This window comes from Vigna unguiculata, chromosome 10 (genome assembly GCF_004118075.2).
Source record: "Vigna unguiculata cultivar IT97K-499-35 chromosome 10, ASM411807v1, whole genome shotgun sequence".
Taxonomy (NCBI): Eukaryota; Viridiplantae; Streptophyta; class Magnoliopsida; order Fabales; family Fabaceae; genus Vigna; species Vigna unguiculata.
Genome location: NC_040288.1, coordinates 7,026,151 through 7,170,329, shown reverse-complemented (window position 1 = coordinate 7,170,329; position 144,179 = coordinate 7,026,151). Strand labels below are relative to the sequence as shown.

Here is a 144,179-nt window from a genome sequence, read left to right as displayed (position 1 = left end):
TTTCATCATAGTTCCAAAATAGATAATCCAGTGTACCCAATATATTAGTACAGTCTTACAAAAGGTATGACTATAAAAAATATATCACTTATACACTTAAACTAAACTAATAAACTCTGTACTACTGACCACTGCTAAAGCTCCCACTGGAAACCTCCTCTTCAACACTAACACGATGGCTCTTCATCCTCCAGAAGTGCCTTTGACACTGCAACCACATCTGCTCCCACCGAATAGGTGATCATCGCAAAAGGAAACATACAACACAAGACAGGAACACAAAAAGCAAGGGTAAGCTAATCTGATTAAGGAATCATGCAGTTCAATTATAAACAGAAACCACACAATCTTTTTCATTATCACCAGAATCATATAGACCACCACAACACATTTACATGACTCTAGACTCAATATCCGGATTATGTAAGCGACATCGGATCTCTTGGTGGCTTGCACCTGCGATGGTTCCCAAACTCTGCAGAATTTGGACACAAGGGGTTATCACCCAACTACTCCCAAGGTAAGTCCCATCACCTCTATGGCGGATCGGGTCCATAGACCAGGACCTCCTGCTACTCCCCCCGACGTAATCCATCATACTCTACATGAGTCTTAATGGTTACTAGGAGCGTCAGGATACCAACCAAAACTGAGTCCTTATGTCCTTACATACACTAAAACATTCCTCTTAGAATTTCCCTTGAAATCCTAGTTCAACCACTTCTTCTCATATTCCAACTTCATGCAATATCACCGCACATATTACCAGTCATAACAATTCATGCATATCATAACTAAGTTCATATTTTAACATTCAAACATAGCTTCATCCATTAGAAACAGAAATAACACTCAGTTGCAGAGGTTCTCGCCCAAGCTAGAAGGTCTCGCCCAGGCGAAAAGGGCTCTCTCGCTTAGGCGAGTCATTCTCGCTTAAGCGAGGCTCGAAACAGAGAACAACCCAAACTCTGGGCGAATTCTCGCTCAGGCTAAGTTGTCTCGCTTAGACGAGAGTGACTCTCGCTCAAGCGAGACTGGCTCGCCTAGGCGAGATCTCGCGCAGAAATAGGGGATGAGTTTCTGGTGTTTTCGCTCAGGCGAGAGCTGCTCGCTTAGGCGAAAATACCAGATTCCCAATCTGTTCTCACATGCAACAGTAAAGAAATCTAGCACAATCCAAGCATACACTCAATTACACAGTTCAAGCACTCATACAACAATCAATAATGCAATTCAAAGTCATCAGAATGATTTCTATACGAAATTAAAGTAAAACAGTTAGCTTCCCTTACCTGTTATCCTGTTTAGACAACTTTATAAACGTCAACGCCTTAAAAACGTCAACACCTCTAACTCCACAGGATGCTCTATCTACACATAGAAACATCACAAGAACGATCAGGACATACCGTTATGATCACTGATCAATAGAGACTCATACTGATGATTAAAACGTCGCATGCAAGCGGAAGAGGGCCTGCATGCAACAGAAAACAGAAAAAGACTAAAATAAAGAGCGAAAACTCAACTTATGCGAACGGAGAAACTGATCGGTCCAATTTGAAGAGCTCGCCGAGAGGATCAATCCTACGGTCTCGGTTCTTCAATCAGACGACCAGAGAGACAGAACCTCTAGAGAGAAGTCAGAGAACTCTAAAAAAGTGGTTTCTAGAGAGATGTTGTGTTTTAAAATACTGAAACTCGTTTATAACAATTCTATTTATACTAAAGCCTTTTAATATTAAAATATTTGAGTCTCACTATTTTTAAACCACTATCACTTTTAAAACGCCATTTTCTAGGGTCTTACATTCTCCCCAACAAGAAAAATTTTCGTCCACGAAAATTCACTCGTCAGATAGAAAGAAAACCATGCTCTCCTCATGTTCTCTACAACAACCACCTAGACATGACGGACTTAACGATTACAACACCTGAACGTACTGAAAACTCTACCTCTGTGCTAAGCGATATATGTTTAATAGTGTAGATTGGATTGGTCACTACTCTTAAAGCAACCCTCCACCTTGCACCTTAAAACTTGAATGATCATTTACACCTAACCAACCCACTTATGTCTGATATGCTGACCCACCTTCCATATGTTCTCCATTACTTCTAGTAGGTGTTTACCAAAATTTTAAAGATTTACAACCGATTTCAACCTAAAACGCGATTGTTATCACTTCTCATTATCTAGTTTCTTCCTTGAGGTACTACTAATCTGACTTGGTCACACACAACTTCATAACATTCTTGACCACCCTATCCACCACCATCCTCATGACATCATGCTTCTCATACTGACTTTGACTAGGGCATCAGAGTCCATAATAATGCTATCCCATTTCCAGAGTAGACCCTTCACTTGCGGCAACAACGACCCCAAATTCTGACACTTTCTCATCATTTATTAAACCACTAATCTTCAACCATCTCTCCACCAATTCTTACTCTTCATTGTCGAACCAACCACTGCAATTCTCTTTCTGCTTAAAACACATACTAGCACTTTTCCGCTTCTAAGGTGATAACACAACTCAAAACCATAGCTCGATTTCTCTCTCTCATTTCCTATCCATCTCCCTCTATGCAACTCCATACTTCTAACTGTTGATGATCACTAAACATCTTTAACAAATCTTCATAACACTGACACATGTGTTATTTTAGAGAACTCACTACCACGTTAACCACCAGGTCATGAGTACGATACCTCCTTTTCTCCTGTATTCCCACTATTGATAAGTATATCCCACCATTATTCCGCTGCGTCACTCTGATCAACAACCATTTTTCACCTCTGATGTGTTTAGCCATAAAAGACCGCAAAGAATAATCAATCATTGAAGCGCCGATCATGTTTTTCTTCAACGTCTTGACGACTCTCTTCACACTTGAGAAACTTGTCGCGAAACCTTGATAATAACTTGCTTGTAAAACCTTACTTAAAGTCACTTTTAGAATTTCCTTTCCCTTAACACATTTTCCAATGATCTTAACCACTTACGATCATAGATCTTAACATATAATTACTTCTCTTTCCAAACTTTGTTAGACTAGATTACTAACGATGATACACTGCGATTAAACCATTGCTTTTCTAAGGACTCCTCCACCTGTTGTCTTGACTCCACACTTTTAGCAAAACCATCCAATGAAAGCTATTGATACTGATTACGTTTCAGATATCAGTGCCACAATGAATCCCACCGCTTGTCGATGATTGTTCTAACATATGGTTCATAACATAACTAAAATTGCTTTACCATTGAGATCCCTTACATATGTTCTTCACGCGCCTTTACTAGAAAATACTCATACCGGTAACATTCTGTCTTCACCTTTCAACTTGTTCCATACTTGATGCACAACCATTTACTCTCCTTCTTGAAACAAGGAACATCACTTCCTATGCTACCACATTCCATAAGAATGAGCTTAGAAAACAACCAAGTTACCCTTGAGATTTATGCTCTCGACCAAACCTTGTAAAGGAAGTAATTCAGGTTGACTTTGAATTTGAATTCTTTGATCACCCCGAAACATACCACGCATCCAAGAAATCTTCACTTGTCCGCCATAGAAGAAAAATTACCAGCTCAAACTCCAACTCCTCCTTGCAGTTAACCATGACTCATTTACCATATTGATGACACCAAGGTTTTATGATCACAAACGAAACCAAAACTCATATCCCAAACACCACCTTCTGAATTTGATAATTTGCATTAACAACTCCAACACCAACTACCGTAGACACCATTTTAACTACTTAAGATTTTTCTTCTCTTTTCATTATTTACGGTACTCTGCCTTCTCTAGCTTTTATCGTTCCCACAAGATCAAACTTAACGGTTCACTTCTTCTCCCCACACTTGAATTTCTCTACCTCAACCCCAAAGTCAATGCTTATGCTCATGAATTACTTTTCCTTGAAACATCCTGCTGTCTACTGAAAAGATCCAAGCATCTCCTTCTGATTATTGAACCTAATATGAAACCTTTATGCCACTTCATTCTCATCCACATATTATTTCTCTTTCTACTTAGGAAACATCATCTTACCTAACTGATCCGCAAACTCTGATATGTCTTAACCTCCCACTAGGGATTTGTCGTCTTTTTACACTTCACGATCTTTATCTTTCTTAGCTTGCTCGATGCCAAACAATTTCATTATTTTCTGTAACCTAGGATCTACCAATTGTTTCTCTTCCACCAATCCAATAAAGCACTAGATATGGTCTTACGACTATATCTAATGACATTTCTCCTAACATTGCATGTATCTGAATAACTCTGAACCTCAGAATTGTCGGGATGTAGAACCAAGTTGATTTTTCCCAAACATTGTTGCGCTGGCATACACTGATATCTTCAATATTTCTAACATCCAAACTCAAATCCTTTTGGAAAACTTGTGATATTTGATCTCGTGAGCCTGCCCTTGAAGCTTCCTTAGTCTAAACATTGATGCTAAAATTTAACCTCTTAATCCAGTCTACTAACCCAAAGCTTAACTTTCCTCGCTCATCGATCTACTTCATACAACAAACCTATATCCTTGAGACAAAAAGTTATCTCAAAAGCTATATCCGACCCTCACAAAGGTAAGCAGGTCAAGTTGACGTTGAATCTGCATTCCTCTATCACTATAAACACTAAACGCAAACCACAGAGGTGCAACAAAACAAACACGGACACAGAAAACAAAACTCTAACATCTATTGATAACCAAAACTTTTCTCTATCTCTCTTATTTTCTCAAACCAGTAAAATTAAGAAAGGAAAATAATCTTTGATGTAGTCATGAGTGTGCACCCTCATTACTTTATCAAGACGTTTTCTGTTCTTAATACTTTCGGTTTCAAAGACAAACTCTACTAAACTCGAACTCCAACACAAAAAAGACATGACAAACCCACAACCCTCAGGTCATCCTAAGGATGAACTGCTCTGATACCATAAATGTAACATCCCAATTTCAGCAGCTTAAAACTAATAAAAATAGGGAGTTTCATCATAGTTCCAAAACAGATAATCCAGTGTACCCAATATATTAATACAGTCTTACAAAAGGTATGACTATAAAAAATATATCACTTATACACTTAAACTAAACTAATAAACTCTGTACTACTGACCACTGCTAAAGCTCCCACTGGAAACCTCCTCTTCAACACTAACACGATGGCTCTTCATCCTCCAGAAGTGCCTTTGACACTGCAACCACATCTGCTCCCACCGAATAGGTGATCATCGCAAAAGGAAACATACAACACAAGACAGGAACACAAAAAGCAAGGGTAAGCTAATCTGATTAAGGAATCATGCAGTTTAATTATAAACAGAAACCACACAATCTTTTTCATTATCACCAGAATCATATAGACCACCACAACACATTTACATGACTCTAGACTCAATATTCGGATTATGTAAGCGACATCGGATCTCTTGGTGGCTTGCACCTGCGATGATTCCCAAACTCTGCAGAGTTTGGACACAAGGGGTTATCACCCAACCACTCCCAAGGTAAGTCCCATCACCTCTATGGCGGATCGGGTCCATAGACCAGGACCTCCTGCTACTCCCCCCGACGTAATCCATCATACTCTACATGAGTCTTAATGGTTACTAGGAGCGTCAGGATACCAACCAAAACTGAGTCCTTATGTCCTTACATACACTAAAACATTCCTCTTAGAATTTCCCTTGAAATCCTAGTTCAACCACTTCTTCTCATATTCCAACTTCATGCAATATCACCGCACATATTACCAGTCATAACAATTCATGCATATCATAACTAAGTTCATATTTTAACATTCAAACATAGCTTCATCCATTAGAAACAGAAATAACACTCAGTTGCAGAGGTTCTCGCCCAAGCTAGAAGGTCTCGCCCAGGCGAAAAGGGCTCTCTCGCTTAGGCGAGTCATTCTCGCTTAAGCGAGGCTCGAAACAGAGAACAACCCAAACTCTGGGCGAATTCTCGCTCAGGCTAAGTTGTCTCGCTTAGACGAGAGTGACTCTCGCTCAAGCGAGACTGGCTCGCCTAGGCGAGATCTCGCGCAGAAATAGGGGATGAGTTTCTGGTGTTTTCGCTCAGGCGAGAGCTGCTCGCTTAGGCGAAAATACCAGATTCCCAATCTGTTCTCACATGCAACAGTAAAGAAATCTAGCACAATCCAAGCATACACTCAATTACACAGTTCAAGCACTCATACAACAATCAATAATGCAATTCAAAGTCATCAGAATGATTTCTATACGAAATTAAAGTAAAACAGTTAGCTTCCCTTACTTGTTATCATGTTTAGACAACTTTATAAACGTCAACGCCTTAAAAACGTCAACACCTCTAACTCCACAGGATGCTCTATCTACACATAGAAACATCACAAGAACGATCAGGACATACCGTTATGATCACTGATCAACAGAGACTCATACTGATGATTAAAACGTCGCATGCAAGCGGAAGAGGGCCTGCATGCAACAGAAAACAGAAAAAGACTAAAATAAAGAGCGAAAACTCAACTTACGCGAACGGAGAAACTGATCGGTCCAATTTGAAGAGCTCGCCGAGAGGATCAATCCTACGGTCTCGGTTCTTCAATCAGACGACCAGAGAGACAGAACCTCTAGAGAGAAGTCAAAGAACTCTAGAAAAGTGGTTTCTAGAGAGATTGTGTGTTTTAAAATAATGAAACTCGTTTATAACAATTCTATTTATACTAAAGCCTTTTAATATTAAAATATTTGAGTCTCACTATTTTTAAACCACTATCACTTTTAAAACGCCATTTTCTAGGGTCTTACAATTACAAAAGTATAATGGATAAAACATAATTAAGATTTATGACAAATTTTTTTGTAAAATTTACGACAGTTAAAAAATTGGAGAGAATAACATCTATTACATATTAAGAAAAGAAGATACTACCAAAATTACTACAATACCCATTTTCATTTATTGACACGTGTCATAGAAATTAGTTTTTTTGTCATTTTAAAACTCTGGTACAAAAGGACCTGGATTCAAATCCTACAAAAATCAATTTGTTTTTATTTTTTTTATTTATTTATGATTTCAACTATAATATTAATTATAAATAATATTATATTTGTATTATTTTTATAAGTATTAGTATTTCTAATTATTAATAAAATATTATTATAATATTATTTATAGTGACAATAGTAAAATTATAACAAATATTAGTATTATTATTATATGTTATTATTATATATTATTACTATTAGTATTATTAACATTATTAGTAGTAGAGTTATTATTCTTATTTGTAATATATGATATTATTATTATTATATATTTTTGTTAGTAATTACATCTTAATTTTTATTAGATTATGATAAATTATTTTTTTGTCTTAAACTTAAAAAAAAGGTATATTGATAAATATATGATTAGTTTAAAATTTTACTTCAATATTTCATTGTTGATGTTCATACCCATTCAAATTTGAAGGATTTGTCGACCATTGTTGAATTATGTCAATCTTTGACAAAAACAAACAAATTAAAGATATTTTACTTGATTAATTGTCTGATTTATTTTATTTAACTCTTAATGTTTCATTTTCTACAACGAAGATTATCAAAACAAAAATTGGAATAAGATGAAAGATGAATTTCTTGAATCCAATATGGTTATTTACATTCAAAAAAGAATAACCGGAGATTTTAATTCTGAATAAATTATTGATGAGTTCAAAGTTTTTTACTATATAATTTTAACTATAATATTAATTATAAATATATTATTATTTGTATTATTTTTATAAGTATTAATATTTCTAATTATTAATAATATATTATTATAAATATTATTTATAGTGATAGTAGTAAAATTATAACAAATATTAGTATTATTATAATAATAATAATAATAATAATAATAATAGTTATTATTATTATTATTATTATATGTTACTATTATATATTATTACTATTAGTATTATTAACATTATTAGTAGTAAAGTTATTACTCTTATTTGTAATATGTAATATTATTACTATTATATATTTTTGTTAGTAATTACATCTCAATTTTTATTAGATTATGATAAATTATTTTTTTGTCTTAAACTTAAAAAAAATAGGTATATTGATAAATATATGATTAGTTTAAAATTTCACTTCAATATTTCAATGTTGATATTCATACCCATTCAAATTTGAAGGATTTGTCAATCATTATTGAATTATGTCAATCTTTGACAAAAACAAACAAATTAAAGATATTTTACTTGATTGATTTTCTAATTCATTTTATTTAACTCTCATCAACTATAATTAATAATCATTATTACTATCAACTATAAATATTATTATCATTATTATTAATTATAATTATTTCTATTATTATAGTACTAATATTATTATATTATTATTATTAAGAATTATAATTATTATAATAGTTATTATTATTATTGTTTTTATTATTATTGTTAGATACACATTTTTAGGGATGTCAACAGGGCGGGTAGGGTACGAGTAGTAGTTCCCCCATACCCTATCTGCTGTATAAATATCTGTCCCGTATTCCTACCCATATCCGTCGAGTACCCGCCTATTTTTTCATATCCGCAGGAATCCACGGGTACCCGCGAATATTTACAAAATTATTTAAGAAATAAATATTTAATCATAAATTCAAATAAAATAAAATAAAATATATCACTGTCATAAATTTTAAATAAAGTTCAAATAAACTCAAGTTCATATAAGTCCAAATAATTATAAAAATAAATATAAATGACGTTCAACACAATGAAAATTTGTTAATTAGTGCTTTGATCAATAAACTCACTTTCTCCGATTGATTCCTGAAAAATAAACAAAATAAACAAATAATAAAACTCAACTGCCACGTGTTAAGTATTTTTGTTTTGATTTCATCATTTGACAACAAACATACTATAAATGTCATTGTCTATATAAGGTTTGATGTATATGCCCAATTTCAAAGAAAGAAAAGAGAATAATGTCAAGGGGTGTACCTAAAAGAAGACAATGTACCAATACTTGAAGTTGGAAGAATGAAGATAGAAGAGAAGACAAGATGTGCTGCTTAGAAAAAATTAGGTCAGAATTGTTTTACTAATATATATATATATATATATATATATATATATATATATATATGGGTATTTTTATGAATTAAAGTTTAGCGAGTACGGGTATTCACGGTACGGATACTATGATATCCGTACCCACCCTGTTAACATGCAAGTATAAAAAATATTCGTACCTGTGGATATTCATTTTTAATATTCGTTTCCTACCGTTGCAGATACCTGCGGGTACATATTCGTACCCGTGGATATTCATTTTATCTCTATGTCTTGGTACTTTTTGAATTGAAAAAAAAAAATAGTTACTGAAGTAGAATAATAAAACTGACAAATAATTTTTTATTATGAATAATTATTTAAATGTAATAAATAATAATTAAGAGGATAAAAATGTAAAAACAAAAAAAGGACATAAAAAATGTGTATCTCTTTACATATTTAGTTAGTGTATTATTATTATTATTATTATTATTACTATTATTATTATTATTATCACTATGGGATATTATTATAATGGTATTATTATTATTATTATTATTATTATCACTACAGGATATTATTATTGTAATGATATTATTATCATTATTATTATTATTATTATTATTATTATTATTATTATTATTATTATTATTATTATTATAATAGTTAGACACACATCTTATTTAATTTACTACGAGATCATATCTCAATTAGTTGTCCTTCTTAATTATTTGGTGTTTGTTGTATATATCTTTATATGTAATTATAGATTATTAGTATGTCAACATTAACTTGGTATTTGCATTGCCATTAATATTTATAACATAAACATTATCATTATTATTATCATTTGTTTGTTATTATTAGTATCATTATTATTTTTATTATTAATATTGTTACTATTCATAGTGATGTTATTAGTATAAGTGCTTTTTTTAATTATAAAAAATGTTATTATACTAAATATTTTGCTAAATAGATTTTTAATCTTTTAAAATTTTTATAATTTTATATTTAAATAAATATAATAACAATTATATTATTATTCTAAACATATTTGCAATAAATAAAAAAATGTGCATACACGCACGGGTCATATACTATTATAATTATTTTGTAAAATCAATTAACTACACCATATTGTGATATTAATTTTATTTATTATATTTAAAACTGGATTTACAAATTCATTTCATTGATAATAATATTTAAAAGAATATAACCTAATTTTCATGATATTTATTATTTTATTTTTATATTATTGTTATTATTATCAACTATAACTCTAATTATAGTTATTACTATTATTATTATCAGCTCTAATTATAATAATAATTAATTATTATTATTATTAACTATCATTATTATGATTAATATTACTACCAACTATAATTATTATTATTATTATTATTATTATTATTATTATAACTAGCGTACACATAGGTGCTGTCGCGCCTGTGTGTACGCATTCTTTAAATATACGTGATATTATAGTAAGTGATGATAATATAATGTTATTAAGTTATAATATATAAAATAAAAATTATATTTATTATAAATAAAGTGAAATATATCAGAAAAGATGTGAGAATAACTGTTGGTAAATAGAGAAAAAGGGAAGAGCAGAGATAGACGATTTTATAAAAAAGTTTGTAAAAGTAACGGTCAATTTTCAAAATTTTTATAAATAATTATATTTTAAAGGGTAAAATTGGTATTTAAAATGTGAACACAAAAGAGAAAATCCTCTTTATATATTGTTATAGATTATTATTATTATTACTATTATTATTAATTAGAACTATAATTATTATAATAGTTTTTATTATTATGTTTACATACATATTTTACTTTTACTTACTATCTATGAATCATCTTTTAGTTACTTGACCCTTTTATTTGTTTTGTTGTTTATTTATTTATCTCTTTCTATATATGTAGTTGTATTATTATTTTTTTTATCATTACACAATATTATTTTAGTGTTATTATTATTATCTATTATTATTATTGTTACTATTATTATTATTATTATTATTATTATAGTTAAACACATATTTTACATTTATTTACTACGGGATCATATCTCAATTACTTACACTTTTTATTTGTTTTGTTGTTCATTTTATTTTTATATTTGTGTAATTATTTGAATTATAAAAATAATTACTAAAATTATTAAAATGATAAAATATACAAATAATTTTTTTATGAATAATTATTTTAATTTAACAAATAATAATTAAGAGGATAAAATTATATAAACAAAAGAGGACACAAAAAATGTATATATCTTTATATATGTAGTTATTGTATTATTATTATTTTTATTACTACGAGATATTATTATAATGATATTATTGTTATTATTATTATTATTATTATTATTATTATTATTATTATTATTATTATTATTATTATAGTTAGACACACATCTTAAATTAATTTACTACGGGATCGAATTTCAATTACTTGTCATTTTTATTTGTTTGTTGTTAATGTATATCTTTGTATATAATTATAAATTATTATAGTTGACATTAGCCTTAGTGTTAGCATTAATATTAATATTAATATTTATAGCATAAGTATTATTATTATTATTGGTATCATTATTATTTTTATTATTATTATTATTATTACTATTCATAATGGTGTTATTATTATAAGTGTGCTTTTTCCAATTATAAAAACTGTTATTATACTAAATACTTTTGTTAAATAGAGTTTTAATCTTTTAAATTTTTATAATTTATAATTTATATTAATATTAATATTAATATTAGTATTTTTAATGGTTAAATAAATATAATAGCAATTATATTATTATTCTAAAAAATTTTAAAATAAAAAAAGTAAAAAAAATGTTCGCTCAATTAACTATATTATACTGTGATATCAATTCTATTTATTATATTTAAAACTGAAATTATTATTGTATCACTTAGATTTACTATTTCATTACTTGAATAACAACATTTATAATAATATAACTTAATTTTCATAATATTTCATTACAATACTTTCACTATTTTATTATTTAATATACAAAATAAAACAAATACGTCCCGTGCGTACACACGGGTCAGTATATTAGTTTATGATAAAAGCATAAAGTTGAAAAATTAATAATTAAAATTTATAATATTTCATGCAAAATATACAAAAGAAATTTAAATATCTTCTTGAAAACAATTTCAATTATATTTTCTTTACGCACATGCTGTCATTTACTTTATTTTTAAAAGATAATAGATGAGGAAGAATAAGTATTTATTGTAATTTTAAATTTAATTCGCTGACTCGAAATTAAAATACATTAATTTATTATATCTTTAACTTAATACCATATTATTATGAAAATTCTTTCAATTATTTTCAACTTTACATTCATCTTTTCGGTATATTTTCTCACAATATGATATTAAACATCTATTTCATTCCATGCATTACATGGTTCCCATTTTCTAGCAAAAAGGTAACCTGAAAAAATATGGCCATTATGTTGTTGCACAGTTTATTCTCGATCGAATTTTAAACAGTCAAAATAATGTACGTACAACAATAGTCATTTCTTTATTTTTGAAATAATGAATTATCTGTCAAAATAGTGCAGATCGATGAAATATCAGCTATATTTTTCGCATGAAATTTTTTAAACATAATCTACATCATAAAAATCTACCTTTTGTAACCTAATTGATTCAGTAAGTAAAACTAAATTTCATGCTACAACATGCAGAAGGTAAAGAGCAATAAAAACTCTTGCACTTGCACATCATATAAAGAACAAGGACACCAAACAAAAATAATCTGTATATTCAATTACAAAAGCTAAGGCAAGCTTAGTGAAATTGTCATTACAGACTATGAATGGTGGGGACTAATGATCTAAGATTCTCATCACAGACTTAGCTCAAAACAAAATCAAAAAACCCCCACAAAAAGAACAGCTATAAGATTATATCTAGATTCCACTGAAAAGAAAACACTAAGGTGGTGTAATATATGCATGTCAACAGAAACAAAATAGCTGCAGTATCAACCTCTATATCTGCCAGATATATTACAGAAAATGAAGTCAATCCCATATTAATAATGGGTGAGAAATGTTAGTAGTGAACAACTTATGCCTAACCTTTAGTTCTCATAATGGTGATGCTACCTTTTCCCCCTTCAGTGCGAATTTTTGTTTTACCAACCACAGGCTTCCCTGAGAAGGCTGACTTGGGGTAAGCAGATGGATCATCACCGATTTGCTTCGACTTCGACGGTGCCGGCGTTCGAATGCGCTGGTTTATTTCCTTCAGAGTTACATCTCCATGGGCACCACTTGGTTTAATGAAGGCAAATGGATATGCCACAGAAGAGGCAAGTTTGGTAGGTGTATGTATAAAAGATTTCCTACCTACACATGGAAAACAAATCTGAATTAGTGTTCATGTCTAAGAATGTCTTCAAGGATGTTTGAAGCAGGTACAAGGTAATGTTGCTTCACCATATTCTGGTGCACAACTATCACACATTGGCCTATACATCATACATATAGCATACAAGAGAAACTAAGCAGATACTTGGTACATTTTTTTTTTTATCAGCAAATGTTAGTTGTTAGTAAGAAGAATTGAGCCCACAATCTTTTCAACCCTCTCTTCGAACTTTACTACTAAACCAACTTTATAACACCCAAATACTTGGTACATTTAACCCTGAGGAAAGATTATGCCAAGAAAAATGTCAAACCTTTGATGATAATATTACGGGTGGTTCGAGGAACATGATGCATTTGAACTGCATTTTCTTGACGTGATGGTGTGATGGTGGTACTGAGCTCTGCAGGTGTGAGAAATATTTTGAATACAAACCATAGAGGAAAGAGTAAAAGAATGAAAGAAGAAACAAAATTAGCATACAATGGTGGGTAGAAACAATGTAACCTACCTGCAACATCAATTTGAACATCATCTGCCCCAGAAAAATTCCTGAGTCAAAACATATAATCGTCAGATTATATTTTGCATAGCAAAATATCCAAAATAAATCAATGGTCCAGAGAAGCATACAATTCATCAGGACTGAAATCCATCTCAGCATCATTGAAGTATTCCGCCAGCCACGTTTCGGTCGATTCCAGGTTAACATAGTCAGATGCAGATGCACTTCCTACTGTGTAATCTATAATGATTTGGGGAACATAAGAAATGATATAAAAGTAAATTACAGAGGACATCACCTAGTAAAACATAAAGAAAAATCCTGCGAGAGGAATACCTGAGGTCCCTGACATCCATTGCGACACTTCCGGAAAAATATCCTTAGCTGGGTCTTTCCCCTGCATATGTAATGAAGTAACAAGGATAAATTAAGGAAAAACCACAAGAAAGGAATCAAGAACCAAGATAGAGTCTTCCCAATATTTAGGTACAATTACAAGTAATCACAAAGAGGACCAGAGCAAAATAGAAATCTACCCTAAATAAATTATTACTCGAAATAATATAAAAAGATTCAAGCACACACATCTTTAATAAACTCTGGTATCACATAGGATTAACACTCATCCTGAATGTTTAAGTTTAAAGTATTCTACATCAAGCCATCATGAGATTACAATACATTCAGAGGAAATGCGAATAAGCTCCAACTCACAGCTGAATCAAAGGAAGATGGTAACAAAACAAAATGTTAAGTAATTTTAAAATTTCATCAAGGATGGTTATGAAGTCTAGCATCAGAAAATGTTGATCAAATAGAAAGAACAAGGATAAGTGACTTTAAGTCAAGGCATTGAAGATATTATTTATTCTTTTATCAATCATGAACAAAATGTTAATATCAGCATGTAATTTAGTTGAGGAAAAGTTCAAATATTGGCAAGTTTTTGAACAATAAGAAAAAAATCTGTATTTCACAAGTCCTTTATATAGTGTTAGAACCATTCAACAAACTATGAATGTGAAAAGTTAATCCCAAAAAACTGCCGTGAGCACTGACATTTTGAAGATATGACAGAGACATCTCTTCATTGGATAGTGACTGATCACTATCTTGGCTGTTAAACTGTAGCATCCGGCGCCTCTTGGCTTGAGAATAAGTCTCTCTACATTCCTCTAGTTCCTTTTGCATATTATTTGAATCTAAAAATCAGCCATTGTTTGGATTAGAAATGGAAAAGTAATAACAACAACCATAAAGAAAAGACAATTGATCAAGTTGAATCATGCAATGTCAAGAAATATTGTTAAGACAATGTCAAGACCATGTTCAGGCCAGAGAAACATCTTACCATTGACATTATATGCCAAATCACCACAAGCCTTAACTGGGGTTGTTTCATCATCCAACATGTAGGAATCTTTATTTTGAGGCACATCATTCCACAGATCTTCTGAAATTTCTGCTCAAAACAACACATTTCCCTCATGCATTGACTCAGTAGAAGGTACTAAGTTACAGCAGAACTTACCAAAGTCAGAAGTCTTTTCAAGGCTATAATTCTCCCCTTGCCAATCCCATGGCTCCCTAGCTCCACTAAGGACAAGAGAAGACAAGTGTCATTGTTACTAAGCAACATTGGCAAAGATTAACCAACAAAGGACATAACAAGAGATACAAAACACAAAAGAAACCCCCAATTCAAGAGCCAAAGTAAAAATCCCAATCCACAATTCACCTCAGCCCTCAAACAATGTTTGTACACATCATATTAATATTAATACCATAGACAAAGGGAAGATTGACATCATGAAAAACTGAAGCAATCACCACCAAAAAAAGGTTAAAACAGAACAATCAGATTACATAATAGAAATCATATCCAAGGAATAACAGAAAAAGCAGAAAAGAAAAAGGAGCAAAAATGAAAAGAAAAAAATCAACACGAAAATAGGGTAAAAAAGATGACCCACCAATTTAATCAAACAAGACCACATACCTCATCCTACATTCTTCATCCATATCCCAAAAAATATCAAACAATCTCCGGAGCAAATCAAAACCACACACACCAGAAAACAAAGAAACAGCCCAATCAACTGCCATCATCTTCCATCACTTATTCCAATAATCAAAACCAAAATGTACCTAGCAACAGCAACACAAACAACCCCAGAAGCAACACAACAAGGTTGTCTCCAAAAGCAAATAAATTAAGGTAAAAAAAACACACACCCACCGTCAAAAAACAAATCACTACAACCACAACATAAATTCATAAAGCAAAACACATGAACAACACAGCAAAAAAAAAAAAAAAAAACCCACAACTCCAATCACAAAAATGCACCTCCCAAACCCACCATCCGAACCAATCATAATCAAAATTAATTAAAGAAAGAAAATGAAAACAGATAAACAAGAAACACAAAGAGAGAGATTTACCCGTCATTGTTGTTATAATCCATTTCACCTAAGATGAACCAAACTCCCCAATCACTCACTGATCAGAGAGAGGCAGAGAGTCTCAACTCTTTTTTTTATACTTTTTTTCTCACAACACAAACCACAAAAGTAACCGTTAAAGAGAGATCGGTTGTGGGGTGTGCCTTATAAACTGAAACACAAGTCAGTCCACTCTGCCTCTGCTTGAGATGTGTGCTGTGCAGTGCTCCATATATAAATATAAATATTCGTTTCTTTTTTTTTATCATCATATATATATTTTGACCTTATTTTACCAAGTCTACAATTTTCTTTCTTAATTTTTGTTAACGCAACTTTGATTTTTTTAATGTTTAATTATTTGTAATTTTGTTCAACCGTCATTAATATTTCTTATTTTCTTTAAATGTGATTTAATGAAAATGGAAGAAAAATGTATGATATTTGTTTCTTTTTTTTACAGAAGTTGCTTGTAATAGTAATGAATATTACAACTCAAAAAAAAATTATGATAGATTTTTTACAGAATTGATGAAGTTGCTACCATAGGATTGAAATTATAACTTTTTTTAAAAAATAGTATTATATGATACAGTGAAAATAGAAGAAAAATATATGATATTTGTTGATTTTTTTTTCTCATAATTCATGATAGTTGTCACTATAGCATTGAATATTACAACTTTCAAACATTAATCTTATAGATAATTAAAAATCAAAGAACTAAAATTTTATCAACAAAATTAAGAATTTTTTAAAAAAGTAAAATTACAAAGAGAATTAAAATAGAAATTACAGAATTTATAAATTAAACACATGTTTTGGATAACAAACCAAAGTCCAAAAGCATTGCCGACCCTTTCACCGTTTCCTATATATCCTTGTTAGCTTTTTATAATTTTCCGGTTTTTTGTATTATTTATTTACTTATTCAATGTCCTTTCAGCATTAATTAATTCACTAAAAAGAGGAAAATACAGAAAGTAAAAGGGAAAAGGAGAAAGAAAGAAATAATTAGACGAATATAAATTTGTGCGTGGTGTATTTTGAATCGCTGTAATTGAGTCGTTGTTAACTTGCTCCGAATGGTCATGAAGAACGAGAATATGTTAAGAAAAAAGAAAATATTCATAATTTATAAATTTCTTTATAAATTATAATAACTACTATTGTAGGTTGTAGGCTTTTGATTATCTCCTAGTCAAGTTGGTCAAATTTCAGAAATAAAAATATAAGAAATACCTTAATATTGAGTCAATACTTTTTCTTTATATTAATTAATGTGTATACGTATTTATAAGTTTTTTGTTCTCTGATAATAAACTTAAATAACATAAACTATATTCAATTGGAAGTAATAACTTGAATATTGATCTTAGGTTCTTCATTTAGTATTTGGCCATTTAGATTATGAGAAAGTAATAATTATATTTAGTTATATATATGTTTTTCGGTTTAAAGTTAAATAATTATGTTAAAGAAATAGACGAAAAATTTTTCATTTAAGAGATATACAAGTTTAAATGAGTCAATCTATTACAAAAAAAATTATTAACGACTTATTTTTTACGATTATTTTATTGAAGTCAATCTTTTACGACGTTTTAATATGGTTAATCTTTTACGACCATTTAAATAAGGTTAATCTTTTACGACTATTTTGACGCTTGTCATTAATAATAGTTATTAAGAATAAGGTATCATTAAGAGCATTAATGAGGAGTTTTAAACCATTAAAACGTTTATGTGACATACGCTTAAATGAGTCAATCTATTGAAAAATAATGACATATCATTTCATGTGTACCCTATTGATCTCTCGTGCGTAACGTATTGAACTCTGTGTTATTTAAATACTCATATATCCTTTTATGATTTTACATCTTATTAATTTTAGCATTAAATTATTTGTTTGTTTGTATTCTTTGTCTATCTTGTTTCTCTGGTCACTATATGTACTTTGTCTATATAGGTACACTTTGCTTTTCCATCATGTCTTATACTTTATTTTCATTTTCCAATTCTTCTCGTAAGGGTCTCCCTTATCTAAGGAAAATCCCTAATATTAGTGAACAATCTTTTTCCTAGAGTCATAGTGACTCTTTTTCTACATGATAGTGAAGGGAATATTTCCTCTATCAGTTTGCATTGTTGTAGCCATTATGGCTACTTTAACCTTAGAAACTAATGAGTTGTGATACAGAACTATCTCCTAAACTTTAAGTAGTACCAATTTGAGGACAATTTTTCTTCAAGAAGGAGGGTATGATAGAGGACTATCTCCTAAATATATATAAGAAGAACTTGAGGAACATATATAAGAACTTGAGGAAGAACATTTGCAATTCAAAGGATTTATAACAAGGTCAAAGATTAAAACACGTCTCCTTGAAGCTTATAATGTTTCATGAAGGAGAAAACTTAAAGAACATGAAGATCATGAGCACATTTGAAGATAGTTATTAGAAAAATTAATTTATGTTTCTATATTTTTGGGTTTTGGACTTTCTTCTAGAAATTATTTTATGTTTTATGTCTTTAGGCTTGGTCTTTCTTTTAGAGTTTCTAGGTTTTCTTAAACTTATGTGCCTATAAATAAAGGTACCAAAAAGTAATGTAAACACTTTTGAGTCATATATATGCATTTGCATTTGAGAGAGGATTATCTGGGTTCTTGGATTAGAACTTTGATTCTTATCAAAGATTAACATCTTTGTGGTGAATCTTTACTTGAATTATCAATCTGCTAGATTATGGTGTCCCTCATCTTTGTCTTATTTCGCGTTTTTCTCTTATTTATTTGTGTTGTGCCTTTTGAGGATTTAAATTCAGAAGAGATCGTACTTTTTCATGGATAGGATTGTATCGTCTAGTATATAGAGTAAGGTTCTGGTTTAAATTTCTCCTTCTATCTTATTTTTTTGTCATATGAAATAAAAATAAAATAAAATAAAAAATAAATTAGTGAATGTCTATTTTCTGTGCTTTGTTTTGAAATTCTATTTGTTTCATTATTTTTAGAATTTTGTAAAGAGTAAAACCCCTAAGGTTTAAAACAATTTGGTTGAGTTTTTAATTTGTCGTGTTCTTCCTTTAAATTGTATATTTCTATATTTGATTCATGGAAATTATTTGTTGTTAGGTTTGCAAGTACAATTACATTGATTTACATGAATTTTGGGGTTTGAAGGACAATTTGTTTAGTTTGTTTGTATGTTGAACTACAAAATTGAAAAGAAAAGAAAGAATAATGGATTAAAGTCAAAAGGAAACAAATATATATTGAAAGAAAAGAAAAAAAGAAGAAGTAAGGATCCAAGAAACAAAAAGGAGTTCAACACAATTTTTTGTTGCAATTTTATTTGTGGTTTATTGATATATTTAATTGCAGTTAGCCTTTTTGTTAGAGTCTCCTCATTGACTTCTTTAACTCTCTTTTGGTAGTTCTATTATTTTCTATTTTTATTGTTTTATTCTTTAAAATTCCTTGAAGTTTTGTTTAGAGTTTTATTTTTGTTTTCCCTTTTGAGTCAAGATTTAGATCTTGCAACATTTTTTACATTGTTTGTTCACTTTTTTCTTAAGCTATCGAAGTTCTATGTTAAGCGCTAAAGGGAATTAAGTGGTAAAAGACAAGAGAGTATATTCAAGAAAAAGCCTACATAATGTGAAACACGAGTGAAATTTGTGAGTGAAAGAACTTAGAAGAGTGGAGAGGTTATAAATATATTATTGTTATTTTACTAAGCTTTCTTGGAGAATCTAGCAATAATGAGCAATTTCAGCAAAGACATTCTTCTAGAAGTGGTTTTACATATGAGTTTACCTATCCTACTCCTCGCAAAGATCCATTGGTTAAAGAATGTGAAAGTGCTAGGAGAATGACACGTAGTACTACAATTTTGCAAACTACAAGGGAAAAATGGCAGTTCAGGGAAGTCTCTCCAAAGATAGAAAAACTGGACTGCAAGAGGCACCTCATACGAATTTGGCCTTGAAAGAGGATGTCAATGCCTTGATGTCCATAACTATAAAGTTGAATGGCAAGATTGGTAGTCTTAAAAGAAAGCTCAAACCTAATAGAAAATCATTACCAAGGACAAGTGTGCTAAGATGTTCCAAATGTGAATGCTATGTGCATGAAACTCATCAATGTCCTAATTGGAATGAAAGTTTCCAACTAATGAAGATCTTAAGAGCTAGACCCTATATTTGAAAAGAAAGGAAGAAAGGACGTTGAAAAGATTAAAGAAGCTAAAAGAAGCAAGACAAGAAGAGCAAAAGGAGAAGCAAACACTAATAGAAAAAGAAACTGAGAAAGAGAGGAGAACAAAAAGAGAGAAAATGAAACTCGAGAAAGAGAGGAGAAAGAAAAAAGAGAAAAAGAAGCAGGAGAAAGAGAGGAGAAAGAAAAAAGAGAAAAAGAAGAAGAAAACACTAGAAAAAGAAAAAGAAATAAGAGAGCATTATAAATTGTCATTGAAAACTAGAAAACGAGAGAATGAAGTAAATAGAGACAAAGAGAAAGAAAGAAGAGAATAGAGAAAATAAAGACAAAGAGAAAGAAAGAAGAGAACATTCTGAATTGTCATTGAAAAAATTACTAACTTTCCTTTTATTGTTTTAAGAATTTTTCTTTAAAGAACAATGGCATCAACAATGGGAAGAAGAAAGGATACCATGGGAAGATGTATTCATCAAGCAATAATAGGATCAACAATGGTAAGAAGAAAGGATGATAAAAAGGAGGGCACAAGCTTGGAAATATACGCCCATGAATTAGCTTTTTTACCCATCCCTAAAAAACCTTGGGTTATTAAAGTCATGCCTATAGTTTGGTTGTTTGTTTGCGCAATATTCCTTTGTTTTTCTCTGAGCATTGCATCTTTAATTTAAAATTGTTTGATGATTTGTGCAAATGGGTATTTGACCCGGGAGGCGAACCTTTAAAATCTTTGATAATAAGAGATTGGCCTCTTAAAGGATCCAAATCTCATTTTAGTAGAATTTCTATTTTGTTTATTATTTTATATCTGTGTCTTGGATTTATGTTTGTGTTTATCCGTAGGATCTTCTAGAATTCAAGTTAAATTCTCTCCAAACAAGGGAGAATGATAAGGACTCTTCAAGTGATACGATTTTCAGGAGAAATTCTCTTTAAGAAGGAAGGTATGATAGAGGACTATCTTCTAAACTTCAAGTGGTACGAATTTGAGGATAAATTCTCTTTAAGAAAGAGGGTATTATATATGATTATCTCCTAAACATATATAAGAGAACTTGAGAAACATATATAAGAACTTGAGGAAGAACATTTTCAATTCAAAGGATCTATTACAAGGTCAAAGATTAAAACACGTCTCCTTGAAGCTTATAATATTCCATGAAGGAGGAAACTTAAAGAACATGAATATCATGAGCACATTTGAAGAATAATTATTAGAAAAATTATTTATGTTTCTATGCTTTTGGGTTTTGGGTTGTCTTCAAGAAATTAGTTTATGTTTTTATGCTTTTGGGCTTGGGCTTTCTTTTAGAGTTTCTAGGTTTTCTTAAACTTATGTGCCTATAAATAGAGGTACCAAAAAGTAATGTAAACAAGTTTGAGTCATATTATATGCACTTGCATTTGAGAAAGGATTTTCTTGGTTCTTGAGTTAGAACTCTAATTCTTATAAAAGATTAACATCTTTGTGGCGAATCTTCACTTGACTTATCAATTTGCTAAATTATGACGTCCATATCTTTGTCTTATTTTACATTCTTCTCTGATTTATTTTTGTTGTGCCTCTTGAGGATTCAAATTCAGAAGCGACCACAATCTTCTGGATAGGATCATATCATATTTTTTTTTCTCTAGTATAGGTAGGCGAAAGGACAAAATTCTCCATATACTCAATCTTGAGTTCGCATGGGTACTTGAGGAAGTCAATTTTTATGTGTCATATTTTACCTTAAGAGATTCAACGAAAGAGTTTCTTAGGTATTTTAGCATATGTAACAATGATAACATCAAGCTCATAATATTTAAGCATGTTCCAAGGATGATAGGATGTACAGGAAACCTTATATAGGTGGTGTTGAAAGTTGAATATAAAAAAATGAATGTGGCTTCTAGAGACGTTAGATGAACTTGTTCTCGTGAGTATAGTTTGAATGGTCCCAATTTTAATAGAGAATACCCATATTGACTAGGTATGTATAATATCAAGTTTTTAAAATTGGATGTAGGGACGAGGATATGTGTGTGCATATTTGCTTCGTCCTCATACTCCTCCCTATTTTAAATTACTAATTTAATTTATTAGGTAATCTAACAAACATATATTAACTTTTCTTTGTTTCTTAGTTTCATAGTTTCATAACTTATTTTTACGATACACATTTGATATTTTTGCTCTTTTCTATAATCATTTGAACTTTATCCAATTTATACTATCATAATTTATTTCTTGATATTTGATATTAGAGAAAAGAAAATGTGTATTCTTTTGACATTAAATAATTAATATTATATTTTCTTTGCTATGATTTTTATTTTTTGCAAAAAAATTAATTAATATGTGGAACAGTAAATGAGCGAGTATGGATATACTTGTTTCCCAATGAGAAAGGGGATGTGATGAAAATTCCATACTTGTTAACTATAAGGATAGCCATGAAGATGAATTTTTATTTCAAGGATGGGGATGAAATAGTTAAACTTGCAACTGTACTAGCTTTATTGTCATTCGTAGTAGCTTCTAGTTATCTTCACCAAAATAGTTGGGCTTTTCTGAAAGCTTTTCAAATTTAGTATAGTTTAACTTTTCTTTTATTAAGCCATATCATGATAATCTAAATTGAACGCAATTTTCACAGGTGTAAAAAGTGGCCATATTCTAGTATCAAACGAATCACTATAAAAGGTCTTCTTATGTTATCAATTTAACTTTTTTATTTGAACCCAACCACCTTTGACTAAATTATAAGTATTATTTAGACATAAGAACTTTTAGATAAAGACAAGTACTATTTGAACCTAGTCGCTCCTGGCTAAACATAGACATTGTTTAGAATAAAAACACTTCTAACTAAGATTAAGTACTCGTTAGAATGCAACCACTCCTGGATAGGTATGATTAATATATGGAATGCAATCGTTCCTAGCAAAACACAAGTATTCTTTAAAATGTAATCATTATTAGCTAAGCACGATTATTCTTTAGAATGCATCCATGCACAAGTATTCTTTATAACACAACCACTCTAGACTAATGTACTTTGTTTAGACAAAGGTTAAGTTTTTATCATTAAAAGAAAGTTAACATCATAATACTAATACAAGATTGAGCACATTCTTCTAGATAACTATGCGTACAACATTGTTCTTTCTTACAAACTAAAAGCTTAAAGATTGCTAAAGATAACAAGAGTTTTTTCATAGATATTTTCATTGTTGTCATCATTGTTAACCTTTCTTCTTTCAAAAAAACATTATAGTTCTAAGAAAAAAAGAGTCATTGCAAATTCTTTTGCAATAGTTGTGAGGCTTAAAAGCTTTTCATCTTCTTTGGCTATTGTCTAACCACATTTAAGCACATAGATGCATTAAATGTTGTTGATCAACATTAAATGCATGTGGCCTTTTTATGCAACTTGCTTGATACTCAACATGACTTGTCAAATATACGCACATGAAGCTTATTTTATTTTTAGCAAAATCCATAGGATCTAATATAGTATTTTAACTTCTGAACACTTACATTATGCCTTTACAATAAATTGTTTCCATGGATAATTTAAGCACTTTCTTTGAGTGATTTTGATGAAGACATTTCATTATGAGATCCTTTTGGAGTATCCTAAAAGTGTTGGCCTATATGCTTATTTGTAACAAATTGTGTTGTAATATCCGATGGTTCTTTTGAGCACAATAATATGATTTAGTGCTTACACTCCATGCTAAAATTTATTTGTCTCACAACTTGAACCACTTGTTGTAATTAAGTTTGGATGTATATTGTAATGACAAAAGTATATATCAACTAAATATAATCCAAAGTAGTTATAATTTATATTCGGATTAGACAAGTTTGACATGCCATCGAACTCACATCTTTTATATCTTTTATTTATATTTGAGTTTGTGGATGGAAAATGTTTGCAAATACTTGATATGTTTGAACCACTTTTTGAAAACTTTGTGTCTCTTAACTTTAGCTTTTTAAGAACCATAAAAAAGGGGGGAAGATTATTAGTGAAAATTTCTACATCCTAAGATTTTGATTAAGTGCTGCAAGAAGTTGAGTATAGAAACATATGCTTGGTCTAATGGATGATGGTTTAACGCACAACAAATGATGAAATATGTAAGTGTTGTGACTAATAGATGATACAAAATTACGCAATCTTACTTTACCTTTAACAAAGCTCAAATGCACTCAGATGATAAAGCACACAAAAGTAAGCTAACCTAATACCAACATAAAAATACATAAAAGGTTTTTTCTATGATGTAGGGAATGTGTACCTCTTCTATTTGACAAAAAAAGATTCATTAGAAAAAGAACAAGTTACATCAAAAGGACCTCTTTAACAAAAACTTGAAGCTATTTTTCATCACCAAGTCCCTAAATAAAGTATTGTCAGCTATAAAATAATTGTCTACTTCATACGCCACTACAGTACAAAATTAATCAAGTAAATGCACACTTCCCAAGAAGAAGATAAGCACAACTAGCCAAGGTAGTCAAAATTGACATCTTACAAAGATTAGAGAGGGAAAATACACATAGAAAATTAGAATATTGTAACAAAAATCGTAAGATCCTACAAACTTTATGGAATTTATATTCACATACAAATTCATTATATGTCACTCAAAAATCAGAATTGAATTGCATAATATATAAATAAAATAGTACATCATTAGGTACTAACACCACATAAATCCTAATTATGTAGAAGTAACTTCTTCCTAGTTACAAAATAGTAACAAAATAATAGTGTATCTAAACCAAATAATTCTTGCGTTAGAGAGCGGTGCAATCGTTTTAGTAGGTTTGTGGTTAGGTTCTCTTGCTTTGGGTTTGGTAGCATGGTGCAGGTTTGGTGCTTCCATACAATTGGTTTGTTTGAGGTCTGCAACGTGGTGAGGTATAATTATGTCTCGTTCTTTGGGGTTTCATCCCTTTTGGGTTGCTTACAAGATCAGGATCAAGGAAAGTCATCTTCCCCAAAATCATCTTCAAATATGTAGACAAATGTACATTTGCCTAGGTCTTTAATAATACATGTGATATTCCTTTATCACAATTTCCTTCTCTTTGTATAAAGGGGGATATGGTCTCTATACAAATTTCCGAAAAAGTTTATCTTGCTAGTTTGCAAGAGTGAAAAAATTCATTTGCATGGACGTATTTTGTTAACAAAAGGGGACAAACCGCTTATACATTTGGACCTTTGTAGAAATTTTGACGTGACTTGGAAGCATTTGAGTCAATGGAAGGCAAATCCACTTGGAAAAGATTCTATGATTTTGTTTTTTCTTCTTTGGAAGACAAGCAAAGGGTTTTGCCTATTGGAACTTAGAATTTATCTCCTGGTATTCTTTGTGTTTTTGCTTGGACAAAAAGATTTTGGTCCAGCTTTCATAGAACTCACGAAAACTCAATGTTAGGTTCCTATTAAAGATGTCAAAATGGGTTTCAACCCATAGGCCAACCCGGCTCACCACGGGTTCAAGCCGGGTTGGATTGAGAATTTTTTTTTTCAAAAGTGACTTGAATTGAACTTGGCTCACTTAACCACGGGTTCGAGCCGGGTTGAAGGTGATTTCAAGTCAGGTTAATGGTAGTGATGCTTAACAAAAGCCTATTTAGAGAAATTTATAATCTTCACAGAGACCTTCTATAAACACTCAATTTCGTTTGGGTAAAAAATGTTTTTTTCAAAATTTCAAAAATAGAGAGTAAATAAATGGGGCGAAAAGTGTTCTTTTTATATTTTGGTTGGCCCATATCATTTTAATACCTATACCATCCGTATTTTCCTTTTGCACTTTATTTTTGTTTCTTTTATTGTTAGGTCCATTTTGTTTTTAATGCACACATCTTTCTATTTTGAAGTTCTTTATATACACATTTTCATTTCCTGAGAGCCAACGACCCAAGTCTTTTTCTTACCAACACCACTCAATATTCTATCCGCACCTTGTTTTTATTTAGTTAAGAGTCCAAATAATTTCTACCATTTTTGCAGCATCTTATTTCATTTTCACACGCCTCCTTTCTCAAAGACCAATAGCCCATAATGTTTTTCATTATTACACCCACATTTTCTCTCTTCACACCCCTTTTAAACCCTCTCACTCACGTGTCCTTTTTATCCCATATTAACAAAAAGAAAAAAGTATTTATTCTGCTCATGGTCATACTACAACAGGTTCTATTATGGATCACCACTTCTATTGCACTATCACAACCAGCAAACCCATCCATATGCGGGTTCTGTTTCTTTACTGGAAAAATAGATGTTGTGCGCCTATTGAGTTGTCAAAACGGTTTCGTTTCTCTTAAGTTAATAAATAAAACATATTTTTCAGCTTTAATGATATCTCTTAAATGACAACGTTTTATTATGCAGTCTTTACTGTTATAAAAGTAAAAATTGGAAGAAATATATCTTCCAGGTTCTCTGTAAGTTAACCTCACTCTTGAATGAGCAAGTGAGAAAAGAAAAAGGATGACAAATGAAGAGATTTAGCTAAAATGATTCACTACTGCAAGGATATCTAGACAAGCAAATAAAAAGTACACTACCACAAACAACACCACAAATGGTAATGATTAAGCTTGTGGTGTAAATAAAGTGAAGGAAAAATGTAACAGAGAGAAAAATTTGTTAACTAATCCAACCAATTGATACAGGCAGGAATGTTTACATGGGATAAATTTAATCACATGAGAAAAGAATTATATCCACTTTAGATGGAGAAAGTGAAGTTCATACAGATAAGATACAACATGTGATAGCCAATATGAGTTGGGAAATTGGAATTAGATTATTGAATATTCTACAGTCTGCAAGGTGGAATGTACAAAGCTTCCTATTGAAAGTTTTGTATTTAATAATCTACAATTTAATTGATATAATAAGTTGTTCATGGAATTACTTCTTTTTCATTCTCGTTTATACAATACATGCAACAAAAGTTGATCATACAAACATATCAAGTTTCATAAGTCAAAACACATGAACTTAAACAACTAATCATGAGTTGAACATCCTAAATAACTCAAAATACCACTAGTGCAAATATGATATTTTACCTCGCCTTATAGGCCTCGGTTATGGTGGAACCGAAGCCTATAAGGAGGCGGTGGCAATTTTGCAATTTCAGCAACCTATATTGCTTCGGTTCTACAAACAACCGGTGCCGTAAGCACTTTTAGGCCTCGGTTGAAATAGAACCGAAGCCTATAATCCTGCCCAGAAACCCTAATTTAAAATTTTCATCAGCACCCCCCTTTGGCCTCGGTTGCTTTTCGACCGGCAATATTGGGCAGTTTTAGGCCTCGGGTGGCTGCTGAACCGAGGCCATATGGCAAATTAGGGATTTCAAAAACGCGATTGCACAGCTCTTCCTCTTCTACGTTGAGTGCCGTTGTTCGCGCCTCTCTCTTTTCCTCCATCCACGCTACACCGTCCAACCTGGTTCCACGGTAGAGATCCGTGAGGTGGTCCGTTGAGCGGACTGCAACGTCGACCTCGTCACACACGGATTGCCAGGACTCGGCGCGCTTGCGGCTGAAGAGTTTCATGACGCAGAGCTTGCGCATCTGGCGCCAGAAGGGGTTGTAGTTTGCGAAGGCCATGTCGGCGCGGTCGTAGGTGAGGTAGCTGATGGCGATGGTGGCAGGGCGATTGGAGAAGATGTTGTCATGGACTTGGAGAACCTGACGCGCCGCCTCCAGGTCGGAGATGGAAAACGCCGCCGTATTGCTTGGCGAGGGTGGCGAGACCGCGATGGGTTAACTGGTCCATCATGAACATATTTCCTATGATGGGTAACCCCTTGGGTCCCAGCGGATACGGTGCTCTTCGACGAGTACGATGTAGCAAAACAAAGAGAAGTGTTGTTAGTGGGAGGATGAGTGAGATGGCGATGTTGAATGGAATTAGGTTGGACATGGCTTCCGATGATTTTAGGAACCAATTCATGTGGGTTTTTATGTTTTCAGTGACTGAAATCTAAGTTTTATGTTAGATTTCGCTGTTTATTTAGTATAGGTAACTAACTTGTGTGAATGAATTGTGTTGTTGGTGTTGCAGCGGGGAATTTGAGGATCTGGTAACACAACATTGATTATTATTCAATTGAGAAGCAAAAACAGCCCCCATGGCCTCGGTTGCAGCAAAAACCGAGGCCAAAAGGGTTCTCGAATTTAAAAAAAAAAAGAAAAAAGGCCCATATGGCCTCGGGTGCAGTCAAAACCGAGGCAAAAGGCAGGGTCTATGGCCTCGGGTGCAGTGAAAACCGAGGCAGAAGCTCCCTCTATGGCTTCGGTTCTTAACCGAGGCCAAAAGCTATGACCTTTTGGCCTCGCCCCAATATGCTTCGGTTCCCGAACCGGTGCAGAATATTAAAAACAACCGCTGCCAAAGGCCCTTCCTGCACTGGTGTACGTGCAACTAAACACTGAAATTTTGGAATGATGCAACATCCTGAATAACTAATCAAGTTTCACTTGATGTAATATTCATGCCATTTAAAAAAGAACACCTTGAAACAAAATAATCAAGTTATTTTTACATTCTAAAATAAATATACATACCATTCTTAATTGACGAATTAATTCTATTAGTGACTCATTTGAAATATTATGATGGGCCCAATTGTGATTTAATAAAATCTAAAGACTTATTGGTTATTATTATGGGAAGTGATAATAAAATAAAATAAAGATAAGAGATAAAATAAAAACCAACTTGATGGACGTTGGTTTATAGAAGGGATTGGGGTTCTGTCTTTGGCCATAAGGTTCTTTTCACATTAACCCATCAAGAACGTGTGAGAAGAGAAAGAAAGACAAAGAGATAGATTGGGAAACAGTGATTGAAGAGCACACAAGATTACAAATTTGAAGAACGCATATTCACAAGATCTCCCATGGATCAAGGTTAGTGCTCTATTATGTTTTATCGTGTGAGAATCATAAATCTTAAAGATCGTTAATTAGTTTTACATGTAGTATCAGAGTAAGGTTGTAGGATTTATGATTCTCCTTTTATGATGTTTGTTTCCTTTTTTTATGAACCCTAATTAAAGTTTTAAGGGTTATTATGGGAATGCCATGGTTGAAAATGAGAATTATTTTTTGCTGCTGAAACTCTATCCCGTTGTGCTGCCATTTATAGGAATTGTGAAAGTTTTTTTTTTTTAATATTTTAATTTGGAATGAAGTATATAATATGGCAGTTTGAATGGCATAAAAGTTACTGTAAACGTGTGTAAATTGAAAGTTTTCCAATTTCATAATGTGTGAACATGGTTAATTAAGATTAAAGTTTAATGTTTTTACCAATAAAATTAATATTAATTATTTTATTTATATAAATAATTAATAATTTTATTTTAATTTGTAATAATATTTATGTTTGTTATTGTTAAACTAAAATTAATGAGGATGCTATATAAAGTTTATAGCAATTAAATGTATATTTATTTATTTATTTATTTATTTATTTGAAATCAAGTATGATAAATTTTATTAGTCATTAAAGTGGCCAAAATTTTAAAGTTTTTGTGATTTCAAATTATTAATATTTTTTATTTCAATTACCCTTAGTATGGATGCTAATTTATGAATAATTAAATTTATGAGTTAATTGAAAATCATTAAGTATAAAGCATTTCAGGATCGCCCAAAGATTGATTAATTGTTCTTATAATTAATGAACATGATTGTAGATAATTTTGTATGCGTTACTAATTTTATTTATATACCCAAAGGTAGTAGGTGATTCTAGTTGATGCATATTTTAATTATCAATAATGTTATAATATGACTAGCATCATTATGCTTATGTTTGTGTATTATTGGATCTCCCAAAGGAGAACATTAGCATGCATAGAATGTTTGTTTATATATGAATCTGTTTTTACGTTTAGTTTTATGACTCAAAGCATTGATGTCAGGCATGTGTTAATTGCAGTCTCTGTTCCGATATCTTTACACTCGCATGCTTCGTCTGTTCCAGTCTTTAATGGGTTGAATTTCTCTGACTGGAGTGAGCAAGTCCAATTTCACTTAGGTGTGTTGGATCTTGATCTAGCTTTTCAAGTTGAAAAGACGACTGCTATCACGGATGCCAGTAGTAATGAAGAGAAAACCCATTACAAAGCTTGGGCAAGATCAAACAGACTTAGCTTAATGTTTATGAGAATGAGCATAGCAAGCAATATAAAGTCAGCTCTTCCCAAAATCGATGACACAAAAGAATTTATGAAATTTGTGGAAGAGCGCTCCCAAATTGCTGATAAATCTCTCGCTGGGACACTGATGAGTACGTTGACCGCCATGAAGTTTGACGGTTCACGTACCATGCATGAGCATGTGATCGAGATGACAAATATCGCAGCAAGACTTAAGACTCTAAGAATTGCAGTGGATGAAGGTTTTCTCGTGCAGTTCATTCTGAACTCATTACTGTCTGAGTATGGTCCGTTCCAGATGAACTACAACACCATGAAAGACAAGTGGAATGTGCATGAATTGCACAGTATGATAGTTCAGGAGGAGACCGACTGAAGAACTTGGGAAACCACTCTATTCAATATGTGAAGAATCAAGGAGCTATTGGAAAGAAAGTTGCTAAGAAACATGGAAAGGGTAAAGGACCACTAAAGATTGATGAGTCCTCAACCAAAATCCAGAAGAAAAATGACAAATGTCATTTCTGTGGGAAGACTGGACATTTCCAGAAGGACTGCATAAAACGTAGAGCTTGGTTCGAAAAGAAAGGTGAGCATAATGCTTACGTATGTTTTGAATCAAACTTAACTGAAGTTCCCCATAATACAAGGTGGAGGTGGATTGATTCTGGATGTACGACTCATGTTTCTAATGTGATGCAGGGATTTCTTACAACCCGAACCATAAACCCAAATGAGAAGTTTGTCTTCATTGGCAATAAAGAGAAAGTTCCAGTGGAAGCGGTTAGGACTTATCGTCTAATCCTCGACACTGGATATCACTTAGACCTTATGGATACTTTTTATGTACCTAGTATCACTAGGAATTTAATTTCTTTGTCTAAGCTTGATGTTGCTAGATACTTTTTTAAGTTTGGGAATGGTTGTTTCAGTTTTTTTAAGCGCACTTTTATGATTGGATCTGGTACACTTTATGATGGTTTATATAAATTGAATTTGGATAAACTATCTGCTTACTTGTAGCATAAACGTTTGGGACATATTTCCAAAGAAAGAATGCAAAGATTAGTAAAGAATGAAATCCTTCCGGATTAGATTTTACTGATCTGAATGTGTGTGGATTGTATTAAAGGAAAACAAACTAAACACACAAAGAAAGGAGCCATGAGAAGAACTCAGCTTCTTGAAATCATACACACCGATATATGTGGTCCGTTTGATATAAATTCTTTCAATAAAGAGAAGTACTTCATCACCTTTATTGATAATTTTTCGTGTTATGGACATGTCTATCTACTACATGAGAAATTTCAATCAATGAATGCCTTGGAAGTTTATATAAATGAAGTGGAAAGACAATTAGACAGAAAGGTGAAAATCGTAAGGTCTGATAGAGGTGGTGAGTATTATGGAAGATATGATGAAAGTGGACAAACCCTGGTCCGTTCGCTAAGTTCCTTGAGAAACGTGGTATTTGTGCTCAATACACAATGCCAGGCACACCACAACAAAATGGTGTATCAGAAAGGCGTAATCGAACCTTAATGGATATGATTAGGAGTATGTTAATTCATGTTTACCTATATCATTGTGGATGTATGCTTTAAAGATTGTCATGTATTTGTTGAACAAGGTTCTTAGTAAAGCTGTTCAAAAGACTCCTTTTGAGTTATGGACGAGTAGGAAACTCAGTTTGAGACACCTACATGTTTGGGGTTGTCAAGCAGAAGTAAGAATATACAATCCGCAAGAAAAGAAACTGGATGAAAGAACAATAAGTGGATTTTTCATTGGTTATCCAGAAAAATCAAAAGGGTATATGTTTTACTGTCCTACCCATAGTTCAAGAATCATTGAAACTGGAAAAGCTCGGTTCATTGAGAATGGTGAAACAAGTGGAAGTGAAGCTTTACGAAATGTGGAGATTAAGAAAATTAGAGTACAAGTTTCTATAGCTAGTACTTCTTTATCAAGAGTTGTTGTTCAACATGTTGTAGAAACTCACAACAATCAAGAAGAACAACAAATTAATGATCCCGAGGTTAACAATGAACCAATAGTAGAACAACCACAAGAAATATTATTAAGAAGATCTCACAGAGATAGAAAGTCTGCTATTTCGAATGACTATGTGGTTTATCTACAAGAGTCAGAAAATGACTTAAGTATTGATAATGGTCCAATTTCTTTTTCACAAGTCATTAATGGTGACAATTCTGATAAGTGGTTAGATGCCATGAAAGATAAGCTTAAATCAATGGCACATAATGATGTATGGGATCTTGTGGAATTGCTAGAAAGATGCAAGAGAGTTGGGTGTAAATGGGTCTTTAAGACTAAGCGTGACTCTCAAGGCAATATTGAACATTACAAAGCCCGTCTTGTTACCAAAGGTTTTACTCAGAAAGATGGCATTAACTATAAGAAAAAGTTTTTGCCTGTTTCTAAGAAAGGTTCTTTTAGAATTATCATGGCATTGGTAGCTCATTATGATCTTGAGTTGCATCAAATGGATGTTAAAACTGCTTTTCTGAATGAGGATTTAGAAGAGGATGTCTATATGGACTAACTAGTGGGGTTCGCTGAAGAAGGAAAGGAACACATGGTGTGTAAACTTAAGAGATCAATATATGGACTTAAACAAGCTTCTCGGCAATGGTATCTTAAGTTCAATGATACTATTGTGTCCTTTGGATTTAAGGAAAACACCGTTGATCGGTGTATATATCTGAAGATCAGTAGGAGTAAGTTTATATTTTTGATTCTGTATGTTGATGATATCTTGCTTGCAACTAATGATCTTGGTCTATTAAGTGAGATTAAGAGGTTTCTCTCTAATAACTTTGAAATGAAAGATATGGGTGAGACATACTATGTGATAGGAATAGAAATATTCCGTGACAGATCACAAGGACTGTTAAGTTTGTCTCAGAATGCATATATTAATAAAGTTTTAGAGAGATTCAGAATGGATAAATGTTCAGCATCTCCCATTCTAATACAGAAAGGAGACAAGTATAGTCTCATGCAATGTCCAAAGAATGATTTGGAACGGAAACAGATGGAAAATATCCATTATGCATCTGTTGTTGGGAGTTTGATGTATGCTCAAACATGTACGAGGTCAGATATTAGCTTTGCAGTTGGTATGCTTGGTAGATACCAAAGTAATCCAGGACTGGAGCATTGGAAAGCTGCAAAGAAAGTTTTAGGATACCTACAAGGAACAAAGAATCATATGCTTACTTATAGAAAATTTGATCACCTTAAGGTGATAGATTATACAAATTCAGACTTTGCTGGCTGTGTGGATACAAGAAAGTCTACATTTGGTTATGTGTATCTTTTAGTCGGAGGAGCGATTTCCTGGAAAAGTGCGAAGCAGTCTGTCATTGCTGCATCCAATTCATTCTCCCAATTTTATTAAATCATTCCTTTCAACCTCATTTAGGGACAAAAAACATAAAAATTTCATGCTTCCAATATTTTAACAACACCAAACTTTTACGAATTACCCAAATGAACATTACATTTTATAGATTGAAAAAACATTTACAAGATTATCTTAAAAAAAACTCTTAAACATACGAAATTAAAGTATCCGGTGGTAGAGACACTCCAACCAATAAGCACCAATATGTCATTCCACCATTGTTAGTGGAGGATGGCCAACAACCATAATCAAGTGACTCTACCTTCACCATGTTCACATACAAAGAAAATGCCATGTTTTGTGCCATCTATGAATGCCACCAAATCACATAGTGCAAATCTTCATTTTTTTTTAAAAATAAATATATTTGAAACAACCTTCCAAAACCAATTGTAACGAGATACGACAGAAGACATGACTTAATTACCACTGTCAAGTCCCCAATAAATGACTATTGATGATGTGTCACATATTACTCATGGTTACACCATTGGGAAACATAAAATATGTGAACATATCACCTTCATAATCAACAACAACATGAAATGAATTCAAACCATTATTTCCTCACAAAACGCCATTTTAACTTCCACTTCTTACAAATTCCACAACCTTTGAACATACCAACACCATCTTATACTTGAAATCCACAAGGTACAATAACACTTTACCCTGGCGTGCATTGGGGGGACATAGTGGCACAAGACATATGTCAACAAATGGATATGCACTTTGTTACCTAGACAAGATTTGTCAACTTTATTGGGTAGGTGTGCCACACAAAAGTTAGATTGGATAAAACTTAACCTTGACATGCATTGGGTGTATAGGGTGACTCATGACAAGTGTAAACAATTGGACATGCACTTTGCCTCCTAGACAAGACTTATCAACTTTATTGGATAAGTATGCCACGCAAAGGTCAGATTGGATAAGACTTGACCTTGACATGCATTGGATGGATGGGGTGGCTTAGGACATGCACTATACCATAAAGACAAGAGTTGTCAAATTTATTAGGTAAGCATGTCACACAGATATCACATGTGAAGCTGACAAACACAATAACACTTACCCTTCGGTTGTCAACTTCAAATAACACATTTTTAACCCTATAAATACCATCATACACCACACTTCAACTATAAACTACCATTATACATCTTATAATAAGCCTAAATAATCTTTTTTCTATTTTTAACGTCAAATATTGAAACTCATCATCTTTACACTAAACATTTCACTATCACTAAGACGACAAACTATTCCAATTCCTATCTCGCCGCTTTATTTTCAAATGGTAAAATCAAGCAATGTGAAGACAGTGGGCAGTTTCAATATGATTCTCCAAAACTCTTTTGGATACCATACAACTTCATCTTTACCCTCTTGAAAGACAAAGTATTCATAAGTTTGGAACTTCCAACAATACATCATTCAACAAGTTGTACTTTCAAAAACTAAGATTGACAAATGAAGTTGTGATTACATATGATGATGCTAAAAAATCAACAGAACGTAATGTCCTACAAATGATAAATTGTAGGACATTAAACCCACCTCTTGCAACCTTTTCCACAAAGCCAAACCCCATCCATCTAGACAAGCAATAATGTACTTTGGAGGACCTATCCAAAGGGCCACCACCATCATTGAAAGATCAAGTGTTTGAAAGAAGCTCAACTTCTACGGCCAAATCGTACACATAAGGCACCATTGAACTATTCATCCAAACAATATATTTACGTCCATCAAACTTTGAGGAATAACTTCAAGACTTGGAAGGCTAGACCTATATACCCGATCACAACATTTAAGATCTAAAACAAATTATAAAGTCATTTAATTTCCTCTTGTTAAATCTATTTTCTTTACAATTATTAAAATCAATGTTTAATTTGTCTTTAAATTAATATTCAAACATCTTCAAATTCAAGTTTAGTCCATCATTACGTAATCCTACTTTATTTCTAAAATATTCCATATTCTACTACTTTTATATATATATATATATATATATATATATATATATATATATATATATATATATATATATATATATATATATAAAAGTAGTAGAATATGGAATATTTTAGAAATAAAGTACGGATCTATTTTCTTTACAATTATTAAAATCAATGTTTAATTTGTCTTTAAATTAATATTCAAACATCTTCAAATTCAAGTTTAGTTCATCATTACGTAATCCTACTTTATTTCTAAAATATTCCATATTTTACTACTTTTATATATATATATATATATATATATATATATATATATATATATATATATATATATATATATATATATATATATATATATATATAACACAACTACTAATAAAAATAATTACATAATCAAATACAATAAAAAAGACATCTTCACATTTAAATAATTAAATATAAATACACTAAATCCTAAAAAATATCTTTTTACATTTAAATATTTAAATATAATTAAAATAATCAAATTTATTTAAAGTATATTATTTAAAAAAAATACGACTAATCATAATAGTAAATAATAATATTTTTCGAATAAATCATTGTTTTTTAAATCAATTCTCTCCGATCATCATATTCTTCATTCTTATTTTACTAAGCATCTACTACTAACTTATTTAAAACAAAAAAACAAAAAATAGAACTACATAAAATTATATTTCTAATTTTAACTTTACGTTGAACTGTTTATTCAAATAAAATTATTTTATTTTATTTTTGGAACTTACTACACCAAAATATTTTTATTAAAAAAATTATTTTATCTAAATAAATATATATTTATTAAATTTAGGTTTACAAAAATCAACCATAATTACAATATATTATTATCATAATTTTCTTATTACCATAATTACAATATATTCAAATCATCTTATTTATTTTTATTATTTTTCTAATTATTTACTCCTAACTGATTTTAACACATTAAATTCATTTTTATTTATCAATTTTGAATTTATATTTACTATCAGAAATTTAAATTTTTAATAAATCATTTTCAATAAATAAATAAATTGAAAATTATTCTTCCAAAATAAAAACAAAAAATAATACTCCATTTTCTTAAAGTTAAGAAAAAAATTCTAGGAAGCCGAATTCTAGCAACCAATTAAACTTAATACATAAAAAAGCTATGTTTGATTTCGTTTAACCAAAAGTTGAAAGTATTTTTTTCAACGGTGAAACGATAAAATGTGAAAAATGAATTTGAAAAATGTGCTACACCAGGAAATTCAAGAGAGGAGTGTAAGAAGGATGATATAGTATTAGGTTATGTATACATATTGAACTAAAAATATTTTTGTTACGAAAATAATCTTTGTTATGATAATAATAACATTTGTTTATCAGGAATTGGTTGGTTTATTTTATTATGGATACGAGTAGTTGTTGATGATCCTGACATCCTATGCTGCATGTGAGGGTCTGGTATGAAATTTGATTATATATAGGTGGATCAATAATCTTTATTCTTAATGCGATGAAATTGGACTTCATATGTCTTGTTAATGGTATGGAGGTTGTATACAAGTAACATATGTCGTCATGTATAAATTGTAAAAAGAGCACACGGTTTGAAGAGCTTAAAAATGACCACAATCACACCTCTAGTTATTTAATCTAACCGTGTAAGACATTGGATAGTGGTAATGATAGGGAGAAAGTATCTTTTGAACCTCAAATTCAGAATTTTCTCGATCATATTGTGTACATGACATAAGGCCGCTTGTTGTTGATTTTTTCTACGAAATGCATTTATATCTTCTAGATATTGATGACCAACTTTTAATATTAACTCTACTTTCATACCTCGTTCAACAAACCATGATTTTGTCTTTTCAAAGATTGTCCTAATTAGAGCACAAATGAGTTATGAGTGAGCTCCCTTTAGAACAAAGTTCATACATTGAGTCAAGTTTGTTGTCATATGACCAAACCTACTGCCCATATCATAGGCTTGAGTCAATTTTTCTAATGGTATTTTGTCATAGGTTATTTTGTCTTAAATTACACTTCTTCTTTCCTAATAAATCACACACATCTAAGTTGAATACTTAAATAAACCTCACCACAAAAAACCAAGACAACTAATTTTTCAAAAAAAAAAAGAAAAAACATTAAAAGAGAAGTCATCATTTCTCCTCTCATATTCCAAATTCCAAATTGGAAGAACAAATTGAAAGTCGTCACATGACCTAACAACTTCAGTACACATATATTTACACTAAAGTTGTGCTTTTACCACAAGACTTCACTTTTTCATAATTTTACACAAAAGTCGTGTGGTGTGCATACGATTTTTGTTTAGAAGTTGTATCAACTACACGACTTAGCTTATGACGCATAATTTATTTCAAACTTATCCATTTTCATAATTTGCAGGTAAATTTGCCTCACTTATGTAAAAAAAAAAAATCAAATCATGGTATGTAAAATGCAATTTCTTCGAGAAAATTGGATCACACTTTACTTGATTGTTAACCTCTTTTGGACATTTATGTTGTGTTTAGATAAGGCAATTTAAAAGATTAATTCATATATTTGAAGAATTTGAAATTTTTTAAAGTAAAATGACTCATTTGGATGAGGAGTTTAAAAGAAAATTGAAAGTGTAAAACTTTAAGAAAGTATTTCAAATAACTAAAATAATAGAATTTGAAATTCACTAGAAAAAGAAGAAAATTGAAATTCCACGAGTCGTGAAATTCATCATTAGTCTGGATGAAAAATGTCTATAATTCAAAAAGTTGACTCATATCGACCTTTTTGGGCCAAATCATCTCGACATCAAGCCCAAGCCAACTCAGCTCAACTATGAGTTCGGCCTGACTTAACTCGACTTTCGATCAAAGAAAAAGAACAAATTGACTAGGCCTAGGCCAAGGTCGAGCATAATGACCCGAACCTGAACCAAAGGTCGAGGCGACTTCGATTGAAGTTCGAATTTAATCGGCCTAGACCGAAGGTCTAGTAGAGTCGGCTCAGATTGAGTTTAAGTCGAGCCAGTCCAAGTCGAAGTTCGAGTTGAGCCAACTCAGAATGTATGTAAAGTCGAGTTGTGTTGTGTCAAAAGTCAAGTCGAGTCACCCTAAACCGACGGTCAAGCCAAGCCACCTTGGATAGAAGGTCGAGCTAATTCGGCTTGGATTGAAATCAAGATGAGTCGTCCTAAATTGAAAATCGAGCTAACTAAACTCAAGTTCAAGGGTGAAGTTGAGTTTAGTTTAAAATAGAAATTAAATTGTTTTATCCAAACAAAAAAAATGGAAATATAAGATTTTAAATACTTCATCCAAACAAATTACTTAATAAATGAATAAAATTCAACTGTAAATAATTCTAATACTATGTATTTCAATTTCTTGGAATTGTTAAAATATCTCTCCAAACACAAGGTGAAGGATTGTGAACAAATTGTTCCAATAAAAAATCTAAATCTATGTTATCTGGTCGAAAAAACTGGACCCTCAGTTACATATGCATATTGGTGCCTCTAGTACTACATTAATGGCAAAAGTTTTCTTGATACCTTGTAACATTGTTTTCCAGATGACATGATGACTACACTGGTGAATTGAATATTAGTCTTTGGGATGTGAAATCGGTGGCTTGGTTTTTCCAAGGAACAATGATATATATGCCATGGATAATCATCATGTTCATCAACATGGTATATTTGGACTTGAAGGAGAAGATGATTCACAATGAGATTTTGACAAAATAAAGAAAACATGGCCAATTCATGTGTGTAGGAATTTGTAAATTGAAGGGAACAATTGTTTGTAACCATCATTATTCGATGCCTTTAGACTGCACCCATTGTTACTCCATAAGAACAAGAAACCTCATAGTCGAACTGTTATAGCACAACTACTATTACACTAAGATGGAGCTACGCATAAAGAAAGACAGAAACATAAAACACTTTCTTCACTCATTGCCCTAATATCACTATACATAATGATATAAACATTGGGTAGGATTGCAGTACAATTTGGCTGCAAAGTTGGGCTATAAAAACAAACCAAACATTTTCTAACAATAAAAATCTTTCATCCAGCTTGGTTTCTGGATTTTCCGTTTAGTGGGCTTGTGACCCATAACATTACCATCCGCTGTAAGAGAAACTTTGTCCATAAAGTTGGAGTTGGTTGCAATAAGTGGATAATTGGTCTAGTTTGGCACACGAAGGAGGGAAGGTATAGGCTTGGGCTAGTGGGAGTGGGAAGTGGATGCAGTAGTGGAAGTAATAGGTGCACTTTCCAAGGTGTGGTTAGGTGTGGTCGTTTAAGGATAAGGCATGTGGGTAGGGCGCACAAGTCAAGGGTTGGTGTGAAATCACGTGAGGGGAAATATTAATGGGTGGGTAGAGGCCAGCTGGATTGATTTGATGTTTGGGGCGGTAGGGTGTATTGGAAAGTGAAGAGGCACGTGGTTTAGGAATGGAATAGGTTGTATTTGTGTTAGAGAGTGTATGGGTTAAGTTATTTAGTTCAGTGGGTTCAGTTTCTGGAGAGATAGTGGTCGGAGTCGTATTTTTATTTTCGCCAGTGGGGGTTTTCAAAGGGGTTGGGTTATTGCTAAGGTTGAGTTCTTAGGGAAGGGTGGGTTTTGATAGCGGTTTGAAAGGGGTTATGGGTGGTGTGCCATGAAAGGGACGAAGGAGGGAGACGTGAAATACCGAGTGGATGCGTGCAGACGTGGGAAGATTCAACTCATAAGCCATAATATTGATTCGTCGGAGGATCTGAAAAGGCCCGTAGTAGCAGCGAGCCAGCTTCTGGGAGGGGTGACGAGTCACTGTATTTTGCCGATATGGCTGAAGGTTCAGCCAAACCCAATCGTTTACTTCAAAGGCGCGATCTTGACGATGGTTATTGGCTTGGGAGATCATGCGTTGGCGTGTTCTGCGTAGATTTTATTCTAATTGTAGTAGAACAGAACGATAATCTTGTAGGATGGCATTCAAAGAAGAAGCGGAAAGTTGAGTAACCAAGCTTGGGAGAAAACAACCATAAAGGCCTTGGAACGACGTCATTTGAATAGACGAGTGGAAGAAAGAATTATACCAGTATTCCGACAAATGAAGAAACTTGTACCATGAGCGTGGGTTATCACCACAAAAACAACGAAGGTAGGTTTCTAAACCCCTATTTAGTACTTCGGTTGGTTTGTTCGTCTGTTTCTAAGTGATAAGTTGAACGGTACTTGAGCTTTGTCCCTTGCAGTTTAAAGAATTCTTTCCAAAAGGCACTCAAAAAGATGGGATCCCTATCCAAGATAATGGATTTTAGAGGTCCATGGAGGCAACTGATGTCAACCGTGAATCGTTGTGCTAAGGTTTAAGCGGTGTAATTGGATGGAAGAGCTATAAAATGACCATATTTTGTAAGGCGATCGTAGATAACCCAAATCGTAGTATGTCCGAAGGAAGCGGGGAGGTGTGTGATACAATCCATAATTATATCTTCCCACACTTGTTCCGAGACTGGAAGGGCTTGTAATAAACCTTGTTTCTTTGTTGGCAGATATTTGCTTTGCTGACAGATAGTATAAGATTGCACAAAGAGTTTAGTGTCACGGTACAAGCCTGGCCAAAAAAAGGAAGCCACAAGGCGAGTGACTGTGGGTTTGGTGCTAGAGTGATCGCCAATGGGAGTTGAGTGGAATTCGTCTAACAAGAGGCACCGAAGGTTGACATCAACATGTATGAATAAGCGTCCTTCAAAATATAACACTCCATTAGAGACTTTAAATTTTTCTAGTCTCTTTTGGGTGGTCTTGGAAAGTAATTATTTTCCTTCAATGGTGGTGTAAAATTGGTAGAGAGTGTGGAACAACTGTGGGATTAGTGAAGAGATGGAAGCAAAAATGGAGTCTTGGGACTTGCGGGAAAGGGCATCCGTAATAACGTTGGTTCGTCTAAGTCGATAGAAATTCTCAAACTAAAATCCTTGGAGTTTGGTTGTCTATTTTTGTTGTTCTGGTGACTGAATAGTTTGGTTGAGGAGAGATTTCAGACTCTGTTGATCTGTATAGATATGAAAAAGGTGGCCTAATAGATATTGGCTCCATTTTTTTACAGACTCAGTGATAGCATACATTTCTTGAACATAAACTGAGGATTTTTGGAGGCGGGGACACATCTTCTTACTGAACAATGTGAGTGGAATTCCCTCCTGGCTCAAAACAGTGCCAATTGCAATACCAGAAGTCTCCAAGACAAATGGTTTGTCGAAATTAGGCATAACTGGAGTAGGAAGATGAGCCATGTGCCTTTGCAATGTTGTAAACGTTGTAGTGACCTTTATTGGCCAAGAAAATTGATTGGAACGAAAGAGATCAATGAGAGGAGCAACGAGTGTGGCATAATTCTGCACAAATCATATATAAAACCCGGTAAGGCCAAGAAAATCTCGGAGAGTCGTGAGAGTACGTGGCTCCGGCCATTGGAGAATAGTTGTGATTTTATCATTGTTAGGGACAATTCCTGCTGTTGAGATAATATGGCCCAGACAGTTAACTGTAGCTACCCCAAAATGACACTTTGAGAATTTGGCATAAAAATGGTTAGAAGACAATAGGTTTAAAATCAAATCCAAGTGAATCATATGAGAATCAAAATTAGGACTATAAATCAATATGTCATAAAAAAAACTAAAATGAATTTGCGTAAATAAGGTCAGAGGAGATCATTCATCGCAGATTGGAATGTAGAGGGGGCATTAGTGAGCCCAAAAGGCATGACGAGAAATTCATAGTGGCCATCGGGAGTTCAGAAAGTTGTTTTATGTCTATCTTCAGGAACCACCCGAATTTGGTGGTATCTAGAGCGTAGATCCAACTTAGAGAAAATAGTTGTTGTGTCCAACTCATTGAGTAGCTCATCAATGGTGGGAATGGGAAATCGGTCTTTAATCGTGACAGCATTGAGAGATCTATAATCCACACAAAAACACCATGTGCCATCTTTTTTCTTCACGAGGAGGACTGGGGAGGAAAAAGGGCTAGTGCTAGAGGTGATAATTTCGTCTTGGAGCATGTCGTGTATAATGGAAGTTATTGCATCCTTCTGAAAGTGGGGATAGCGGTAGGGACGAAGATTGATGGGTTGTGTTGGGTAACAGGTTAATATGATGATCATGCGGTCTAGAAGGGGGAAGGTCCCTGGGTGTGGCAAAAACATGCTCATGGGATGCTAAAAGAGATTGTATGAGGGTTGGAAGGGCAAGGAAAGTGGGGTTTTGGGTGAGGGAAAAGGTTGTGTCGTGTGTGGGTTGAGGGCTTAATACAGTTGAGCTAAAAGATAGAAGATGGAGGGAAGCAATAGCATCAGTATGGATTAAGTGGCGTAATTGATGAAAAATGGTGGGTTGGGTTAGGGGAAGAGGAGTGCCTTGTAAGGTGATGGTATTGTTGGCATAAGTGAAGGAGATGCTGGGAATTGCAAAATTTGCAATAATGGAGCCCAACGTTTGAAGTCATTCAATGTCTAATACCACATCGGCGCCTTCAATTGGGAAAAGGAAAAAGGGAATTTGAAAACAAGTGGATTGAAGTTGAATGTCAACCTGGGGACATAAGCCTTCGCAAGGGATGCGCTCGCCATTTCCTACCATGACAGAGAAGGGGGAGATTGGGGTGATGGGCAAGGCGAGGTTGCAAAATGTTGTGGGAGCTACCTATATCAATTAAGACCTTCACAAGAAGGTTGTGAAGGGTACCTCGAAAACGAAGGGTTTTAGGAGAGTGTTGGTCGGTGAGGGCTTGAGGTGATAATTAGAAGTGGAGAGGGGGGTTAGAGGAATTAGGTGGGTCAGGGTCAGGGTCAGGTGAAGGTGTTTGGGACAGTTCAACTGGGTACTTTTCATCTGTCATTAAAAGGAGAAATGTGAAGGAGAACACTTATGGTCGGGAATAAAGATTTCATCACAATTGTAACAGAGGCCCTAGGCGCGACGCTCTTGGAGTTGAGAGGTTGTTAAACGTTTAATAGGCAAGGTGGGGAGGGATTTGGTAGGGGTTGAGGAATGGAAGTCGGAGGAGGGGAGTGTGATATGTGCGTAGGGTAGGTATGGGGCTTAAAAATGTGGTGTTTAGAATCCTCGATCTTAGCTTCAATGAGTTTGGCTAAGCCAATAGCTTGGGATATTTATGTAGGGTTTTAGATGGCTAACTTGTGGCGAATTTCAAGAATTAAACCAAAGAGAAAACAATTGAGAATCACATCTGGTGGTAACCCTAAAATACGATTACATTTTTTTCAAAGTGGGCTTGATAGTCGGAAACAATACTATATTGACGAAGTTTGAATAGTGCTTGGTGATTTTCATAGAAGATGACCCAAAGCGTGTTTCCAAAGCTACAATAAAGGACTCCTAGGTGGAAAATTGGGAGTTGTGGTACATCCATTTATACCAACTCAAGGCATCACCTTTCTTGTAGAATGAACACATGTAAATACGATGTTCAGGAGGAACTTGGTATAATGAAAAATACTGCTAAGCCTGAAAGAGCCAATCTAAAGGTTCAGAGTCGTAAAATAGGTTCAGTTGTAATTTGAGAGGTCGTAGAGGGAAGGTTGGTGTGGGAGGCAAGGTATTATGGTGGAGGTGGGTGAAGGGTATAGTATTATGGTGGTTTAATGGTGTTTGGAACGGGATATGAGATGGGTATGGGCGAGGGGAAGAAAAAAAAGAATAGGTGTTTGGTGGGGGTGGAAGGGTGACAAAAGCACTATTGTGTGTGGGAGGAAGAAGGTTTGTGACGGTGAGAGAATAGGGCATACCATAAAGAGGGTTGGGAGGAATGGGAAAGGGTAAAGTGACAAGTGGGAAACTAGTGGATGGTGGAGAACTAGAAGGGGCAAGTTGGACTATAGAGGGAGAGGAGGGGTTGGTAGTGGTTGGAAGGGATAAGGCAGAAACCTGAGTTTGCAATGAGTCCATGGTTGCCTGGAAGGTGTCGTAACGAGATTCTATTGTTTGTTGGAGGAGATGGTGGCGTGTTTCTTGAGCTTCCATGTGGTCCTACATGACAATGAGGATGTCATGGATGGCTTTGAGTGACTCAACGGAATCGTTGGAATCGTTGGTAGAGGGTTTGGGAGGCATGGAGGTGGGTCAATGAAAGCACCAATTTGTTAGAGCACAACTACTATCACACTAAGATAGAATACATATAACGAAAGACAGAAATATAAAACACTTTCTTCATTCATTGCCCTAATATCACTATACACAATGATATAAATACTGAAGATTACAATACAATTAGGCCCCAAAATTGGGCTATAAAAACAATCCAAACATTTTCTAACAATAAAAATCTTTCATCCAACTTGATTAATGGATTTTTCTTTAGTGGGCTTGTGACCCATAACACAGACATTCAAAATGACTTCCCTTAAGTTAAAAGAATGTGCTTATTGTTAGTGCAAATAACACAAGACATTCAGAATGACTTCCCTTAAGTTAAAAGAATGTGCTTATTGTTAGTGCAAAGAACTGCATTGAATTTCCCCAAAAAAAATGTTCACCAATGAAATCTTCCAACAGAATCAATTTTCCAATACAAAAACAAACAGAAACAAAAATTAGTTATTTCTCATTCAACATGAATTTTTTAACTTTTAATTGATTTTAGAAACCACGTATTGATTCCACGTTAAGAAATCAATTCTATTCTACATCACTTAAACGCATAACCAAACACCAAACACGCACTAATATTGTGTTGATACTTTAATTAAGTACATAATCTTTGAATATTTAAGTTCACATCTTTAGTTCGACAGCTGTGTAAGAGAAATGTAGTAATACTAGCCAAAGTGACAAATTATCTAAGAATTACTGAATTTCATGTAGCATATCCTCCACATAAATTATAATTACAAGATAGCATAAAGGAACAAATCTTAGAAACAAAACTTAGAAAGTTGGCTACTCCTACTTCAACAGAGTACAGGATAAATACAAAAAATGATGGTACATGACCAGTACGTATGTTAACTATGCTCTCTATGAATTACTTCAATAACCTTTTTCCTCTGAATGAACTTCCTCGTACTATTGGATTCCTATCACAGAGACTCTGGACTAGTGGAAGGCCTAATTCTTGCTGGCATTCGCAAATGTTTCAAAGAATTTTTAGGCGTGATAGACATTTTGTTCAAGTCCGGGTTAAAATCAAGATCTTCAACTGTCACCATCATATCATCATCAATCATATCTTTTGTATTAGTGTCAACAAAATCATCATCTGTCAATTCACTGCCACTCTCACTGACTTCGGAAACGTTATCATCATCGTCATCGTATGTAGTTCTGACTTTTGACCACCGAACAAAATGTGGTCTTATGTAGCTGGTGATGGATTAATAATCGGAGTGGAGAGCAAAATCAGCATGAGCATAAAACTTAACCAGGTAACATGTTAAGGTCAAATGAGATAAATTCAGATAAATAAAACTAACCTTTCACTTTTCTTCAATAGACATGGATCAAACGGAAAGAACATGTCAAGTCTATCCATCCCACCAAAAGCCTTGGAAAGATCAGACTCGAGCATGTCATTGAAAACGAATGATTCTGATGCCATGAAAAGTTTAGCAGCCTTTGCCTGTCTAAGAAATTCCACTACTACAGTAGGCAAACACACCTGGTAGATAAATTTATGTTAAACTTAAAAGTTTTGTTCAAAGTGTTCTGACAAATTGCAAAACTTCACCCCTTCAAATGTCACGAGGAAAGGAATATGAAGTCAATCTGGATAATTTTTTCCATAAATACTTACAAAAAGAAAATAAAAAACTGAAATAAAGTTTCTATATGATAAAATTAGTTAATTTGTAAGCTAAAAACAAACTATTTGGAAAGATTAATCCAACAAAACCTCATTAAATTAACTGTATAAGCTAATATTAGTTTGATGATTTAACTTTTTCTTATTTTCTTCACCTATGCGTGCGCTTATAAAAAAATTTCCTTATCATTAAAAACCATCATTGTGACAACTAAAAAGTGTCTTACCTTCAACGGACACAATTTATGTTTCCAGATTGCCTCCATAGGCATATTAAGTAGTTGCAATCTAAGCCTAGGAACGTCCATGAGAGATCTCATGCGAAAACACATAATGTACATGATTGCCTGCTCACACACACAAAAAACGAAAAAAAAAAAACATAATGAACAGTGAAGAATACTGAAAAGGACATCACCATTACGGCAGTCCCCAACTAAAAAGGTCAAATGTGATAATAAGACTCACCTGACACCCAGAATAAAAAACTTGATGTGCTCGTGGGTTCATATCAGAATCACGTAACTTACAATAAGCATAACACTGATCAACCAAGCTGAAATCCCGAAAAAAGACCATAAAATCAATTAATAACAATTTGCCTCTTCTACTACAAGATAAAGATAACTTATTTGGTCATAAATGAACAGTTGACATTCAAAATGTTTTCAAACCTTTGTATGATGGTAGTGACCAATGCAGCCGAAAGGAACTTTGCACGAGAGAGATAACTAGCAAGATAAGCAACGGCACTCATCCTACAATGAACGAAGGCAATTACCAATGTCATGTTCTCTAAATATTGATTATAAAAAATATTTACATTTGAATATACATTATTTTAGGCACACGACAATTTCAATGTCAGTCCAGTTTTTTAATCATAAAAAAGCATCTCATGATTAGGAGTAGTAGAGCTCACTTCTACAACAAAAGTAAGTTGCAGCAACAAGGGCCACCATTTTTATACAGTAATCAACACATATAACAAAGTTATTAAGGGGTTATCATTCCAGTTGCAGCAATGTTGTAACTTGACCAGTATGTACAAAGTTACACATGTGGTAAAATGAAGGACCACATTAAGGACCAGTATGTACAAAGTTACACAAGACCACATTATACAGTCAAATGAATTTTAACTTTTTTACCACAACAAAAAATACCTTGTTATAGGTGGATTAACATCAGAACCAAACATATCTGCCAGAACCATGGCAAATTTCACCCCACATCCTTCAGGGTCCAGTGCACACGCATAGAACATCACAAACTGGAACAAAATAGAGCACTAATGAGAACACAAATCTCAGAAATAGTACCAGTAAGACAAGTTGTAACAACAGTACCTGGGTAAATTTTGACTTGTACGCATTAAGTACTGTTTTCTGGAATGAATGAAGTAGAATATCGAATACCTAACAGAAGATAACAAGAGTATTAAGATGAAGCCATGTTGATGCACAGTTTAAATGTGTTTTGTGCCCTAATGTTGAAACTATGCATAATTTTATAGATGGGATACCTCAGCCAAACGGCCACTGCTTTGACAGGATTCAAGGTGCAATAAAGCTAGCACAACCAGATTATCTAATTTTTCAACAACCTTATTGCCTTGCAAATTTTTCCTATTTAACAATTCTGACTGAGGCTGTAAAATGAAGACAAGAAATCCATGAGATAACACATAAGAAGTAAGAGATTAAACAACTACAATACAGACATAAAAATGCACTAATAAACATAAACCAGGCAGAAAATACAGAACCAAAGATAGGAATAAGAGATTTCTCTCCTTCGAGAAAATAAATTAAATTGACTTTATATCTTTTGAGCAACCAAATAAACTCGGCTCAGTCATTTTAATTGTCAAAGACCTCATCATTAAATCACAGCAAGAACTTCAAATAAATTAATAAGAAGCATACCATACTATGAGTGTTCTCATCCTCGTCTGCAAATTTAATAATATCTTCTAACTCCATATCAAATATGCCTCTGGTATCTTCTTGCAAGATTCCATCCCATCCAATTTCCACCTACAGCCATTTTAATAAAAGTATATGAATGGTCAAAATGATCCAGCATTTCTTTGACAAAAAAGTTCAAGGGAGAATTAACAACTTACATCCAACTCTAGCAACCTATCCACAAGAGCAAGCAGCACTGTAGAACCGACAGTTTCTCCAATTGCACCACTCTCCAACTTTAACATATTTTCAACATATATGACAATCTCCTACAAGCAACAAAAAAGTGAACCCTGATGAAAAAAATATATTAAAATATTTTTGATAAATAAGTTGCCCAATCTCTCCATAGTCTATATCAATAAATAATGTATTTGACCATACTGTTTTGAAATAAAAATGCAGACTAAGTGTAAAAATAAAATAAATAACCACTATAATTTCTGATACAAAATAATTCAAAGATGAGGAAACGGTATCTTGTCATATAAAAGTGAACAATTCAGATACTGGTCACCTAATGTAAAATTGACAAGATAAAAAAGTATAATGGCTAATTGACATCCAGCTAATTGATACAACGTTACATAATAGTGATACACAACAAATTCACTTAGTTGCCTCTAGAGAAAATCATATGAACTCACCCGTTCATTACTGAAGACACTGGGCATGGTCTGGATAACTATTGGACATAATCTTAAGGGTGCAAGAGGCACCAAATCAGCTATCTCTTTCAAAGCCGCATGCACGCGAGACAGAACTTTATTTTTCTTGTTAATCCCATTCTCGGTTTGCAGAGAATCAAAGATGTAAAAAGGGGGCACAAAATGTTTCACAAGCATCTCCAAACACCAATCAATGTATTTCCCATTAGAAACAGCCTGCAGACAAATATACAAGCACCAAACTTAACAAAATTTAACACGTGGCTCTATGATTACAAATATCCAGTGGTGACACACAAAAAAAACATGTACCAAAGATGTAATGAGTTCCAGCAGTGCATCCATAACCTCAGTTCCATAATTCCAGAGACTCATCCTTGAAACCTGAGAAAAAATTCCACCAAAATCAATCATCATTTAAGGAGGATGAATTTGAAGTCCCAAACACGTCAGAGAAAATAAAATCTTACAGCATAGAGAAGAGATGCGTGATGATCAGAATCTATATAGGACACTGCTCCAGAAAGTGCCTTCAAAGTTGTCTACAACAGTGGGATATAACATTACAAGACGATATTATCACACAGACTTGGATTTAAACCGACAAAAAAAAAAAAAAGACTATGCAACAACATCTAACGTAGTTATGATCACCAAACCAACAACCTACCACAAGAATCGCAACCTCATCAGGACTAAGATTCCTCTTCAGGTGCAAATAACTAACGAGCTCATCGTAATTCCCTCTATCACCCTGAGCCACAATAACCCAGCTTTTATTCCCTTAGGCAATAGAAAGAGAACATTTGAATTGACAAAACCCATAACACTTTCCGAAATCTACAACAGCTTACCGTTGTGACTGCATCAAGTACGCTTCTGAAGTGACGAACTAACTGCGAATCACTGTAACCACCGTTATCCATTACGGGACTCTCTTCCTTGTTACTTACTTGAACCTTCACCATGCTCTCCTAAACCCCAGACACAAACCCTAACACACCTACAACAAAAGCAAAACACAAAAAAGGAACTATAATAAATTAATAACCATAAAACGCAATAAGCACATAACGCAAACCTAAATCAAACGGAGAACGCTTACAGAAGCGCGTTGGAGACGATGAGAATAAGAAAAATCGTAGATTTGTTGAAGGGTATAGGTGTGGCAGCAAAAACGACGACGTTGCGAAAACGAAGGAAGTGTGGATCGCTGTTACCTCTTCTTTGGTGAAGAAAGAGGAATTGCGGCTACGAAGAGGGAACAGCAACCACGAAGTTGTGCACACATAAACACTACTTATAGAGAATATGTATGTAACTAATTATTAAATTGTTAAATTAATATTTTATTTTCAAAAAACAAATTGGATTAAAATCTAAAAGAATATATTGAGATAAAAAATAAGACATATATTATAGCATCTTATACGATTTTTTAAAAAATATTTTTTGGATTTAACTGTTTATGTAGTCAGAATTGAAGATGTTTGGAAAGATTTTATTAGTTTATTTATATAAGAGATAAGAGATGAAATAATTTTAGAATTTATTAGAAAAATACTCAAAGTTATAGTGGATAATAAAACCATATCATAATTTTGTAATGCATTATTGTATTTTGAATTAATGATAGATAATTTATAGTGTGATATATTTTTAATCTTCATTTAAAAAAAATAAATTTGTCGTAGAGATGAAGATGTTAAATATTATATATCGAGACAGATATTATATTTTCAAGAATTATTTTAATTTTTTAATATTTATATTTAATATTTATATATTACGTATTTTATTATTTTTACAATAGTTGTATTATATTTGAAATATGTATCATATATTCGTATATCATAAAAGAATATAAAAGGAAAATCATTTTATATATATATATATATATATATATATATATAATAAATTTGATAAAATTTTCACAAATAAAATTAAAATAGATTAATTTTTTTATTTTTTAAGCAAAATAAAATAATAAAATAGTATATTTCTTACCTAAATAGATATTTGGTCAAAGATTGTAAAAAAAAATGTAACTATCATTTTCCAATATAAAATTACAAAAATTGTTGGAAGAAGGATAATTCTTTTATTAAAAAGTAAATTTAATATATTCTTTTCATCTTTTAATCGACAATTAGTTTTAAATTTATGCGTTTCAGTCTTGGGTATCTTTTCATATTTACTTCTAGTTTAAACCATGAATTCAAAATTATAATATCTTTTCATTGATAATATTGAAGATAAAGATTAAATAATTACAAGTCATTTAAAAATGTATCAAAAACAATAATCAAATATTATACATAAATATTTCTAAAAAATTATCAAAACTACCGTATTTGGAATTACCATCAATAAAAAGGCTCTCTTCTCATCGAACATACATTCATGGAATAAATTTAATCTTTCTTCTTGTTTTATATTTCACCCTTTGCTTTTTAAGTGAAAATAAAAACAAGAGATTAAAAACAAAATAAAATATCCACATCGAACATCTCCATATTTGTTGGGGATTGCTGTGTTTTAATTAGTTTACTGATTTTACTGTTTCACTGAACTAAACTCGTTGTATAGGTTGGTCCATTGTATATACATACTTCTATTACCAGTTCTGTGCGATTTATTTCAAATTTTTTGTTGTTGTTTTTGTAATCTTTGAACCTAACAATTTCAAAGCTGGTTAAAAATCACCATGCAACTCAAGTATTAAATTTTAATATAAGTTACGTATACTTGACAAATTTATATATTATTGTAATATAATATTGCATGATCTTACTTATTATCGTTTCGTGTAATCTAATATATATCTAAATAAAAATTAAATATATTTATTATAACAAACAAAAAAAATCATTGAGAGATAAAGGTGTCAATTTGACTCCTAATCCATGGGTCAGTCCTGACTCACTCTTCATTAAGTCCCCTTTTAGAGCTCCCAAATGAGGGGGCCAAACAAAGGCCTCAACCCCCAAAGCTCCATCTCTATTGGGGTCAGAGCTAAGGTGGGTTAGGCCCTTTAAAACTACTACATTAAGTCAGAGTTAAAGATCAAGTTGAGCGATCCCAATGGGTCTGAAGACACAAACAAGTCTAATCATCCAGACAGGCCTGAGGACGTAGACAGGATAGACGAGCCGAACAAGCCCGACGACCCCAACGGACCTAAAGACCCAAACAGACCCGATAACCAAGATGAGCCCAACGACCAAGACATGCCCGAAGATCTGGACGGGCCCAACGACCGGGACTGACCAGACTACTAGGACGATTTAGACGAGTCCAACGACTCGAACGGGCCTAACGACTCAGATGTGCCAGACCATCCAGATGGGTCCCATGACCTGGACGGGCACGTTGACCTGAATGGCACGACGATTTGAACAGCCCAACGACCTTGATAGGACCGAAGAACTGAATGGACCTGAAGACCCAAACGGTCCCGACGACCAAGACGAGCCTAAAGACCCAAACAGACCAAACAACCAAGACAAACTAGACGACCTAGATGTGCTTGACAACTCCAACAGGCCTGACGACTCAGACGGGCCTAACGACATGGACGAGCGGGACGACCCGAATGGTCTCAACGAACCAAACGTGCTCGATGTTCCAAATGGACCCAACACCTGGCCAGTCCCAACAATCCGAACGGACCAAACAACCTGAATTGTCCTGACAATCCGAATAAGCCTAATGACCCGAATAGGACCGACGACTGAGACGGGCTCAACGACATGAATGGACCTGACAACACGAACAAGCACGTCGACAAGAATGATGCCAAAGATCAGAAAGGCCTGGGGACCTAGACGGGCCAATTTCGATCATCGGGCCCATTCGGATCGTCAGAACCGTTTGGGTCATCGGGCATGTCTGAATCTTCAGGCCCATCGTGGTCGTCTAACTCGTCCGTGTCATCGGTCTCGTCCTAGTCGTTAATCTCGTTCAGATCGTCGATTATGTTTGAATCGTTGGGCTCATCCGAGTCGTCAAACCCATCTGGATTAGCGAGACTGTTCGGGTTGTTGTACCCGTCTTGGTCGTTGGGTCCGTCTGAATCGGCAGGCCTATCGAGGTCGACGGACCCATCCAGGTCATTAGGCTCATCTAAGTCGTCGCAGTCATTCTGGTTGTCAAGGCTCGTCCTAGTCGTCGAGTCAGTCTAGGTTGTTGCACTTGTCTCGGTCGTCAAGCATGTTCGGGTCTTTGAGCCCGTCCAGATCGCCGGGCCCGTCCAAATCATCGGGTCCATTTGGATTGTAGAGACCATTTGAGTTGTTGGGCCCGTCTGGGTCGACAAGCCCATTTGGGTCGTTCGGGTTGTGCAGTCCGTCCAGATCATCGGGTCCGTTTGAATTGTCGATTCTGTTTGGATTGTCGGGTCTGTTTGAATTGTCGATTCTATTTGGTTTATCGGGCCCGTCTGGGTCGTCAGGTCCGTCCTAGGCGTTAGGCCCGTCCTGGTCCTCGGGTCAGTCTGGATCATCAGGCTTGTCTCGATCATCGGGCTTGTTTGGGTCGTCGAGCTTGTCTAGATCATCGGGACAACCCGACCACGTATGAATCAGAATCCTAAGAGGTACAACAAAAGTAAATAAGAGAATAATGCATAATAAGACATAAATGGAGGACGCTACAATCTAGCATATCGATAAATCAATGGAAGATTCGCCACAAAGATGTGAATCTTTGATAAGAATTAGAGTTCTAATCCAATAACCATTAGAATTCTCTCTCAAATAATACAAATGCATATAATATGACTCAAAAGTGTCTACATCAATTTTTAGTACCCTTTATATACAGGCACATAAGTTTAAAAAAATTTGAAAACCTTATAAAAGGTCCGAGCCTAAAAACAAACTAGTTTATAAAAGAAAGCCCACAAACATAGAAACATAACTAATTTCTGAAGGAAAACTTAAAGTTCTAAAACATAAACTAATTTTCCTAAAAATTATCTTTCAAATGTGCTTCATGTCATTATCTTTATATCCTTTAAATTTGCAGTTGCTTGTAGCATCAAAAGTCATAAATAAATTTGATATTCCAATCTCTTGTTCCTTATCATTGTCATAATATCTTTTGAATTGTATAGAATATAGGAATAGCCCTCTATCAATTTTAAATATTTTTCTTTAAATAAGAAAAGTAGATATATTAAAAAATTAAATTATGTATTTTAATTGCAATTAAATATAATAAATTATTTAATATTAAATAATTGTTAATAATTTAAAAATATTAATATTGATACTTTTTGTCTATATTAATTAATGTAATTTTCCAATAAAAATTTATTAAGAATTATTTTAATGCTGAATAAAAAAAATTCATCAACTTTTAAATGAGTTGGCATTTAGAAAAAATAATAATTTTAAACATTGGCCAAAACTTTCCTTAGCATTCGAACAAAAAACCTAATAAGTTGTTCACAAAAACATAACATTATAAAAAAAAATTACATAGAATAAATAAAGAAATAATCACGAGACGTCAATTTGAAAATATAATTCACAGCCATAAAAAATAGTCTTCCTATTCAAAAATTCTAACTAATGTATCAGTGGTTCATCACAATAAAAGTAATCATAAGAATTTAAATAAAAAATATTATTAAAATTAATAAAATGAACTTAGTTTACACCAAACAACCAAATAGCACTTAAATTAATCAAGTCAACGAACACCAAATCAAAATTGAAATGAAAAACAAATACCAAAAAAATATCTAAATCTAAAATTATAAAAATTTCAATTATCCATTTTCTCAAGTAAAAATTAAAAAAAATATATTTTTAAATAATCTAATTACTATTATACAATTTAAAATTTTCAATTTATTTTAAAATTTACTATCCAATTTAACATATTATATCATAAAATACTTCATATCCTCACTAAAATATATACCCTAATAAAAATTTACAACTTAAAATATTGTAATACTTGTACATCACTTGATAAGTACATTATTTGTACATCATTATAGAATGTCATGAACTTAATATTCATAAAAAATTCTATACCTGTATAAGATTTAATGCTGACAAACTTTTTACAGATGCGAAAAATCCTAATTAAATAAAAACATATTTCGTTGCCCATATTTCGTTGCCCTCCCTAAAAAATCATAAATATTCTAATTGATTAACCAAGTTTTTTTTTTCCAATTATTTAAAAGTTTTGACTGAATAGGATGATAACTCTTAGCATAAATAAAATCTTTTAAACTGCTTTAATGTCACGTTTTATCTTTTTACAAGGATTTAAATACTGCTTCTAGCATAGTCCCCTTCGCAATGATTCCATGTTTAATCTGATTTCTGCTCATTATTGAAGATGAAAATAATTATCTACCAGTTGCCGTTCTAGTGAAGAGATAAGAAAGATGTATGTTATAAAACTGACATCAAGAAAACCTTTGACACTGGTTCAGCGGTTTGGTTTTCATCAAAATTTCAACCCATGGATTATACAGATTCATCAGTCTGCTCTTCTTTCAATTAGGATTAATCATAATCTTGTTGGTCACTTTTCTTGCAGTAGTGGGGTTTGTCAGGGGACCCTCTCTCCCTTATGTTTTGTATTGCTGAAGAAGTTTTGAGTAGAGGGATTTCTCAACTTATCAGTTCTCAGAACATGCGCCCTATGGTTGGTCCTAAAATAATTTCTTTTCCTTCTCATGTTCTTTATGCTGATGACATCTTTGTTTTCTGCAGAGCTAATAAGAGTACCCTGACTAACCTCATGAAACTACTCTCAGCCTCAGGCCAATGATGAATTTCACTAAGAGTCTTTACATTCTTGCTGATGATTCTTCTGCCTTTAATAGGAGTTAAGTGTATTCTTGGCTGCAATAGAGGTTTTATACCATTTAACTATGGAAAATGATATTTTAACCCACTTTTTTTGACCCATTTTTAACCCACTACTCTCATCACCCTTAGATCATCTATTTTAAGTTTTTGGAGTGATGTGATATGATGATCTAAGGGTGATAAGAAGTGGTAGGTTAAAAATGGGTCAAAAAATGTAGGTTAAAGTATCATTATCCTTTAACTATTTATGGGTGCCTACTTTTGTGGGGGCTCCTAAATCTCACTTCCTTCAACCTCTTGCTAATTAAGTTAGGCTCAAGCTTACCTCTTGAAAAGGGAAAACTTTGAGTATGATGGACAGAATTCAGCTGGTAAACTCTGTCATTACTGGCTTTCTTTCCTATAGTTTTCAAGTTTATAAATGACCAGCTAACTTGCTAAAAGAGGTGGATAAATGGTTAAAATTTTATATGGACTGCTGATGTTAGTAAGCATGGTCTTGTCATTGTTAATTGGAATCAGCTCTCTTGCCAGCATATATGAAGGGGGGCAGCAATTGTGGAGAATAAAGGTTATCTTCTACAGTTGGCTTGTATTTTGCTTATATCTCTATGCCTTGGATTTTTCTAATGAGATCAAGGTTCTTAAAGTCCAAATACCCAAAAATTGCTTTATATAAATCCTCTTCGATTTGACCTGGTATTAATAATTGGTATCACACTGTTCTGGAAAACACTTATTGGACTGTAGGTGAAGGTAATCAGATAAATATTTGCAATGACCAATGGTATTCCAGGAGGTGTTTTCTTTGCTTTCTGGTGTTTCCTATGAAGAGAGACTTCAACTCTGTGCTAAGGTTTCTCAAGTTTGGAGTGGCTCTTGTTGGTCTTTTCTCCTTTATGCAGTATTCCTGGTTTGGAGGCTTTGCAGAAAATTGTTGCCACAGATGCTCTTAATATTCCTAATTGGATTTTGGATGATTCCGGTATGCTCAGTCAGAAGGTGGCTAGGAGTTTCTTTTCCACTTCTCATGGTTCTTGTGATTGGGGGAATTTGATATGGTCTGATACCATCCCTCCGGCTAAATCTTACGTCCTTTGGAAGCTGCTTCATCTTAGGTTACCACCTGAAAACGATGTCCAGCTTAGGGGACTGTATTTGTGTTCTGTGTGTTTCTTGTGTAGACAGCAAGAGGAAATCATTTCTCGCTTATTTTTTGAATGTACTATTGCTGTATACATTTAGTATTGGCTGCAGGAAATTTTCTGGTATAGCTGCTGCTACTTATTCCTTGTGGATGATTTGGAAGGTGAGAAACTACGCTAGATTTCAACAATGTATAAGTTTAGACACTGTCATTCACACTATCAAAGGCAACATCAGACTGTCACGTACTGCTTATAAGAATTACATGAATAATGATATGACTCACTTTTCTATTTTGAAGGTTGCCAAGGGTATGCGGCTTATGGTGGTATCTTTAGGGGTAGCTGTGGTGAGTATAATGGGAGCTACACTTCTTTTTGGGTGTTCACAATTCCTTATATGCTGAAATCACGGAAGTCATTCTAGCCATTGAGCTTTCTTGGGGTGTTGGGTATAGGCGTGTCTGGCTAAAATGTGATTCTTCTTTGTTGTGTCAAGCTTTTACTTCTCCTATGATTGTTCCTTGCTCTGTCAGAGATAGATGGAGAAAATGAAGGGAATCAGTGTGTTAATAAACTAGCTAATGTTTACATTGATAGGAGGCTTGAGTTTAAGTGGTTTACTTACCTCCCTGATTTTATCAGTTTAGATTCTTTTTCATTATAGGTATCAACTCCCTATGTTTCCTTTTGTGTAATTTTTTATAGGAAGTTTTCTTTGTATTTCTTTTAAATGATGAGTTTGGTTTGGTCCTCCCATGATATTGTATTTTTTTCCTTTCAATATTTTTCATGAGATGGTAGATGATAAATGAACTCTGGAATGTCTATCTAGCTAAGATGTCATATGTCATAGTTCATAAATGATACCTAATATGAGCTTTATAAAAACATTACTTTAAATCCCTAATTAAATACCCAGTCATAAGTCTTAAACTAATTGTGAAATATTTAATGCAAGTCATTAATTATGGATCCCAAAAATAGATGTATAAATTGCATTTCATCCTCCAGCATTGTAGGAATTCAGGACGCTGAAATCAAAGACAAACAATGATTCTATTGAACTAAATTAAACAATGTACAAAGCAAAGAAATTAAACAAGACCTAATCTTCAGGGGCATAAGCAAACTACTTCTATCAGACCAAACCAACTTCTAAACCTAATCTTATAGGCTGAAGAAAAGACTTAGGATTAACATCTTCACTCAGACCAAAATTTCACCACCTTTTGAACTCACCTTCACTCATCATCAACCTCAATCTCTTCTGCACACCACCAAGAAACAGGACCCAGACCATCATGATCCAACGATCCCTACAAAATAAAAATCATGATAGGTCACTATACCATTAATGTGTAATACTAGTCAGGCATGACTATTTGTTTTAATACTGCTTATTAAATAGGGTTTCAGCCAATCTCTTCCCATAACAATTTGTATATGCCCAACCTTTGTCGTGTATATCTGTGAATGCTTAAAACTAGAAAGGTAGTACAGTTCGACTATACATCACATCGATCTTATGTGGTTTTAAGTATTCATGAACCAAGGTAATGAATAAAGTATAGGCAAAGAATGGTTTGATGATCAATAAAATACTTACAGTAACCAACATAGGTGCAAATGGTTTTGATTCTTTTGGTTGCTCAACCGGAATTTGTGGATAACTCACATTTTGAACTCGGAATTTGATCTGCCATATCGGTAACAAATTTTTAGCTTATTTGTTTTCCAGTCAGACCTGTCTTAAAATTTGTGGACCTCTATACTAATCATGAAAATTCAGCCCCTCTTCCCCCTAATATTTGAAAGTAAAGACACAATTTTAATAAAAGGCTGGTACAAATTTGTGGACTTTTAAAATCTGGAAACCTCATTTATTGGAGGCTTTATGCAGACGATATACTTGTACCGGTTATTTTGCGGGCCTGTTTCCAATCATATAGTTTAACAAAAGAGGCAAAGAATGCTAACCACGTCAGTTTCTTGAATAGGATATTCTTGTTCGTTAAAATCCCAAAACCATACTCCTTTCCTGATGTAATTTCAGTAAGAACAGATAAGCATAATGTTGATCATACATAATGAGGTATGCATTACATAAAAATAATAAAAGGATGAAAAGAATACTACTGATGATGGAAGATGTTGGCCCTAAAATTAATGTCAGTACCTCACAGAATTAGTTGTTGACTCTTCGCTAGAAAATACCCTATATTCAACCAATAATAATAATAATAATAATTATAACAACAACAACAATAATAAAAGATTGCTTGTATTCAGTTCAAATATAATCCAAAAAGTCAAACTAGAGAGTGGAAACATCACCTTTTCCCTTGTTCATCCTCAACAAAGTGGTTTGGGTAGGGCATATGATGTGCAGGGACATAAATGTCATCAAAGAATCCAAGACTTACTGCCAGCCACAGATTCAGAATTATTAAGCAGGACTATCTTGAATAAATCAATATTTGACAATCAGTTAATATTTCAGATAATGCAAACAGTGGATGGTTTTGTTTCATGAAGCAAAAAAAAGGTTGTTTTCAGTGTCACACTACAGATACAGAAATACAAAAACTAGCTTTGGTAACAACTACATAGAAAAGTCACATTATTCTTTTAGAACACACTTTTAGCTTCAATTGAATTCATAGTTATCGTTCCTAGATAGGAGCAGGGAGCAGCTGAGCCAAAATTAATGAATAGAATAGCATGATGACTGACATTCTGAAATTATTTTATTATTAATATTAATTAATTTATTGTATTATTTGTTATTATTTATTTAATCTTTTGTCTAATTATTATTATTATTATTTAGTTTATATATTATATGTTACACTTTAAATAGTTTATTATATTTGTTTTTTTATTAATATTATTATATTAATATCATGATTTAAATTAAAAGAGAAAGAGAAACTAAGATGAAAGCCCAACGCAACAAACCAAAACATAAAAGGAAGAAAATACAAAAATTTTCAGGCAATATTGACTAAACAATTCCCTTTTCTAATCGGTATCTAAAAGTATTGTGCTGTGAGTAAAATGTAACAAATATATGAAACAGAAGTATGACATAAAAGCGATTCCTCCCAGCAATATGCATCATAGAACAGCGAACTATTGAGGAACTAAATCATGCATTTCAACAGAAAAAAATAAAATCAAGTAGCTAAAACAGAGACATACATTGTAAGCCATTAGAATCAGATGAAATAAGCTTTGCAGTGATAATCTCCCCCACAAATGGACGAAACATAATTAAATTGAATACAACCTGCCAGAAATATTGGAATTTAGTTATTTCATAGACACAATTAAATATATAATCATTTCTGCCATAGGTTGCTAAGTTAGGCACTGTTTGGATAAACTTTTCAATAGGAGAAAAAACTAAAAAGTATGATGAATCAAACTTCTTCCACAATTCAAAATCAATTTATGCACATTAATTTTGGACAATTAGATGAGAACTTATTTATAAGTCAAAGTGCATAAGTTGACTTTAACTTACTGGAGTTAAACTCATTTTACCACATATTTTTTGTTATAAATACTTACAGAAAATTCTATCTAAATATGACCTTAAAATACACCATAAATAGTAAATAAGGGGTGCTAAGAAAGTACAATCGTTTTGCAGGTTCCAATACAACCCAATAGCATATCAACAATTTTGTGGCCATTAATCAAAATTTAAGGATTAAACTTTAAGAGAAGCAAAGATGACTTTGTAAACATAAAAGTTTGCGTTCAAACTTTGAACTCTCATCAAATGCAGGACAACAAGTTCAAAACAAATCCATGAATTCATACCGTATAGGTTGGAGCCCCATCACCTGGGAAGATAAACCCACCGTCAATTGATCTGATATCATAGACAGAGATGCAAAGGCCCAAGTTTGCTATAACCTGGCATGATTATAGGAAACAAAAATGATGCCAAGCAAATTAAGTCAATTACACAATAATGGTTCAAAATGGAAACTGAAAACAGTAGCAACAAAAAAACCTTATCTAAGAAAAGTTTTTCAAGCTCCATGTGAATGGCTTCTCGAATGGGAAGAACAAGACGAGGAGGAGGCAGGGGCAATTTGTGTTCAATTTGACTGAGATAGAACATTGAGCCTGAACCAAATTACAGAATATTAAGGTCCAGAGTAAATACAACCAAAAAAGAATGAAAGTGTACATTGTGATTTGATTTACATATATTTTTCTTATTTGCAATTTCTGTCCACTGCAGTGTAAGGAGTACAAAGCAAAAAAAGCTAGAAATAAACAGCTACTGTAGTTGAAAAAATATACCTTCTCCCTTTCTCTCTCCAATCTTTTCTCTTCCTGCTCTTTCCTCTTACGTTCTTGTTCCCTGCAACAGCGAAATATTAGTAAGGAAAAGAAGCAGACAGAAGAAACAGAAAAATATTTGCTGGAAGGTTCAAATTAAAGCATCATATGAAATAATTATTATCTTTAGTTTCACCATTTGTAAGACAATTTCAATATGTCACAAAAAGCAACTGCTCCCATAATACAAAGAACAAAATCTAACGACTTCTATGAAAATAGTGAGCAAGGTTATAAACCTTAAACTCTGTGCTTTGATTCTGATTTCTTCTGAGATGGGGAAGGACTCGGTTGACTCTACCTCAATGTCTAAATCTACCTGTGGAAATGTAAACAACTGAATAAGTTAAACCATGCTTTTAAATTGCAACTCCAAACACAATTATGATTGTCATGAATATCTCTCAAAGCAATATAAAGCAACACAGTCACAATATTGTGGTGACAACACATTTTTCAATACCATTCACAGAATTGGGCGTGCATTGGGAGGGAAGGTGGGCCGGTCTCCGAAGGGTTGGGAAATTGGTGTTAAATCTATAAACATCTCATCATCTCTGCCATTCTCTTTCTCTTCTCTCAACCACCCATCACACCTTTCCATACACAAATGCCACAGGGACGAGGTCAGTGTCTCTGTAACTTTTTCTTTTTCTTCTTCTTCTTCTTCGAATTATGGTATATATATATTATGTTGAACTGCAGATTCTAGAGCTCCCTCCTAAAGCACACCTCATTGCTTCCTCAGAAATGACTGCAATTGAGATGTTCAGCTATGGAGATCACATCTTTTGCATCCAAGGCCACCCAGAATTCACCTACGACATCCTCTTCCACTTTATAGACCGTATTATTACCCGAAATTTGGTCCAGGTATTTCATGTTTTTTTTTTGTCTTGTCGTGCACTGTTTCTTCTGATCTGTCTATGTGGTTGAGTTTTATGGTGTTTTGTTTGGAATATTTTAGTAAGCTTTTGCTTTGGATGCAAAGGATAAGGCGGCATTACTAAAACCAGACAAGGACATTTTGAAAACATTATGCGTCAATTTTCTAAAGGGTCGATTGTGACTCTCATCACTTGCTACTATTCAATAAGATCAACACTGTAAAATAGTACCAGCGTGGTAATATTTGAAATGTTATTATAAGTGTGTAAGAGTTAATGTAGTCTGATTAATATTTGTCATGCTAATGCTATGTTGGCATCCATTATATAGAATGAGTGTAATGTACCAGAATTCCACAATAATCATCTTAGGTAAATCCGAATTTTTATTCTTAATACTTCAAATTTATTAGTATTTTACGTTATCAACAAATGATGCCAAGTCCACCCACGCTGATTAAGCCCTTCTTTTTTGGTGGAATCCATAGCATCCTATTCTCTTTTAGTTGAGAATAAACACTCCTTTGACACGTGAGGATTAAATTTAACATGAGAATCCAGATCTTTTCAATAAAATTTTATAAGAATCTCCTGCGAAATAAAAGGCGCAGAACTAAATTAATATTCCTACGAAATTGAAATTGGGGGACAATTTAAGGATGAACAGCGATTAACGGATGAACGGGATGAACAGCGCAATTGGGGGAAAATTCACAGAATGGGTCGTGGTGGTCGGAAATCAGAAAATCAGAAAGTTAGGGTTACGTCGAAAATCAGAAGTTTAGGTTACAAATCGAGAAGAAGGGAACCAGAACGCAAATTACGAACAAACCTGTCTTCGCGGTGGTCGTGGCGGTCGGAATCGTCCGCGAATCGCAGTCCGATGGTGGCTCTGCGTTCTCCGTGCACTGCGCTGCGTTTTCTCGCTGCTGCCAGCGACGTCGTGAATGTCACGGTGGAGGAGAAACGAGACGCCGTGAGTGGGCTGCTGCACTCTGCCTTCGTGTTTCGTGGTGGCCAGCGGCGACGTGGGTGGAGGAGAAACGCGGGTATGGCGCAGAGAAGAGAGTCGAGAAGAGTCGCAGAGTTTGTGAGGAATGTGTCTGGCGCAGTGTCTGAGGTAGGGATGTCAAAACGGGCCAGCCCGGCCCGTTTTGACCCGGCCCGATTTTGGCCCGATTTATACGGGCCGGGCCGGGCTGGCCCGCAAGGGTGAAACGGGTTACACTTTTGAACCCGGCCCGCAAGCTGGCGGGCTAGCGGGCTGGCCCGCGGGCTTTTTTCCATATGTTACATTTTCAGTCCAAAATCATATTTCAACAAAATTATTGCAACAAAAACAACCCTGCAGTATATAATATAACTGATCACAAAACAAACAACCCTACAATATATATAAATGACATTTTGCTCTCTGCAAGTCATCAAGACACTGTTGCAACATCAATAACAAGTCTGAATTAGAGTACTTTAGGCATGGAGCATTACCAAAGTGCAAACAGTTACATAAAAAAAAAAATAGAAGCATTAATTATGGATGAGAGGTTGTATAATTTGTTTGGCAACATGTGCTGCAGAAGCATCTAAACCCTCCAAATCAATAGGAGCATCTTCTGAAATCTCCCCATCATCAAACCCCGGTAGAGATGCCTCAAACAAATTAGAGTTCAGAACAGTTAAAAAGGAGGTGGCATTATAGTTCTACATCAAATATACTGCAGTGTATAAGCAAATTTCAGTTTAAGTTAAGGCCAAACAACTCAATCCCAGCTTTGCAAACACGGCACATACAACTTTGCAACTTGGTACTTTCTATCATATAATTCAATCATTAATGAAGAACATATTTTTGTCTCAAGGATGATAGAACAATATGAAACAGTGGCAGTATTTATTTGATCACAGTGCAACGATGAAATACATGTTCTCCACATATCTCCAACATGATTACAGATAAACAGACAAACAAAGAAAACAACCACAACTATCAGCCTATCACACAGTCAGATAAAAAATAGTAACACTAGAAAAACAAGAAAAAAAGAAATGAACATCACCACCACACCAAAACGGCAGCAACTACGAAATTGAAATTGGGGGAAAATTTAACCAACAACAGCACAACAATTATGATTCACAGAATGGGTCCAATCCAAACAAGGACAAATCGCAGCAACAACAACCACACATACACCATAACTTCCAATTACAGGAAACCAATTTTAGGGTTACGAAAATCATAAATTTAGGTTACAAATTGAAAGAAAAGGGAACCAGAACGCAAATTACAAACAAACCTGTGTTCGTGGTGGTCGTGGCGGTCGGAATCGTCCGCCAATCACAGTCCGACGGTGGCTCCGCTGTTTTCGCGGTGGTCGTGGACGCTGTTTTCTCGAAATAGCCAACGCGTGGTGGATGTGAAGGTGGAGGAGAAGAGAAGCGGGTATGGTTAGCGACGACGACGTGGTGGCCTGTGTGTTTCGCGGTGGCCAGCGGCGACGTCAGTGGAAGAGAAGCGAGCCCTGAGAATGGAAATCGCAAACAGAGAGAGTGCGCGGAGGGAGAGATTGGGTGGGTGGGTGGGGAGCGCAGACAGAGTGTGTGAGTGTGAGGGATGCTGAAATATGCACGTGCCATTTTTTTAATTAATTGGTACGGGCCGCGGACTGGCCCGTTTTGGCCCACGGGTTGGTCCGACGGGCCAGCGGGCTTGACGGGTCGGGCTGTATTGGGTTGGCAGGTTAAATTTCTTGACTCGATCCGTGTTTTTTTTGTCGGGCTAACGGGCCGGCCCATTGGGCCCGGCCCATTTTACCATCTCTAGTCTGAGGAAGGGATGTGAAAAAATTTTGCACCTGTTCTGTGTTTCAGTAAGTCACTAGTATGAGACCCGTGCCCGGGTCATATTTTTTGTTTTGATTTTTTTATTCAGATAAAAAATTTAACATCATAATTATTATATTTGAATCAATTATTTATTTATGTAATTATATTCTACTATTATATAATTAATATAATTATTGTTATATTAAAAATAATAAAATTAAAAAATAATAATTAAATATGATTTTATTTATTTTAAATCATAAAATTGACACTAATTAATTAGTAATTCGTTACATGATTAAAATTAAAATTATATATTATATTAAAATAAAATATGTATGCAATGGCGTTGGCGTTATTAAAATAAAATGTAAGGCGACTATTAGTTGATTAAATCCTCTACCAGGATCCCGTAAACAACTATCAATGTTTAGTACAGTAGATCATACTAATAATCATAAAGGCAAAAATAAAATCTAAAATAATAATAATAATAATAATAATAATAAAATCACATGTTTCCGGAGAATTGAAGATGCACCAGGCTTTTTTTGGCACCATTTTTCATGCGTTTGTGCACTAAAGTAATATTTGAGCCAATGGGAAATCTGTTTTCTTGGTCTTGAACTTTCATTACATGTTTTTTATAAAATTTGATACAATACGAAACCATGGGTAGAGTAGAGAGATAGCTTACAAAATCATTGGCCAACTGAACGGTATAATTAGAAGCAAAGCATGTTGCACACATGCCGGAACTCATATGAAAATGGAATGAGCAAATGATTCAATGACAGGTCATACCATGTAACCACTGTATTCCAAACAATCAACAACAACAATGATAATAATCACAGCCATGATTATCAATCAAACTCAGTTGATACCCAAGCAGACTCGTTTTTGGAGCAAGACTTAGTTGGCGAGTCTATAGGGGTTTTCTATTTTAACGCAAAACGACGCAATTGATCGTTGTTGCTTAATAAAAAAAAAAACTCACTGTAGTTAGGTTCCTTCTTCTCCTCCACCTGGCAGATTAGGGTTAGTCTCTACTCGCCGCGCCGTGTTGTTCTCTTCTAGTGGGGTTTCGATCCTCTACTTGGAATTGAAGGAGGGTGCTTCGCCGGCGTTGGAAGCTGTGAATCGAGCCTCTTGAAGATGGATTGGAGAGAGGAAGAAATTATGTGAGGTGGCGTGATGGGGACGGAGAATAAAGGAGAAGAAGTTGGTTGGAGGTGGCGGTTGATTCAGTGAAACCTAAGCTAGGCGGTAGTGCGTAAGAATGATTCAGTGAGTCATGGGATCAAAATGTCAGTCCCACGTTTTTACCGGTGACCAACTTAAAAAACTAAGAAAATAAAATATTGAAAACCACCAAAAACAAAGTTAAACTTTATTTACTATTGAGAAAAAAAACAATCATCTATAATTATATATATAAAGATAATTTCATTTTTTTATCTATATTTTATAATTCCAATTTTATTTTTTACAATATAATTATTTGTTAAATTTTTAAAAGTTAACAATTTTTTTTAAATTTTTTATAAAATTATTTACTTATCTTGATATTTTTTAATATTTTTATATTTTTTATTTTAATTTTAATAAATATAATATAATTTTATTTATTAATTTAATAACATTACAATATCATTTATTACTAATATAATATCATACATATAAAAAAATCATACACATATTACGCTAGTATATTTTAAAAATAATTAATTATTTAAAAGTTTTAAACAGGAAACTATAACATGTGTATATTTACATTCACATTAGGTTATATATAAATTATATTTTAATAATATATATATATATATATATATATATAAACGTTTATAATTTGTTTATTAATTATTAATATTTTATTAATATATGTTTTATATTACAATAAAATAAAAAATAAAATAAAATAACTCAAACTTGATATTTTGTGAAAATAGTTTAATTTAGGGTTAAATATATTTTTGATCCCTCAAGTTTCATTGAATTTTAGAATTAATTCTTCTTTGAAACTTTATACCAATTTAATCATTCATCTTTAGAAATGCGCGGATTTAGTCATTCTTACCCAATTTTGTTAAGTTTATTTGACATTTTAAACTCATTTTATGTTAATATTTGAGTTAACATTGAAACGTAAATGTGTCAAATGGTGTAAACAATTCAAATATTATCATGAAATGCATTTGAAACGTCAAATAACTTCACAAAATTTAGTTAAAAATACTAAATTCACGCATTGTCAAAGGTGAATGACTAAATTGGTCAAAATTTTTGAAGAGAGATTAATTACAAATTTCACTCAAACTTGAGGGACCAAAAACATATTTAACCCTTTAATTTATGATTTTAAATCTATAACAATATATATGTCCACTTTCCAAAGTACCAATTTTACCCTTTAAAATCTAATTATTTATTAAATTTTTGAAAATTGACCGTTACTTTTACATGTTATTTATAAAAACGACTATCTATCTCTACTTTTTCTCTTTTTTCTTTATTTATCAAATATTATTATCTCATCTTTTATAATATATTTCACTTTATTTTTAATAAATATAATTTTATTTTATATATTAACTTAATAACATTACAATATCATCATCTACTAATATAATATTATACATATTTAAAAAATACGTACACACATATGTTATCGCGCCTAGATTTATGTTAATATAAGATAATAATTTTTCTTAATTTAAAATTTATTTTCATTCTTATTTATATATCTAAAAGTTATTTATTTATACTAAATTATTTTAAAAAATATATATTTTATGACATCAAACAAATCATTTCAAAAATTTCCACTCATTTGACAACACTTTCTCTTAGTCTAATCTTACTTTCTATTTTGTTTGTCTGCCACTGTTTTATTGATTAGGCCTCACTTTATCAATGCAACACTTACAAAATTATTGGTTTAACTAAACGACATTTATTAAAATGGTCGTTTTGTCTATGTTTACGCAATCTTTATTAAAACTGTTGCTTTATGCATATTGATTAACAACATTTATTATACATGTTGATTTGTTAGTGTGAAATTTATTTATATTTTTTGCATATTTTCTCTTTTGTTCATTCCATCTCAAGTATTTTTCACTAGTCTTGTAGAGATATATCTAGGGCTAATGGTGTGAGCTTACAATGACTCAACTTGTTACATGCTCAATAACTCACCCTCTTAAAAACGAATTGTTGAAATACATTTTAATGATAACAAAATGTATTAAAAAGCTTACAAAATGGATATACAAGAAGAAACAAAGGCAAGAAACTCAACGATCAATAGATTAAGAAGACAAACCATACATTCAATTCGAGACAAATGATTAGGCTCCTCCTGTTATGTTATATAGTTCTAACCAATGTCTATGTGACACATGTTTAAGTTTCTTTTTTATTTAGGATAAAATAATTTATGAATATTCATGTGTCATAAAGTTTGATGGGGACCAAGAATAAGTGGAAATCCACCATCACCTAATAATATTTTTGTTTAATTCAAGACATACAACAATGAACGAAATACTAGATATGTTTTTTATTGAGATATTGGTGATGTTAAATCTATAAAATAGGTTGTATTAGTTTCCATGCTTAAACATTCAACACTGTACATAAATGTTTTTGGCTTTTTCAAACTAATTGTAGACTATGGTCACTCAAACTTAATTGTGAGTAGTACTTAAAACTCCAAAGAAAGGGTTTGTCACTGCAGAATTCAAGACAAAACCAGCTGAATTCAGCAGTGCCATGTCAACCTTTTCTTGAGGAAGATGCAAGAAGTCACCAGTTCTCTCAAAACCACATAGCTCAAGAAACTCTACACCTCCATTTAAACTTCCAACTCTATCCTGTTAAGAAGACATGTATGAAAGAATATACTAGATGAAAATGAGTTTAATTTCTATACACTATTGTCAACCAATAAAAAATAACTTGCATTTCTCTAAAGATCATAGTGATTATTAAAATAAGAAAATAAAATTTCCAATGAGTCCAATGCAGGAGAATGAATCCTACAAAGTTCATCATCACTGAGTGAAGGACTTGGCTGTGTGTCAGAGATGTTCTTAATGAATCTTGTATCTAGTATACCCTGAATCTTTAACTTTTCTAGCTAAAATTGTTTGATGAAACACGATGAACCTAACACTCCCAAAAAAAAAACATGTTTTTGTTTAGAAAAACCATGTTTTGATAATTACCAGGAATAATGGGTTATTCAGTCGTATTTTCCTGTACTTTTCCTCCTTGGGATTCTTGGCAACATTTCCAACATAGATTAGTAGTGTTTGAAAGGCTCTTCTGACTCTTGCATCCTCACCCTAAACAAAATTTTAGAATTGGTAAAATAAAGAAAGAAAAAGTAAAAGCTATTGATGGCAAGTATCATCTCTATCAAAAAATTAAGGTGGTCATTCTCATCTATATCAGAAAATTAAGGTGGTCATTCTCATCTATATGTATATCAGAAAATTAAGGTAATAATTCTAAAGAAAATACAGTACTTCCTGTCATTATTTTGAGTGATGTTTTGGTATGTCATGATAAAATGCACAGACATTTTAAAACTTGCTCAAAGAGCAGGCATAATCAAGACAAGATTATAGAATGAGCCTGTAATTACAATTTCAGATCAAAGATTAGTAAATGTTTCATGGGAAAGAAAATATGAGTGTGTCACCTGATGATTACGCTTCAGATTCCTCAGAGATTCTCTTAACTGCTCAGCTTTTGTAGTTGTATAAACAGGATTTAACTTCTGCAATTTGAATTAAAGTCACAATTATTGATAACTTGCTCCACAACAACAAGGTGAAAAGAGTTTCTTAAAAACAAGGAACTAGGCAATCATTGTATAATAAAATAGAACTTAACCATACCTTTTCCTGTTGTAGTTTAGTAGCAGATGATCTGATGGATGCTTGGCCTTCTGAAGGCAATCCTTGTTTATATTTTCTATTTAACTGTAAAGTTATACGAATATAGAGCCATTTTAGCATTCACAAAAGCCAAGATGTATTTAGAAGAAAATTTGACTGCAACACTTTTCTACTGAGCATGGTACTTTCTACTTGAGAATGAAAAACCCCTTATTTTGAAGTTCCTTTATGACAAAATGTTAAACAATGGAAGTTTATCATATTATGTTGTGTATCATGTAAAATGTGTTGGAAACACTACATCTTCACATGTTTGATTAATACAAGTAATTAAGAAAAACATCAAGCAAATTGAAAGAAGTTCTATCCAACATGCTTACATCTATGAGTGAAAAATGTGATCAAATCCACTAAAAACTACATTAAAATACTACTTCTGAGTGTACTGAGTTGCATACACAACAACTGCAACCCTTGAACTGAAAAGCTGCACATTTTCTTCCTTGAATAATTTTGAACAGGTCAAGTTTTTTGCATCATTACTGACATTTTCTTCACCCTTGTTTCTCATAATCATAACACAAACTATTCCTTGATTGTGTATTTATATATTACTGGAACTTGGAAAATTTATTATATGAAACTAACTAATTGCCAAAATAGAAATTTGGACAAAGTCAACCAATTTCTTTGCAGAAAGATAGTCTTCAAAAGTTGTTCGATAAAACAACAATAAAAGTCTTATCCCATTAGCTGATGTTCAGTAAAACCCTAAACATAAAAATAAACTGTTGAGTTTGAGCTACATATCTTCCTGTTATATTTATTATAAACCACTAAACTGCTATGTTCCTGCCATTAAAGAAAATCTATTTCTGAAAACTGGTTGTCAGTTCCTCAAAAGCGTTATAAACCATTTTCTTAAAATGGATGACACTTTGTTCCTGTTTCTCTTCTTTGGTTGTACTTGTAGTTAAAACAACAAAATATAATTTTACAAAAGGACATCATATTTCAACTGAATGTATTGTTAGAAAATGACAGCAACAGAGACAAAAAGATTCACTTATTTGTCCATCTGTGTTATTGATTGTGTAGTTTATAGGAATTTATATAATACAATCTCCCTAAAATCAATGCAAATATAAGGTACTACGGTTCAGCTTGTGTCTGTTAACTGATATTCTGCATCAATATCTAATACTAAGTTACTAACACAATAGAAACATATTTTAGCCTCCACATATTGATATAGTAACTTTCTGGGACTGCAGTAGAGACTATATAGATCATTGTGAAAATGAAATTTTCAACCCCAACATAGTTTATCAAAATTGATCACCCATGGAGATATTATTAGAAAATTAACTTTATACCTTATCCTGCTCTAGTTTCTGTAGAACTCTCTCTCTAGCTCTTTTCTCTTCTTCTTTTTCCGCTTTTCTCAGGGATAAATTCCTGATTATAGGATAGGACAACGTAAGTTGGAACAAATAATCTCCTTGTGGAAAATGAAATGAATCAACTAGTGAACACTAATATACCGTTGTCTTTCATTTTCTTCTGCAATTCGCTTTGCTTCAAGGAGTCTCTTACCTGCTTGAATCCTCTCCTGCATTTAAAGCTATAAAAAGGTTATAAAAATCTATGCTGATTGGTTGGATGTCTAACTTGCAGAGATAAACCAATAAAATCACAACTACCTTTATGATTAGGGAAACCAACTTGTTCAGTGGATAGAAATTCTTTTAGATACAATTTGCTCACACAAATAAAAAAGATGCAGGAATTAATTATTACTTTTGGGCCAAATAGAAATACTTAGTTTAATCTACATTACAACTTGAATTCTATTGGCATAATATACAAAAGTGTGAGGATTGATTGACTTATTATCGGTGGAATTCATCCTCATCAATATTTTAGTAGGACAGTTTTGTCACATGAATTGTCAAATTGTTATTGAATGTTTATTGACTATGCTAAAACTAGTGAACAGAAAGATGTTTCTACTTTTAAGTCAAATAAATGATTTTAACAATATGATTTCGGAATCATCAAATGAGATGGCATTGTCTGAACTGATTGAAAAACCTCCCGAGTCTTGGAAAGACTATAATAGTTTTATGAATCACCAAAACAATCAGATGTTGCCACAAGAATATATAGTCCATTATGATTGAAGAGAAAGTGATATGGTAGAACAATGAAATACAAGCGAAAGAGCTAGTCCCTAAAGCAAATCTTATGGATATATTTGGACTTAAAAGTTTAATATGCAGTCATACAATTAGAACTTCCAAAATGGTCCAAGGCATAAGCATCAGTGCAAAGCACTACATACTTAGATACCAGCAAACGGAAAAATAGCTACCAGCACACCCTGTTGCTCATTACAGGACAACCAACTAGTTGCAGCCAAAGTCAGCCTAGTCAAGACAAACGATGTAACTGTGGCAAGCATTTCCTAGACCAATCTTGTGGAGTAGAAATCGCATGTTGCACTATAGGACTATGAATCTATCAACTCAACTCAAATGCTTCATCATTTTCCATGAATTAAACCTTGCTCTATCATCAAATGATAGAGTTCAAAAAGGCATTGGAAGCATATCACAGAGTCCTTTAGAATCGCAAATAGATCAAGTGCTGATATTCTCCATGCTTCATTAAATATCTATAGAAATGCAAAATAACCCCAAATTAACCTAGACAACAAAAACTATTTGCAACTAAAAATTACAAGAAAAAGTTAATCCTTAGAATTACTAGTTTGGAAAAAATATCTATATATGTCGGAAGAATAAGAAGTGTAGGTAGGCAATAATTGTTAGGATAAACTTAAATTAGGAGTTATTGAGCAGACTTTATGAGTGGTTACATTTGTGATGTTTTAGGAGAGGAAAGGTCAAAAGTTTTATGTGTTATGTTTTGGATGTTAATGGTGATTAGTGTTATGTTTTTATAATAATTGGAGACATTATGGCTTGCAGATGAAAAGCCAAATGTAAGTCCTATAAATTGTAGTGTCTTGCTCATATGAAAAACACAAGTGAAATAAATCATATTTTCAGAGATAGAGTGCCTTTGCTAACAAAGTGGTATCAAGAGCCAGTTAGCCTGAGTGTCTGAGAGTGAAAAAAGTGTGAGTGATGGCCAACAATATGTCCTTACCCCAGCTGACACAAAAATCCGAATACGATAAGTGGAGCATGCAGATGAAGGCCTACCTCGTATCCCAAGACATGTGGGAAGTAGTTCAAGGTGGCTTCGAAGAGTCAGAGGATTTTGATGAACAGACAGTTGCCCAGATTGCTGCGTTGAAAAAAACACGAGTCAAAGATAGGAAAGCTATGTATGCATTGTACCGAGCTGTGGACGATGCAGGCCTTGAGAAGTTAGCAAACGCTACGACTTCAAAAGAGGCGTGGGAGATCTTGGAGAAAACATATAAGGGAGATGACCGTGTGAAACAGGTTCGTCTTCAAACTCTCATAGGAGAGTTTGAGAGGTTGCTGATGAAGGAGAACGAAGGGGTAACCGAGTTCATATCTCGGGTGGAGACTGTGGCAAACCAACTTGGCAAAAATGGGGAGCCGTTGCCTCCAAACCGAGTTGTGGAGAAAATTTTGAGGTCAATGACAATTGACTTCGACAACATTGTGTGTGCTATAGAGGAATCCAAAGACCTCTCAAAGCTCACGGTGGAGGAACTTGCTGGGTCTCTAGAAGCCTACGAACAAAGAAGAAGAAAGACGAAGGAGGACTACCTTGGCCAAGCTCTCCAAGCAAGGACAAATTTCAAGGAGAAAAAGGCATTTGGAACTCAGAACACTCGGGGTAGAGGAGGAAGAGATCACGGGAGTCAAAACCGAGGTCCTGGAGGCAGAGGTCGAGGACGTAGTGGTCAACGTCGAGATGATTACGAAGACGGCGCTCCCAGTCTGCAAAATTGGCGAGGCCGAGGTCAAGGTGGAGGCCGAGGAGGTCGGTCAGGCAACAATGGTGAGTGCTACAAGTGCGGCAAGCCCGGTCACTATGCAAATGAGTGTAGATCGGTCAAGTGTTATAACTGTGGTAAGACCGGTCATTTTGCAAAGGATTGCCGGTCCCAAAATAGGAGAAATGAATCAACCAATCTTCTTACAGAAGAGGTTGAAGAACAAGCTGGAATATTGTTGATGGCTAGTAGCGAAGCGAGCTCGGCACATGATATGAAGAATTTGGCAAGGGAGGAAACTGATGAGGATGAGATGTTGTTGACAAGGAGCTCGGATATCGAGCTTGGTCCGAACTCTAGCACAAACACTGAGTTTGGTTTGCGAGTCCAAAACAACTCGATCTGGTATCTAGACACTGGAGCTAGTAACCATATGTGCGGAGATGAAAATATGTTTGATGAGCTCTCCAAAATTGAAGCTGGACATGTGTCATTTGGAAACGCTTCCAAGGTGATGGTAAAAGGACGAGGTACAATATGTTTTTCTCAAAAGAATGGACGAATTGGGACAATTTGGGATGTGTACTACGTACCCGACCTCAAAACCAACATATTGAGTATGGGGCAGTTAATGGAAAAGGGGTACTCAGTCATCATGAAAGATCGAGTGCTGGAGTTGAGGGATAAACTCGGACACCTTATTACCCGAGTAGAAATGAAACAAAACAGAATGTATAAACTGGAGCTGAGGTGTTTGAAACTCGACATCGAGGATGAAGCAATGAAGTGGCATTTTCGATTCGGCCATTTGCACTTTGGAGGGTTGACCGAGCTAGTACAAAAAGAAATGGTGCGTGGATTGCCAAACATAGAATTTAAGAAGAATTTCTGTGAAGATTGTGTACTCGGCAAGCACCAGAGAGCCTCGTTTCCAAAGACAGCTGAGTATCAGGTGAAGGAACAACTCGGTTTGGTGCATACAGATGTTTGTGGACCAATTACTCCTGTATCTTTCGGTGGTAAGAGGTACTTTTTAACATTTATTGATGATTTCTCTCGGAAGACATGGGTTTATTTTTTAAAGGAGAAATCTGAAGTATTTGGAGTGTTTAAGAAATTTAAATTAATGATTGAGAATGAAACGGGTACAAAAATTAAAGCTGTTCGGTCAGATAGAGGAGGAGAATACACATCAGCCGAGTTCATGAGGTACTGTGAGGAGCTTGGCATTAGAAGATTTTTGACAGCTTCATACTCACCACAACAGAATGGAGTTGCTGAAAGGAAGAATCAGACAATTCTCAACATGGTTCGAGCAATATTGAAAGGTAAGAATATGTCAAAAGAATTTTGGGCTGAAGCAGTGCAGTGTGCAGTATATGTGCAAAACAGGTGTCCTCATGCAAAACTCAATGGACAGACACCACATGAAGCATGGAGTGGAAAGAAACCATGTGTTTCTCACTTGAAGGTATTTGGCAGTGTAGCATATGCTCATGTTCCAGCACAACAAAGAACCAAGCTCGAGGACAGGAGTAAGAAACTTGTTTTTATTGGATATGATGAAAAAACAAAGGGCTATAAATTGTTTAATCCAGTAACAAACAAAGTTCTTGTGAGTCGAGATGTTGTAATAGATGAGAAGAACGAATGGAACAACTCGGCAGTGACAGTTAAGAGCATAGCAACGACAAGTGGGAGCTCAGAAACTACCTTTGGAAGCCCGGCAAGTGAAAGAAGAAATTTGGACAATGTACCAGCCAGACAACATGAGGTCTCTGACGAGGAAGAAGAACCATTGCAGCCCAGAACTCAGAGCCTACAAGACATATATAATACAACTAACAAGGTACATGTTGTGTGTCTTTTGGCAGAATCAGAAGATGTTAGATTTGAAGAAGCCGTGGTGGATGAGAAATGGAAGAAGGCAATGGACGAGGAGATTGCTGCTATAGAACGTAACAACACGTGGGAACTATCTGAGTTACCACAAGGAGCTCGGCCCATTGGAGTAAAGTGGGTTTTCAAGAAGAAAATGAACGCACAAGGTGAGATAGAGCGATATAAAGCTCGATTGGTGGCAAAAGGCTATGGACAGAGGGAATGAGTTGACTATGCCGAGGTGTTTGCACCTGTTACTAGGATGGAGACTGTTCGTCTACTAATTTCTATAGCAGCTCAGAACAAATGGCCCATTTTCCAAATGGACGTAAAGTCGGCTTTTCTAAATGGTGTGCTAAAGGAAGAGGTCTACATTGAGCAACCACTCGGCTACATGAGGAGAGGTGAAGAAAAGAAGGTGTTGAGGTTGAAGAAGGCTCTTTATGGCCTGAAACAAGCTCCAAGGGCGTGGAATGACCGAATCCACACTTATTTCGTGGAAAATAAATATGAACAATGCCCGGTTGAACACACACTATATATAAAGAAGCATGGAGGTAGGATAATGTTTATAGCTCTTTATGTTGATGACCTTGTGTTCATGGGTAATGATGCAGAGTTAATCAAGAAGTTCAAAAGAACCATGGAGAAAGAGTTTGAAATGACAGACTTGGGACACATGAGATACTTTCTCGGGCTGGAAGTCAAACAACTTGAGACAAACATCTTTGTGTCTCAAGAAAGGTATGCCGAGGACATTCTGAGTAAATTCAAGATGGCGAGGTGCAGCCCGGTTTCAACCCCAATGGAACCAGGTACAAAACTTTCAAAGTTTGATGGAGGAGATCACGTAGATGCCAACAAATACAGAAGCTTGGTTGGAAGTCTTCGTTACTTGACGAGTACAAGGCCGGATTTGTTACTAAGCGTTGGTATAGTTAGTCGATACATGGAGGAGCCGACCTACACACATTGGAGAGCACTGAAAAGAATATTGAGGTATGTGCGGGGAACAACATCACTCGGATTATACTACACTAGGTCGGACGATTACCGATTAGTAGGGTACTCGGACAGTGATTGGTGCGGAGATGTAGATGACCGGAGAAGCACATCCGGGTATGTATTCTTCATGAGCAACACGGCGTTTACCTGGCTCTCAAAGAAGCAACCTATAGTGACGTTGTCTACATGCGAAGCTGAGTACGTTGCAGCATCATTGAGTGTATGTCATGCAATATGGCTTAGAAATCTTCTAAGCAAACTGGAGATGAAACAAAAAGGAGGGACTGTAATTCGAGTAGATAACAAGTCGGCTATTGAGTTGGCAAAGAATCCAGTCAACCATGGAAGGAGTAAGCACATTGATGTGAAATTTCATTCCATCCGAGAACAGGTGAAGGAAGGTAATGTAGAGATGGTGCACGTGGGAAGCAAAGATCAAATTGCAGACTTATTTACAAAGCCATTGCCAACTGTGTTGTTCAATAACTATAAAAATCTAATCGGACTGAAGGATGGAAGAAGTATTTAAGTTTACGGGAGAGTTTTGTTAGGATAAACTTAAATTAGGAGTTATTGAACAGACTTTATGAGTGGTTACATTTGTGATGTTTTAGGAGAGGAAAGGTCAAAAATTTTATGTGTTATGTTTTGGATGTTAACGGTGATTAGTGTTATGTTTTTATAATAATTGGAGACATTATGGCTTGCAGATGAAAAGCCAAATGTAAGTCCTATAAATTGTAGTGTCTTGCTCATATGAAAAACACAAGTGAAATAAATCATATTTTCAGAGATAGAGTGCCTTTGCTAACAATAATTAGGAGGAAAGGGAATGTTTTTTTGGTTAGAGGGGCAGTGCATCTGCTGAATTATATTTATCTTTTAGTTTATGCAATTATCTGCTCTTGTAAGGAGTTAATCTCCATTGTATATATCAGTAAAAATCAGTTTCTATCATATAATTTGTTGCATAATCCAGGACACTGGCAATTGCACCATTTGATTTACATATATTTTTCTTATGTGCAATTTCTGTCCACTGCAGTGTAAGGAGTACAAAGCAAAAAAAGCTAGAAATAAACAGCTACTGTAGTTGAAAAAATATACCTTCTCCCTTTCTCTCTCCAATCTTTTCTCTTCCTGCTCTTTCCTCTTACGTTCTTGTTCCCTGCAACAGCGAAATATTAGTAAGGAAAAGAAGCAGACAGAAGAAACAGAAGAATATTTGCTGGAAGGTTCAAATTAAAGCATCATATGAAATAATTATTATCTTTAGTTTCACCATTTGTTAGACAATTTCAATATGTCACAAAAAAGCAACTGCTCCCATAATACAAAGAACAAAATCTAACGACTTCTATGAAAATAGTGAGCAAGGTTATAAACCTTAAACTCTGTGCTTTGATTCTGATTTCTTCTGAGATGGGGAAGGACTCGGTTGACTCTACCTCAATGTCTACATCTACCTGTGGAAATGTAAACAACTGAATAAAGTTAAACCATGCTTTTAAATTGCAACTCCAAACACAATTATGATTGTCATGAATATCTCCCAAAGCAATATAAAGCAACGCAATCACAATATTGTGGTGACAACACATTTTTCAATACCATTCAAACCACAATATTGCAGTTACAATTGTGAACGAAAATTCTGTGAGGTTAATAATCAATCCTTGACTTGGAAAGCTAATGTAGATGAAACTAGGACATTGCAGATATATTTATGAGCTTAAACTAGATTAACAAGTAACTTCAGTCACTCCCAGATCATCAACTTAAATGTAACTGTAATTTAAAAACCAAGGTGTAGGCATGTCTTGTTAGAAACAGAACACAAGCATCTTCTTTCCCTGAATGATGCCACACCCTAATCATTTATGAATGTATATGAGGAGCATGAGACCAATATGCATCTGATGAAAAATTAAAAGCTAAATTAAGTTTTTAGCTTCTGAAAATTTATATGAATATAATATGATCTCTTAATTTTATAAAAAAATAATAATCATTTTACCATCCTTAGAAAAAAAAAGTTTTGGTCAGTCAAATTCAGTATTTAAGGATTAAAAGCATTTTTTTTTTAAATTTGTTGACCCAAAATAACTTTTTTAAATTTAAGAAACCAAACACGGAATCATTCCAAATTATAGCGACAAAAACTGTAATTAAGCCACAATTAAATAATGAATAGTCCCAAAGAAAAATGGTGTATGATATACCAATGGCATCTCATCAATATCAATGTCATTCTCATGATCAACTATCCAATTTATAGCATCCTCTAAGCTGGTATTGCCTGGTAAAGCAAAACATCGGTATCAGACGAAGTATACATATGAATGGGAAAATATCAAATCCTAAAGAACTTAAATGAAAACCATAATACACAACTTTTCTATGATAGAAATAATGCTACCAAACTGTGAACACTATCTGTGTTGCACAGAAATGGAGTAATTACATGGTAAAACTGTTCAGTGTGTACAATACATGTGCCTATTTGAACTTTTAATTCAAAACTAAAAGCTAACTCGAGCCAGAAGGTATCTGGAGCCTTGAAACTACAACAACTTCTGGAATCTGCTGACTTAGTTTTTCTCCTTTACAGTTTATCATAGTGTAGAAAAAAATTCTTACAGACAAATGCATCGAACAGAATTGTGTGTTTACATATGTTTTGCTTTGGAGTTCATGTTATTTCAGTTTCCTTAATTGCAACTGTTTGAGACATACCAGTGTAAGGATTTAAAAAGCACTAAGTCATGTTACACAAAATTTACTGAAAACTTTGTCATCTTCAGTCAAAGCATTAATTTTTTTCTTGCAAGAACAAGCCTGAAGTGAATTTACACAGTACACCGTTGTACATCAGTTTCAATAAAGTTTTAGATTGATGAAGTTCAGGTATCCCTTCTAACATTTGCCTCTTAGTAAGGAATAAAATAACGTACTTAAGTTCTAGCACATTAAAATTAAACACGACACATAATTTTCAATCTACATATCTTAACTTATTTATATAGTGAATCAACGTACCAGAATAATGAAGTGCTCTGGTTGCCTGTGCCTTTGGAAATCCCATTACTTCAAGGTCTTCAAGCAACTTTTCGTTAACTTTTGGAACAGACATTTTTATAAAATAAGATGATAGACTGCAAAGAAAAAAAAAATCATTCCTTGTAAAATCTAATGGTGCTTACTTAGTTTGTTTGCTATAGTCGCTAAGACTCCAAGATTATGAGTAACAATGTGCTGAATAAATAAGAACAAAACAGCATCACTTCTCAGAGATAAAGACAATGAAAACCACACTCAACCAACACACAAATCCCTGGATGCATGGATTTAATTTGTGATTCCTGTCGTGGCTGCCATGTGATTATAAAATTCCACATCACAGTATGTGATATTCAACTGCAATTATAATTTATTTGAATTGCAATGACATTCAAAACCATGAATATGTTTGGACAAACTCCTATGAACATTTCTTGAATAGAAAAATAAATAAATCAGATTTTGAGAAGTATGTAAGAAAACTTCTACAGACTAACTTGTGCACAATGTAGATTTCATTTCAGTTTTATTCTTCGTTTCCTCTTTTAGACGTGTATATGAATAGGTTTCTCCAATCAAACCTATGTTTTGACAGACTAACAGATTTGTAGAACCACAATACAGCAATTACAAGAAATTCTCATTAGACCATCCAACTTTCAGAAACCAAAAAAATGGAATATCATTTTCAGTGAACTATACAGCAATTACAAAAAGGAAATTGGTGAATAAAAGAAGGATTAAAAACCATGGGGAAAATCTTGCAAACTGAACACTGACTTGTGACATTAAACAACATTTAAATGAAAATAAAAAAAGTAGCATTAAAGTTTGAGTCTTGAAATACCGTTTTCAAAAGGTTGTTTTGTGGTGATGAGAAGGCAACTGAGAAAGCCCTGAAATGGTATAAATCTGCTCACAACTCTTCCAGTAATTTCAGTCAAGTTCAGGCAAAACTCACCAACCAAGCAACCAAACAATTGAAATGCAATGGAAGAAGATTCTTCAGCTGCTTCCAGAGCTGGAGGAATGTGAAAAAACCTGAAACCAAAATTCTGTTTGTTTCTTTTACCATCAACATTCTCATTCTGATTCTTTTTCCTTTTGGTTTTCTTGTTTACTGGGAAAAGAACTTTGTGGCATGCATTGTGTTGAAGCACCCATTCATGAAGTTAAGTAGAAAGTCTAGAATAAACTTTCAAACTTTTTTGGAGTAGACCGTTACTTGCAAGAAGTTCTTATCTATGCAATGGTTATAATTATTTTAGCCCGTATTTGGATGCAGAGATTTAATGGGGTAATTTGTTTTTAATGAATTTATAATTTCTTAGGATGACTTAAGTTTTTTTTTTGTTAGAAAATTTTGAAAAGAAATTAAAAATTGGTGATTTTTATAGAGTATTTTGGTAGATTAAATTAGAAAGGGGTTGGATTTTAAAAGTTAGAACGGTTATTGATCAAGGTGAAATATGAAGTTATTGAAGTCCAATTAGTGGATGAACCACATGAATAGGTTATTAGAAAAAATATATTTAATAACTACTATTCGTATTTTTATTATATTAAAAAATATATAATTTTATTATTTTTATGAGTAATAACTTTACAATAAAAAAAAATATAATTTAAAATGTATATAATGAAAAAAATCGTATTATTAAATGATCATTAATTTAAGATTGATTTAAAACTTGATTTTCTTGAAAAATATTTTTATTGTTATACCTCTATACATACAAAATTTGATACTTCATATATGAAAATAAACATAGGCAAGATGACATGATAAATAAATGTTATTAGTACCCACATTAATATACTCTCATATCTTATTAAAATGTCATATTATATTAAAATGTCAGTTTTAAGTATACTTAACTTTATAAAATTATATTTGTGTATACTATGAGTTTAAGATAGTTTTACTTATCTATTTTACCAGATTATTGATTTTCTATATAAAATGACTTTTTCTATTACCATATTATTAAGTCATCTTTTAATATAATAAAATTCAGTTATGTCTCGGTCTTGATATCTTTTTCTATTATTATAATATCAAAATCATTTTAAATTTATTTTAATAAAATTTAGTATTTATTAAGTCTATTATTTTACTGAATATATTTTTTTATTAAATTGATATAAAATATGACATTTATATTCTACTCATATATTATAATTTATAATTTAGTTATAACTTCAATATTTAAAAAAGGCTCAACAAATCTTCTTTGAAAAAAGAGTATGTCAAATCCATTCAAATAAAAACAACGCCATAAATAATCATAAAAATTAAAATAATATTTTTGAAAGATAAAACAAAAGATCAAATGAAAAAAAAAATGTAATCATTTCACATTATAAATCTAATTGAACTCAATCTAATTATTTTCTTTTTCTAATTATATTTTCTCTTGCTAGTGATGAATCATTCCATTGAGTTAGTTTTCTATCAAAATGTTCATCAAATTAAATTACACAATAAATATATTATAAAATATTGATTATCTAATAATGTGATTGTAAAAAAGTGTTTTAATGTTTTATCAAATGAATTTTATTTTACAAACATTAAAGTAAATATTTTATCTCATAATTATTATGAGTAAATGTCATGTTTTAATCTATTATTGTGTTTGACTTTCTCTTACAACCCAACCATTAAGTTATAAAATATATTAATGATTATTGTTTTAATTTTTTAGTGGTTTGGTCATTATTGTTGATGTTTGCTATAATTATTACTATAAATAAATAATAATTAAATAGATTGACTTTGAAGAATTTATTTATTTTTTGTTAAGAAATAAAAATTGAACAATTTTTAAAAAATATCCAGACTGAACATAATCCAACTTCAGTTAGATTTTTAAGAGTGTAAAATCATATATTAATTCACTTATTTTGAATATTAAACTAAAGTTTAATATGATCACTCACTTTAGGGGAGAGATGTACAAAGAGAAAGTGTAGAAATATTTAAGTAAAGGAAAAATAAAAAGATGCATAACCCATAAGAGTGTTAAAGGTCTCCACTGTTGATATAACTTAACAAATTATTTTGAATTATATAATTTATAATTTAATATATTCTAGATTGGATAGTTTAAAAATATATTATAAATTATATAATTTAAAATATTTTTCTTTCAAACTAAAAAATATATACTTTAAATTACCTAATGTATAAAAATATTTTAGATTATATATTATAAAATATATATTTTTAGTTATATAATCTAACAATACATTCTAAATTATACAAGGATATTACATAAATTAAAAACGTACTTTAAATTACACAATTTAAAAATAGGATTAAATATGTTTTTGGTCCCTTAACTCTCAGTGAATTTTGGAATTAGTCCAGTTTGAAACTTTGGACTAATTTAGTCTTTCTGTTAAAAGCAGATCTGTCTAATTATCTTAACCACAAAGGGATCTGAATTGATTAACAAGCTTTTATATGGTTTAAGATGAATCTTGAATAAATCTTTAGGTTTTAAAGCTCAATTAATCAATTTCGCAGTTCTGGGTTAATGGACTGTTTAAATCAATCAAGAAAGATTATGAGAGAGAAGAAAGAAGCAAGATACACAATTTATACTGGTTCGATTCAAAAAGAATCTACATCCAGTCTTCTCCTAAGTAACACACTTAGGAGGATTCCACTAAACAGAAAGGTTCCAAGAATTACAAGCACACCTATGTAATTCTAACCCCTAAAACCCAAGAACTTGATTCAACAATCAAGAACTCCCCCTAGGAGCAATGCATCCACACAATTGCACCTAGGTCCACACTTCAAACACTGAAGCTACTGTAATCAGAAATACAGAAAACAAAACAAGAAACGAAAACACCTAAGCTGTGCAGATTTGACTTGATGCTCCTTGAATCAAGCAAGATCCATCATGGTAGAATCAACCATCAATTCTTCTTGGATCTGTACTTGAGTTATCTTGCAGAATCTTCTGAAACTTTGTGTCTCTCAGATGGCTCTATCTCAGATGAAAACTGCGTGATCTTTCTGATTTTTTCCAGACCCAAAACAGATTCCAAAACAACTTTTATACAAAGGTTTTTGCTGTCACTAATTCGATTAGCAATTTACCTAATCGATTATCGTGAGTATACTTTCACTTACTTTGTACCATACTCACAACTAATCCATTAGTTAAAAAATTAATCATATGCAGAATTACACAACAGGCCTGAAATACATTTGATAAAGAGAAGCTAATTGCCTAATGCATATCCTAACTGAACCAAGCTATGTTTTATCCTAGATCAGTAGACATCATCAAAAGTGTTCTTCATTTATGGATGAAAGGCTCACCCTTCCAACAATCTCCCCCTTTTTGATGATGTCCAAAACATGGACTGTGATAAGCCTACCTGCAGCACATTAAGCAAACAACAACAGCAGTACAGGCACACAAAGTAAACAACAGCATAGGCATATAACAGATATCATTTTCATTACATACTCCCCCTACCAATAAACCATCAATATATCAAATTCTCCCCCTTTTTGGACATTAGCAAAAAAATCAGACAGATTTAGGATGCAATACAGGACAACAGGAAAATTGTATCTAAACAGCGCAGCAATGTAAGAGATGCAGCAGCAGATAATGCATAACAACCAGGATAACAACTAGAATGTATAACAATTTCGCATAATGGATTAGCGGGTTCCTTTTGAGAAATTAAGTAGCAACTATGTGATGCAGAACTTAACACAAACTAAGCTTCAGACAGAACACGATAATGGATTAAGGCCAAGGTTAGGCAAGCAGCTACACAGTTTGAACACAGTAGGCATACAAAGTATGACAATACTAACAACGCAGCAGGTGAAATCAATAGCACAGGTTAACATCAGAGTGCAGACATTTATGGAAGTATAGAGCAAATATAAACCAAGACCAATGTGATGGATAAAAAATTTGACCTTTGTTATTATCACCTCTTGTAACATGACCAATAATTGGCTTTGTAAGATATCATGCAGAAGTTCTTCACATCTCCTTTCATGTGTCTTGAGCATCCATTATATAATACATTGTTTTCCTTGCATCAAGACACATCTGAAACAAAGATTAAAGAGAAGATGCAGGTACCCAATTGAACTTGGGTCCTTTCATGTTAGTGGTTTGAGGTGTTCCTTTAGGTACCCATTTGTACTCTCCTTTAGGAACCCCACAATTTTTAAAATAGCAGGAATTTGATGCATGACCAAGTTCAGAACAGTAGGAGCAAATGACAGATGTTGGTTTACTCATATCTAGAAAACTTCTGGTGCCTAATGGATTAGATTTGCCACTGTAACCTATTCCCTCTTTATTAAGCACACTCCTTTGAGATCCTAACACTGCATCAAGGTTTGATCTTCCCAAAGTGAATTTTGAGAGAGTTTTCATTAGGTAATCTATCTTTTCTAGCTGTCCTGGGCATTTTTCACATTGGGGAGAGCTTGTGTCATCTTTGGACCTAGAGTGTTTCTTAGATTTCTCTAGTTTTTCAAGACTTGTTATCAGATTTTCATTTTTCTCTTCTAGTTGCTTTACTCTACCTTCAAGCCATTTAATTTCTCCTCTACGCTTATTATTTGACTTTTGCAATTTTGTGGCTTCCTTATGCAATTCATTAAAAGCATCAAGTAATTCATAGTAGTTATTTTCATCATCATTGGAGTTGAAACTACTCACACTGCTCTTAGAAGAGCTTGTTCCAGCCATAAGACAGAGGTTGGTCTCTTCCTCAATGCTTCCATCAGATTCACTGGATGAGTTGGAGTCACTGTTGTAAGCTTTCCTTTTCTTCTTGTGCTTGTCTGCCTCACCTTTCTCTTCTAGTTTTTGCTTCAGCTTGAGGGCAGGGCATTTAGGTTTGATGTGTCCCATTTTTCCACACTCATAGCAGGTTGGAACATGTTTTTCTTGTTTCCTAGAAGATCTTTTAATTTCTGCAGAATTACTGTTAGATTTGTTCTTGTGCTTTAGAAATTTTGAGAACCCCTTTACCATTAGTCTCAAAGCTTCACTGTCAAAGTTATAATCATCATTAGAGTCATCTGCAGATTCTGCTTTCTTCAGTTTTCATCCTGAACATCTCATACTCTTGAATGAGAGTGTTCTTCCTTGCTCTTTTTACCTCATCCGTGCCCTCATGGGTGACCTCCAAAACATCCCACATCTCTTTGGCGGATTCACACACAGATACCCTGTAAAATTCATCCAAAGTTAGTGCAGAGGATATAATATTTTTGGCTCTAACATCATAGTGTGCCCTTTTATTTTCATCAAAAGTCCACTGTGAGAACTCTTTAAGAACAGTTTTGCCTTCCACAACTTTAATGGGTTGAAAAGGTCCATTAACTACAGCATCCCAGACCACTTTGTCCACTGATTCAAGAAAAATTTTCATTCTAATTTTCCAAAAAGGGTAGTTTTCACCAGCAAACAGAGGTGACCTGTTGATGGATGCCCCTTCAGCAAAGGTTTGAGATGTATTAGACATATCAGGATCTTTCTAATCGATTATCGTGCGATTAGCCAGCTCTGGTGCCAATTGTTAAAAGCAGATCTGTCTAATTATCTTAACCATAAAGGGATCTGAATTGATTAACAAGCTTTTATATGGTTTAAGATGAATCTTGAATAAATCTTTAGGTTTTAAAGCTCAATTAATCAATTTCGCAGTTCTGGGTTAATGGACTGTTTAAATCAATCAAGAAAGATTATGAGAGAGAAGAAAGAAGCAAGATACACAATTTATACTGGTTCGATTCAAAAAGAATCTACATCCAGTCTTCTCCTAAGTAACACACTTAGGAGGATTCCACTAAACAGAAAGGTTCCAAGAATTACAAGCACACCTATGTAATTCTAACCCCCAAAACCCAAGAACTTGATTCAACAATCAAGAACTCCCCCTAGGAGCAATGCATCCACACAATTGCACCGAGGTCCACACTTCAAACACTGAAGCTACTGTAATCAGAAATACAGAAAACAAAACAAGAAACGAAAACACCTAAGCTGTGCAGATTTGACTTGATGCTCCTTGAATCAAGCAAGATCCATCATGGTAGAATCAACCATCAATTCTTCTTGGATCTGTACTTGAGTTATCTTGCAGAATCTTCTGAAACTTTGTGTCTCTCAGATGGCTCTATCTCAGATGAAAACTGCATGATCTTTCTGATTTTTTCCAGACCCAAAACAGATTCCAAAACAGCTTTTATACAAAGGTTTTTGCTGTCACTAATTCGATTAGCAATTTACCTAATCGATTATCGTGAGTATACTTTCACTTACTTTGTACCATACTCACAGCTAATCCATTAGTTAAAAAATTAATCATATGCAGAATTACACAACAGGCCTGAAATACATTTGATAAAGAGAACCTAATTGCCTAATGCATATCCTAACTGAACCAAGCTATGTTTTATCCTAGATCAGTAGACATCATCAAAACTGTTCTTCATTTATGGATGAAAGGCTCCCCCTTCCAATACTTTCATCTTTCGGAATACGTGGATTTAGTCCTTTTAATCAAATTTTGTTAGATTTATTTGATGTTTGGTACGGATTGTATTTGAGTTGTTTATACTGTTTGACACATTTTTGCTTTAATGTTAAGTCAAATACTATTGTGAAACGCGCGCTTGAAATGTCAAATAAACTTAAGAAAATTTGATTAAAAGGAATAAATCCACGTATTTCAAAAGATGAAGGACTAAATTGGTTCAAAATTTCAAAATGCACTAATTCCAAAATTCACTGAAAGTTAAGAGACAAAAAACATATTTAACCCTTAAAAATATATAATGTAAAAAATGTATTATACTTTTAAATTACTTAATTTCAAAATATTTCAAATCATACCATTAAAAATATATTTTTACATCACATAATCCAAAATATGTAATAATAAAATCTAAACTATATCTTCGAATTCTAGATTATATACTTTGGAGCATATTTTCAAATTTCATAATCCGAAAATCTACTTTTCTTAAAACTTCCATGGTGGTGGTGCAAGAAGAAACCTAAATTTAAAAAACGTACATTGAGGCCTAGTATATGTCACAGGGTCCAATGATCGGTATGGTGGGTATTATCATAGACAATTCGAGAAAGCACTCACAGTAATGGTAAGTTCTGGAGATGGAAAGAAAGGGAAAGCTCATAGGCATGATCATGAGTGATGATTTTGCATCACAACCTGAACCAAACTTAGAAGCAACACAGAACAGTGCCCTCTGATTCTCTTGCAGAGTCACGAACACTGTTTGATTTTGTTTCCCGTTGCTGTGTTGTGTGTGGATGTCAGAGAAGAAACCCAGAGAGATAACCATAAAGCTGCTATGCCCCTCCCTCTCGAAGGTGGCCCAAGTGGTGGCCTGGGAGGACCAGAGAATCGACTTGGGCTCCATTTCGCGGGCCTTTGGGCTTGACCCATCAACGCTGAGGCTGAACGGTTACTTCATCAGCAGAGGGGTGGACCTCATAGCTTCCTCTCTCACTTGGAACTCTCTTCTCTCTTTCTTCTCTTCCAAAGGCTTGTCCACTGGCAGAGACCAATGCGATGCTCTTCTCGTCACTGGCAAACTCTGCAAAGTAGGACTCAAGAGTATGTCTTTTCACTTTCACCTTTTTCTTCTTTTCAAATCTCAGAGTTCAAAGTTTTCTGTTACTTAAGCAATTTCATTGGGATTATATGTTTTGATTTGAATGTTGGTCGTTTATTGTATTTCATTAAGGTATTGTAATTGGGGTTTTACCTAGTTTCCTGTCATGTCTTTATGTCTTCCTGAACATGGACTCCATGAGGGCTTAGTCAATTATATTTTTTTCAATTTTATTCCTTTCTGTTACTTATATTTTCTAAATAGGATGTGTGTTTTGTTTAAGAATGATGTAACTTCTAGTTACATGGTTGTGATAATCAGGAGGACATGACTCACTAGATTTTCAAGATGGGATTGGAAAGATGATTGAAAGTGAGAATGCTGATAACAATAAAGGAATTCAACTGCAAGCTATCAACTTGATCAAGAATAAAAAGTTGAAAGAGAGCAGCTCAGGTACATAATTCAGTTCCATGATTATAAATGGGTTTTATTAATAAATACGCATATTTTCAATTGAGTGCGCCTGAATGTTATCTTGCTTCTTAATCTTGTTTGCTTTCTCCTTGTGTAAAACTAAAACAATATTGAAGTAATAAAATTCACCAATCATTTATTAATCATTAAATTTCATATTTTTTAAGACATGGAAGTATAAAGAAGCAAAGCATGATGAATCTCATATTTCTTAACATACCATGTGGCAAAATATAATAACAATTATGTCTGACGAAATTTAAAACTTAATTAAGCCTTATAAATGACATTTTACAATTCTGTTAGTTACATCTATAGAAGTTTGTCAAGATTTAATATCTGAAGAAAGGATGAGGAAATAGTTTGCAATTTATAAGTAGCAATTCTGTTTTCTTTGCCCTTTTAGGCGAGATTCTGAAAGGCCAAAGCTGCAAGAGAAAGCAACTATGGGAAGATGTCAACCTATTCAAGAAACTAAAAATAGATGAGGACAAGTCAGGCAAGTTCAGCATTCATTACATTTTATGGCATTGCAGTTTCTTCTCCAACTGCCTCTACTATACTAACATTTTAATGGACTCTTCTCAGATATTGGAGATAAAATTGATGATCACTCTGGGAGCATTGCACGCAACCAGTTTACATGCAGCTATTCAAGTAAGAATATGAAGCGGATACGAGAAGATGAGGCAATTGTGGCAGCTAACTACAAAAGGATTAGATAAATTATGTGTCATTGGGTTAAAAAAAAAAGAACAAAGTATAATCCACATTTGCCATTTTGTTGTTAGTTACCTTTTCTCTTTCATTTTTGCCCTTTTTGGTAAAAATTACTGTACATTTGTGTATATGTATGATATGCTGTGAAAATATAAAGAAAGATAACAGATCCTGTTTAGCAAGTGCAGAGGATGAAAAGATTGAACCTTCCGAGTGCTTGGAAAATGAAATTTCTTGCTCAAGAATTGGGAGTAAAGAATTATTCGCAACCTAATCTTTCAAAAGTTCCATTAACCAAAAGTTTAATATCCCTAACTTGCATAAACATAAAACCTATAATTTTCTGAGTAAGCTAGTGCAGTCTCGGAAGTCAGTTGGTCCGAAATCAATAGCATAGCGTTTTGATTCATTTGGGCATCTGAAAATGATATCTCATTCTGGTTGTTTACTTTGAAGAGTTGGACCAAAATAACAGTGAGCTTTCATGCCACATTAACGAGATAGGTGCTCAATGGAGGGTATAAATGTGCTCTCATGATGACTCAGTTATTTTGAACTTCCATTTCATCCAAAGACTAATAAACTGTGTATACCTTTTAATTGGCTTGCTAGATCAGGAAAAACATGCTTGATTTATTGCTGCAAATGACAATCGTGAGATATAGTTATAAAATATATGTTTAATGTACGGTGAAAGACAGCAATGCTTTATTTAAGTTGTTTTAGTGGGAAATTATGACAAATGATGGATTATCCTACCATTAATGCCGGCCAAAACAAGTGTGCTTGAAGGATGGTGATCTCCTCAGTCAGTGAGTGAAACCAATCGAGATATACTAAACAAAGATTGAATCCCCTTGTGGTTAATCTGGAATGAACTACGGATTTGACCATTTTCCCATAATTCCTAGAACTATTTTATGTCAGTGACGTATATGTTCACAGCAGCCATGGACGGTACACCACCTCTTAACATGCCCTGTATGCAAGCTCCACTATATAGGTACATGCAACACTGTGTAAGACGGTTACTGCTACCATGCTAGGACACTTTTAGAAGATACACTAATACTCGTGTAAATAGGTATGATACCACTCCTAACACACCAAGATATCCCCTACAAATAGACCTTACTGAGGTTTCTTAAATTCCTCTGGGTTTAAGACTCCTCCGAAAGCAATGTCCACTAATGTGAACGCTTACTTCCATCATAAAACTCAAGCCGTCGACCACAATGACTACCAATCATCGAGTTACAAGTGCCCTCTAGTGTGAAAGGGTATTGCACATTTTATTACTTAAAACCTGTGGAAAATCAGAAGGACAATTTTGTTTTATAATCAATCAATTTGGTCGTGTACATTGTTTTGGTCGACTAAAAACAGGTATGAATGAAAGTACACGGTAAAGTGGAAGTAAGGTTTGTATTGTACATAAAATATATGCAATCAGACTATAGTACACGGAAAACTACCGGGTTGGAAGTTATCATTGTGAGTAGTATTGCCATGCAATTGCAATTCCTGCAACCAGTAATACTCTGAGAATCAATTTTGGACTAACAAAGGAGGAGGATGATGATGATGATGATGAAGGGGACGAAGTTGATTCCAATGGTCTGCCTCTAAGCTTGGCAGATAATTTATTTAGTATTCGACGAAGGAAAACAGCTTTGCTGGCATCTACAGGTACAAAAATAGAAAACATTAGCAACTCAATAAGAATTTTTAACCATAAGAATGAGGGAAGGCGGGCCAAAAATATATACCACTAGGTCTGTAGACAATAATGTATCATATAATGTACAAGTTAATCTCACACATCAAAATTTATATTATTAAATCCTCCCCACAAACTTGAGCATATATATCAGATATGTACCGATTAGTTTGATTTTAGAAATAAGACATGTTGCCTGTTAATCTTGGCATTTGCACAGGGAATTGGAGCTTTTCGGCATAGGGAGATCCAGAACTCGGTTGTTCTACAGCTTAGGCACCGTGCTCAGGAAAGAAATCCCTTATTCTTCCTAGCGAGATATTAGGTTTCTAGCTATAATACACTTCAATAATGACGATACATAAATATTCATATTCATGGATCACTATATCCAAAAGAGCTCAAGTAGATTAATCTAACAAAAGTACTTATTTCTTTAGTTTGCTATTGAATTTGCATGTCTAGTTTGTGATGACAGCATGCAGTCATAAATAACATAGAAGGTATTAGTCAATAATATAGAAAACTGGCACAGAGAGCAAGGGGAAGCTTAAAAGATGAGGATGTTTTTGTTTTCGACGGCTATCAAGGTAGGACTTATTAATTAAAAAAGTACCACGCTTGAGGATTAATCATTGTTGCACAAAATTGATTAACTAATGTCTCAATATGCAGACACGGCAAGAGCAGAGGTTTACCTTTGTTTTTCAAAAGTCTTTCCTCCTCTCCAACTCGTCTTCGGAGAACATTTAACAAAGATCCAAAATACAATGCAAAAACTGTGCATGTAATTGTGATGACATTATATGGCATACTGAAATCAGGAGTTGTCAAGGGTACAAGTAAGACTTCTGTGTAAGAGAGAACTGGACTCTTTTCCTGCAACATAGATCCGGATAGTTAGAGGCATGACAAAGAATATTATACGTGTAAGTGTCATGAGAAGAAAGAGTGTAGATTCAAAAAACCTGTAATTTAGACAACAACGGTGACTTGCTTTGAGATTTATCATAAAATTGCAAACCAGCATTTAAGTCAGGAAAGCTTATTATTGCGGATGGAATGTCGAATCCTTGATTAGCATCTGGAGGGTACTCATCAATGTGCAAGAAGCCCTATGCAGGCCAACAAAAGCAAGTCAAAATTTATTTTGATACGAAGAAACCGATTTCCTAATCATCCATCTTAAAAATGATCTTAAGTGAACATATTCGCATTCCACATTTATGAAAAAATAAAACAAGTATTACTTTTATGCCGTGGTGTCATACCTAATTGTATGCTATAAACGGATCAGCCATGCCCATTTAAGCATAGCTGCCAAAAACGCAAAGGATTAATTGCGCCTATATTTTACCGTCCTGACCAATTTAAGTGAAGCCCATAACCTAAAAGGGCAATTTACCTTTACTCAAGAAGGGTCAGGTTAAGCATGGCTCAGTCACTTCGATCACTACTTTTAAAAGGTTGTATTACAAATAAATATATCCTTTATTCCTCCTCCTGCTTTCATATGGTATTAACAGCAATCTAACTTTCATATTCCCTCTGTTCCACAATGACTACAGTTTAGGTTATGCACACGTGTTGAAAACAATAATAAATATTGAGGACATACTGGGAAGAAAAAATTTAATGCTCTATTTAAAAGTGAGACATTAGTCAATTTGAAACTTTTATGTGGCTAAAAATGCAGTCATTTTGGAACGGAGGAAGTATAACATAATGAGTTCCTTATTAACATTTCTGAGGTGACTAACAGACATTAAATTAAATAGTTTGATGTCCGTAAAATAAGTTACGCAAATATTGAGAGGAAGAAGAACTACAAATGTAAGAAAAGAATTCGGGCAAACCTTGTCAAATTCTATACTCAATACAGCTGACTTCATTTCACAAGGAAATTGAAGGACAAGCTCCATCATCCCTGGCGATACTTTGTCTTCAGAAGGCAAAACACGCATTCTCTCAACAAAATCTGTGAGTACTCGAGGTCTTTCATCAACTAGTAATTGCAAAGTATGATAATATACTTTAACATACCAAGGCACAACTTGGAGGACATTAACTTGCAACTTACACCTTTCTTCAATATTATTGGTTACAAGTCCCTGTGTCATTTCCGTTGATTTCAAGGATATTGCAATAGCACCCCTTTCATTTCCACTTCCCATCAAGAATCTACTAGCATAAAAAGGAGCATGTGGGCTGGACCAAACAATTGGATGCTCCCACGATAGGCCTAAATCAAATTGTTCAGTATCCTTGTAATCTTTGATTGGGTATTCATACAGAATTGAGGAGCCCTTTCCCAATTCTGTATGCATCCTCTTGGGAGTAACAGACAATTTAAAGCCACTGTTCACTCTATAATCTTCGGGACCTGTGTCATTATTAGCAAATTGAGTAGTATTCTTATGGAGATTCTCAAGTTGAGCAACTAGACCTCTATCAGCATGAAGGTAAACATTACTCAACTTGGCAAGGACACACCTTCCACTGATTTTTCTTCCAAATATTGAACTCAGGGACCAGCTTGGTTGTACCTTTGCTTTGCTGACATGGTTCATATCAGCATTCTGATCATCAGGCTGGAGTACAACTGTTAGTGTTTGTTGTAGAATAATTCCTGATCTTGACCCATCTGAAGCAGCTGAGGACATTGTCAAGTGCAACCGCTGGGAGTGGTAAAAGCTTCTGTAAATAGACGGTCTATCCATTAAGGAAGAGAGTCCAGCTTTATCTCGACAGGGAAGGAGTTTCAACCAGGGTGTAAGATTCTCAGTACAGACAGCTTCACGTGGCAGTGTACCATATCTTAAACTACCCAGAGCTGATTGAAATGTCCATTCAGGCGCAGAATAAGTTGTAGAAGACTCCAGGAAGTTGATGGAAGCACAAAAGAGACCTGATAGTGAATGGGTTAAATTTTTCCAAGAAGCATCAACCTGATGTGGAGGGACATCAAAAACTGCCCACAATTCAACTCCTGGAGGCTTTGCATTATGACTTGATATTGGATCAAATCCACCCCATCTTTCATAGTTCCATCGACCTTGTGTAAAAGATAACTCCATTGCCTTAATATGAAACTTCTGAACCTGTCCATTAAACACTAAACTCGGGTTACTTAGTATATTCAGGACAAACTCTATATTCTCTAAGCAACCAGAATGTAACAAACCTATACAATGTTGCTGCTACAAGAGTAAAAGCACAAAAAGCAGCAAAAACTAATGAGTAAGCAAGGGAGACTTGACTATAACTATTAGAACAGTAAAACCCAGAATGTCCATTAGTGTTTGACATCATATAATTGATTTCCTTTAAAATAATTTCATCGAAGGTAAAGGCTCTTGTTCTTAATTCTTATTCTGAATAATAATATTTAAGTCAGAGCCATAGTCAATTTCCTTCTTCAGCACATTTTTTATGCATGATAAAATGAAATGTAAGAAAATATTCCCAACAAAAACCTGAAAGGCACAAATGAAAATTGAAAAGCAAAGAGAACTACAAACATCAATGTTTCATTTAATGATTATACATGAAAAAAATAATGATTAAAACTTAAATCTACAAACTTAAACCCTAGTCCTTATTTGATAACGAAACAATCAAATACTGAAACCTGTATTTTACACCAGGAAAACATCTCAAAACTAATTATTGAAGCACATAGAGTGTGTTTCACAAACAAAGCATTCTATATCGACAAAAAAGTCGATTCACAGACAAATGTCAAGTTGCAGCAGGACAAAGAGTGCTATAGTTACTGCATTGGATAAATCTCTCATTTCCCGTTTCACTTGTCTACCTCCCTTCCCGTTGACATTTCTTCTTTAAAAAGAACCACCAATAACTACTTGCAGCAGCGGGGCAGCCATATATGCTTCCCTAAAATATACGAACAATAGCAAAACGCATTTTTCCAAACTCTACACCGACTTTCTGCCTTCTATCACAAACCCTTTTTACTTAATAAACAAGATTTCTCAGAAACCAAAACAATAATTTTTCCTTGTTCAAACAATTAAGAAAAGTGTTCATCTCTCGAAATTTAGACAAACGAAAATGTCGACACACAATTAAGCCAATGGTTATGAATCCCCACATCCGACTTCAAATATTTCTTAGAAGGTTGTTTTGCATCTACATTATTTTCAAAAACTCAACAGCATCCCTCACAACCAAATCCACCGAAACTGAGGCATGTAAACAATTAAAAACTATTCGTACGTTTTCTTTCACAAAAATCACATAAAAAGAAAAAGGAAAAGGAGAAGGCACGAACCAGCTGAGAAATAGATTTGGGGAAGAGGTGGTGGTGACGAGCGAACGAATCGGCGTCGAGAGGAGCTTCATTTTGGAAGTGGAAATGCGCGAGAATCTTGCGATCGGGCAAGGGCTTCAGCAGCAACTCCTCCGAGAACTCTTCTTGTTGTGTTGATGTGGCTAAAACCAGAGAGAGGAGAAGAAGAGGAAGAAGAAGGAGAAGAGAGAGAGGGAAAGTGGCTTTGGGAGGAAGAGCCATTGGTTGCGTCGCTTCGGTTGGTCTTGGAAATGCGCGGCGAGTGAGAGTCACTGTGCGTGTCTGTGTTGTGTGCTGGTTACTACAGAGATTCCGCCATGGAAATTGGAATCGTAGTTGCATTCCTCGTTTCAGATATGGGGCCCTTGCTTACTGCACCCCTTAATTACTACCCGCAGCCCCATGACATTTTGAAATGGTTTATTTCAATGGTGAATTTCATATTGCATATTATAGAAATCTTTTGAAACAAGCTTTTTTAACAGGTTTTCTAGAATAAGCTTTTCCAAAATATATGAGATGTTTTTCAAATCAATTATTTCTTAACAAGCTTTTGATGAGATGCCTCTAACCAAGGGACCCACAACAAGAGAATGGCCAGGAGGATACAAAAGGAATGGGTCTTCAATGCACATACAAGGCCCAAGATGAACTTTACATGGGCCAAGGAAGATGTGAAGACCTAGCCTAAAACTCTTTGTTTGTAAATATTAGGATAGGGTTTATTTTTTGGGCCTTGTATTTTGGGCTTTGTAGAATAAGGTTTTTGTTTGGGCTATGTATTGGGCCTTAAAGGGTTTTTAGACTTTGAAGAGAATTGGACCAAAGAAGAGTTGGGCTTGAAATTGGCCTAACAAGAGACAGAGCACATTTGTGAGAGAATCTAGATCCTTCTTGCTCCAAGCTTGGTCACCAAGCTTCTCTTATGCTCCTAGAAGCAAGTCCGTTGTGACTTGCTTAGGTGGCAAGTCACACTTGCCTCATGCTCTCCTTTTGGCTCCAAATACCACATTCTAGATCCTTTTTCCCTCCATTTTCTAGACCACTTGGCTCTCCTTTTCTACTATAAATAGAGAGCTTAGGACCCTTGTATTTTCATTCATGAATATAGTAGAGAAACTCTGTTGAGATGACTCCAGACTCCTCTCTTTTTGTGAATCAACTTAGGCTAGAGTTCTCCTTCTTGGTTTCCTCTAGCCCCCTTCCTTGAGTGTTGGCCCAACCTCACTTGAGAGCTTCTCCAAACACCATTGTCGCACCACTTCTCCTCTCATTTTCTAACTTTCGCACCTTCATCCTTCTCCATGGAAGCTTAATCAATTCCGCATGGCTTCTCCTTGGCTTCCTTACTCTTGAAGATGGACTCATCATGTGGTATCTAGAGCCTTGGTTGATCAAGCTTGACGTCAAGAGATAAGTTCATCTTCTTTGTAGTTTTTCTTTCAATTTCCGTGTTGTTCATTACTTCCTTTGATTGTTTTGTTGTTTTTCTTCTTTTCACCTCATTGGTTATATGGTTCTTATCATTGTTCCTTTGGAACCATTCGGCCATATTGCCTAAGAACTCAACCATGGTGAATTTGTATGCCTTTTAAATTTTCGTTTGAGTCTTGTTCATTTTCTATTTCATCTATTTGAGTCATTTTAATTTTCTCATCCATATGTTTTGTCTAGAGTAACGTGTAGTTCAATTATGTCTTAAATTCCTTTGTTTAGCTTTCCATTTTGCTACTGTTTTGCTGTTGTATTGCTACTGTGTTGCTGCTGTTTTTGGTTCATAAATACACCTTCTTTTCTCCCTTGGAGCCTTGGAAATGAACCTTCACATCTAGATAACCTTTGTTATCTTAATGTCCAGTGGGAATTTTCCTTGTGCTTGCTTAATCACCTAAGTTTCATTTTTCGTTTGTAGTGTGCTTTGTGTGCTTTTAATTTTCGCATTTGAGTTCATACTTGTTAATTAGTTCTTGGCAAGTTCTTTAGAGTTAATTTCCATTGTGTTTCCTTGAGTTTCATAATCTTCCTTTGATTCCTTTAAGTTTCCTTCTCTTCTTGTTTCTATTAAAATGCAAATGATCAAGCATAGTGTGGTGGTGATTCTAATTTGTGGTGGAAACTAGCTACTGTAAGAGCTATAAAAAAAAGAAAGAAAAAGAGCACAAAAAGAGTACAAGCAAGTGCCAAAAATAATCAAAAGAAAAGATCAAAAGAAAGTGGCAAAAGAAGTACACTAGAATCACTACCATCATTTGAGTTTGAGAGCATTTTTCTGTTACATTTTACTGTTGTTCCAATTCTATTTGTCTGCACACTTTCTGTATTTGATTTATCACAAACAATTGGCTATTGCAAATCCAGATCCAATTTTTGCCTCTTTTAGCTAAAACATAGACGAAGTAAAGAAAACAAAAATCATTGAAAAATGTTGAGAAATGAAAAAATGATAAATCACTGAAGTAGAGGCTGAATTTCACGTTTTTGGATTGGCAGTGGCTGAAAATTCAAATTCTGTGCAGATTTCTAACTTGTTTTTGGTTGTTTTTTAATCCATTCTAGTGTCATTCTTTAGGTAATTCATTTGAGTGCTTAACTTGTTTCTTTGCCTTATTTCTAGTTTGTCTTTCTTTGTTAAATCTTTGAGTATGTTTCATCTATATTCCACTTGAGTTTAGCTCTTCTTTCATTTAAGCTTTTCTTGTTGTTCTTTATTGGCTTTTTTGTTTGGTGTTACATTCTTGGTGGAAGATTTCTTTGGAGGTAACCAAATACTCAAGGTAGCATCCTAGGAGGTGGAAACCAAAGTGGAACTCCAAGCTACAAGTGAAGTTCACAAAGGAGAAAATTCAAAGCAAACACTTGAGTGAGACAAAAGAAGAAAGAAAAGAGTGGAGCGAAACACTTGAAGACTTTTAAAGTTTGCGCAAATTTGTGATTGTATTCATTTGAGTTGTATTTGTTCAAGTTTTCTTTCTTGTATCTCTTTGGACTAATTAAGTGTCTTTGGGGAGCCTTAGGTGTTCTCTCATCTCTTAATTAGAACCTTCTTAAATAGTAAAAGCGCTTGTAGACAGTGAGTGTGTTTTGCAACATCAAGCCTCACTAAAGTAGGTCGCATAGTTAGACTCCAAATCTTTTTGTTTTTGTTGCTTAATTGTTAGTGTGTGTCTAATTCTATTTTAGAAGTTTTGTGCAATATTCTTTGAATTACTTTGGCAAGGAAAGACTTGGTAAGTAAGCAATCCAAGTGATTCACCTCTCTTTCCTGAAAGATAATTCAAGAAGTTTTCTATTTACTTCTTCTTTAGAATTTCTTAGTTAGCTTTTAGTAATCATGGCTAGTCAATCCTCCCTACATAGTGCAAGTGATTATGAGGATTCAATTCATAGTTTAAAACATGTTTCTCAACAACTCAAATCACTTGAACTATGGAGACAACAAGAGGCAATTTACAAAGTGAAAGATCAATTGGAAAGAGATGGCCAAATTGCTCTCTTGAAGGAACAAATCAAAGCTTTAAAGAAAAGAGATGAGAAAATCCAAAATAAGCTAAAAAGTAGGAGTAATTCTAGCAAAAGGTCTAGAAGTGGAGCTTCAATATATGGGGAAGAGGGAGGATTAAGATTAGGAGAATATTATCAACAACCTTCCCACATTAGGAGACAAAGAAAAGACCCTACTCCTAGAGAAGTTAAAGTAGACTTGCCTCACTTTCAAGGCAAGGATGATGTTGAAGCTTATTTGGATTGGGAGATAAAGGTCGAGCAACTCTTTGCTTGCCATCAAGTTAGTGAAGAAAGGAAAGTGCCTCTTGCTACCCTAAGCTTTCAAGGGTATGTTATGTATTGGTGGACTTCTATAGTCCAAGAGAGGCTAAGAAGTAATGGACCTTCAATTGAATATTGGAATGATCTTAAGTCAGCCCTTAGGAGGAGACACATTCCCTCCTACTACAATAGGGAGCTCATAGGGAGCTCATGAACAAGCTCAAAAGAATCCAACAAAGAAATATGTCTGTGGAAGAATATAGACATAAAATGGAGTTACTTATGATGAGGGCAGAAATAATTGAGGAAGAGTCCATTACCATTTCTAGATTCTTAAGTGGCTTAAACCTTGATATAAGAGATAGAGTTGAGCTTCTACCTTACCAAGATTTGAATGATTTGGTGCAAATATGCATTAAGGTAGAACAACAAAATTTGAGAAAATCTTTTTCAAAAAGAAATCAAGCTCAAACTAACTCTTAAGAAAGATTTTAAGAAAGAAGAGAAAAAGGAGGAGCCACCTAGGAATCTAGGAAAAGGTAAAGAGGGGAGTGCATCATCACACACTCGCACAAGTGAAATCAAATGCTTCAAATGTCTTAGTAGAGGTCACATAGCATCTCAATGCCCCACCAAAAAGACCATGATTCTTAGGGGTGTTGATAGATATAACAGCTAGGATGAAAATGAAAGTGAGAGTGGAAGTGAGGAATCCAACGAGTCTAATATAGAAGATGCTCACCCTTGTGATGGGGACCTTTTAATGGTTAGAAGGATCCTCAACAATCAACCTAGTCCACAAGCACTAACACAAAGAGAGAACATATTTCACACGAGGTGTAGAATTTTGGAAAACACTTATTCTCTAATTGTGGATAGTGGCTCATGTTGTAACTGCTGCAGTACTAGGTTGGTTGACAAGTTGTCTTTGACTGTCTTACCTCATCCAAAACCTTACAAACTTCATTGGCTTAATGAAGATGGGGATTTGGCAGTCAATCATCAAGTAAAGGTCAAGTTTTCCATAGGGAAATATGAAGATAGTGTGCTATGTGATGTAGTACCTATGGAAGCTTGTCATATCTTATTGGGGAGACCTTGGCAATTTGATAAGAAAACCATGCACAATTGTCTCACCAACGAGATTACCTTTACTCACAAGGTTAAAAAGTTTGTTCTTCATCCTCTTTTGCCATCACAAGTGGTTGAGGATCAACTTCAAATGAAGAACAAAAGAGAAAAAGAGAAAGATGAGGACAAAAAAAATTCCTCAAAAAGTCCAAAAGCTAAATAAAGATGAATTTGAGGCGGGAGAGATTGGTGTTCCTTCTCCCAAGGTCATTCAAAATGAGAACATTTTAACCATGAAATCTTTAAATCAAGTTCTCAATGTTGAACAACCTTCATGCCTCCTGCTATGTACAGGAACACTCACATGTACTGCCACAACTTTTGAGCTTAAGAATCTACCTCCTAAAATTGAAAATCTTTTGAAAGAGCTTGAGGATATATTCCCTAAGGAAGGGCCTATTGGGCTTCCTCCCTTTAGAGGAATTGAACATCAAATATATTTAGTGTTTGGGGCTAGTCTACCAAATAGATCAGCCTATAGGACAAATCCTCAAGAAACAAAGGAGATAGAGTCTCAAGTCCAAGAGTTGTTGAAGGGTTGGGTTCAAAAGAGCCTTAGCCCTTGTGCTGTGCCTGTTTTGTTAGTACCTAAAAAGGATGGGAAATGGAGAATGTGTTGTGATTGTAGAGCCATAAATAACATCACCATTAAATATAAGCATCCCATTCCTAGGCTTGATGACATGCTTGATGAATTGCATGGGTCCCTCATGTTTTCTAAAATTGATCTAAAGAGTGGTTATCACCAAATAAGAATCAAAGAAGGTGATGAGTGGAAAACCGCTTTTAAGACAAAATTTGGATTATATGAGTGGTTGGTGATGCCCTTTGGGCTTATTAATGCACCTAGCACATTCATGAGGCTAATGAATCACGTTCTTAGAGAGTGCATAGGAAAGTTTGTGGTTGTCTACTTTGATGACATTTTGATCTATAGCAAGAGCTTACATGAGCACATAGACCATCTGAGGTTTGTCCTTACCATCCTTAGGGTAAATAGTTTGTTTGCAAATAAAGAGAAATGCATTTTTTGTGTAGATAGTGTTATTTTCTTAGGTTTTGTAGTAAATAAAAATAGGGTCCATGTTGACCCTACAAAAACAAAGGTCATCCAAGAATGGCCTACTCCTAAAAATGTTGGAGAGGTTAGGAGCTTCCATGGTTTGGCAAGCTTTTATAGGAGGTTTGTTCCTAACTTCTCTACTTTGGCTTCACCCCTCAATGAACTTGTCAAGAAAGATGTATCTTTTAATTGATGTGAAAAACAAGAGTCTACTTTTCAGCAACTCAAGGAAAAGCTCACCAATGCACCCATTCTAACTTTACCAAACTTTTCAAAAACCTTTAAGCTAGAGTGTGATGCATCCGATGTAGGAATATGTGTTGTGTTATTGCAAGGAGGGCACCCAATTTCTTATTTCAGTGAAAAACTTCATGGTGCTTCCCTCAACTATCCCACCTATGATAAGGAATTGTGTGCCTTAGTTAGGGCCCTTCAAACTTGAGAACACTACCTTATGTCCAAAGAGTTTGTCATTCATAGTGACCATGAGTCGCTAAAATATTTGAAGGGCCAACACAAGCTGAATAAAAGATATGCTAAGTGGATGAAATTCTTGGAACAATTTCCTTATGTGATAAAGTACAAGAAGGGCAAAAGTAATGTGGTGGCTGATGCCTTGTCTAGAAGGCACACTTTGTTTTCAAAATCGGGAGCCCAAATTCTTGGATTTGATCACATTCCAGAAATGTATAATCAAGATTTTGAGTTTTCCTCTACTTATGCTGAGTGTATGAAAAGACCTCAAGGAGGTTTCTATGTGAATGAGGGGTATTTGTTTAAAGAAGGAAAAATTTGTATTCCCCAAGGTTCACAAAGAAAACTCCTTGTTCAAGAAACACATGAAGGGGGATTAATGGGTCATTTTGGGGTAGAAAAAACCCTAGATCTTTTAAAAGAGAAATTCTTTTGGCCCCATATGAGGAAGGATGTCCAAAGGCATTGTAATATATGTTTCTCATGCTTACAATCTAAGTCTAAAACAATGCCTCATGGATTATACACCCCCTTGTCCGTTGCTTCAGCCCCTTGGGAAGATATAAGTATTGATTTTGTCTTAGGACTCCCAAGAACACAAAGGGGTTTTGATTCCATTTTTGTGGTGGTAGATCGTTTTAGCAAAATGACACACTTTATACCCTGCCACAAAGTGGATGATGCTAGCAACATTGCTCGGCTTTTCTTTAGAGATGTGGTCAAGCTTCATGGTATACCCCGCACCATAGTTTCTGATAGAGATACTAAGTTCCTTAGCCATTTTTGGAAAACTCTTTGGTCAAGACTAGGAATTAAACTTAATTTCTCTACTTCATGTCACCCACAAATTGATAGGCAAACTGAAGTTGTTAATAGATCTCTGTCTACTATGCTAAGGGCAATTTTGAAAGGAAACTACAAATCTTGGGATGAATACCTTCCTCATATTGAGTTTGCCTACAATAGAGTAGTTCATAGGTTTACTAAGATCTCTCCATTTGAAGTTGTTTATGGCTTTAATCCTCTCACTCCTATGGATTTGTTACCACTTCCTACATCTTTTGATTTCATTCATAAAGAAGGGGTGGCAAAATCTAATTTTGTTAAGAAAATGCATGTGAAGATTAAAAGACAAATCCAACAACAAACTAAGAGGTATGCTAAGTACAACAATAAGGGGAAGAGGGAAATGATTTTTGAAGAAGGGGATTGGGTGTGGCTACACCTTAGAAAAGATAGATTTCCTAAGAAAAGGAAGTCTAAACTTAGCTCTCGAGGTGATGGTCCCTTTAAAGTGCTGAAAAGAGTCAATGATAATGCATATAGGCTAGAGTTGCCTGAGGAATATGATGTACATGCCACCTTTAATGTTGCTGACTTAATACCTTTTGCAGGTGGTACAGATGATGAGGCAGAAATATCAGATTTGAGGACAAATCCTTCTCAAGAGGGAGGGGATGATGAGATGCCTCTAATCAAGGGATCCACAACAAGAGCAATGGCTAGGAGGATACAAGAGGAATGGGCCTCCAATGCACACACAAGGCCCAAGATGAACTTTACATGGGCCAAGGAAGATGTGAAGACCTAGCTTAAAACTCTTTGTTTGTAAATATTAGAATAGGGTTTATTTTTTGGGCCTTGTATTTTGGGCTTTGTAGAATAGGGTTTTTGTTTTGGCCATGTATTGGGCCTTGGAGGGTTTTTGGGCTTTGAAGAGAATTGGACCAAAGAAGAGTTGGGCTTGAAATTGGCCTAACAAGAGACAGAGCACATTTGTGAGAGAATCTAGATCCTTCTTGCTCCAAGCTTGGTCACCAAGCTTCTTTTATGCGCCTAGAAGCAAGTCCCTTGTGACTTGCTTAGGTGGCAAGTCACACTTGCCTCATGCTCTCTTTTTGGCTCCAAATACCACATTCTAGATCCTTTTTCCCTCCATTTTTCTAGACCACTTGGCTTTCCTTTTCTACTATAAATAGAGAGCTTAGGACCCTTGTATTTTCATTCATGAATATAGTAGAGAAACTCTGTTGAGATGACTCCAGACTCCTCTCTTTTTGTGAATCAACTTAGGCTAGAGTTCTCCTTCTTGGTTTCCTCTAGCCCCCTTCCTTGAGTGTTGGCCCAACCTCACTTGAGAGCTTCTCCAAACACCATTGCCGCACCACTTCTCCTCTCATCTTCTAACTTTCGCACCTTCATCCTTCTCCATGGAAGCTTCATCAATTCCGCATGGCTTCTCCTTGGCTTCCTTACTCTTGAAGATGGACTCATCAGCTTTTGAGAATATGTGAGATATTTTTCAGAACATTATATAAATGTTCAAAGACCTGTTGAAATATATGAAAGTAGTAATCATTGGGGTGCAAGAAGCAAAAGACCAGAAATGTCTACAAGTTTTGCTTTAGTTTTGGGCCCAGCTATGAAGTTAAGACTTGCTTTCTGCACCCCGTAAATTTCAAATTTTCCATTCCATTACTCTTTTCATTTATAATAGGAGAGGAACATTGCACGAACTGAATCTTAACTAGTTTAGGATACTTCACAAGCATTAAAAACAATTTTACAAAAAAAAAAAAGTGCAAATCACATTTCGAGCGAATGGAGAAATTCTAGCTACGTCTGAAGCATATTATTACGTCCCATCCAATGGTCTTGAGGTTTGTCTCGTACTTTTCCTTATGAGTTTTGGTTCTTTAGTTGGCTCACTCACACCAATTGGGTTATTGGTATTACTTAGTCCAATAATGCCACCATTTCTATCACTTATTATTATAGAATGAATTTTTCAAATGGTTTAAAATCCAATCAAGAATATATTTTTTCCAAATCAATTTATGTAATCCATTCTAAATCCAATTATATTTAATAGGCACTATTTAGATAACAACACTTCTAAAACTTTAGGAACATAAATTTATAATCTCACACCAATAAAAATTATGTTGCGATATTAAGAAAATTTATATATTCCAAGAACTTTTATATGAATAGAATAATAAAAAATAAATTTAATTTTTCATAAACTAAAATTAATTTATTTTTGAAGTTGAAATTAGTTTTGGGTACAAGTAAAAAAATAAAAATAGAAACTTTCTCGAAACAAAAATAGGAACTTTAGATCAAAATGATAATGTGAGATGAGTCATGCTCCACTAATGCATTAGAAAAAGTGTGAAAGTAACTATTTGTATTTAAAGTTAGACTAATGACTTTTTGGGAGGTAACATAGTCTTTTTATCTAATCTTATTTTTATTGTATTATTTTTATTTTAAATTCATCATATGTTGTAACATCATTCTAATAGCGTAGATAATACTACTAAAATAAAACATTTTATTATGAATATTCATAAAACAAATAATCCAATGTATATTGTATATTAGGAGAGTCATATCAAATAAGACTATAATAATATCAAACATATACATTCTCAAACTACTATACTATGATTCTATTACAAGATTATACCTAACATGATCTAACATCACTCAATCACCTAGACAGATGACTCCTCAACATCAAGAGGTGTCTCTACACCTCTACTCATATCAATAAGGTGATCATTGCAAAAGAAGAACACAATACATAACAAACAAACAAGAGAGTGTAAGCTAATTTACAAAAAGAATATCATACATTAACAAAACATGTTGTATCACAATACAATGCACTTCAAGTAATCATAAACTCTATAATCAAAGACTCTTCTAAACTCAATTATTCGGATACATGTATTGAAATCAGATTCACTAGAATCTTGCACTTATGGTGACCTCTATTGCTCTATAGAGCCATTGTCAATGTGTTTCACCCTACAACACACAAGGTCAATCCATAATCATCTTAGACTAAGACCTCTTGCTACTCTCACCTCATGAACCATTATACTCTTTGTGAGTCTGAATGATCATTAGAGTGTTAAGATGTAACCTTACTTGAATTCATAGATCAATACACACACTATATTACAACAAAGGAATTTCTCCGTGAAATTCCTTTATCTTCCACATGTTATCTCATATTCAATCATATATTGTACGAAAACATATCAAGTCAAGTCTCAGTATACCATCATCAATCATACATAGCTCATCCATCATATTCTCATATAAGCTTAATTCATCAATTCAATCACAATATCTTCATTACGTACATCAAAACAGTGAACAACATTTCCCTAACCATAAAGCTCAAAACAAATATCCAAATGGTCCAATCATAGATCCATATGTCTAGGTTGTGTTGTCAAAATTGCAACCCAATTCAATAGTTAATGAAGCGAAAATCCTATTTCTCCTAAGATGACGCAGACTCGAAAAATAGGGTGGCCCCCGATGCTGGAAAAGTGGCGCCTAATGTTATAACCCCTAGAACTCACCGACTTGCTAGCACCCGGTGATACAAAAGTGGCGCTCAGTGCCCCAAGTCCTAAGTTAATGGCCATTATTTTAGTGGTTCCCGAACGTGTTGCAACGGTGTCCGATGGTGTATCAGTACACATAACTTTCCTTTTTGAGATTTGATTGAGAAATATGACCCTTCTTGAGTTAATCCTCACTTAGTAAACTTTCTAACATTTAAATTTTTATGTTTTAAACTCAAGTCGGGATAGATTACTCAATTTAAGAATTCTCACATAGGCATCCAAGTTCACAAACAAAACCATAAATTTTGTACAAAACTCAGCATACAACCCAAGCTTAACCCCCAATTCAACAACTTTAACAAGCCATTCAAAATTTCAAGTGATATAAACAAAATTATGCACAATCCAGCATACTACACGAGTTCAATATCAACTTACCAGTTAAAACATGAAGTTCATCACCACAAAACAAGTAAATCACAAATTCATAACTTATCACATCAAAATTATCAATTGACAACAACAATTAACAAACTCGACATGCAAAAGCTAGAATTAGCATCCCTCACCTTAGCTCAACATGCCCAAACAGCTATGGGAACACCAAAATGCCTCTAACTTCATAGAATGTTTTATCTACACATAGAAACATCACACAAAGGATTCAGACATTCCATCATGATCACTTATAAGCAAAGACTCTTATAGAAGATTAAAAGGACACACAAGCATCTTCACATACAACAAAAACTAGAAGAAGACTGCGAGAAAATATTTAAAAATTAACTTACACGAGCCGAGAAATTGATCAATCCGAATTGAAGAGTTCATCGCGAAAATCACTCATACAGTCTTAGATTTTCAATCAGGCGAACAGAGAACGAAAGTTCCTATAGAAGTCAGAGAATTCTAGAAAAGTAGTTTTTAGAGAGATTGTGTGTTTTAAAATAATGAAACTCGTTTAACAAAACTATTTATACTAAAACTTTTCAATATTAAAATAATTGAGTCTCACTATTTTAACCAGTCTCACTTCTAAAATGTCAATTTCTAGGATTTTACATCTCTCATTGTTCAAATGTATGTAGATGATAACGGGGGGAATTATAATTATGACATAGTGGAAGATGAAACTTCTTTCAAGATTGTATCCAATGTCATTGAAATTAAAAAAATATAAGGTTTAATTACACGGATGGTATCCATTTTGGTAGAAGTGTGTCAATCTGGTACCCTTTTTAAAAAATGTCAATTACATCCCAACTTTTGAAAAAAGTGATTCAAGTAGGTCCCTTTCAGACAAAAGTTACTAATTTTTTTAACGGCGTGCCATGTGTTAGTTTGTGTTTTTTTTTTCAATTTTTAATTTTTTTTAGTAAAAAAAATTACCACGTGTCAGGTCCCTAGTGTGACACGTGACATTGTTAGAGCCACATGGCAGGGCAATGCCATGTGTCAGGGTTACCATCAAATGTCATTGTCTTGATTTCAATTAGTCCGCATATATGCCTTATTGATTCAATTTAATTCCCATGTATGTCTCATTGATTCAATTTAGTCAAATCTTACGTGTCTTTCATTCAATTTTGACCCAATTTTTTTCAATAATTAAAATCCTTTTTTAGTCCATTTTTTATAAGATTAAAACTAATTAAGTATAAATACTTTTACAAAAATTAAGTACTAATATTTACATTGTTTCTCTCCAATCTTAGACCAAATTTATTATTTGTATAAATTTTATACTAATATTTTCTATTAAATTGTTTTTAACATATTACATTATTGTATATTATTAACTCATGTTTTGTTAATTATTACTTTTTCTTTTCAAAATAGAACAATATTGTCTTTCAATAATGTAAATATCGGTACTTAATTTTATAAAATATTTATACTTAATTAGTTTTAATCTTATAAAAATAGATTAAAAAATTATTTTAATTATTAAAAAAATTAGAACAAAATTGAATCAGAAACACATAAGTAGGGACAAAATTAATCAACAAGACATATATGGAGACTAAATTGAAATCAACACAATGACATTTAACAATGACATTGACACGTGTCATTCCATTGCCACGTGACATTGACACTGCCACATCAGAGACCTGACACGTGACATTTTTTTTGCAAAAAAAAAAAATTAAAAAAACAAAAAAAACATAGATTGACACATAGCACGCTAGTAACGGTGTTAATAATTTTTATCTGAAATAGACCTAATTGAAACATTTTTTTCAAAAGTTGTGATGCAATTGACATTTTTTTAAAAGCAGGTACCAAATTGACACACCTCTATCAAAGTGAGCACCATCTGAATAATTAAACTAAAAAATAATGATATAATATTTTAATAACTATAGCTTTTTAGTAACTTCAAAGATATATATATATATATATATATATATATATATATATATATTATTGTTCATAAAAGATATAACCTTGACATAGATATTTGATGAAGTTGTTAATGTTGTGTTTATTTAACTTATTTCAATTTCAATGTTAATTTGATACCCATGAAAAAAATATGTGAAACAATAAAATTATATTAATGCCAAAAAGATGTAAAACAATAAAATAATATTATTGTAATATTTGTACGATGTTTTCCTTTTAAAGATTTTGCTTTATGTAGACTTCTAGCCTATGAGTTAATCATTATGCAATACGAGCCACCGAGCCACCAAAACTGGTCCATTATTCTTATGTGGGTTAGTTCATCTTATTCCATTTGATGTAGATTAAATGTGGAATAAACCAAAACTGGTAGGTCAAACCATATTGTTATTTCTAACTTTAAATTAAATAAATATTTTAAATAAAATTATATTAATTTTTTTAGTTTTCCATAACCATGCAACATGAATTCATATCACTTGTGATTTCTAAGAGATTTGAGAAAGAGAATAATAACAAGAAATATACTAGTTTTCTCTTATAAGAGAATTACATCTAATTACTTAATCACCATAATTAAACCAATTCACTCATTTCAAGATTTTACAATTCGCTACTTTCAAGATTTTACAAGCACCCTATAAATAAAAATGCAACATAATCAACACACTTCTTAAACCTTACAACCTTACAAAATCTCCTACATCCTCCTTACATCTTCCTGTGAAACTTTATTATAAGATAACCCAATTCACATGTGTTATAATGTTTCCATGTGAAAGGAAGGTTTGAATCCAAGTTAGTGATCTCCAACACCATAAAAAAATAAGGAAAACTACTATGCCACTGATAAATATGCATCAAGTAAAGTTCCAATTATGCGAAGAGGAGTAGACACAACTTGTTCAACTCGTGGTATTTTTAACTGGGAGTTATGAACTATCCATTTTATACCCACTATAGACACATGGATCATTACAGTTAGTTAACACTAATAAAAAAAATATTCGGAGTTATTGTTGAATTTCACATAGACACAAACAAGTGCACTTTATATAAATATGGGACTTGCAAAAAATAAAATTAGAAATTTTATTTGTCATTTTGTCCCTGTAAGTGTTTTCAATCTGTTCTACACTTACAATTGCAGCAGGAAGTAACCTGACACAGTTTTTCACAACATCACCACCACGTTGATTACCACGAAATTTTTAACAAAATGTTATGCTCCACAAAATACGGACTATAAAACTGTGTAAAGAAAACAGGAATACTTGATCTTAAAAGGAGTAAGAGAAAGCAGAAGCATGAAAAAGGTGCCCCTGGTCTTTGTGCAACAGAGGTTGCTCATCTCCTTCTTTCCATGTGATGGCCCACATAAAGGTACCCAGAATGACATTCATCTATCTAACCTTATACCTATAACTAATCACTGAGCTTACATCCAAAATCAACTAAATTTTCTCATCATCACTCTCTCCTCCAAAAATGGAAGCCATTTTCATGGCCAGCTTTGCAGCCATGTCCCTTCTTTGAAAATCAGGCATCAATCTTAAGCCTGCACGCATATTCCCAATCTCAGACATCAACTGTTCCAAATCCTCTAAGTCAAGATATTTACTCTCTTCTGCCTTTTCATCTCCATCAGAATCCATGGTATTGTGCAGCACATCCCTCTCACTCTCATTTTGAATTGCAGCACTTGAAGTTGTGGGCGCAGACTCTTTATCAGGTTTAATTCCATCCTCCTGTTGACCCTCTGCAGTATGATTGTTTTGAGAAGCTGACCCCCCTGCATCTAAGGAAGATGCAGAAACCCATACTTGTTCACTTTCATCCCAGGGATCAGCCGAACCAGCTGATAACACTTCATACTCTGGTTCATAGTCAGATTCTTCTGAAGATAACTCTGGGAAAAAGGATAAACCAAAATTAGTGTTTTCGTTTTTTCTACTTTGACAAGTTGCGAGTAGCATTGTTCAAAGAAAAGAAAATAGAAAGAAAATACCCTCTTTCTCAGGAAATGATGGTTGATTTATTCTATCACCAGATTTCAATACCATTCCAGGCCACATATGAGCAGAAAGTGCACCATGGAGACGTTCAACTCCTTGTAAATCACCATCTATGGACAAACCTGTAAAATAAATTTGAGTGGAAATCATATAATCTGAAATGGTTTTCAATGTTCATCATTCTATCCCTAATGGGGAGAAGAAAAAGATATGATGCGTTTTACAATGATCTATCATTAATCATCTTCCAAATATTTCATTGTCATCTAAGTCACCTACTTTCCTCTCTCATTAATAATGTATTATAAGTATGACTCATCCACATCTAAAACTGAGCATTTGTCAAGGCAAAATTCAGAGTTAAAAGCAATATGTTATACACAGGCTCTTTACAACGGGAAGTGGAGTTTTACATTTGTCAAAATCAGCATTGGAAGCACATGCCTCAATGAACTCAATATTGTGATCAGTGCACCATTCCAAACAGGACCTTCTGATGTCCCATGTCGGTGCCTCATCCCCCAATAAACTAGTTCCCTCCGATTCAGATATTCCATACTCTTCTGAATAACGGTCTACAGCAGAGTCTTCTAGTTTCAGCAACCGCCTTCTGTATTCAGCATGAGCTGGATGCCCTGGAACCAGATCCACTTTGTTTCCAATACACAGTAATATCTCAAAGTTCTGAATATCAGTGTGAGAAACCCATTCTCGAAGTGCAGCTAGGGAAGATGGCTGCACAAAAAGGGTAAATTAAAGATACATTACATGTATTAGTCACTAGGCACACAAAAGAAGAAAGTGGTTCAAGAACAATTCTTCTGCACACGTAAAACCAAACAATAAGCACTGAATACAGAATAAAACCGTCATCAGAAACAAACATTAAGTAATCAACAACATAAACAGAACAAATCAAATGATAATCATGAAGTGATGGAACTAACTTCATTCATGTCAAAAACCATCACCAATGCAGTCATGCGTCGAAACACGGACATGTTTCCAGCAGAAAAATCATCACGAAGATGAGCCATCCATATAGAAACATCAGCAGTATAGTACTTATTATTGATAGTCCACCTGTTTATTCCACAATTAAAACAAACACACTCAGAAATTCAGAAAGATTCATAACCAAAAAGATGGATAAAATAATTCAGGGTGAACATATACCCATGGACATTCACTTCAGAAGCCGAATCAAAAGCATCCTCAACATCAACAGAGGTCAATCCTATTCTCAACATTAGCAAAATCAAATATCAAATTTCAGTTTCACCCCTCGAAATAATAACAATAAACAATACAGCATGCAGAACAAAGAAATGAATTTAGTGTCAATAACTAACGCCAGAACATGTAGACAAAAATCCAAAACATAATAAAATTGAAAAAAAAAAGTCCTACGTTTAAAATTAAAAAGATGTATAATAATATATCTAAGCACGAAATATGATAAAGATGTGATTTAAAACAGTTGCAGGAGACAGAATAATGAAAACCTAGAACTAAATAAAGATTAGTTAAGTAGAATAAGTTGAAGCAAGGTGAAAGGGCGAAGATTTTAGGGAAGAAAAAGGAAAGAGAGAGTTACGAGATATGATGGTGCGTTTGCCAACGTTTGAGGATCCTATGATGAAGATTCCGGGTCGTTTCTGCAGATCCGTTTGCGATTCGGTAGCATCCATGGGAAGTTCCGGGTTTGGATTGTTCCGTTTTACTCTGCTGTTTCCTCCTCTTTTTCTTCTTCTTTTCCCAGTCTCTGTACTTGTTGGCGTCACCCTTTGGCATTAATTTGGACCCTAAGACCCTTGGATGTATCTAACGGATCACATCTCAAATGCCAAGATTCTATTAAGTATTTTTACTTTAATTTTTTGTTAACTAATTTTTTAGTTTTTATAGTCTATAAAAGACTATCCATGATTAAATATAAAAATATTTTAATTGTATAGCTACAACTAATATTAAAATAAAAAATATTTATATAACTATTTATTATATATTTTATTATAATTTTTTATGCTTTGATATTTTTTTACTACAATACTAATTACATTAGAATTTTTAATTATATTTATTATTTTTGTTATAAAAAATGTAGACGTTAAACTACGATCTAATCTACGTGTGATTTTGATTAAGTGTTTTACCATGAAATATAAATCATAATTTTATAAACATTTCATAATACATCTCAAATACAATAAATACGTATTTTATGTATGTAGAGAATGTTTCTTCAATTCTTGTGATAAGATCTCTCGAAGAAAGAGTAAAAGCTCATCAATATTAACAACTCATTTTGTCAACTCTACAAAGACCATCAACCTTGTATGTTAACTCTACAAAAACCATCAATCTTGTAAATTTTTGCTTTTTGCTCTTGTTTGGATAAAAACTATTTAAGGTAAACTTGGTAAGTCATTTTGTTGCTTAAAGAAGAAAAATGCAATTAATGTTACATGCATCTCTACGTTTGCATGTGGACAAACACAACTTGAAAGCACTTCTTCAACATTCGCAATGACTAGAAAAAAATATACAATAACTTTTTCTTCTCAACCTCTCTGTATAAAAACTCTCTTGAAGAAGAAAGGTTGACAACACTTTTTCTTCCCAACCTCTATATATATAACCATTAGCAATTTTGTAATCTTTAAGCAATCCTCAAGCCCTAATTTGTTAGAAAGAACATAGTCTATCTTATCTTCATCTAACAAATACATTCTAATTTGATTGTACACAAAATAGTCATCTAGTAAGCTAAGAACCTCATATATGGTTGTGTTGTCAACAAAAGAATTTATGTTCGGTAAAGGATTTGCATCTTTTGGACATGTATTTACTTAAGTTTATATAATCACTGCGCATCCTCCTCAATTGGTTGTTAGATTTCTTGACCATAACCACATTAGCGAACCATATATTGCATATGATCTATTTTGCAAAGTGGACTTTCAAGAACTTGTTAACCTCTAGGTCAACTACTTAACAATGTTTTTTTATGGACTTTCTCTTCCTCTTAGCTATTGGTTTTGCTTAAGGAAGAATAATGAGCTTATGACACATGAATACGTGATAATGTCTAACATATCTATCGAACTCTAGGCAAACACATAAGAGTTTCAAGTTAATACTTCCTGAATTTATTGTAAAGTGTTCAACTTTGTGTTTGTCTTACTATATTTCATTAAGAGGGTGTAAACCCAACTAAAGTTTGCCTAATTGAAAGTAGGAAAACCCTATTTAAATTTTGATCTAGAGTAAGTGTTTCCTCTTCTAACAAATATGAATCAATCAGCATGAAATTTACATTGTGGCATTGTTCATAAGGTTTATTTTCATTGCTCAAGACATTATAAAAAAAGGTTCAATACTTCAGTTGATGAGTTCATTACTCTTCATGAGAGCATAGAGGACCTTCCTAAGAGGACGAAAACAACAAGAAGGAAAACCTCTAATCCATCATCTCTTAGTTTATTTAGTATTAGTTTATGTTGACTTTTGTTTGCGTTGACCTTGTTGACTATGCTTAAGTTGATTTTGTTGATTCTTTTGTTGTATGTTTGTTTTGTAGGATTGATTAAGACTATCTTGGAAGAGAATATCACTTATTTGGAGAGGAGGATAGACTTAGGCTTGGACCACACACATGAGGCACCTTTTTAGAGAGTTTGAAGTTAACCTTCCCTTCTAGAAGATCAATGGTGCATGGAGAGAATTAGAGGACAATGTAAATGTCTACCGAAAATCTTTCTTGAGTTTTCTTCACCATTAATTAATACCATATCTCTTAAGAACTAAAATGGGTTTTCATCGTCAGTTTGGTTTGATCCACTAATGTTTGGTTTCTTTGAAGAATAAGAAGCCACCTTTAAACTCTAAGCATAACTCCATTGTTGCTTTTAGATAAACTTTGATGGTTACAATTGATTTGTCTGTTCCTTGAAACTTTATCACCATATGCGATGTATAGATGATGACACCAAGCTTATGGAGGGCCTTACATCAAATTAGGATTGTTCGCTTTTATGAGAATGTACCAAACCATTATCTTCCAATGTGTTTCATTAGTACCAAACATGACTAACAAGTCAATGTAACCATAGGTGGGAACTTTATCTCCTTGGAATTCGAGTAGTAAGTCGTGATTGAAGGCTTGTTTATGATTGTGTCTGGAAGTGACTTATTTTCCTCTTACTCTATGCCATCGAGAGTTGCGAAGCTAGACACCATTAATTTACTAGCCACAAATCGTGATGCACACCTAGCACAAAATGTTTTGAAAGAGTCTACCAAATTCTTTGGCAAGGAATAATATCATTGTGGAGTTAGTCTCGTAAACATGAGGAGAAAGATTCTACAATGTATAACTAGGTCAATAGAGAAAAGATTTATCTTAATCATGTATGCCTTCAATTGTTTCAGAAGCCTTACTCTGTTTACCATTTTGGATAGATCGTATCTAATCATTATAAATGAAAGTTTTGGTCATCTTATACAGATGATTTTGTTATAAATGATTTTCTCCTTTATTTTTTTTTAAGGGTTTTCATGTATACATATTAAAAATTACTATCAACTTAGCACACAAAAATAATAAAAATAAATACGATTGTTTATTCTAGTATTATTCATTACAATAATATATAAAGTAAAATAGTAACTACGTATTTACCATATATCATTATAAAATCATTATATGAAAGATAGTGCATATAATTGTAGAAGGATTTCTCACTTAGTATATACATTTTATATTTCTATTTTATCAATCATAAAAAGAAGAATAGATATAAATTACTCCTCCTAAAACAAACTACATACTTCAACTACTCCAATGTTCAATTAAACTTAATGTTTAATTTAAATTAGAGATTGCATACATTAAATATAAAAAATAACAATAAAAACATTATATTTAAATAAATTTATTAAATTAATACAGATATTAATTTTTAATTTATTAAAACAAAACATTATAATAAAAAAAAGCAACACGTTTCTTTCACCTTAAAAGCAAACATGAAAAATACAAACACATGGAATATATCACACATATTTATACATAGTATATAAATTATATAAAATAAAAAGTTATTTCAACTTTAAAATTTAACTAGTTAATTTAATTAATATAATAAATTGCACCTTTATTTAAGCTGATTCCATTTAAATTGAACGGCTAATATTTATTTAAGCTGCTTCTTCACGGCAGAGTCAGTTTTTCAAAGTGCAACTATAAAGCAAAAACCAATTCCATGTTATATACCCAGACATAAATCCTACACGAATAACAATTTAAATCACTTGGAACAAGTAATAGCCTGACAACTTGCAACAAATTAGTAAATCCATGCCTGAATTAACATTTTGGTGTCAATTTTGGAGTATTGAAAATCAGCTTCCTCCACTGATCCTATCATTAGATGGTCATCAAATTTTGAAAAATGGGTCATAATAACATCCTTGCGGCAAAACCTATTGATTCAAAAAGTGAATTCTCAAAGCCACTAATTAGTAGGTACAATTAAAAGTGTTTCAGGATGCTGACGGGGTAATAAACTCCAAAACTATCTTCATTAATGTCTAAAATAAGGGTAAAATAATCGAAGACCTATCCTATTACACTTGGTTTTTAGATCCTGATCACCCACCACCGTCCATAAACAAGTTTATCCAGCTAAGAACATCAATAATTTCCAATACATGTCAGACTTTCGACTCCAACGCTAAAAGTATCTTCTTTCTTGGTCCCTGGAACAAAAAAAAAAAAAAAGTGTAACCATAATGTGTTTAACTAAATATGGGAATTACAAATCAAAAGAGCATACTTGACAAGAAAAGGTACAGAAGAATGGAGTTACAACACCAAGATATATTAGTCAAATATTTATCATAGGATCATACTAAAAAGCTATGTCCGATAAAAGATGAAGTATACCAAACTAAACGGGTAAAATAACCTAACATGTAACTTGCAATACAACAACCGATATCTCAGGAGGCCTAAAAAAGATACAACCATAAAAGGAGCATTTGTAAAACATCACAAAGTGCTACATGAACTGTTCAAATCCTAATAAAATCTCACGGCAACTGACAACAATAAAGATTCCATCATTTCTTTCCCATTAATACAAAGGAACTCTTAGACATCCTTCACGCAAAGCCAATTTTTACCAAAACACCAATGATTTGCTCACCTATCAAATTTTTTACAATGTAAATATATTTTCTGGAGCAAAGATGTTTTTACAATACACTGGATTCTTTTTCTCTCCTTATTTTTTACTTCTCTCAACCCAACCAACTTCAAAATCTATCCATTTTCTACTCATTATCTTTTCCCATGTATTTCAAACTACGTTCTTCAAAAATCTTCATCTAAACAAAGCTTAAAGGTCATTCCATAAAAAGGAAACTACCAAGCAATGCATAATAAAAGAAATGAGAACCGGTTTCAGAACTCAGTCTGTACATCACATAATAGTGGAATTCCATAATGGACTTGTCTAAATGGAGCTTTATTGCTGGAAGTGTGACACTGAAAATAGAATTTACATGAAAATAGGATTTACAATCACCCCGGCTTTTCCCAGATGCACTAGCCCTGACTTTTCCTAGATATCCAGATCCCAAATTTTCGAAATGCCTGGCCTCAGCTTTTCCCAAATGCCTGGCCTCAACTTTTTCTAGACACACGGGCCCTTCGATCTAAATGCACTGGCCAGGACTTTTCCCAGATGTACCAGAGACCTGAATTTGCTCTGATGCCTTGTCCCAGCTTTGTCCCAGAGGCACTACCATTGTCTCCGTCAAAATGTCATTTTTCAAGTTTAAAAAGTTTGGGTCCCAAATAACCTGCTTTGCTTGCCATGAACTTTCTGAATGATAATTATTCCAGCTATCCAGCAAAACTGTTTCTCTCCAACTTCTCTAGTATCTCTGAGCTCATTTTCCAAGTATTGTTTTCAAAGAGCTTGATTTTGTTTTTTTAAATTTCTAATTCGACTCATGATCGCTCCACCTATCTAGATTTTCTCTCCAGCTTCTCCAGATTCTGTGCTGATTTTCCAACTATTGGTTTTGAAAGAGTTTGATTTTTATGTTTTTAAATTTCAAATCACACTGATGATGATCATTCCAGCTATCTAAATAAGCTATTTTCTCTCCAATTAAGGGGATGCTCTTAGCTGGAACTTCAGAACTTGACTCTTCTAAGTTATAACTCAGCAACCAACCATTCTCCATTTAATTTCTAGCCCAAACTCCAAAATCGGATCAGCAATTTCTTCTATAGAAAGGATTCTGAATTTCCTGATTCCAGCGCCCTATGTTGAGTAGCTTCATTATTTGAGATCCCAATCCCATTTTTACTGTGATTCCCCACCAAAAACTTGCATCATGGTTAACGGTGGATGGCTATTAATGGCAGTAAGCCAAAATAACGCCTATACTAAAAATATAAAACACAAAAAAAGAACACTAAAGCCAAATACAGAAGAGTAACACGGAACAAAATAGAGGGCACAGAATGCAAAATAAGAACAGAGCATTAGAGCCAAAAAAATTGGAGGGCAAAGTGCAGTGTAGCTGCATTGTTGAGCTTCCACTCCAATCTGTTACAGAATCTTCCCGACTGACAGCTTACAAATGTCTCCAATTTGATATTTACCAAAATTGCAAGCAGCAGAACCAGGTAAATATTGGCAACTACAACTAGCCTTTTTGACAGAATGCACAATAAGAACAGACCATTAGAGCTAAAAAACATGGAGGGTGGAGGGGTGAGGGCAGCGTAGCTGCATTATTGAGCTTCCACTCCAACCTTTTACAGACTCTTCCTGACTAACTTACATTGCATGTCTGCAATTTGCTATTCACCAAAATTGCAAGCACTAGAACCAGGTAAATATTGCCACTACAATTAGCCTAGGAGGAGAAAGAGAAATAGCATGCTCAGTGTAGAAAAGCAAAGTATTAATTTTAGGAGCTTTAGTTTCCAGTTGTTTTAGTACTTGTTGGAAATCTCACAACAACTAGAGATAAAACCTATTTACAATATAAAAATAGGGTGCAAACATCATCTTACAAGTTGGTTTTGTGAGGAAGAAATAGGCTTTAGCTCACTTCTTAATATGGTATCAAAATTGAAAATCAATTTGCTTCTACTGCTCAACTTGAGTAGATGGCACGTTACTCCCGTCTTGCTCAAGGTGATCTTGGAAACCTTGGCCAAGGAACCATACTTGAATTGAGGCATACCAAGAGAGATAATTTTTCCCATTCAGCTATTCAGAGATAATGGTCAGAATTCCAGAGGAGACAACAAGTCCAAAGGACATTTTCATAAGAAAAAACCAATAAAAACAATGAATAGAAAACCCTAGGTTTGATTAGAAACCCTCTAAGACATTTCATGCTGGAAAAGGAGAACCCAGGGTTAGAACAACAATGAGGTCTTGTGAAACCCTTTGAAGGATGCACGTTGCTGCTATGGTAAGAGGAGGGCGACGTGTGGACATCACATGCCACACAACAACGAATAGAAAGTGAGTGTGCGTGAGGTGTGGAGTAGAGTCTACTTCCAAGACTGGCAGGGTTGGCAGTCGCATGGAGAGATGCTCTAATCTGGGCTCTAATCTGGTGGTCACAGGAGAAATTTGTGATGGTAGACGGCAGAGGACAATGGCACATGGTGGAAAGAATATCAAAGAAGATGGAGTTCTTGGTGTTTCCGTGCAGTTGGCATATGCAGTTGCGGCTCTATTCTTGGGCTCATGTTGGGACACATGGCATTGGTGTTGTTCTCTGAAGCTAAGGGTTTTATTGAATTCTATCACAAAAAATTGGATTCTTGGAATGCACAATCTTCAAATCATAATCAAATCATAATATATAAGTGGGTACCCACCTCACCTTAGGAAGCCAATTTTGTAAGGTTCAGTTAGACTTAAAGTCTACTTTCTATGTACATCATCAAATGAAAGCTAAATGTCTAATCTTATCCAAAAACTTATTTGAAGGGTTACGCTGAAAAATGTGCAGTTACCCCTCCACTTCAAATGAACCGAACTACCAAAGTGGAGTAAATATTGCACGTTGCTGCATAAATAGGGCCAATTTAACACATAAGAAGTCCATAAAAAATGCAGAGTATAAGATGCATTCCAAGTAGCAAGCATTGACATGAGTCACATTATAATGGAACTGCATGACATTGCCATTGGAAACAGACAAGCATGAAAAGTACAAAATTCCAATACTAGCTCAATGCATACCATTGGTATACCCATAGCCTTGAGATCTTCGTCATTCATATGATTGAGTGCTGTCATATCAACCTGAAAAACAGGTTTTGCACAGAAATATTAGACCTTGATGGTCAAATAAAAAACCAGTCAAGGCAATGAACTTTCTCTAATGGCAGAAAAAAGTTAAAAAGATGTATAGCATACTTCTTCAGCCTGAAAAGTAATAAGGTACTTTTCAAGACCCACGGACTGCAAGAAGTCATCAATTGAAGAATCAGCCTGTAAAACAAGAACCAGAATTTATATCTTTTAATTTCCCATTATTTAGTAAGAGAAGGTTAACAATTGCATAAAGAAATATGGGGCAAAATCTTTGCCAAGTATGAACGTAAAAATTAAAACTAAAAATTTACAAAACACAACAAAAAAATTAATTAAATACATACATGATTGAACACAAAGTGGCCACCAACAAGTAAATTAAGGGAGTGTTTTTTTGGAATATGGATTTAGGGGAGTGGATTTGAGGGGAAAGAGAGGTGAAATTGGGGTTCTTGGATTAAGGGAAAGGTGGTGAGGAAGGAAGGGATTTGAGATGAAAGTTTATGAAAGTTAGTGAGTGATGTGATGGATTTGATACATCATACATTAAAAAAATGTTTAATTGTAAAAATGGAAGATTACCAATTTACCCTTGGTTATAAAAGTAACTTAAAATAAAATTTTAACTAATTTAAATTTTAACTCCTGTAAACTAATTAATTTTAGCTTCTGTAAACTAATTAATTTTAACTCCCTAAATATGTAAATAAAAATACATGACATCAACAGTGAAAAAGAGAAAACACTCGGGCCAAATATCTAATTATATAATGTGTGTGTTGTCTTTCTCCCCTATTCTCTGCAGTGGAGCGAAGATCACATCCACTCTGCCCCACAAATCATTCTGCCCAAATAATTTCAAATCGCCTGATCCAAACAACACTTCCCACCCGGATTTCAATCCTCTACTACAGTAAACATCCGGAAACAAACACAGGCCAACAGCTTAACATCTGAAGCTACCAGTATCTTGAAGTAAATTTGAAGAGAATTATTCATATCCACCATTATAGTACAAGAACACGATCTAGTGTATATATCTCAACCAACAAGAAAGTGTGATTGAATGCCAAATCAGAGCTACCTTTCACCTCCTTCCACCAGAAATATCAAACAATACCACTACTATAGTAAATGTTGACTTCGACAATACTACAACTTACCAGCAGTACCATATTTTTACCAGCATATATCAGTCCTCATTATGTGCAAAATTACTCTGACAAAGGTCATGTAATTTCAATTATCTCCCCGTTTTTAAATTGTGACATTTTAGAAGTTCAATCAATTGGACTATCATAATCAAATATGGATGAACTTAATTTTCACTAAATTAAATGGTTAAAATATCAGTTCATATATAATATATAATTTTTTTATATTATATAAATGAAATATTATAAAGTTATGTCTATAGTAAAGTGAACTTGATTGTTATTCCTAGTAATTTTCTAAAGAATATTTATACTCTACATTCATCCAGTCTTGTTGCACACACTAGAGGCCACCTATGCATGTACCTACTCAAAGAACTATGAAGGAAGAAATTGAAACAGACTCCAGATCAGTTCTTCAAGCATAAATGTCCTAGCATATCACCAAATGCATCACCAGTTTAACCGGAAATGTAATAGGAAGTACAAATGTGATCAAGAATAGGTGATGATCTGACATTACATACGATAAGAGGCAGTCAAAACAAAAAGTTCAAATTGACAATTAAAGCCATGACATGACAAGAATAATACCTTCCGTGACTTTTTAGGAGCTGGGTCAGCTGGCCTTTTGATCTGCGCTGCAGGGGCCTCAACACCAACACTTTTACTGCTTGGTTTAACAGCTTTTGATTTTGGCGGATCAACACTGGTAGGTTGTACTGTCATTGTCCCTGATAACCTTTCACGGAGATCCCGCATCTTCGGAGCATAACTCTTTCCACTCTGAGATGCAGGTTGAAGACCTTTCCTTTGAAGCTTGAGGCGCAGATCTTGAGCACTAACCTTCCGATCTTCACAATCACAAGCCATTAACAAACAGTCAAAACCCATAAAAAAAACTATTGGCACCCAATAAATCTAGCAACAAATAGTTGCTTATATGAGAATAACTTTATCCATACTAGTGATCCGTGGTTCATCATCATCAAAGAGATCATGTTCCCACTTATCATCTTGCCTCGACCTGTAATTTAATAAGGAAAATTTAATTTTGATTATATCATTAAGTCATAATCGGAACAAACATGCAAAAAACTGATGTTCATGCTAACTAAAGCATTTTAAGTACCCAATCAAGTACACTGAAAAAGCAGATGAACGAAACTTGGTTTCAAACAGTGTTTTAAATCCTGGATAGGAGAGCGTAATGGTTGATCCCAAAAACACTAAAGCATATAGTGGGACAACCACTCTTCTATGTATTTTTTTATTTGGGATGACAATAGTGTGCTATAGCACCGGGATAGTGCTTTAGCAGGGCAGCCCTTGGTTGCTGTGGACACCTCCACGTGGAGCATGTTCTGAAAAAGAAGTCTTTAAAATAGGTTTTATGGGTAGTGCTGGAGGGCTCTTTCAGAAACACTTTTTATGTTCAATATATAACAAGAACACTTCACATAACCATGCATTAGATGAATTAAATATGTAACAACTTATTAAATGACAGAATCATAAATAGATATCTACCAGTCGACAACTCTTCACAGAAACATAGTTATTCAAATATAAAACCAAGCAAAGAAACAGAATGAAGGTTGTGGGAGAAAGAAAAAAACTTATAAAGCAATAGGAAGCAGATGTGTACAGGAGCAAAACAGCTCTTTATTTATGTATGACAAAAGTTAAAATACACCCATGCAGATACAGCAGCCTTTTGAGGCATCAAAAAAAGTCAAACATAGTCTCCAAAAGGGAGAGAAAAAGTGCGATCAGAAAAAAAGTTGGTCAATAAAACCAACTTTTTTATTGAATATAAAAAAGATAAATAGTCAGTTCAGTACACCATATGACATAATTTATTTTTAATACAATAAGAAAAAAAAAATAGATGTAATACAAAAACTTTAAGTTCATTAATCTTATTTGAACTTCGTTAACGGTTGAGGTAATTGAGCATGTGTTTGGTCTTCAAATAATTGTCACATGTTTATTCAGAGAAAACTAATGTTAATATGTAATTAATGTTGAAGGAAACCACTAAGTATTTTAAACATACAAAATAAAAGGTAAAGGGTAAAAGGCTTCTTTCAAGGTTAATTACATATTAACATTAATTTGACTTTTCAATAAACACAATAGCAGATACTAAAGACTAAATGTGTGCTCAATTACCACATTCATTAATGGAGTTCAAACAAAACTAAAGGAATTAAAGCTTTTATACTAAGTTTATTCTTTTTTTCTTATTGTGCTAAGAACAAAATATGACAATATTTATTGTAATGAACCCATATACTACCTACCAGACCTAATTTAAAGGTTTTTTTAGAAGATGCTGTAGTACCGCTATGTTGGCTGATTCAGCCACTATTCTGGCAGCTCTCTCCACCACAACACTGAAATGCTTCGGTATGCAGGTGTCCACAGCGGCCAAGGACTGCTCCACCCCACTAAAGCAATATCCTGGCACTATTCTTTTCTCATCCTTGGTTTCAACTTCCCATATAACCATAGGTTAATTCTGACTACAATTCTTGTAACTTTGAAATTACAATGCTAACATATGATATGGAATTATTTCTATGAGCATCCAATATAGCACCCTGAATGCATAGTAAAACTTGCCAAATAATCTAATTTATGTAACTTTTATGTGCAGAATGATCAGGTAAAAAAAAAGTAATATTCTGAGTATATACAAAAGAGAATGCAGTTAACCAAAACAGTAACCCACAAATGACCTAAACCTGTACATGCCCAATCTGAGGCATAAGTTCATCATGGTTGAATATATTTACGTGAAAAAAGAAACAAAATAAATTTGAAATATCCTCCACACAAGTCAGACATCTAATAATACATCAGACCAGAAAAGAAAAAATAGTCAATTCACCTAATATTTTGCAACTACGTCAACTCTTAATCTGCACTGCAGTATCATTTAACCAGAAATCTATAATTTTCAAGGGATTAGTGACAGATACCTCACATACTACTAAGTTCTGACAAAAAATAAAGGGAATGGCAGTGGGTTTATGACTCATGAGCAAAGGTCAAGAGGAAGGGAACAACAAAGTCTTATCTCTCTACGTGAGGTATGATGTATAGATCACATGATGTCATTTGGCTAAGTAAAAGACCATAGCTTCAGTCAGTTTATATACCATGAGATCCCTCTTTACCACTTCCTTTAGTACCCTTTTGGCCACCCTCTCCTCCTCTTCAAAGAACTAAAAAAACTATAAACTACTCTTCTATGCCAATCTCTACTCATACATAATCTTTTCGTACCCTTTTTTTTCTTGTATGATCACACATTTGTCTTATAACATTTTCTACGACCTTTTTCTCTTGCCCCTTTAAAAACTTGTCCTTGAGTTTGGAGGTACTTTGAGGTCACAAATAATTCTTGATGCCTTTCTTCATTTAAGGCATCTCACTCGGGCATCCTATGTTTGACATCCTCATTAATTCAACATCAGTTTGTAGTATTTACCACATATTTAAACCTAGAAACACACATTACAATATCTTTTCCCATTTTTTACTTGTCACATTCATGAAAATTTCTAGTGACCACCCAAATATATGGCAGCAGAGCAGTGATAGCAGCACTATAGAATAATGGCATTTCATAAATTCTAAAAATCCACTATTGTGACTCCAGTGTGGTTCAGCTTCCGTGAAAATGGCTATTATGGTCACAATGTAGGGCATTGAATTGTTCGGTTCTCCCCTCCAAATAACTACTTCTCAAGATCCCTGAGTACGTGAGTATTATCAAATGGTACGAAAATTGGTTGTTAATATATCAGAAAGGGCTTATGAAGGGTTCTAACAGATGGAGGATTCTAACCAACAGTATGCTGAGTAAAGTGTTGAAGAGTCACAAAGAGGTCAGCTTAAAGGGGCATTGTTATGATAGGGACTTGGATATGGGAGAGGAAGAGGGCAATGGAGTAGGGAAGAGCTATTGGGTGACCTCTCTATTAACTGTGACAAAAATAACTATTTAGACAAACATGGAAAGAATGTTCCATGTGATCTGCGTAATTTACATTCATCAAATGAACTCAATGTAGAACTCTTATTTTCATACAGTTACATCTAGGTAGCTGTTAAAGACTGACAAATATAGGAAATATCTGGATGATCAGCAGCTATAAGAACTAGCACACTTTCCCCTCATTAACTCAGGGTGGCAAAAAGAACCAAAACTGATCATACACCCTAGTCTGTATATAGAATAACATTTATGATCATAGTATTTCATGCTTTTAATGGATGGGTGATGGACATTGGGGGTGTGGAAAAGGAAAAAACAAAGAGAAAGAAAATGGAAAAAGAATTGTTTTGAATTAATAAAAAAAGAGAGTAAGAATGAGTGAAATGTGATATATATTGCCCATAATTTAATTCTATTTATTATTATAAATAAAAATATTAACACCATAATCAAATATGTTTCCAAAGACTATATACTTACGACATAAATACCATACCAATCCAACCCATAATCTTTTCAGAAGCTAGTTCAATCAAAAACGGGAATTATCTAACCTCTACATGCATCCCAATCACAAAGGTGGCCAACATGCGGTCAAATCGAAAATCACAACCGAATTTAAAACCTCGCCAAAAGCATAAAAAATCATCACAAAAACACGAAGTAAGAATTGCAAACCTCTTGCCGGTGATTTGACGCTGTTGCTGGTGCCGAGTAGGGCCACTGATACCATTCCCATTTAGGCGTTCCTTCACGGACCTCCGCCCTCCATTCTCCACGCGATCAGCGTACATTTTCCGCGATTCACTCGGTTCAAAATCGGAAGAAGAATCAACCTCAAACCTATCAACCCTAATCTCGAAGCAGAGAGAGAGAGAGAGAGTAATACGCAATGGAAGTGACAAACGCAAGGCTCGGTGAGGAAGGTGCAGGGTACCACAATGCGGAAGCGTGGCAGATAATGCAAACCCTAACACCCCTTTTTGTTCGTCGCGAAAGGGTGTTGAATTCTGAAAGGAAAACAATGACACGGTTTTTTCTGAGGAAAATGGAATTTAAAGGAAAAGGAAAAAAAGGTTCAGGATTGGAGAATCGGAAAAGTTGAATGCCTGTGCCTTTGTGTTGAGAGAGGTTTTGTTTTTGCGAAGAGAGAAAATAAAAATTGTTGGGAACGAAAGATGAAAGGGATCCTCTAGATTTCGGGTTATTTGTTTTGGCGCCCCCTGGGGAAAACATTGCAAACGACAGCGTATCACACTAGGGAAAAATAAAAGCGTAAAAGTGGTGTTTGGACATAATCAACTCGTAAAACCCGTAACTCGATCGAGAAATGGACCTTGAAATTTTAACTGGATTATTTAGTTGATCTAATTTAATCAATGGATTAAGCAGGTTTTAGTTGTGAACCTATGGGTTTTCTTAGTTTTTATATTTTTATATAAGAATATTAAAAAGTAAGATATGCAAGTTATGAAAAGTAAAATTAAATATGTGTATAAGTTAAGTGTGCTTTTATGGTCCAGTAATTGTTGAATTGTAATATAAAATCATAGAAAAGGGAAATATGACGTTGAAAAATGTCTTTTTAATAACTTAATATACTATTTTGAATAAATAATTTTTATTTAAGAACTTATAATTATATTTCTAAAATGAGTAAAAAACTTACATTTTAAATAACATTGGCTATTATTTTAATCCTCCAGTTATACACATGATAGCAAAATTGTTAAATAAATTTGGAGCCAAAATAATCATAGTTGTAACACCCCATTTATTTAATAAAACTAAATAAAGGATATGTCACACAATATAATATAAGAAGTGAGGATAAAAGAGTATAACGTCACTCCTACAGATATCCCAATTGCATTGCTTAGAGGACAAACAAAAGAGATACACCACGATGTCGGGTACAAAGTGAAGTAGGAGAATGAAAATGACTTAAACCAATTTCCGGAGAAAACAATACATGGGCCTTAGCCCTAAATGAAGAGCCCAAAGGCAGAAGTCAACCCAAAGACTAAGCAGCGGAACCATCACCTCCCTGTTGACCATGGGTGTTTCCCGTATTTGCTCACATCAACAAGTTGATGATCATCGCAAAAGAGAGTACCACACAGCAGGACACACAACAAAAACAGAAGGGTAAGCTAGAGCCAAAAGTGGTTTTATCATGCAATCAGATATGCTTTCACAGTCAATTATACATACATCACTCAAGCATGTTATGACCTTCCAAAACAATACACTAAGACTCGACTTATCCGGATACATATAACCTGGTCGGATTCAGCGGATGCTTGCACTTGTGGTGGATACCTCTGCTCACCCTCGAGCTATGTGTTACAAGTGTTACAATGAATCAATTTTCCCTCACCACAAGATTAGCCCTTAATGAATTTCAGGCTTCCTGCTACTCTCACCACAGGAGTTAGTCCGCTCTAGGTGAGACTAACTGACTCCTTAGAGTGTCAGGATGCAACCTTACCTTGAATCCTTACCTAGTTATACAGATGGGGCACCACCATGGGCACCCACTAACAGGGGCCATGGGATTACGTTCCGACCACTGAAGCATGACCCTGAAAATCTCACCTAGAGATCCCAAGGAATTACGAACTGACACGGACCAACATTCTTAATCAATCAAACAGATTCAGCATACATACACACACACACACACACACACACACACATATATATATATATATATATATATATATATATATATATATATATATATATACACACACATATACATCACATACAGTTTCTCATAATTCATCTCTTGCGTATTCCCAGCCAAACCATACCAACTCATTATTCTCGAACCATGAATATGGAACTCCGTCTCATATCATTATCATGCCACATTGATACCAACCCCTTTCATGTCTCATGTCAAACTCATACCAAACTCATAATTTCAATTCCATGAATCATCTCTTACATATATCATACTCACATCAAGTTAGAGCTCATAAATCACAACTCATACGCCCTCCCATTTCATGTGTACTCATTCATTTCATATTTTAACATAGCAATACAACCAAGCATGTATTTAATACCTCAAATAAGGATTCCAAACAGTACCCACACATTCTCTCGCCCAACCCTCGCTTAGGCCAGAGGCCCTCGCTTAGGTGAGAGGGGTCCTCTCGCTTAAGCGACAGGCCCTCGGTTAGACGAGATCGCGGTAGAGGCGAACGGGTGTTTCTCGCGTACTCGCTTAGGCGAGTCCTCCCTCGCCTGAGAGAGCCCGCTCCTCACCCAAAAGTAAGGCCCCTCGCCTGGGCTGCAACTGCAGCGACCCATCCTCGAACTCCCACGCAAGCTCGCTTAGGCGAGCGTCTCTCGCCTGAGCGAGATAACACCTTGCTCAAAACTAAGACCCTCCGCCTGAGCGAGAGCTCGAGTGCGAGCTGAGGTTGGTTCTCTGCAAGTCTTGCCTAGGCGGGACCAAGTCGCTTGGGCGAGATCAACAGACTACGCCACTGTTCAACCTGCATCAACTATACATTCGCACCCAAAAATATTTCCAGCCATCTCATACGTTCACAATAACATGCAATCTCAACCAATCCCGATACAAACACACAACCACATAAAACACATCACACAACCAGAGGGTTCTAGCTTCCCTTACCTGGAAAATGACCAACAGTTGGGTTCTTGGGTGTAAACAGAGAAAGGCAGCAGCTCCTAGAGCAGTTTAGCGAGCTGGAAACAAAAGAACAGAAGGACATGAAGCCACTTAGTACGACCCTAGTTGGAACTCGAAGCAACTGTGCTAAACAAGAGAGGTATGGGATGAGATGCAACTTACGTGGAACGAAACTGGCTCGAACAAGTGCGACGGAGCTCCAAGGCCGAACCCTATCGGAGAGGGTGACGGCTACTCAAGGGGGTTAGGAAATTTGTTTCAACAAAGTGAGAGGAATGAGGTTTAGGGCAGACTTAGAGTTTGTTTCCCTTTGAGTCAACCCTTAGGCCCAACTCACATGGGGCAGCCCTTTTAATTTAGGGCAGAAAATATTGGGTCTTACAATAGTTATTCTTTTGGGATTACTTTTCATTGATATAAATAATTGTTATTTATTAATTGTTAAGTTTTTCTTTACCAAAATAGAAGATTTTTTTCATTGAGGTCAAATATAGTTTTTAAGTTACATCTACTAGTGTTATTATCGGTCGAGGTTAAATAAAGTTGGTTTTGACATTTTAACTATGCTAATATTTTAAAGATTATCAATTATTTATTATCATATGAAATTTTATTAAAAAAATAAATAAAACATAAAACATGGGCCCATATTAAGTCCGTAATAAAAATTATACTTCAAGAAACATAAGCAAACTATACCTATTATGAAAAAAAAAATCAAAATAAATACTTGAAGGTAAAACATTAAACCACTTATATTGTTCTATATGAATGAAAGCTAAATTAGCTAACTTAATAATACAATGATTTCCTTCACGAAGAACATGAAAAAAAACTTTGAATTGTATATTCATACTCATTGTACCCCTAAAAAGTTGAAAAAATATCCACATATTCACTCTGGCTTCCTTTAAAAGTATCAATACATGAAGCCAAACTAGGACAACCCTTAGTTGCACCATCAATATTCACCTTAAGCCAATTAGCAGATGAAACTTGCCATATTACGTCCATAAATGAAACCATCCTATCCTCCTTAATTTGTATATTGAAAAATTTGAGAACAAAAAAAAAAAGATACATTATTACTCATATGCTTCTTACATTTATTCGCAATCATACACACTAACTCCTTATTTTAAAAAATAGCAGTAGGAAACACAATTGGATCCTAAAATATACTATGATTTCTCATCCTCCAAATCATTAAAATAACTATGAAAGCCACTTTAATCACTTTAAGAAAAGGACTACAACGAGGCTTCATAAATTGAGCAACCAAATCCAAAGAAGAAACCTACAAATCTTGAAAAACTTCCTTCAACCATTCTCACAACCGTATAATAATATAACAATGAAAAAACAAATGAGAGAAAGATTTAACATTATTACCACACAAAGAACACATAGAGCATACAACCACTCCTTTCTTTTTTAACCTCCACATTGATAAGTAAACGACCACACAACAATTTCCAAAGAACTAAAGTTTTAGTTGGTGACACCTCATTTAGGGATGGTAATTCGGGGCGGGTCAGGCGGGCTGGCTCGCAGGCCCGCACAAAAAAACGCGGGGCGGATTAGGATGTTGAACCCGTTGGCCCGCAATGGCCCGCCCTGCATAAGCCCGCAGCCCGCAGCCCGCGCGGGCTAAAGGTGGGGTGGGGCGGACTGGCCCGCTTACAAAATTATATATTCTATTTTTTTTTGTTCTCACATCATTCATCATATTGTTTCTTTAAGTTCCTTTTATTATTATTATTATTATTATTATGTTTATGTATAATCATTGTATATAAGATAATGATTTTAATTTTTGAATATGGAATATCTTTTTATGCATTTTTAAGTAGATGTCTTGTAAGGTGACATGTTGCTATTGTATTTTAGCTATAATCTTCGTTGTTATTTTTCTTGTCTTTGATTAGGTAAACTAATTGGAATTATTTTGATAGAAAATGAATATCAATTATTATGAAAAAAAGAAGTTATTTTGCTAAAAAAAAATATTTCACTCATCACAAATGCAGGCCAGCTCGCAGGCCCGCAGCCAACCCGCGGGGCGGGGCGAGCCAAAACAGGCCGGGCTGGCCCGCTTTGCCATCCCTAACCTCATCCAACCAAATCAAGTTTCCCCAATCCACATGTTTCATACCAAAAGAGTAAAACTTTTTTACAACTTTTTAAGAAAGCACACCATTATCATCCAGAGTCCAATTGCACGTATCCTCATTAACCATTGAAGAAGAAAAATCACATAAACTGACAACAAAAGAAGGAAAGTTTCGGTGAGTACTTATTCAGGCCAAACTAACAATAAAGTATAACCTTACTTTGTCAAAATAAGGAATTTTAACTAATTTAAATATGCAAATGTCAAAACACCAAAAATCATTCCAAAGATTAAATACAATCACTCATACCTAGTGTTCAAAAAGTATTTTCTAGAACAACATCATATGCATCCTTAATACCATGCCAAATTGACGACGATTTAAAGAACATATATTTATGATAGTTAGACTTAAGAAATCGAATATGCATGAGTTTAGTCCAAATCTTTTTTCCATAAGCAATCTCCCAAGCTAAATGTAACATTCCGACCGGATATTACGGATTTAAATATTAAAATAGAGAAAATATAATTAAACTGCATTTACTGAAATATCATTTTCCTAAAACGCGGGAAATTTTAAAACTTTTATTACCTCAACAATATTCCAAAAATCCATGATAATAAATACTATTATAATTGTCCAAAAGTCTAGTAATATCCATGTTTACAATTTATTTGAAATCATAAAAACAATGTAAAACTGTGAGAAAATCCTTCTCCCAAGTCTAGCCCCGCTCCGGCTCTACGCTCCACCAGAACCACCTGCAACGTCATCTGCTCCCGTGTACCGCGTACACGATCATCGCCAAACACAAACAGATAGGGTGAGCTAAAGGAATATAACCATATGCAATAATTTATATAACAAAACACACACATTAAAGGAACTCCATCCTTTGGTCTCATCACACATGGCCACCACCATGTGATCCATGTTCTACGTCTTTGGTTGATAATCTCAAGCTATCATTGCTATCCAACCTACAAGCCACCACTTGTAGAACATATGCGGGAACACTCGCTATTCCTAGCCACAACTCAAAGAATGCTCGTATTACCCTCCATATTGAGCCACAACTCCAAGAATACTCCAGCATCTGACCCTTGAGATATCGCCCAAAGCCTCGTAGACCACATGCATCCAAATCAAGCAAAACATGATGTCTGCTTCATCAAAAATTGCCTGGCGCTCCACACGAGTCACCAAGCGCAAAAGGCTTCCAGACCGCCTAGCGGGGGACACGTGCTGCCAGGCACCAAGCGCCTCTGATGCTACTGTTTCCACAAGCATCGCCTGACGGGACAACCCTTATCACCAAGCGCAACACGCTTCAATTCTCTATTGGTTTTGTAGCCATCGCTTGGCGGTCAAACACCACCGCTAGGCGCTACACTAGTATTTGCGCAATACTGATTTTTAAGCACCCAGAACAAAGTAAAATCAATCCATTCACATTTCATATATATTCTCCCATTTTAAACCCATGCTAGCATTCAATTCTAACTTATGAGTAACGCATGCTCAAACAAGTATAAGCAATATCATTCTAACAATTTAAGCACATGATCCTAGGCACCAATGCAAATTAATATTGGCACACATGCATTCACCAATAACCAATTCTCCACATGAGACTAGCCCAAATGGACATTCAAATTGATAGAGACTTACCACATAACCCAATCATGCTTCATTAGAAGTAACTTGAAATTATCAAGAGCTTATTCATGTATTTTAAATACTCCAAAATCAGCAATATTGAGTAACTTATATCTCTAGCTGCTGACGTCCAAATCAAATCTCCACCGTTCAAATTGAAGAAATACATGTTGTGGACCACATGTCAAAATTTTACCTAAATCGGACGGTTAACGAACCAGGAAATGCAGTTTTACGAAAACTGCGCAAACTAGAAAAATGGTGGCGCCTAGCGCCCAAAAATGAGGAAGGTGGCGCCTGGCGGGACTAAACTACCGCCCGGCGGTTCCTGTTGCACGAAAAGTACGAAGAACAACATGTTTTGTGAACAGAACACCACGTACCTCTGGTGTGGCGCCTGGTGGCCAATTGGGTGCCGCCAGGCGGTTCCTGCTGTTCCAGGAACCCAAAAACTTCCTCAGCACTTGCGAACCTTATCCAATCCCCTACAATTCTTCTTCCACTCGATTTACCATCCAATAGGTTGCATTCATGTGTTTATATTCACTATTCCTTCATAAGACTTCTTCATATACGAAATTCCACTAATCTTACCACTTAATTCAGTGCGACTAAGAAATCTCCAATTCATCAACCCAAAAATTTATATTCTTGCAATTTTCACCCAATCGAACCTTCAATTTTATATACTTCAGCAAATTCGGGCTTCCAATAATTTCCAAATAGTTGGCACTATCTCTTCCCCCGAACAGAATCAACCAAGAAACCCCAAAACACTAAAATCGAGCCAAATTGACTCGCGTCGCCTGGCGGGTAATCATCACCGCCAGACAGTTCATCAAAAACCCAGAAATTGGGTTGGCGCACATGTGTCGCCTGGCGGTCAAGCTCGTACCGCCAGGCGGTTCCTCATCTGGAACCCAGAAAACAAGCAAAATTGTATGTGCCGCCTAGCGGCTCATTCAAAGCCGCCAAGCGATTTTTGGAAATTTCCAGAAATCCAGAATTCAAGATATTTGGCAACCAGAAACAATGTACACTCATTTCATACATCAATTATTAACCAATTACAAATAAGTTACGAGTTCAGCACCCCTAACCTGGATTCCTCGCTTTGAAATTGATTACTCACGTTTTGCCTTGGTTCCACAATGATTTTCTCCCTTGCCTCCACTCAACCACACGTAGCAACCTTCCCTTTCTCTCAATTAGCACAATGTATGCTCTGTTAATCCATCCCTCACAGCCCTCACAAAAACTAGTCAAGAAAACTCTCTCACTTTCCCTTAATGGTCTCTTTAAACATGGCATAATGGTGGTTAACGTTGGAAAACGAATTTCCATCATTAAGAGGTGTAATTGCCTTTCAAAAGCCATTACTTCATGAGTTTTCCAGCCCCTCTTGGCTTCTAGGATTTCCTTGCCCTTTCACATTCATGCCAAAAGAAATTTTGGCAAAAAGAAGGTTTAGTATGGATTCACCAAGGTTCAAACCCATAACCATGCCAATGTCAAACCAATGCACAACCCTTTAGCTAATTCATGCTTTGTGATAATTCCTATAAATATAGGATTAAATTATCACTCATTATAATCAAGTATATTATTAAAAATAATAACAAAATAAATAATATATAATGACATATTTATATAAGACTCGAACCCAAGTTCTCTCACACAATTAAGTACTTTCAACCATTTAAGCTAATACTTTTCCACATCATAAATCTTAACATTAATAACATAAAGGCTTCCACTAACCGCATTTATTAATTATTTATTTATTTAATTAATTAAATTTCACGGGTCTTACATTAAATGTAGCATATAGGCTTTATTCCCCAACTGAATATTACTAACTTGCAAATTACCATACACCTTAGAACCACACAAGATGGACAATTTAATAGTGACTAGTACCTGTTTCTATGTATCTTTAATCCAAACAAAATTTTGAATCAATTGTTCCAACTCAAGAAGAAGCTTAGTAGGCCATTTGTGAACCTATAAGCTATAAGACACTAAACCAATAATTACTGAATTTACTAGTTAAATTCTTCTCATCATACTAAGCAACTTCCATTTCCAAGAAGCAAACTTCTTACGAATCTTATCAACTAAGGGTTGAAAAAATCATGCCTTGGAAGCCCCACCAAAATTGGCACACTAAAATACGTAGAAGGAAAAGATCATTGATTACTAGAGATAAGTGATGGGTTCATATTTATACTCTCATCTAATATTTAATTCTGGACTTTTAATTGAATTTTGTTCTTAAAAGATTGATTTAATTGAGATTTCTTATAATTGGGTTTATTGAGCATAAGATACAAAAAAAAGTTAAAAATAGCTTTTTAGTTGCATAAATGTCCGTTGGATATTTTGAGGTGTGTTAGTGCAGATGCAACTAAGTTGAGCTCATGGAGGTGCGAAAATAAATCGATTAAAGCTTCATGACTAGGGATGTCAAAAAAAATACGTACCCGTGGGTATCCGCGGATAAAACCCGCAAAGGGTAGGAAACAAATATAAAAAATGGATACCCGCTACCCGTGGGTATAGGTATTTTTGATACCCGCATGTTAATAGGGCGGGTACGGGTATCATAGTATCCGTACTCGTAGATACCCATACCCGCTAAACTTTAATTCAAAAAAATACCCTCATATATATATATATATATATATATATATATATATATATATATATTAGTAAAAAACATTTTGAGTCTTCATTCAATAATGGTGGTCGGATTCTTACCCCACATCGGAGTAGATTACTTCCAGATATTGTGGAGGCATTGATGTGTCTCCAAGACTGGTTATGGACCAACATGGAAGGTAATGAAATTAACACTTTTACTTAGATATTTTAATTAAGTGATTGTTAGAAATTTTTAATGAACTTCTTATGTTTTCAAGCTCTTCTAGATTAAAATTGGACAACATGAAACTTTATACAATGTTGCAAGATGTGAACATTGATGAAGTTAGTAATTTCTTTAATATTTCATTCAAAAATAAATTACAATATAAATTGTTAGTGATTTTTTATTTGCTTATTTTTCAAGAATCAACCGGAGAGAGTGGACTTGTTGATCCAAGCACTTATTATGGTTAATTTTTTTTTTAAATATTTTGTAAACACCCGCGGGTATTCGTGGATACCCACGGATATGAAAAAAATAGACGGATACCCGCATAACGGATACCCAACGGATATGGGTATGGGTACGGGGCGAATATTTATCTAGCGGATAGGGTACGGGGGAACTACTACCCGTACCCTACCCGCCCCGTTGACATCCCTATTCATGACGCCTTAAAGATAACTCCAAGAATAGAAAATTATCAAAATCACAAAAATTCAAGTCAAGCATTGCATGAAGAAGGCAAGCTTTAAAAAGTGAAGAAGTTTGACTAAGCCAAGAAGAGGGAAGCTCAACACTTCGGAGTTTAGGAACCCTTAGGGGGCCTAATTCCGTTCTCTCTCTCTCTCTACTTTCTTCTTATATTTTTATTTTACTTTTTTTATCCTGTAATCAAATTTTATTTTTTATAACATTTATTTTATTTTCTTTAGTCATTTTCATTTTTTTAAGCATAATATTTATTTGAGGAATTTTGTTGGGAAATTTATGAAACTAATTGGGGAACACTTTGGCTAAGGAAAGACATGGTACTTAAGTTGTCCATTGAGACACACCTCTCTTTCCTAGAAGTTTACTCAACAAGATTTCAACTTATTTCTTTTCAGAAAAATTCTTTCAAAAATGCAAAATCATTTTTTATATGAAAATAATCAACAATGTGATTTTCAAATGAACTATGATTACTATGCACAACAACCACATGATTCATATGGTTATCAGTAGTAAATTGTCACACCTACTTCTGCACCTGATATAAATAGGTTAACTATACGTCAATTTAATGATCTATATCCTAGATAATCTTTTTTTGAATATGACCAACCACCATACCATGAGCAACAACCATATGTTGAGTATCCACTCTAGCCATCATATGTTCCATTTGGTTCTCAACAACAACATCATGCACCATCACAACAAGTTGCAGCAACCAATGGACCATCCTATTGGGAAGTTGTGTTACTAATGGATGGACTAAGAGAGAAATTAGACACCATAGATGAAAGGTGGCGAGCTAATCAACGATGCAAAAATATTGAGTAAGAATGGTATGAAATGATCAAATATTAAATAACATGATCAAGGATGCAGGTAACAACAATTTTGTATAATTACTTGATATTGTTAATACCACCCTCCAATGCCATCCGAGATTTGCTGAAATTCCAGAATTTAGAATACTTCGTCATGACATAAAAGATATGCTTCTAAAGTTGACTATTAAAGCAGAACAAATATCTGATGCTTTAAGCCAATTAATGAATGACAAAGTTATGGAAGCCACTTTAGAAAATTTTATGAAGACGATAGTAGAGCATAAGGTTGATATAATAAAAATGTTAGGGGACCTGAATCAAAAAGATGGAACAATTGAATGCTGATGTGAACGAGTACAACATCCAAATGTTAGATCAACCAACACTAAAATCACATCATACTGATATATCTACTGATAGATATAATGATGCTAATAGTAATATGTCTATTGATGGACATATTAATTTTATTAAAGATGTTGCTGACTTTGTTTATGAAGAAATTGAAGATTCTCACACTGACATATCTACTGATGGATATGATAATGCCCAATTTGAATATAAAGTTTTATATGCTAATGATGATATGAGTAAAAAGGATCTTTTTTAGGAGTAAAGTTGTGAGAATAATACAATGGAGGAACCAAGTGAAGTTGAAGAACCAATGATATTGGAAGATGCATCTAAAGCATTTACTATTGCAATTGACTTGGTTAATGATAAAGCAGTAAAGTCAACTACTTCTGGTGCAAATTTTTGCTCATAGGATGAGATTATGAGGATTACTGATAATCCTGTTAATCATCCTAATGCACCTGATGATGCTGAAATTGAGTTAAAGCCACACGCTCCGGATATTAATTTTATTGATGTGAACAATGAACATAAATTTCCAGTGGTGATCTTTGTTGACTTTGCTGCGAAGAAAGAAGAAAGGTTGTTGCAAAAGGAAAAGATGTTAGACTCAAATTCTTTTGAAATCATTGTTGATAAAAAATTTAAATTGCATACATATTTGTTTTTGTTTTTAATAGAAAAATCTTCACAAAAATTTCAAAAATATGTGTTTTTGTTTTTAATAAAAATGAAAAAGTAAAAATTAAAAAAATTGTACAAGTTGACTTGTACTTTGTAAAATTAAAGAAAATAAATTTTAACATATGGCCAAATTGAGCCAGAAGTCACAAAAACTTTCCATCTCCTCCCCAAAATAAGTCCATCTAGGACAATTTTTGAAACAAGTGTAGGGGAGACAAACCGTTTTTTTTTCATTTAAAAAAATTATGATTTCTTTTTGAGAAAATTGTGAAAGTAGTACCAGCAAAAATATTTCCCTACTTTCAATAAAACATATTGACATTGGATTTTTAGAATTTAATTTAGAAATTGGGATAATCATAATTATGGAAAAATAGGAGTCGTGTTGATATGAATGGATTGTTTATGTGATTTGCTAATTGAGTTGAACTGAGAATTACTTGATTAAATCTTTTGTGAAATAATTTGACCTTGTGAGTCTTGAGCCTTAAAGTGAGGATGGACCACCATGTGTCATTCTTATTTTCCTTGTGTGACTTGCTCATGTTTTGTTTATACTCAAATATTTAGCTTGATTATTTTGTTTTGCATCTTAAGTGAATATGCATGATTTGATATGATTGAAGCATTTCTTATTTTTTAGCTACTTGGCCAAATAACCCCACCTTGATATTAATCCATTCGTAGTCCCTTTGAGCTTTTAACCTCTTTTTCTTGTTGTAAGCTCATTGTAAATCCTTATAAAGAAAAAAAACCATTTCTTTCCTTACCTTAGGAAGAAAGAAGGAGCTAATGGATTATGTTAGGATTAGTTGAGGACTAAAGTGCGTGGGTGAGTACCTTACCTACAAAATAATAAAAATGGCAAAAAGGAAGGAAAAAAGTGATGAAAGAGTTTTGAAAAAAAAATGTAGAAAAATAATTGTTTCTCAACAACAGTAGAAAAAGGAAAATAGTTGATTTTGAAATCATGCTCCTTTATCCTATCTATATTTATTTCAAAAATCCAAGAATCCTTTTAAGTTTTCCTACCTTTACCTTAGCCTCATTACAACCTATGAAAAGTCCTCATTATCTTTGATTGCATGTTTTTTGAAAGTTTGTGAATGTTAGACTCTTGTTAAATAGCAAAAGTGTTTACCCACATAAGTATTTTGAGTGAAAACACAAGCCAAAACACTTGAGTGAATTTTGATGAGAAAATATACATCTTAACTTGAGTGGTCTCTTTCATATTTGATTTTCTTGTAAATTCCAATGATTAACTCATGCATGAAAAAATATATAAAACTTTTCCATTTGTATATGCATGATAACTTGATTTCTAGAAGATTGATTTGTTTCCAGTTATGTTCATTCCTTTGATCCAGTGTACATGTGAAATAAACTAACCCATAACAAAGTTTTGAAATTATTCAATTTTGCCCAAGAGTGCAAAAGGATAAGTATGAGGGTGTGATGGGTTCATATTTATGCCTTCATTTAATGTTTAATTTTGAGCTTTTATTTGAATTTTGTTCTTAAAAGGTTGATTTAATGTGATTTCTTATAATTGGGATTATTGAGTATAAGATACAAAAACATGTTAAAAATAGTTTTTTAGTTTGGGACATTTTGAGGTGTGTTAGTGCAGCTGTAGCTAAGTTGAGCTTAGGGAAGTGTGAAAATAAATCGATTAAAGCTGCATGACATCTTAAAGATAAATTCAAGAATAGAAAATTATCAAAATCACAAAAATCCAAGCCAAGCATTGCATAAAGAAGGCAAGAAAAGCTTGAAAAAGTGAAGAAATTTGGCTAAGCTAAGAAGAGGGAAGCTCGACACTTCAAAGTTTTAGGAACCCTTAGGGGTCCTAATTTCGTTCTCTCTCTACTTTCTTCTTCTATTTTTATTTTACTTTTGCATTCCATGGAGGGCTAAGCTTCAAGGGTTATTTCCATTGTAATTTCTTAATTGGATTTTGAGGTTAGATCAATAAAGTTGTTTGTTTTTTTAATTCTTGTTGTGATTTATTTTCATCCATGTCTTTTGGTTCTTAATCTAGTAAAAGTAATGATTTTTACATTGTAGCAAGTTAACACAATGTTAAATCTACATAGCATAACAATCGTATGAGTCCAAGGATTTTTAAATTTTAATTGAGAAGTTTCTTTGGTTAGATTTAGAAACATTCATATGATTGAATGAGTTTTTGCTACTAATTGAGAAGTTACTTTGATTAAAGGTGAAAACTTTGATTAAAATTAATCAAGAAGTTATTTTGGTTAATTATCTTTTTACTAGATATATGAGGTAAAAGTAGACATGATTAGAATTAGTAATATTTAATTGAGAAGTTACTTTGGTTAAATTTACTATGATTAATCTATAAAGTTCTTGTTTTTTATTGAAAAGTTACTTTGGTTAAAAGTGAGGACGCCAACAAATTATTTGAGAAGTTACATTGATTAATTTGAAATCTTAAATAAGAAATCAATAACAATAATCTTTAGGAAACCAATGATGAATCCTATTTTGAAAAAGAAGGGGAATTAACCTATTTTCTTTACTATTGTTTTTATCTTTTCTTATCTTTTCAATTCTATTTTTTTCTTTGTTTATCTTACTCCTCTTATATTGTTATATTTTATTTGACTAACTCTTTTGTATAGTTTTTATAAGTATTAATTTGTTAGAAATCAATTCTGTGTTCGTTGGGAGACGAGGGTTACTTTATCCTTTCTATTTTGTTGACTACTTTCTAAACAATACTGAAGTTGTTATAGATAAGTAATATTAACTTTCTAAACACGCTTCACACTAAAATAAGTAAAAGGAAAAGATCATTGATTACAAGAGATAAGCCTTTTGAGATGTCTAACAATAGAAGCAGAAGAACCAACGATGTAAAAGTGACTTTTAGCATGACTCACCCATTGACCAGAGAAAGCGTTATACTCATACAAGAAAGATTTCAAATGTTGTAGGGTTCTAGTATCTCATAGGATCCTCTTGTTTAACCCTTCTATCACAAGTGAAGTAACTAGCCAAGCCATCTTTAACCTCGATAGAAATATAAGCATATTGCAAGATATGAAGAATCCACGTCAAAAAGCATTCATGAAAAATAAAACACCGCAACACTTAAATTAAGAAATGTCAATTGATGCTATCAAAAGCCTTGGCTATATCAATCTTAATGGCTACATTACAACCCTTGACCTTTTTAGATAGAAAATTAATAACTTCAAAAGTAATAAAAATACAATCTTTAGCACTCCTCCCTTTCACGAATCCATTTTGACTAGTGGAAATAATCTTATTAGCAATCACTGCAAGTCTATCAGCTAAAATTTTTGTAATGATTTTGAAACAAAAATTTTTCGTTATTATAGAACGAAAGTTAGTTATATGTTTTGCCTCGTCAACTTTAGGAATACGAGAAATAATTCGAATTCATACCAAGGAGAATCCAACCCTGCCAAAAGAATTGTTGGAAAACTTTATAGACATCAACACCAACAATGTCCCATAAAAGAGTGACAAAAACATCCACCAAAGTCATATGGATTAAGAGCACTATCATCATTAAGAGAAAAACCGCATGCTTCAGCTCATCAAGATCATGACATTTAATCAAAAAATTATTTTCATCATTAGTAACAAGAGAAGGAATATAAGAAGCAACAAAAGACTGCATCAAAGTAATACAAACATCAAGATTAGTAGGAGCAACATATAAATTAGTATAAAAAAACAAAATAGAATCTTCAATCATTTTTGGATAAGAAATAATTTGATCATCATGATGCAACTTAAATATACCTCCTACATTATGCCTCTTGTGAACCACAACATGAAAAAATATAGTATTTCTATCCCCATCTTTAAACCAATTCATGTTACATTTTTTCTTCCAATAAACAGCTTGACAATCTAGAGCAAAACTTAAATAATCTTTTATCTTCGCCTCATGAATTAGCAAAGCATCCAATTTACATGGAGAAACATTATAAATCTGTTGTTTGAATATTAGAAAGGAGGCCTTGATTATGTATGTTTCCAAAAATATTTTTATTATACTCTTTTCAGGCAACTTTCTGCAAAATTAACATAGGATAGTGTTAACACTCCCTTTTATGGTTGTTTTTCGTTCTTAAAATTTTCTTTTTAGATTTTCAGAATTAGTAAATTTCTAGAATTAGGATAAATTTTTATCTTAGTACAAAATTTAGAGTTTTTTGAATTTTCATTTAAAAAGTTATTTTTAGTAGTGTTTTAATGTAGATGATACTTTTTGTTCCTTTTAGAAAAATAGAAAAATAAAAATACAATTTTGTCGGTATGTTTAGGAGTAGTTAACTCCCTCATTCATGGGGTTTGGTTGTAATGTTTTCTTAATTTTTTGTGAATTCTTCATTCAATATATTTCTTTTCCATACTCTTGTGTTCTATTTTCGATCTTAACTGCATGTTAATTATTAATTGCATATTTGTTGGTATCTAATCATTGGACACAATATTAGAACCTAGACTATAATAGACAACTAATTGATTGTGCATCTAGACATAAAGTACATCATTGGTCATTTTTACATCCAAACTTAGAGCTTAATGTGAACTCTTAATAAGGAAAGGTCAAAGACATTAGGGTTGTTATTAAAGTTTAGTCTTGTCATTAAGACATTAGTGTTTGTTACATAGTTGTGTGAATGCTAGAGTCAGGAATTACAAATATATTGTTTGTTGTTTTTACTTTGAATGGAATCATGAAATCCAATCCTAGTGAAGCTTTTATCTCATACTTTTCTAAATCAAGCTATTTGTTTCCATTGTGCTAATTTCTATTTATTCTTTACATTTATTTCTAAATTTAATATTTAATCTAAACCAAAACTGTTTTGTTCTTTGTACATTTATTTGTAAACAATCCATTAAATTTAAATCACAGTAGTCTCCATGGGAACAATATCTGGACTTGTCCACTGTATTACTTGTGCAATTTGATACACTTGTCGAACATGTAACAAGTTTTTGTAGGTAGGAAGCATTATAAATCTATGTTCCGAATATTAGAAAGGAGGCCTGGATTATGTATGTTTCCAAAAATATTTTTATTCTATTCTTTCAAGGAAACTTTAAGACATTGCAATTTCCTCTGCAAAATCAACATAGGATAGTGTTAACACTCCATTTCATGGTTGTTTTTAGTTCTTAAAATTTTCTTTTTAGTTTTTTAGAATTAGTGAATTTCTAGAGTTAGGATAGATTTTT

The 144,179-nt window shown here is 33.8% G+C and overlaps 8 protein-coding genes and 1 pseudogene across 19 annotated transcripts; 2 read left to right on the top strand and 7 right to left on the bottom strand.

Moving 5' to 3' along the window:
• Positions 1-12,869: 12,869 nt before the first annotated feature.
• Positions 12,870-16,690, bottom strand: LOC114166345 (protein XRI1-like). Of its 2 annotated transcripts, XM_028051060.1 has the most exons (10): positions 16,467-16,690; positions 15,553-15,617; positions 15,373-15,483; positions 15,081-15,223; positions 14,358-14,418; positions 14,150-14,261; positions 14,028-14,068; positions 13,830-13,919; positions 13,225-13,494; positions 12,870-13,140 (listed from the first exon to the last, which is right to left on the bottom strand). In XM_028051060.1, the coding sequence occupies exons 1-10, from the start codon at positions 16,487-16,489 to the stop codon at positions 13,040-13,042; spliced, it is 1,017 nt and encodes a 338-aa protein (XP_027906861.1). In that variant the 5' UTR covers positions 16,490-16,690; the 3' UTR covers positions 12,870-13,039. The 2 variants fall into 2 exon arrangements, with proteins under 2 accessions (XP_027906861.1, XP_027906862.1); XM_028051061.1 differs by having other exon boundaries at positions 12,883-13,494.
• Positions 16,691-46,145: 29,455 nt separating this feature from the next.
• On the bottom strand, positions 46,146-51,047 carry LOC114167109 (RNA polymerase I-specific transcription initiation factor RRN3-like). Its single transcript, XM_028052067.1, has 16 exons — positions 50,874-51,047; positions 50,623-50,771; positions 50,439-50,522; positions 50,239-50,310; positions 50,081-50,152; positions 49,748-49,984; positions 49,259-49,369; positions 49,059-49,169; positions 48,656-48,781; positions 48,480-48,548; positions 48,297-48,403; positions 47,805-47,888; positions 47,599-47,686; positions 47,358-47,477; positions 46,802-46,986; positions 46,146-46,691 (listed from the first exon to the last, which is right to left on the bottom strand). The coding sequence occupies exons 2-16, from the start codon at positions 50,734-50,736 to the stop codon at positions 46,409-46,411; spliced, it is 1,863 nt and encodes a 620-aa protein (XP_027907868.1). The 5' UTR covers positions 50,737-50,771; positions 50,874-51,047; the 3' UTR covers positions 46,146-46,408.
• Positions 51,048-52,654: 1,607 nt separating this feature from the next.
• Positions 52,655-67,113, bottom strand: LOC114165110 (DNA-directed RNA polymerase III subunit RPC8-like). 10 transcript variants are annotated; one of them, XM_028049772.1, is made up of 12 exons: positions 65,299-65,619; positions 62,354-62,433; positions 62,076-62,136; positions 61,780-61,895; positions 61,584-61,679; positions 60,957-61,044; positions 60,090-60,177; positions 59,932-59,970; positions 59,733-59,793; positions 59,362-59,451; positions 58,995-59,071; positions 52,655-54,358 (listed from the first exon to the last, which is right to left on the bottom strand). In XM_028049772.1, exons 4-11 carry the CDS (start codon positions 61,888-61,890, stop codon positions 58,997-58,999), a joined length of 648 nt encoding a protein of 215 aa, XP_027905573.1. In that variant the 5' UTR covers positions 61,891-61,895; positions 62,076-62,136; positions 62,354-62,433; positions 65,299-65,619; the 3' UTR covers positions 52,655-54,358; positions 58,995-58,996. The 10 variants fall into 10 exon arrangements, with proteins under 10 accessions (XP_027905573.1, XP_027905567.1, XP_027905575.1 ...); XM_028049766.1 differs by lacking the exon at positions 52,655-54,358 and adding an exon at positions 55,937-58,281; XM_028049771.1 differs by lacking the exon at positions 52,655-54,358 and adding an exon at positions 58,680-58,786.
• Positions 62,468-63,183, top strand: LOC114165160 (annotated as a pseudogene).
• Positions 67,114-69,346: 2,233 nt separating the features above from the next.
• On the bottom strand, positions 69,347-81,667 carry LOC114166580 (UBX domain-containing protein 1-like). Of its 2 annotated transcripts, XM_028051327.1 has the most exons (11): positions 81,471-81,660; positions 80,603-80,718; positions 79,786-79,862; positions 78,950-79,029; positions 78,671-78,731; positions 72,282-72,349; positions 72,114-72,195; positions 70,738-70,821; positions 70,539-70,616; positions 70,060-70,179; positions 69,355-69,705 (listed from the first exon to the last, which is right to left on the bottom strand). In XM_028051327.1, the coding sequence occupies exons 2-11, from the start codon at positions 80,694-80,696 to the stop codon at positions 69,520-69,522; spliced, it is 930 nt and encodes a 309-aa protein (XP_027907128.1). In that variant the 5' UTR covers positions 80,697-80,718; positions 81,471-81,660; the 3' UTR covers positions 69,355-69,519. The 2 variants fall into 2 exon arrangements, with proteins under 2 accessions (XP_027907129.1, XP_027907128.1); XM_028051328.1 differs by lacking the exon at positions 70,060-70,179 and having other exon boundaries at positions 69,347-69,705; positions 81,471-81,667.
• A 7,058-nt stretch (positions 81,668-88,725) lies between these two features.
• LOC114166209 lies at positions 88,726-90,627 on the top strand. Its single transcript, XM_028050900.1, has 4 exons — positions 88,726-89,272; positions 89,592-89,726; positions 90,154-90,246; positions 90,336-90,627. The coding sequence occupies exons 1-4, from the start codon at positions 88,966-88,968 to the stop codon at positions 90,470-90,472; spliced, it is 672 nt and encodes a 223-aa protein (XP_027906701.1). The 5' UTR covers positions 88,726-88,965; the 3' UTR covers positions 90,473-90,627.
• Positions 90,628-91,727: 1,100 nt separating this feature from the next.
• LOC114167601 (GPI transamidase component PIG-T) lies at positions 91,728-96,856 on the bottom strand. Its single transcript, XM_028052705.1, has 5 exons — positions 96,482-96,856; positions 94,044-95,288; positions 93,156-93,302; positions 92,886-93,066; positions 91,728-92,150 (listed from the first exon to the last, which is right to left on the bottom strand). Exons 1-5 carry the CDS (start codon positions 96,839-96,841, stop codon positions 91,957-91,959), a joined length of 2,127 nt encoding a protein of 708 aa, XP_027908506.1. The 5' UTR covers positions 96,842-96,856; the 3' UTR covers positions 91,728-91,956.
• A 13,931-nt stretch (positions 96,857-110,787) lies between these two features.
• LOC114167478 lies at positions 110,788-113,541 on the bottom strand. Its single transcript, XM_028052569.1, has 6 exons — positions 113,324-113,541; positions 112,903-112,963; positions 112,674-112,809; positions 112,140-112,461; positions 111,720-111,848; positions 110,788-111,620 (listed from the first exon to the last, which is right to left on the bottom strand). The coding sequence occupies exons 1-6, from the start codon at positions 113,415-113,417 to the stop codon at positions 111,166-111,168; spliced, it is 1,197 nt and encodes a 398-aa protein (XP_027908370.1). The 5' UTR covers positions 113,418-113,541; the 3' UTR covers positions 110,788-111,165.
• Positions 113,542-117,077: 3,536 nt separating this feature from the next.
• On the bottom strand, positions 117,078-127,453 carry LOC114166885 (Usher syndrome type-1G protein-like). Its single transcript, XM_028051763.1, has 6 exons — positions 126,933-127,453; positions 123,211-123,272; positions 122,840-123,099; positions 121,194-121,268; positions 121,017-121,079; positions 117,078-117,489 (listed from the first exon to the last, which is right to left on the bottom strand). The coding sequence occupies exons 1-6, from the start codon at positions 127,046-127,048 to the stop codon at positions 117,445-117,447; spliced, it is 621 nt and encodes a 206-aa protein (XP_027907564.1). The 5' UTR covers positions 127,049-127,453; the 3' UTR covers positions 117,078-117,444.
• Positions 127,454-144,179: the final 16,726 nt, after the last annotated feature.

Coding starts and splice junctions, on each gene's coding strand:
- LOC114166345 (XM_028051060.1), bottom strand. CDS start 16,489: ATGGATTATAACAACAATGACGG. Junction 13,920..14,027: donor TGTTCAAATTGATGTTGCAG/GTAGGTTACATT, acceptor TCACACCTGCAG/AGCTCAGTACCACCATCACA. Junction 13,141..13,224: donor CACCATTATGAGAACTAAAG/GTTAGGCATAAG, acceptor TATATCTGGCAG/ATATAGAGGTTGATACTGCA.
- LOC114167109 (XM_028052067.1), bottom strand. CDS start 50,736: ATGGTGAAGGTTCAAGTAAGTAACAAGGAAGAGAGTCCCGTAATGGAT. Junction 47,478..47,598: donor TTTTTTATTCTGGGTGTCAG/GTGAGTCTTATT, acceptor GTGTGTGAGCAG/GCAATCATGTACATTATGTG. Junction 46,692..46,801: donor CTATTGAAGAAAAGTGAAAG/GTTAGTTTTATT, acceptor ATCCATCACCAG/CTACATAAGACCACATTTTG.
- LOC114165110 (XM_028049769.1), bottom strand. CDS start 61,890: ATGTTCTATCTCAGTCAAATTGAACACAAATTGCCCCTGCCTCCTCCT. Junction 60,178..60,956: donor TGATTCTAATGGCTTACAAT/GTATGTCTCTGT, acceptor TGTGGCTGGCAG/TAAGTCTTGGATTCTTTGAT. Junction 59,452..59,732: donor CTATTCAAGAAACTGACGTG/GTTAGCATTCTT, acceptor CCGATATGGCAG/ATCAAATTCCGAGTTCAAAA.
- LOC114166580 (XM_028051327.1), bottom strand. CDS start 80,696: ATGTCTGTTCCAAAAGTTAACGAAAAGTTGCTTGAAGACCTTGAAGTA. Junction 72,196..72,281: donor GAAGAAAATGAAAGACAACG/GTATATTAGTGT, acceptor TCCTATAATCAG/GAATTTATCCCTGAGAAAAG. Junction 70,822..72,113: donor AGAAACTAGAGCAGGATAAG/GTATAAAGTTAA, acceptor ATAACTTTACAG/TTAAATAGAAAATATAAACA.
- LOC114166209 (XM_028050900.1), top strand. CDS start 88,966: ATGTCAGAGAAGAAACCCAGAGAGATAACCATAAAGCTGCTATGCCCC. Junction 89,727..90,153: donor GTTGAAAGAGAGCAGCTCAG/GTACATAATTCA, acceptor TTGCCCTTTTAG/GCGAGATTCTGAAAGGCCAA. Junction 90,247..90,335: donor AATAGATGAGGACAAGTCAG/GCAAGTTCAGCA, acceptor GACTCTTCTCAG/ATATTGGAGATAAAATTGAT.
- LOC114167601 (XM_028052705.1), bottom strand. CDS start 96,841: ATGCAACTACGATTCCAATTTCCATGGCGGAATCTCTGTAGTAACCAG. Junction 93,303..94,043: donor TGAGTATAGAATTTGACAAG/GTTTGCCCGAAT, acceptor TGGCCTGCATAG/GGCTTCTTGCACATTGATGA. Junction 93,067..93,155: donor CGTTGTTGTCTAAATTACAG/GTTTTTTGAATC, acceptor TCTATGTTGCAG/GAAAAGAGTCCAGTTCTCTC.
- LOC114167478 (XM_028052569.1), bottom strand. CDS start 113,417: ATGGATGCTACCGAATCGCAAACGGATCTGCAGAAACGACCCGGAATC. Junction 111,849..112,139: donor CAATGCTGATTTTGACAAAT/GTAAAACTCCAC, acceptor TTTATTTTACAG/GTTTGTCCATAGATGGTGAT. Junction 111,621..111,719: donor ATCATTTCCTGAGAAAGAGG/GTATTTTCTTTC, acceptor CCTTTTTCCCAG/AGTTATCTTCAGAAGAATCT.
- LOC114166885 (XM_028051763.1), bottom strand. CDS start 127,048: ATGTACGCTGATCGCGTGGAGAATGGAGGGCGGAGGTCCGTGAAGGAA. Junction 123,273..126,932: donor CGTCAAATCACCGGCAAGAG/GTTTGCAATTCT, acceptor ATTAAATTACAG/GTCGAGGCAAGATGATAAGT. Junction 117,490..121,016: donor AGGCTATGGGTATACCAATG/GTATGCATTGAG, acceptor TTTTTGTTCCAG/GGACCAAGAAAGAAGATACT.